General features: G+C 35.5%; 4 protein-coding genes across 6 annotated transcripts; 1 reads left to right on the forward strand and 3 right to left on the reverse strand.

The window, feature by feature from the left end:
• Window positions 1–19,413: 19,413 nt before the first annotated feature.
• Window positions 19,414–102,261, reverse strand: LOC107405461 (uncharacterized). 3 transcript variants are annotated; one of them, XM_060819339.1, is made up of 16 exons: window positions 102,091–102,261; window positions 101,409–101,854; window positions 39,793–42,612; window positions 38,150–38,587; window positions 37,229–37,966; window positions 36,931–37,089; window positions 35,750–36,199; window positions 35,091–35,564; window positions 34,508–34,951; window positions 32,951–33,397; window positions 32,169–32,823; window positions 31,517–31,909; window positions 31,153–31,251; window positions 22,997–23,711; window positions 22,607–22,703; window positions 19,414–19,495 (listed from the first exon to the last, which is right to left on the reverse strand). In XM_060819339.1, exons 3-11 carry the CDS (start codon window positions 42,604–42,606, stop codon window positions 32,578–32,580), a joined length of 6,210 nt encoding a protein of 2,069 aa, XP_060675322.1. In that variant the 5' UTR covers window positions 42,607–42,612; window positions 101,409–101,854; window positions 102,091–102,261; the 3' UTR covers window positions 19,414–19,495; window positions 22,607–22,703; window positions 22,997–23,711; window positions 31,153–31,251; window positions 31,517–31,909; window positions 32,169–32,577. The 3 variants fall into 3 exon arrangements, with proteins under 3 accessions (XP_060675322.1, XP_060675321.1, XP_060675323.1); XM_060819338.1 differs by lacking the exons at window positions 19,414–19,495; window positions 101,409–101,854; window positions 102,091–102,261 and adding exons at window positions 42,747–42,808; window positions 43,422–43,785 and having other exon boundaries at window positions 22,380–22,703; XM_060819340.1 differs by lacking the exons at window positions 19,414–19,495; window positions 101,409–101,854; window positions 102,091–102,261 and adding an exon at window positions 43,422–43,785 and having other exon boundaries at window positions 22,380–22,703.
• LOC132804996 (secreted RxLR effector protein 161-like) lies at window positions 66,414–70,914 on the forward strand. Its single transcript, XM_060819597.1, has 2 exons — window positions 66,414–66,987; window positions 70,811–70,914. The coding sequence occupies exons 1-2, from the start codon at window positions 66,414–66,416 to the stop codon at window positions 70,912–70,914; spliced, it is 678 nt and encodes a 225-aa protein (XP_060675580.1).
• LOC125420294 (uncharacterized) lies at window positions 90,264–93,641 on the reverse strand. The gene is made up of 3 exons (XM_060819341.1): window positions 93,299–93,641; window positions 92,409–93,057; window positions 90,264–90,609 (listed from the first exon to the last, which is right to left on the reverse strand). The coding sequence occupies exons 1-3, from the start codon at window positions 93,461–93,463 to the stop codon at window positions 90,593–90,595; spliced, it is 831 nt and encodes a 276-aa protein (XP_060675324.1). The 5' UTR covers window positions 93,464–93,641; the 3' UTR covers window positions 90,264–90,592.
• Window positions 93,833–99,952, reverse strand: LOC125421339 (uncharacterized). Its single transcript, XM_060819598.1, has 8 exons — window positions 98,423–99,952; window positions 97,513–97,677; window positions 97,240–97,392; window positions 96,031–97,041; window positions 95,124–95,855; window positions 94,542–94,985; window positions 93,957–94,032; window positions 93,833–93,870 (listed from the first exon to the last, which is right to left on the reverse strand). Exons 1-8 carry the CDS (start codon window positions 99,950–99,952, stop codon window positions 93,833–93,835), a joined length of 4,149 nt encoding a protein of 1,382 aa, XP_060675581.1.
• Window positions 102,262–144,179: the final 41,918 nt, after the last annotated feature.

The following is a 144,179-nucleotide window of genomic DNA, read 5'->3' on the forward strand; positions in this document are numbered from 1 at the left end:
ATTTTGCAGGTCCATAACTTTTTAACGGGATGTCCAAATCAGGCGTGCCACTAGTCTATGGACTCGTATCTATGAGCACCTCACAACCATGTATGAGTCAAAGCTCATTTCCCCATAAATAAAAAGTCAACTCCGGCATCCTTGGACAGTTTGGATCCCAATCTTGTTTTGCTCATATCTTTCAAACCGTAGCTCCGTTTTCAACTTGCTACTAGTCTACGAACTCGTGCCAACGTGTACTTCATAACGGTACCTCAGTCAACCTAGAATTTCATCCGAATCAAAAAGTCAACTTTTGACCCCTTGGTCAACGGTCAACGGTCAACCTCGGTCAAAGTTAAAAAATTTCCGTTGTACTTTGGAACGGAGTGTTACACTATCCCACTTGCTCAATGGCTAGTTTTGTTGCCCATAGGTTGTGACACTTGTCTAAAGATTCCATATGATGATGATAATAATAATAATGATTGTACATGAAATCATGAGGAATAATAATAACAATATTAATAACAAGAATAATATTAACAATAATGATGACAATTAAAGCAATAAGTATAATGTTAGAAAAATTAGATGATGAATAGTTAAGATAATATAGGTAAAATAATATTTTAAAATTAAAATCATATTATAAAATATACATTCACATCGAACGTACGAACAATACTTTCTAATATGCTATGCGATCCATGTTTCCAGCTGTCGTCGGTACCCTACTACCAATACATTCCGAGATAGTTTCCTAGATTGGCCGTCCGATCCCCTAGACTGATAGGCAACATAGTTACAAGGCTAGGTCTTCATGTGCCATATCGGATTGTCGACCCGTGTTGTATAATACATACAAACGTAACACACATATATGTATATGTCAGGACCCGTCCAAAATTCCTCACCGGAACCCTAGACAATCATCATTCTTCTCCATGAACGAAACAGATGTCATTCACGATGATAAACGTGACCTAGTAAAACCTTTATTAACCGAATCTTACAGCTGAACCTTTCAGTCCTTTAACTTTACTGGAGTCACACGGCATGGCGGTACTGAAATAGATCGATGTCCAAAGCCAAATCAATAATAATTCGATATCCTTTTTACGGTCGTAATCCAGATAACTTGCCGGGAAAATACTTTCAAATTGCTTCCCACTATTAGCGGTTCCAACGCTCCCCATCTTCTTTGGCATCAACCACTTGGGCCATAGACCTTTAACAACCATTCTTCGATAGCTCCTTACAATGATGGCCGAATTTAACCCCCGTAAAGGCTTCCTAACTCCTCCATGAAGCACCACTTCAGGTAAGCTGAATCACTTTAACTTTACTCCTTTATGCTAGCGGTCCACAAACTTAAGAACCACTCACTCCATATCTAGGACCACTTCAGATCCCAAAAGATTCACAGAATTGGATCTGCCCCACTACTTGCCCTTCAAAAAGAAAAGACCATCCTCGACCATCGACTAGGCCATAGGAATTCCTCGTTAGGATAGATGATTCTAATTGACACCCTCGAAGATTAGAGTTATTCAAACTCGAGCAACGAATTTACTTCGAGATAAAGGGAAGAACGCTTTAAGGCGGGTAAAGAGAGAGATTAGACACGGATGGGATGCACAACAACGGACAGTCCCTTAGGAATACTAGAACCTAGAGCTCTGATACCAACTGTCAGGACCCGTCCAAAATTCCTCACCGGAACCCTAGACAAGCCCTGATCCCAGGAAAACCCTACCGGACCCTCCTATGGAAAATCCAGTAGAACCTCCCCTAAGGGATGGACTTACCACAAATTCCTGCACTGAAAATACACTTCTATAAACGTCCCCTTATTCCTCCCACAATACTACAAGTTGATTCCATAAATTTCAGCACTCCAAAAATAAATAACAGTAATCCAATGCATAATAAATACATAAGTGTCCCATGCAATATACAGAGCTTCACGAAGTACTACTAAGTATAGAATACAACAAGAGTGAAAGAAATATTACAACTGCAATAAAGGAAGAACAGGGTACTTTACGAACTAAAACAGCGATGAAGATCAAATCCGCTCCGGATGAACTCCGACAACCTGGTACCTAGAGGAACGGAATTTGAAAATATGAGATGCTAATCATCTCAGTGAGTGACCCTATCTACTATGCAATATAATACCACGGTAATAAAGTAGATAAATAATAATAAATTGGAAATAATAATTTTTCTCAAAACCCTTACAATTCTATTGGTTGGAAAAGTTTCCCTTTTAAAACCTTTTCACAAAACCCTTTGTTCGTATTCCCCGAAAACCAAGACATCAAATAAATACCAGAAGAGAGAGAAAGAGAGAGAGGAGAGAGAGAGGGAGAGAGAGAAATGACCGGCTACCACCGGTTGGCCACTGTCCGGCCACCGGAGGGCTACACGCACCGGGCACCGGTGAAGCCCAGTTCCCCGCGACCCTAACCTCCAATTTTCACGACCGCCGGCCACTGGACGCTCCCAGATCGAGGCGGCGAAGCTCGGCGGTGATTTTTCCCTCCACCGCCGGCCACCGCCGTTTGACCCCTTTCCGGCCATTTTCCAGCCACACGCGCCAGCCACCCCTCACCACCTCCTCAAGTCCGGCCTACCCACCAAATTTCTACGCCACCGGACCTCCGACGCGCCGGGATCGGAGCTTTTTCCGGCGAGGGGCCGAAATTCTTCAAACCCTGATTTCTCCGCCGTCCGGCCTCTGTTTGCCTCACCGCCAGTCCCATTAGATTTCTCTCCCCTCGATCTACAAATTTATAAAAAATCTCAGCCAACGGCCACCGCACGCGCCGCCGCCGGCGACGGTTGCCGGTGACCGCGGCGGCTCGCCGGAAGTTACTGTTCCGGCGAGTACCCAGTTGCACCGCCGATCCCTCCCGACTATGTTCAACCTCCTGAACCTGAATCTGGCATCCTTTTCAGCCAATTCACGACGGTTTGGGAGAATTGTGGAGTCGAAACCCGAAAGCTTTCCGGCAAGATTCCGACCACCTCGGGTCCTATCACCGGAAATTAAGACCGAATCCGTGATCCTCATCACTCGAGCTTCGATTCGGTATATAACTCATAAATTTTAGATGTCGTTTGGTGTTCGCTCCCTGGATACCCATTTGGGAGTTACCCGATTAAAATATTAATATTTGTGGTTTGGTGTATTGTGGATGTTTTAGGTGCACGTGCGAGTAGCGGAGTCGATCCTACGGAAGATCTTGATTGAGATACGTGCTTAAGGTGAGTGACCCACCTTCAAATTAATTTTGGAAATTAAATTGGTGAATTTTATGTGTGATTTGAATATTTGGAATTTAAATTCTATGTGCCAAATATTTAATTGATTTATTGTGGAATTAGTGGTGAATTTATTTTGATTAAAGAAAATATGCATTATATAAATTTATGCAAATGTGAAAATTATTTTATGGTATTGAGGATTGCGAAATTCTTGTGGTTTTAACATTAAATTGGGCATGATTTGATTTTCAAATATTTCAAGGAAAATATTTGTTTATGTTGGTGACTTCAATTTTTATAAAGTATGCCCATGGGATATTATGTGATTTAATTATTATATTTCGAGAATTATTTATGCTATTGGGAAAATGTGAATATTTAAATTGGTGGATTTGGGAGTTGGTGGATTTGAAAATCTTGGGATTTATGATGTTGATTATAAAGAAATTGTGGAGAATTTCCGGGTTCAATTGGATGGAATAAACCCGTTATGTTTATGGAAAATTTGCAAATTTTAATATATAAATTAAATATGTGGATTTTATGATTTTTAGATGCACCGTACACGTACTGGTGTTCTGTTTATATGTGATATGGTTAGTGTGCACACGGATGTGATTAGCGCACAGGAGGGTGTGAGTAGCGCGCAGGTGATTCTATGAGGTTGTCCTGTGGTTGCCATCGGATGAGGGTAGGCCGCCCCTCCATGGCCGGGACACCAGTTATTAGCGGTGCAGTGGGACGCCACGCGATCGTATGCCGGTTTCTTTCTATAACCTCCTGTCTGGCGGTACCTTGGGATGCTGGGTATGTTGGCGCCACTGGTATATAGTGGGTGCATCAAGTGATTTAAGAATTGGGATTTTTGTTAAAATAAATATTTTGAAACTGTATTGGAATTAAAAATATAATTATTACTGTTTCTGGTATTTATTTGATGTCTTGGTTTTCAAGGAATACGAACAAAGGGTTTTGTGAAAAGGTTTTAAAAAGGGAACTTTTCCAACCGAGAGAATTGTAAGGGTTTTGAGAGAAATTATTATTTCCAATTTATTATTATTTATCTACTTTATTATCGTGGTATTATATTGCATAGTAGATAGGGTCACTCACTGAGATGATTAGCATCTCATATTTTCAAATTCCGTTCCTCTAGGTACCAGGTTGTCGGTGTTCATCCGGAGCGGATTTGATCTTCATAGCTGTCTTAGTTCGTAAAGTACCCTGTTCTTCCTTTATTGCAGTTGTAATATTTCTTTCACTCTTGTTGTATTCTATACTTAGTAGTACTTCGTGAAGCTCTGTATACTGCATGGGACACTTATGTATTTATTATGCACTGGATTACTGTTATTTATTTTTGGAGTGCTGAAATTTGTGGAATCAACTTGTAGTATTGTGGGAGGAATAAGGGGACGTTTATAGAAGTGTGTTTTTAGTGTAGGAATTTATGGTAAGTCCATCCCTTAGGGGAGGTTCTGCTGGATTTTCCATAGGAGGGTCCGGTAGGGTTTCCCTGGGATCAGGGCTTGTCTAGGGTTCCGGTGAGGAATTTTGGAAGGGTCCTGACATATATACATATATATATATATATATATAAATATATATATATATATATATATATATATATATATATATATATATTAAGATATTTGATGCACATACTGTATACCAGTGGCGCTGATGGTACTCAGCGTCCCAAGCACTGCCAGATAAGGAAGTTAAAGAGAGAAACCGGCATACGGTCGCGTGGCATCTTACAGCACCGCTGCAATCAGGCGTCCTCCCATGGAGTGGAGGCGACTATGGCCAACATCAAACTTGCCTGTCCTTGGTCCGATGGCAACCACAGGGTAACCCCATAAATAAACTTGTGCGCTAATCACATCCACCTGCGCGCTAACCATATCTACATGTGCGTTAATCATATCCATATATACAGAACATCGGTACATGTATGGTGCATCAAGAAAATTCTAAATTTTTATAGTATTATTAAAGTAATGAGTTTTGATAAAATTTGATAAAAATCAAGTTTATGAATAATAAAGTAATTAATTAATTAATTAACGCATAAATATATTTTTTGAAAATACTAAAATTTAAATGAATAATTTTCTTCAAATCCATGAAATCAATTTACGCTAAAATAATATAAAGAAAAATATATAAAAATTCATACATAATTAAAATAACATAAATGCATGATTTATGCATCAAAATTTGAACATTTAAAGCAATAATAAATTTAATAAGATTTAAATCATAATTTCATAAATTTAATCTCTTCCACGATAATTCAATTCCATAACTAAGTAAATAATCAAACATATAAACAAATTTTTGTTATCATGGTAATCTTGATACAATTAATTCCTCGACCTTGAAATCAATTCACACCAAATATCATTAAAACCACATACAATTCCACATATAATTAAATATAAAAATATATTCTAATAGGTGTCATAACCTAACAGTAAAATTAACAATAATTTAATAGCAACTTAAAACCACAGCTTCCTAAATTTTCAAAACTATTATTTCAAAGCCATACTTATTCCATTCAACATAAATTTGACATCTCCAATATAAATAATAATTATTTAAATATCAAACAGATATATTTTTCAGACTATTATAATAAAATAATAATATTTTATTCAAAAATGGCATCTTTCAAAATACTCCACCATAATTTGCAAATGAGGTACCTATAGAAAGCTAATGAGACAAGGAACACATTTCTAACCTCCATTGACCACAAACTAACCAGTGGTGGCCGAAATTTGATCGGGAAATTTCAACCAAGCTTCCCCTCCTTGTATCTCACAATCCGTTTAGAAATTGGACAAATGGAGCTCATTTTAGAGCATAAATTTGGACTAGGCATGTCAAAAAATGGCGAAATCGCTGGAATATGAATTGGCATGGCCACCGGCTTTAGCCGTCAATTTGGGCCCGTCACCAGTTAGCTGGCCACCAAACTTGGCAGCTGAGCTCGCCAACGACTAGGCTTCGCCAGGGTCTGGCGCGTGCACCCATTCAGTGCCCAGAAATGATGAAAGCCGATGGACCCAAGGGAGAGAAGAAAGGAGGAAGAAGGAAAGGAAAGGAAGAAGAAGAAGAAGAAAGGCCCGTGGGGGTTTTTCCCCATGTGGGGAGAGGAAAAGAAAAAGAAAAAGAAAATAAATAAATAAATATATAAAATAATATTACAATAATAAAATAATAATAAAATATAAAATAATAAAATAATGTAATATTTAATCATGGCTTACATGCGGCATTTTCTTGTCTTGACGCATGGCACCTTTTATAATGTTACATGTGGTGCAAATCAAATGCTCTTTGAATATTCTACTACCCAGTAAAAACAATCTCGGGAAAAATAGGTAAATTTTACAGAATTGTAACTTTTCAATCGTAGGTCCGATTTAAGCGAGCCACCATTCCATGAACTCGTATTGACAAGTACTTTACAATCAATAACACTCAAAGCTTAATTTTACAAGAATAAAACGTCAACTTGGCACCCTTGGATAGTTTGGACCTCAACTTATTTTGCTCATAACTTTGAAACCGTAGCTCCTTTTTAATGTGCTACTAGTTTACAAACTTGGAATGACACATACTTTGCAATGGTGCTTCAGTCAACCAAAAACTCTATCCGAATCAAAAAGTCAAAGTTTGACCCCTTTCGGTCAACAACGGTCAAACGTATAGAAATATTGGTTACGGATCTGTGCCTCAAGTTCCCATGTCGCTTTCTCGACTAGGTGAATCCATCACAAAAATTTGACTTGAGAAGTAGTCTTATTGACCAATACGTTCTTTGTGACCCAAGATCTATACCGATTGCTCCACGCATGATAGCTCTCCTTTCAACTCGATGTCAGGAATCTCAAACACATGTGATAGATCTCCAATGTTCTTTCGTAGTAGCGATATGTGAAATATGTTGCATACCCATTTTAGCTCTTCTGAAAATGCTAGCTTATGTGCCACAAAACCAATTCTCTCGATAACCTCGTGGTGATCAATATAACGAGAGCTTAGCTTTCCTCATTGGTCAAAGCATACGGCTCTCTTCTACAGAGGTACATCAAGACAATCTAATCCCCATCTTCAAATGTAAGCTCTTTCGACACATCTCGGTGTAACTCTTTTGTTGTTTCTTAGCAGCGTTCAAACTTTCTCAAATGACCTTCACCTTGTCCATAATCATCCGTATGTACTCGGATCCAATCACATTGGTCATCATTCGATGTTTCTCCTTACCCACTTCACTCTAACATAGTGGGGTTCAACACTGCCTTCCATATGGAGTCTCATACGAAGACATTTCGATGCTCACTTGGTAGCTATTACTATAATCAACTTCACCAGCAGTACTTATTGTCCCAGTTCCTTTGGAATTGCATGTTACACGATCTTAGCATATCTTCCAAGATTGAATTGTACACTCTGCTTATCCATCAATCTATGGATGGAAGGCGATACTATAATTTAATCTCGCTCCCAATGCATCTATTAACTTGCGCCACAATTGTGAAGCAAAATATGGGTCTTTCTAGGATGTGATAATGATCAACATTCCACGTAGACTTACAATGCATCTCACGAACAACTTTGCTAACTTCCTTTGGTAAGAACAGCTCTTGTACAGGTAAAAAGTGTGCTAACTTGGTAGGTCGGTTGATGATTCCCCAAATGCTGTCGTACCTTGTCATTGTGGGCAGTAGTTTGAACATGAAATCCATGTTGGTATTTTCCCACTTCCACATGGGGATAGGCAAGAGTTGAAGTAGCCACGAAGGTTTCTATCTTTTCGCTTGCACTTGTTGGCAATTTAAACACCTTAATTTGAATCTTCAATGTCCACATCGGTTGGAAAGGAGAACGAAGCATGGCTTATAAGCGTGTGGATACCTTTTTCTTGCGAGGCCTTCCCATAAGGGAACATAAAACTGTGCAGGCTAGGCCCAAAGCGGACAAAATCATGATTGAGCCTGGAAGCCTGTGTCAGTGGGACTGGTAGATAGGGGTTGGAAGAGGATTCCCCCTAACCATTGCGAGGCCTTCCCATGAGGGAACGTAAAACCGTGCGGGCTAGGCCCAGAGCGGACAATATCATGATTGGGCCTGGAAGCCCATGCCAATGGGATTGGTAGGTAGGGGTTGGAAGAGGATTCCCCCTAACCATTGCGAGGCCTTTTAAAACGTTGAGGGCTAGGTTGTAAGAGGATTCCCCAAACCCAAAGAGGATAATATCGCATACAGGTGGTCTGGGCTGCCACATGCAACTTTCCTTCTTCATATCAATTTACCAATAGTATTTAATAAGCATTCGATACATCTTCACATTTTTGGAATGCATCGTATACATCGAATCATGTGCCTCCTTTTGGATCTCCTGTTTGAACTCAACGATTTCTAATTCTTAGGTTCTTAATTGATGATACTTAGACCTTAAGTTGATATTGGAATTACCTTAACACCTTGGGGTTGATCAAAATACATCCATACTTGGCAATGTGTATCGATTATGGGTGGTCACCTTGTTAATTTGTCGGTAGTCGATACACAACCTTAGACTATCATCCTTCTTCTCCATAACAAAACAGACGCCTTTCACAATGATAAGTTTGGTCTAGTAAAACCTTTATTAACCAAATGTTACAGTTGAGCCTTTAGCTTTCTTAACTCCGATGGAGCCACAAGATATGGCGGTAAGGAAATAGGCCGGTGTCCAAAGCCAATTCAATGGTGATTCGATCTCTTTTACGGTCGTAACACAAGTAATTTGTTGTGAAACATATTCAAACGGTCTTTCACTACAGGCATTTCTTTCAACATTTCACTATCTACTCAGGTATCAACCTCATGGGCTAGATACCCTTGACAATTATTATTCAATAGCTTCTTGGCAGTGAGGGTAGAAATTAACCTCGGTAAAAGCCTCCTAACCTCTCCACAAAACACAACCTCAGATATGCCAAATCGCATAAAAGTTACTTCTTTACAGTAGCAATCTAACAAGCTATGATTTGCAGTTAATCAATCCATGCTTAGGATCACTTCAAATCCAAGGAGTCCAATAGAATATGATCTGCTTCCATCACTTGAGTTTTAGTAAAGGAGAGACATTCCTTGATCATTTAATTAGGCCATAATGACTCTCCTGTAGGAGTAGCAATTCTAATAAACACCTTACTAAGATTAGAGTTATTTCCACTCGGACAATGAATTCTCTTTAAGGAAAAGGAATAACTGTAACACCCCGTCCCGAACCATGTCGAAATTTTTGCACGTTGACCGAGGTTGACTATTGACCGTTGATCAAGGGGTCAAAAGTTGACTTTTTGACCCGGTTGGAATTCTAGGTTGACTGAGGTACCGTTACGAAGTACACGTTGACACGAGTTCGTAGACTAGTAGCACGTTGAAAACGGAGCTACGGTTTGAAAGTTATGAGCAAAACAAGTTGAGGTCCAAACTGTCCAAGGGGTGCCGGAGTTGACTTTTTATTCATGCAAGGTTGAGCTTTGACTCATGCATGGTTATGAAGTGCTCGTTGATACAAGTCCGTAGACTAGCGGCACGTCCGATTTGGACATGTGGTTTGAAAGTTATGGACCTGTAGAGTTTTTCAAATGCTGAAAGTTATGGCCGGTAACATTTTTCCTGCGATTCTCGCCGTTTCCGACCAACCCACCCCGACCCATACCTCTATCCCACCATTTTCGACCCCTCTGAGTCCAAATATGGCCTCCAATCTCAAAAATTCGAAGCGGTTTGCGAGATACAAGGAATTGAAAACCGGCCGAAGCTTCCCGACCAAATTCCGGCCACCTCCAGCGGAATTGGGGTCGGTGGAGACCGGATTTGTAATCCTCGTCGCTCAAGCTTTGATTCGGTATATTATTCGACCATTTTGGTTAACGTTTGTGTTTGACCCCCCGGGTACCGGGTATTATTTACCCGATTAAAATATTAATTTATTTGACTGTCTGTGAATTTTGTTTTAGGAGTACCGGTGAGTCGTGGAATTGATCCCATGGTGGATCATGGTTTAATTGCGTGCTCCAGGTGAGTGACCCACCTTTGAAAATGTTTTTGGGGTAATTAATTGTATATATGTGGTATTAAATTGATATTTGTAATTGGTGCTCATGTGGCGTATTTTAAATTTAATCGGGAAAAATATTATTTTATATATATATTTACCCATTGGTGCTAAATGAAATTTTGGGGTCATTAAGAAATTTTCGATTATTATTTTATTGTGATTAAATGGTATTTATTACACATGAGCAAGTATTTTCAGTAATTGATTGTGTCTGAATTTTATATCATTTTTGGGCAATTAATTATGTTTAATTGGTATTTAAATTATGCTCATGTGGTACAATTTGGTTATGGTTTTATTGTGGTTTAATTTATTTATTATGCATGAGCAAAGTATATTTCGGTAATAATCGTACGTGGTTTTAAGTATTATTTTTGGGCATAATGAGGTTAAATATTTTATGAAAATATTTGTTTAAATTTTATAAATTGCCCGTGGTATTTTTATTGTTGAACCTCGTACTTCGAGAAAATTGTGGTTTATGTGTTATCAATGTTTCGTACCGATTTGTTAAATAAAAATATGTGGGATGGTAAGTATGGGAATTTAATATATTTCCCACGGTAATTTTGGAAAACGATACGGTTGGTTAATAATGTTTATTTTTAGACGCACTCATACAGTATTGGTGTTCTGGTGTATGGACACGTGGTAGCGCGCAAGTATTATGTGGTTTAGTGCGCAGGTTTTATTTCTCCCGTGGTTGCCATTGGACTGGGCAGGCAAGTTTGATATTGGCCACAGCCGCCCCTCCCTTGGCCGGGATGATGGTTTTAGCAACGGTTCTATCGGGACGCCGAAGTGCCGTTTGCAAGTTTCTCTCTTTAATCTTCCCGCCAGTCGGTGCTCGGGACGCTGGGTATTGGAGGGCATCACTGGTATATGGTGTGGTGCGTCAAGTGTAATTTTCAAATAAAGTTTCAAATCCCAAAGAGTACAAAATTATTTATTATAAATTATTGCAGTTGATTGATATTGGGGTATTTATTTATTTGTTTGTTGTTTATTAAATTATTTGATCCCTTGGTTTTCGGGAGGTACGAATATCGGGTTTTGTGAAAATGTTTTAAAAGGGGAACATTTCCAACGGAGTGAATAGTGAGGGTTTTGAGAGAAAGTACTACTTCAAATGTTTATTTATTTATTTATTTGTTCGGTACTGATTTATTAAATCCTTTTATTTGGTATATTATTAATATTAAAGGCGTACAGTAGATAGGGTCACTCACTGAGATGATTAGCATCTCACACTCTTAAATTCCGTTCCTCTAGGTCCAGGTTGGAGACGTTGATTGTCCGGGACGAGCCCAACGTCTCAGTTCGTTGCCGAAAGTCAAGAAGTATTTCTTCCTTTTTTTTTTTCCTCTTCATCTGTATTACTTTTTATCTGTCATGGTATTAATTCCACATTTATCTGTATAATGCTCTGTATACTGTATTAGACGTGTAGTTTATTATTTATGCACTGAGTTACCGCTATTTATTTGAAGTGCTGAAATTTGAGGAATCAATTTGTAGTATTGTGGGAGGAATAATGGGATGTTTATAGAAGTGTGTTTTCAGTGCAGGTAATTTTTGGTTAGTCCTACCCTTAGGGGAGGTGCTGCCGGATTTTCCGTTGGAAGGTTCGGTGGTATTTCCCTGGGATCAGGGCTTGTCTAAGGTTCCGGGGAGGAATTCTGGATGGGTCCTGACAATAACGGTTCAAAACAATTAAAATGAAAGAATAGACATGGATGGGAAGCAAAACAATGCATAGTCCTGTAGGAATAAAAGAACCTAAAGCTCTGATACCAACTGTCAGGACCCATCCAGGTTCCCTTCCCAGAATCCTAGACAAATCCTGATCCCAAATAGACCCTAACAGATCGTACTATGGAAAAATCCAGTAGCATCTTTCCTAAGGGTAGAATATGCCCCAAATTTACTTGCACGAAAATGCACTCCTATATAGTATGACCTTATCCCTCCCATCTTACTACAAATAAATTCCACAATTTATAGCACTTCAATCTCAAGATATATAAAAATACATACACAATAGAAATGAACTAGTATGTAAAGAACATAAATATATCTTTAAACATTCACGTCCACCTACACCACCCACTTAGTATCATATATTCAAAATATCATCTTACAAACATATCAATGTGTAATACAGAAAGAAAGATTAAACCACCCCTTAACAACAATAATAATAATAATAGCAACCATTTTAATGATAAAAATAGTATTAATATAATTTTCCTGAAAGCTATCATATTATCATAGATGTCCGAAGCTATCATATTTATCCGACTGTAATAACCTGTCAAAGGGCTATTACATAACCACAGCTGCCCCAAAGACTATTGCACTTGCTCAATGGCTAGTTTTCTTGCCCGTAGGCTGTGACACTTGTCCAAAGATTCCATATTATAATGATAATAATAATAATGATAATAATAATAATAATGATAATAATAAAAATGACTGTAAATGAAATCATGAGGAATAATAATAACAAGAATAATATTAACAACAATGATGACAATAAAAGCAATTAAGTATAATGTTAGAAAAATCAAATTATGAATATTTAAGATAATATAAGTAAAATAATATTTTAAAATTAAAATCATATTATAAAATATACACTCGCATCGGGGATACGAATGATACTCTCTAATATTCTACGCAATCCATGATTCTAGTTATCGTCGGTACCTTGCTGCCAATACAGTACGAGATGGTTACCTAGATTGGTCATCCAATCCCCAAGACTCGTAGGTAACATAGTTACGAGGCTAGCTCTTCTTAGACCATATCGGATCGTCAGCCTGTGCTACGTAATACATACAAACGTAACACATATATATGTATATACATATATATATATATATATATATATATATATATATATATATATATATATATAAAGATATTTGATGCACATACTATATACCAATGGCATCGACGGTACTTAGCGTCCCAAACACCGCCAGACAGGGAGGTTAAAGAGAGAAACCAGTATATGGTCGCATGGCGTCCCACAGTGCCACCGCTAATAGGCGTCCTGGCCACGGAGGGGGAACAACTATGGCCAATATTAAACTTGCCTGCCCTCAGTCCGATGGAAACCGTAGGACAGCCCCATAAGTAAACCTGCACGCTAATCACATCCACCTACGTGCTAACCATATCTACATGCGCACTAATCATATCCATATATACAGAATACCGATACGTGTATGGTGCATCAAGAAAAACTCTAAATTTTTATAATACTATTAAAATAATGAGTTTTGATAAAATTAGAAAAAAAAATCAAGTTTATGGAGGATAAATTAATTATTTAATTAATTAATGCATAAATATATTTTTTTGGAAATACTAAAATTTAAATGAATAATTTTCTTTAAATCCATGAAATCAATTTACGCTAAAATAATATAAAGAAAAATATATAAAAATTCATACATAATTAAAATAACATAAATGCATGATTTATGTATCAAAATTTCAACATTTAAATCAACAATAAACTTAATAAGATTTAAATCATAATTTTATAAATTTAATCTCTTACTTGATAATTCAATTCCATAACTAAGTAAATAATCAAACACATAAACAAATTTTTGTTATCACGGTAATCTTGATACAATTAATTCCTCGACCTTGAAATCAATTCACACCAAATATTATTAAAACCACATACAATTCCACATAAAATTAAATATAAAAATATATTCTAATAGGTTGCATAACCTAATAGTAAAATTAACAATAATTTAATAATAATTTAATAGCGACTTAAAGCCACAGCTTCCTAAATTTTTGGAAAATATTATTTCAAAGCCATACTTATTCCATTCAACATAAAGTTGACATCTCCAATATAAATAATAATTATTTAAATATCGATCATAATAAAATAATAATATTTTATTAAAAAATGGCATCTTTCAAAATACTCCACCATAATTCGCAAATGAGATACCCATAAAAAGTTAATGAGACAAGGAACAAGAAAGCTAAGGAGACAAGGAACATATTTGTAACCTCCATTGACCACAAACTCACCGGTGGTGGTCGAAATTTGACCGGAAAATTTTGGTCGAGCTTCCTCTCCTTGTATCTCACAATCCATTTAGAAATTGGACAAATGGAGCTCATTTTTGAGATCAAAGGATTCAAAATAGGGGAGATAAAGCATAAATTTGGACTAGACATGTTGGAAAATGGCGAAATCGCTGGAATGTGAATTGGCACAGTCGCCGGCTTTAGCCGTAGATCTGGGCACGTCACCAGTCGGCTAGCTGCCAAACTTGGTAGCTGAGCTCATCGGCGACTGGGCTCCGTTGGGGTTTAGGGCGTGCACTCATATGGTGGTCAGAAATGATGAAAGCCGATGGACCCGAGGGAGAGAAGAAAGGAGGAAGAAGGAAAGGAAAGGAAGAAGAAGGAAGAAGAAGAAGAAAGGCCTGTGGGGGTTTTTCCCCACGTGGCGAGAGGAAAAGAAAAAGAAAATAAATAAAAAAATATATAAAATAATATTAAAATAATAAAATAATAATATAATATAAAATAATTAAATAATGTAATATTTAATCATGGCTGAGATGTGGCATTTTTTTGTTGTGACACATGGCACCTTTTATAATGTTACACGGGGTGCAAATCAAATGCTCTTTGAATATTCCACTACATAATAAAAAATAGTCTCGGGAAAAATAGGTGTAATTTTACAAACTCGTAACTTTTCAATCGTAGGTCTAATTTAAGCGTACTGCCAGTCCATGAACTCGTATTGACAAGTACTTTATAATCATACAGGATTCAAAGCTCAATTTTATAAGAATAAAATGTCAACTTCTACAACCTTGGACAATTCGGATTTCAACTTGTTTTGCTCATAACTTTCAAATCGTAGCTTCATTTTCAACATGCTACTAGTTTACGAACTTGGAATGATACGTACTTCCCAATGGCCTCAATCAACCAAAAACTCTATTCGAATCAAAAAGTCAAAGTTTGATCCTCTCAATCAACAACGGTCAAACCCAGTCAACTTCGATCAACTCAGGATTCCGGCGTACTTTGGGACCGGTTGTTACAAAATACTATGTAAAGGTACATGAAATAGAAATATATTCCAAATATCTACGTCTGTCATTGATAATAAAATTGTGTAAGGTTCATTTAGATATACTTTTGGTTTAATATTATACCTCCTTTTTTGAGCCATATTTCTTGAGGTCTGGAGATCCTAATGAGCCAACAATCTCTGCAGTAACCTATTATTTTATGGCAAGATGAAAAATGAAGTCCTAAGAAACCAAGCCTGTGAATTATCCTTTGAAAAAACATTATAATCCATGGTTACCCATGGGTGTTATATATATATGTATATATAGATATATATTATATTTGTGTATGAAAGAAATAAAAAATTAAAAAATAGGGACATAAATTTACTTTTTCACCAATTAAAATACAAATGAAAGAATGGATTTACATATCACCTTCAGGCAATCCTATTCATAATGGTAAAAGCTGTTAGGATTTGTCCAAGATTCCTCACCGAAATCCTAGATAAGCCCTGATCTGAGGGAAATACCACTGAATCTTACAATGGAAAATTCGATAGCATCTCCCCTAAGGGTAGCACTTACCACAAAATTTTCTGCATAGAAAACACACTGCTATATACACCATCTTATTCCTTCCACCTTACTACAATTTATTTCCACAAGTTTGCAGCACTTCAAATAAATAACAAGGAATCAGTGCATAAATAAATAAATAAAATAAATGTCCAAAACAGTATACAAAGCTTTATAAGGATATAACTAAATACGAAATTAATACAACAAAGATAAAAGAAATAATACAGGATAGAAAGGAAAAGAAAGAAAAGCTTTTCGGATCTTCAACAATGAACAAAGACGTCGAGCTCGTTCCGGACGATCAACATCTACTAACCTGGACCTAGGGAAACAGATTTAAAAACGTGAGATGCTAGTCATCTCGGTGATTGACCCAATTTATTATACAATACTAATAATAATAATACATCAATAAAATAAACTTAATAAATCAATACTAAATAAGTAATTAAATAATAAATAGTTAAAAATAATGTTTTCTCTCAAAACCCTCACAATTCACTTCCTTAGAAAGGTTTCCCTTTTAAAACATTTCACAATACCCGATATCTATTTATCCCAAAAATCCAAAAAATAATTAATTAAATAAATTGCAAATAAAATACCATAAATTAAAGATCTAACATCTATAATAAGAAATAAAAATAATTTTAATAATAATTATTAAATTGTAAATAAAATATCACAAACAAAATAAAACAAAAATCACAATAAAATTCATAAAATAATCTAGGAAATATTTAAACTAATTCTTAAACCTCATTTTAAAATAAATGGTAAGAATATAATAAAATCCAATTTAGAATAATATTTTCAAATATGATAAAATACAATTTAAAGCATCAATAGAAATAATGATGAACCACAGTTAAACACATTTTAAAGATAAATAAGATCTTAAATCATTAATTTGAAATGAATGATAAAAAATACAAATAAAATCCATTTTAATTCAGCAAACCCACTAAAATAATAAAATCATGGTAAAATGCATTTTTAAAACATTAATCCGAATAAATGATGAAAACATAAATGAATACATTTTAATTCTAAATACTCTTTAAAAACTTTATTATTTTGGAAATTGTATTGGGAAACCATTTGATGCATGAAACTATATACCAGTGGTGCCGACGGTACTCAGCATCCCAAGCACCACCAGATAGGGGATCAAAGAGAGAAACCGGCATACGGTTACATGGCATCCCACAGCACCCCTACTAACAGGCATTGTGGCCATGGAAGAGGGCGGTTGATGCTCACTCTGTATTATACCCTGCCTACCCTTGGTTTGATGCAACCATAGGACAACCCTATAAATCAACCTGCATGCTAATCACATCCACATCCACCTACACGCTAATCATATCCACATATACAGTACAGAACACCAATACACTAATACTGTATGGTGCATCTAAAAATCATAAAATCAGTATATTTTTCAAATCTCAAAATCTCATAATACCACTGGATTTAAATACCTCTTTTCAAATCCACATTTTTTTAAACCATCGTCATAAATCCATCACGTTAAAATCTATTCTCACAATCTCATTAATGCAAATATACCCAATTTCCAGTGGCATAAAATCAATACATACTATTTAAATGTATAAAAAATATTTTGAAGCATAAGACTTTAAAACAAATATTTTTCTCAAATCCCCAAAATCAATTTAAATCAATATATCTTTTATACCATGTAAAATTCATACATAATTAACTTACAACATTCCTCAATACCATAAAATAATTTTCACAATTATTTCAATACATAATAAATTTAAATAATTATTTTCTTTCAAATCTGAAAAATCAATCCATATAAAAAATAATATTAAAACAACATGAAATTCATATATTCTTAAAATCATGTAAACATATTTATTATACATCATAAAATCAACATCAACTTAACAATAATTTATTAAAAACCTTAAACCATAATTTCTTAAAAATCAAGATAGATTTTTAGGCAACATATATTTTTATTTCATCCCAATTTGGCATCATAAATTCAATAGAAGTTTTTATTGAAAGTTCGACACATAAAACATATTTTTCCAAATAACCAAGTAGCACAAAATATATAATTTAACATCCCAAAATAATTTTGAAAGTGGGCACTCACCTCGAGCACGCAATTCGATCAAGACCCTCCATGGGATCGATTCCATAATTCACACATGCTCCTAAAATATCAACAATACACAAAATCAATTAAATTAATATTTTAATCTGATAAATTATACAAGGTTACCTGGGTAGGTAACACAAACGGTAACCAAAATTCACAAATAATATATCGAAACGAAGCTTACAACACAAGGATTAAGGATTGACCCTTACCTTTCGGAGATTGAACCCTAGATGGCCGGAATCTCACCAACAATGTTTCATACTTTAGATCCTCGGATCTCATAAACCACCATGAATTGGAGGAAACTGACCTCGAATTTGGATTTAGAGGGTCCGAAATAGTGGGAAAAGGTGGGCGGTGTTATCGGGAACTTGTTGGAATCCAGTTTTCCAACAAGCTGCTGTGGTCACTGGTAACCGTCACCTCCGTCGGTGCGTCTGCTGACCACTGGCCATGATTTTTGCTGGAAAGGTAGATCGGGGGATGGGTGACTCAATAGACTAGTGGTGAGGAAAACGAAGGTTCGGTTTGGGAGAAATTGAGGTTGGAAGATTTTCGGCCACTCGCCTGAAAAAGCTCCGATCCCGGCTCGTTGGCAATCGAGTAGCCGTGATTTTTGGCTGGCCAGTCAGTTTTCAGGTGAGCTTTAAGGTGGGGTGTGGCATGTAGGTGGGAACTAACTAGATGGCGATCAACGATGGTGGCCAGTGGTGGTGGTTTCTCTCACCTCTCTCTCTCTCCTCCCCTCTTTCTCTCTTTTCTCTCTCACACAGCTCACACACTCATCCACCCAATAATAAGCCCACATGTGGGTGCCATTGTACACTCACGGGATTGGCTAACAAATTGACACGTTGCATATACTGTTCACATATTTAAAAATAATATTAAAATAATATGGTATTTGAAAAACTTTACAGATTCATAACTTTTCAATGAAATGTCCAAATTAGGCATGTCACTAGTGTATAAACTTGTATCGACGGGTACTTTATAACCATGCGTAAGTCAAAACTCAATTTTATAAGAATAAAAAAGCAACTCTGGCACCCTCGGACAGTTCGAACCTCAACTTGTTTTGCTCATAACTTTTAAACTGTAGCTTCCTTTTTGATGTGTTACTAGTCTGCGAACTTGAGTCAATGCATACTTCGCAACGGTACCTCACTCAACCTAGAATTCTTGTTGAGTCAAAAAGTCAAAGTTTGACCCTTCTCGATCAACGACGATCAAACCCAGTCAACTTCAGCCAACTTGAGAAATTTCTGGCATACTTCGGGATTGGGTGTTACAAGAGCCATTTGCTTCCAACTGTAAAAAAAAAGTCCATTTACTTTTCCAAAAATGCCAAACAATAAAACATAAATTTCACATAAAAATTAAAAGTCATTCTTCCTTTGTTTCCAATGGTATATTTTAAGAACCCACTATCCCATTATTGAAGTCAACATCTCAAACTGGATAAAAGAAAAAGTAGTTGTTAATCTCCGATTAATCATAAAACATATTGAGATTAGCTAAGAATTCATAATCATTTAAAAAAAAAAGTAGTTGACAATCAAGTACCTCGACACGTGCATGTTTTAAGTTTAAGCAATGGATTCAAAAAGAAGTTGGCCTTAGATGTTAGAAGTGTTCTGTAGACAGATTTGAGGGAGCAAGATCTGACGTAGAGAGAAATGAAAAGAGAGTCAAACTAAGATTGAAAAGTGTTGGAGAACATATACGTGAAAATCTTGCTTATCATAATAGTCTGCCTCAAAACTATATATACTTCAAAATATATATATATATATATATATCCATCATTGTCAATATTCTAGTACAAACAAATAATACTTGAAACTAAATTTAGAATCTTCTTCAAATCTAAATTTGTTTTAATTTTGAAGATCATAAAAAACTTATAGAAAAATTATGACCAGATTCAACAATCTCATTTGATCATATAAGAACCATTTGCTTCCCCTCAAAAATTCCCAAAACTATGTTTTAATTTTTTCATAAAGGTCACAAAATAAAACTAATATTTCCTATCAAACAGTCCTCTGTTCTCAAACCTCAATCTTTTTTCATTTGGAAAATCCAACTTGATAAAAGGCACTGGGACTATAAAACATATCACCAAAAATATAACATATCTTTCATATTTTTCAGGTAACTTTTGAAGACCATGAAAACCTATAATTAATTAAATGAAAGTTAACAATCATAAAGCATATATTAAAGAAATAAATTTGGAAAATTGGTTTAAATACCTTTTTCTTCTTCCAATATTGCAGTACCTAAAGGGTGGGTTTTGGAATGATGTTTTACGATGCTATTAGTATCTGTGGTCTTATTAACTTCCTGTTTGTGTTACCATCCAATCATAGTCTAATGAGTTTTGAGGTGCTTATAATACCATGAAAAGAGAAACTCTGCATCTCAAAGCACCCGCTTACAACTATAGTTTCCAAACTTGGAAATCCCATCTTGTGATTCCCTGAATAGAAGTTTGTGAGGCTTGGTAAAAAAAACCAAGTTCCAAATTTTCCAACTCAGCAATTTCAATTTCACCACCTTCTTCTATATCATGATCTGAAATTATTATTACTTTAGTCAATCTCTCCCACAGCCTGTTCATGCTTTTGGCAGTTTGGGAAGATATTAAATCTAGCATTCCATGGCACTGAGCTTGACCATTGATTTTAAACCTTTTGTTTTGGTTAACATTATAACTCATTACACCCAGAAAGGATGGAAGCTCAGTCAGGTCAATACTTGAACTTTGAACATGAAGGTATGTTCTCAATGGTCAATATGAATACTGTTTATTGTAAACTTCCATAACATGTTTTCAACACTTTATATTTTTGTAATTAAATTTACAAAAAAAAAAATAATAATAAAAAAACACATAATTAAGAATGAAATATTAGTAAAAACGCAAACAATATTAATTAATTAACTTTGATGATGACAAACAAAATATTTAAAGGGGTAAAGCCATACAAAACTAGTATCTCAACGTAACCTCAAAGCATTTGATGTTTTTCAATGTATAAAAACAAATCAACATTCATTCCAGCAACATATGAAACACAATTTCTTATACATTACCACAAGACAGAGAACATTAACCCCAAAATATTTAATCTTCCTGATAATTAGAGGTGAAATTTCCAATTGGTTGGATCATCAAAATATGTAAGTGGGCTATTTTGACCAGGCTTACTGTAGGAAAATGGAATAGACCCTTAACAATTTTTAAATATGTGATTATCAGGTTCTACCCTCAATATGTATCTGCAGCGACTCAAGAATTGAAATCATTATTAAATATTTACTTTTTCTTTTTAAAGAATAATGATTAAAAACTCTGTCAAAGGCAAATGTAACAGAAAAATATTACAAATATATATGTTTTTCAATAATAATCTAAGGTTGGTAAAGCTAATTTAAATACACTTTTGGTTAAATATTATACCTCCTTTTTTAGCCAGATTTCTTGAGGCCTGCGGGTCCCAATGAGGCACACACCTTTAAAAATTTACAGTTTCACAAATTATACAAGATGAAACATGGATCCTTATAACACAGCTACGGTTGTGATTCAATTGAGAGGCTATAGTCAAAGTCAAAAGCTACTATATATACATGCTTTAGCCATTAAACTATGCCGTCATGTTTCAAAGGGTTGGACAAGATGCTTAAGTGGGGCAATGCATTTTGAACCTGACCCAACAGGAATCAAAATTTTTTTTTGGAAGCTTATAAAGGAGGCACAACTGCAGAATTAGGAGCTGTAACAAAAGCCATCAGTTTTCGATTAAAGGCCATTATTCTTCTTGTTTTTCCCTTTCTTCTTGTAACCTCTTATTGATTGTTTTTTTCTTTCACTTGGTATTGGTTAGGATCATTCTAGCTGAGTGATTTTTGAGAAAGAAATTGTAAACGGGGTTTAAAGAATCTGTATAGACAAGAGGAATTGCTACAATGATGTATTGATCTTTCTTCATAGTACAGCGATTTCATGGATGGAGTTCACCGAAGCTGTAAGTCATTTCTAGACCGAACCTCATAAAATTTGTGTTAAATTAGTATAGAATTAAGTTTCAATAATCACCTTTATGCAGACCTCTCCATAATTATGAGAATCATTAGATTCCACATCTGAAAAGGTACTCCATTTTTTTTTTTCAAAAAAAAAAAAGAGGCCACAACGTAATATTGATATTTCCCATGAAAATTAAGTCATTCATCCTCTTTTTCCAATGGTACAATTCAAAAAACCACTATCCCATTATTTCCAATCAACATCTCGAATTGGATAAAAAACCATGGTCAATCTCCGATTGATCATAAAACATATTGAAATTAGCTAAAAATTCAGAATTCATATTAAAATTTATTAAAAAAAAGTAGTTTACGATCAAGTACCTCAACACGTGCACTTTGGAGGTGAAGCAATGAATTCAGAAAGTAGTTGGCCTTAGATGTTTGAATTGTTAGCTAGACAGATTTGAGGGAGCAAGATCTGAGGTAGAAAGCAAGTGAAAAGTGAGTCAAACTAAAGTAAATATAAGTGAAAAATCTTGCTAATCATAATAGCCTGCCTCAAAACTATATATCTTCTTCACAGAATATATATATTCATCGTTGTCAATATTCTAATACAAAGAAATAATCCTTGAAAATAAATTTAAAATATTCTTTCAAATCTAAATTTGTTTTGTTTTTGAAGATCTTAAAAAGCTAATAGTAAAATTATGACCTGATACAACTATCTAATTACAACAATTTGGAGAAATTAAGATTTAATTTTTGTACCTTTTCAACTGAAGAGTTCCTGTAATGTAGTACAGGGGTGGCTCTTCCAAAGCTCTGGTATGGTGGTATTAAGATCCATGGGGGTATTAACAGCCATGATTGTATTAGTTCCATCAATCACCGGATGATCTGGACCTACTGTAAATAGTTTATGAAGTTTTGGGGTGCTGACTATGTGACCATGTTGAGAGAAACTTTGTAATTCAAAGCAACGAACTACTCCCACATTTTCCAAATTTGGAAATCCCAACATATATTTCCCCGAATAGAAGCTTGTGAGGCTTGGTAAACAATCAAGTATCAAAGTTTTCAACCGAGCACAAATAATTTCACCACCTTCTATATTCTCACCTTCTGCATCTACAATTATTTCTGCTATTCTTTTGCAATTAAATATAAACAAATATTGGAGTTGTGCCATACTTCTTGCTGTTTGGGAAGTTAGTAAACTTGGTATTCCATGGCATTGTCCGATTTTCAAAGTCACCAGATTTTGGAATGAGATGGAGGACGGCACTAACTTCTTTATTTTGCCACACCTCAAGATGTCTAACTCGATCAAATTTTGAAACACTGTTTGTGGCTACGAGCTCTCCTCCCTCAAATGCATCAGGTTTGGCATACCATATAGTCTTAATCCACTTAGACATGAAAGTATCCCCGCACATTCTTCTTGGTCATCAATCGGATCCTCACATTGACTAGAAGATGTAACCTGCAAAAATCAATTTTCTAAGTTCAGTTAGTATACTCTATACAAATTAAAGTATAGAGACAAAAGCTGATTATTATTAGAGCTTATCTAATTTCAACAGCTGACTTGGATACCATGGTAAATGTCAATTAGATCAATATCTAATTGTACTTTTCTACATACATAAATCTATACCATACATGTATATACCTGCGAATTAAAGAGTTCTAAAATATACAAAAATAAAACAGCTATTGTCTAATTAGAAAGGTATGTAAGAATATGAGTACGTATGAGTGATTTATTGTTTATTAAACTCACTAGGAAAAAATTAGCATGTACATAGGAAAAGATAAAATATTAAGACAAAAGGAATCTAAGAAAGAAAAAGTCAAAGGGCAAACTCTATTCATGACCTTGTCAATTGATAATAGGGGTTCATGGAATGAACTGTGCTCGTGATCAATCAGCCTATTTGTGTCTTGGAAGCGTAGGAATTTTAAGGACAAATCCTTTGCTTTCACAAAATAAGACACTTGCAACCATCTCAACAAAGGCAGTCCTACTGCATGCAATCCTGGGTCGAAGCACATGAGTTGAGGAAGATTGTGGAGTGTTAGATTGGTTAATTGAGGGAACACAAACGTAGGTATTGTCTAATCTTGTACTTCCTCCTCAGCAACAATTTGCTTTATCCCACAATTTCTTATATCTAGGTTTTGAAGTTGGAGAAGATTTTTGGCAACAGAAGTTGGAAAGAGTATTTTCAGACTCTGGCATTCATTAACTATGAGCTCTTGGAGATCTTGGAAGGTAAAAGTTCCTCTAGGATCGTTGCTCCAAACATGCTTCAATTTTGGTCAAAGTGATAGTTTGAACATTGTCAAATGAATGGGTACTGTTGCTTCCTGTGTGTCATGATGATGATCATTTGATGTTTGGATTTCAAATACCTCTTCCATCATTTCACAATTAGACATGACCAACTTGCTTAGGTTGTGGAGTCTTCTCAGTATGTTAGAAGAGAACATCTTTGGACTTTTAATCATACAGATTTATTTCTTCCGATTCCCCAAAGATACCTGCTGTGAGTTGGTCTTGACTTATCATCGTCATTATGGGTTTACCTTGTCCAACCTGAAGTGTTTCAACCAAAAAATATTGAAACTGAGTAGAGAAGAAAGAATAGGGGAGAAAGTTAAAAATCCTTTTTTTTTTTTTTTTAGCTGAATCGTGCATGTGAAATTGAAATGGTTGTTTTAAACTTTTGTTGATTTTAAGGAAAATATTACTTGATTAATCCACTTGGAAGTGTGAAAGAAAATAAACAGACACTAGTTATGCTTGGAGAGAAATAAAAAATAAATGAATGAAAGATGGAAAACACGATAGTTGAAACTCTTACCTTATCCACAGAAAATAAAGGTTGTAATTGATTTGGAATATCATGATGAGCTAACTCATGCTCTTCATGGAAGCTGAAGCATAATTCTGAAGCAAACACCTTCACTTTCATACAGCCTACCATGTCTAATTTTCTCAATTAAGGCCAACTTGAGGTATGTGGTCCTGGATAAAAGCTCACAAGGTTGGGAAGATTCATGAGCTCCATTACCTCCAATTGAGGTAATACAAACTTACGTGATTCTGCCTCTAACCCTTCCTCCTTAGCAACAATTTCCTCAATTCCACAATTGTTTATATGTAGCTTCTGAAGTTGAACAAGACTTCTGGCAACAGAAGGTGGAAAGAGATTTTCCAGACTATGACATTCATAAGCTTCAACTGCCTGGAGATTTTGGAAGGTAAGAGTTCCTTGGGGATCTTCGGTCCAAACATGCTTCAATTTTGATAAATACGCTAATGTCAAGTTCCTCAGTTGAATGAATGTTGTCTCCGAGGTTTCTGGATGATGATCATTTGATATTTGGATTTCAAATACCTCTTCCATCATATCACAATTAGATATGACCAACTTGCTTAGGTTGTGGAGTCTTCTCAGTGTGCTAGAAGAGAACATCTTGGTTAGACTTTTACAGTCATACACATTTATTTCTTCCAATTTCCCAAAGATACCTGCTGTGAGTTGGTCTTGACTTATCATCGTCATTCTGGGTGTAACTTGTCCGACCTGAAATGTTTCAACCAAAAAATATTGAAACTGAGTAGAGAAGAAGTAATAGGGGAGAAAGTTAAAAATCTTTTTTTTTTTTTTTTATTGCTGAATAGTGCATATGTGAAATCCAAATGGTTGTTTTAATCTTTTGTTGATTTTAAGGAAAATATTACTTGATTAATCCACTTGGAAGTATGAAAGAAAATAAAGATACACTAGTTATGCTTGGAGAGAAAACCAAAAAATAGATGAAAAACACGGTAGTCGAAACTGTAACACCCTGTCCCAAATTGCACCGGAATCCGTGCACGTTGACCGAGGTTGACTGTTGACCGTTGACCGAAGGGGGTCAAAAGTTGACTTTTTGACTCGGTGGGAATTTTGAGTTGACCAGGGTACCGTGGCGAAGTGCACGATGCCCCGAGTTCGTAGACTGGTAGCACGTCGAAAACGGAGCTACGGTTTGAAAGTTACAGGCAAAACAAGTTGCGGTACAAACTGTCCAAGGGGTGCCAGAGTTGACTTTTAGTTTATGGGGAATTGAGCTTTGACTCATGCATGGTTGTGAAGTACTCGTCGATACGAGTTCACAGACTGGCGGCACGCTTAAAACGGACATCCGGTTAAAAAGTTATGGACGTTTGAAGTTTACCGTATACCGTAATATTTTAATGTTTTTGGGTCGGTGAACAGTGAAACGCCACGTGTCAGATTTTGATTGGTCCACGTGGCATGAACAATGTCACACAGGGGTTTTTATTTGATAAAATTCTCTGGGAAGAGAGAGAGAGAGAGAGAGAGGAGAGAGAAAAAGAGAGAGAGACCGCCGGCCACCGGGATTTTCCACTGTTCCGGCCGAGTTACTGTGCACGCGCCGGCCAGAAAGTTTCCCCTCCTCATTTCCGGCAAAACCTCCAAGTTTCATGGCGAACGGCCGCCGGACGCGCTCGGATCGGACCTCCGAAGATCGAAGGCGACTTTTTTCCCCTCCACCGCCGGCCACCGCAAATCGACCCACTTCCGGCCATTTTTCGGCCACACACGCCATACACCCTTGATCCTCTCCTCAAGTCCGGCCGACCCACCAAAAATCACGGCCATCGGACCACCGACACACCGGGATCGGAGCGTTTTCCGACGAGGGGCCGGAAATCTTCAAACGGTGATTTCTCCGCCGTCCGGCCTCCGTTTTGCTCACCGCTGGTCCCGTTGGGTTGCTCTCCTCACGATCTACAAGTCTGCAAAATTTCACCACCAACGGCCACCGTACGCGCCGACGGCGGCGACGGTTGCCGGTGACCGCGGCGGCTCGCCGGAAAGTACTGTTCCGGCGAGTACCCAGTTTTCCGGCCAGCTCCAGTCCGCTGTGTTTGACCTCCTGAACCCGAATCCGGCTTCCGTTTCCACCAATTCGCAACGGTTTGGGAGAATTGTGGAGCCGAAATCCGAAAAGCTTTCCGGCGTGATACCGACCCCGTCGGGTCCGATCACCAGAAAGTAAGACCGAATCCGTGATCCTCATCACGCGAGCTTGGATTCGGTATATAACTCGTAACCCTTAGATATCGTTTGGTATTCGCTCCCCGGGTATCCATTTGGGAATTACCCGAATAAAATATTAATATTTTTTTTGGTTTGTGCATTGTGGTTGTTTAGGTGCACGCGCGAGTAGTGGAGTTGATCCCGAGGAGGATCTTAGTTGATTTGCGTGCTCCAGGTGAGTGACCCACCTTCAAAAATTATTTTGGGGCAATTAATTATGTTTATTTGGTATTTAAATTGGTATTTAAATTATGCTCATGTGGTGTGATTTAATTGTGGTTTTATTGTGGTTTAATTTATTTATTATGCATGAGCAAAGTGTATTTCGGTGGTATTTGTATATGGTTTTCAGTATTAATTTTTCGGGCATAATTGGGTTAAATATTTTACGAAAATATTGGTTTAAATTTTATAAATTATGCCGCGGTATTTTTATGGTTGCATCTCGTACTTCGAGAAAATTGTGGTTTGTTGGTTATCAATGTTTCGTACCGGGTTATCGAATAAAAATATGTGGGATGGTGTTTTGTGAAAATTTGGTATATTTTCCACGATAATTTTGGAAAACGGTACGGTTGGTTATTCATGTTTATTTTTAGACGCACTCATACAGTATTGGTGTTCTGGTGTATGGTGTATGGACACGTGGTTGCACGCGGTTATTATGTGGTTTAGCGTGCGGTTATTACTTCACCCGTGAGTTGCCATTGGACCGTGGGCAGGCAAGGTTATTGTTGCGCACAGCCGCCCCCCTCCTTGGCCGGGTTGATGGTTTTAGCAGCGGTACTGTCGGGACGCCGAAGTGACCGTTGCAGGTTTCTCTCTTTAACCCCCCGCCAGTCGGTGCTCGGGACGCTGGGTATCGGAGGGCATCACCGGTATATGGTGTGGTGCGTCGGTGTAAATTGCAAATAGTGTTTTAAACCCCAAAGGTGTTCAAAATGATTTACTATAATTTATTACATTTTTAATTATATATTGGGATATGTATTTATTTAATTATTGTTTATCGAATGGTTTAATCCCTTGGTTTTCGGGAGGTATGTACATTGGGTTTTGCGAAAAGGTTTTAAAAAGAGAACATTTCAAACGGAGCGATTAGTGAGAGTTTTGAGGGAAATTATTATTTTCCAACCGTTATTATTATTACTTATTTATTAATTATTGGTATGTGTTCTATTCCTTAATTGCTATTACTATTATTTTTATTATCGCAAAAGGTGTTCAGTAGCTCGGGTTACTCACGGAGATAATTAGCATCTCACACTCTTAAATTCCGTTCCCTTAGGTGCAAGTGGTGGTAGACGTTCTTCCGGAGTGAACCAAGTTTTCCGCTGCTGTTGTGTTTCGAGAAGTACTTCTGTACTCTTTCATTTCAGTGTATTATTTCTTTCAGCCTTGTTGTATTTCTGTTGATTAGCACTTCTTAAAGCTCTGTATACTATTGGGATACTTCTGTTTTGTTTATGCACTGGACTGTTGTTGCTTTTGAGAAGTACTGAAATTTGTGGAACAATTTGTAGTTTGCGGGAGGAATAAGGGGATGAGTATAGAAGTATGTTTTCAGTGCAGGTAGTTTGTGGTAAGTAAATCTCTTAGGGGAGGCTTTGCCGGATTTTCCGTTGGAGGGTTCGGTAGGGTTTCCCTGGGATCAGGGCTGTCTAGGGTTCCGGGGAAAGAATTCTGGACGGGTCCTGACAGAAACTCTTACCTTTTCCACAGAAAATAAAGGTTGTAATTGATTTGGAATATCATGATGAGCTAACTCATGCTCTTCATGGAAGCTGAAGCATAATTCTGAAGCAACCACCTTCACTTTCATACAGCCTACCATATCTAATTTTCTCAATGAAGGCCAACTTGAGCTATGTGGTCCTGGATAAAAGCTCACAAGGTTGGGAAGATTCATGAGCTTCATTACCTCCAATCGAGGTAATACAAACTTACATGGTTCTGCCTTTAACCCTTCCTCCTTAGCAACAATTTCCTCAATTCCACAATTGTTTATAACTAGCTTTTGAAGTTGAACAAGACTTCTGGCAACAGAAGGTGAAAAAAGATGATTTATCAGACTATGACATTCATGAGCTTCAACTACCTGGAGATTTCGGTAGGTATGCGTTCCTCGGGGATCATCGGTCCAAACATGCTTCAGTTTTGGTAAATACGCTAATGTCAAGTTACTCAGTTGAATGAATGTTGTCTTCGAGGTTTCTGGATGATGATAATTTGATATTTGGATTTCAAATACCTCTTCCATCATATCACAATTATATATGAACAACTTCCTAGGATTGTGGCGTCCTCCCTGCCATATATTAGATGCAAAGAGGAAATTCTCCTGCAAATGGTAAAATTTTCATCTTATACAGGTAAGGAATCTGTAATTGACATTTTAACAGTTTTATACACTCCATTTACATGTGAAAATTTTAAAAAAAAATTGTGTATACAAGGGTTCCATTAGAAAGAACAAAAAAAAAAAAAAAAAAAGGTAATTATGAGAAGGTATTTGTGTAACTTCCAAGAATAAAAATAGGTTTCTGTAAAATTGACAAAACAGTTAAACAAAGGAGGTTTTATTGTATATTTTCCTATCTGAAAAAACGAACACAAACCTCAAATGAAGAACATCAGAGTGTTCTCATTATTATGTCGCCAAGTATTAGGGAAGAAAAAACATGACGCTAGTTTTATCAGAAGACATAAAAAAAAAAAAAAAAAAAAAACGTAATATTAAAACTCTTACTATTTTCCTATCTGAAAAATCAAACACAAACCTCAAAGCAAGAACATAATAGTATTACTATTATAATGTAGCCAGGTATTTGGGAAGACACAAATGACACTAGTTTTATTTGAAGACCAAAAAAAAAAAAAAAAAATTAATGCTTCTACCTTCTCCACTAGAAATAAAGGTTGTTGAAATGGAATATCATGATGAGTTAACCCATGCATTTCTTGGAAGCTGAAGACTTCCGACATCAAGACCTTCACTTTCATACACTCCACCACATCTATCTTGCTTTGAGGAATGTCCCCATATAGGAATCATAAGAAAGTTTTTTTCACAATGGCCTCAGAAAAAATAATAATAATAATAGTAGAAGAATAAGAAAACTCAAAATAGGATATAAACAAGGCAAAATGATAAATCTAAAAGTGGTAAATATATCGAAAAACGATTTATTAACCTAAACACGAAAAAGAAATGCATAAAACATCTCACCTTTTCATTGAACAGAGGTGGCATGAGGATGCTAAATTTCTCTTCTAGCATGGAAATGAAACCCTTGAGTTCAGGGCAATCATTAATGGAAAGTCTCTTCAACACTGGAAATTCTAAGAAAATTGCAGAGGAGAATGATGCGAGGTTTGGCAGATTTTCTAGTTCCAAATATTCCAGATCAGGGAAGGAAACCTTTTTCGTCATTTCATTATTGCTTATTATTTCTTCCATCTTACAATCTCTTATGTTAAGTCCATGAAGTCCTTCAAGACTCGATGCAATAGTAGAAGTAAATAGATTTTTCAAAAAGTTGCACTTGTCTAAGGTCAATATCTTTAAGTTATGGAGGGACAAGGAGCTTGGTAGCAGCTGGTCATCCCATATCTTGGTGAAATGACATCCTGACAATTTCAAGTTCTCCAATACTGGGAAAGAAACAAACTACATGCAGACACATTAATAAATGTCAAATTAATCACATCATCGTTTGTTTCATTAATCAAATCAATTTTTGTTCAATTAATCAAATTAATCAAATGTGTGGCTTAAAAGTAGAAAAACATTAAAAATCTCACCTTGTTGAAGAAAGATGACACAGTGGTGCACAAGTTATCCTCTGATATGGAAATGGATGTGACAAATTTTGAACAACCCTCGATCGAAAGTTCTGTTAACTGAGGAAATTCAATGAAATTTGCAGATGAGAATCTCACAAAGTGAAAAATTCCTCTTCACGTCTCTGTTAGTCTTATCTTATACAATGTTATATAAATTCTCCTTCCAAAAATATCAACTCAAAGACTAATATTTGAAAATAATTAAGGGAGCTCAGAATGGGCAGGTTTTATATATGTACTGAGATATTTAACAGAATTTTTTGTTGTTGAACATCATACAACCAACCACGTGCGTCTAAATTAGGGTCTTTAAAAATCTTACCTTTTGGTTGAAGAGGGACGGAATGGCAGTGCAGGAATTCTGTTCTGACTTGGAAACGAAAGTCCCAAATTGAGGGCAATCTTGAATGGAAAGTTCATTCAGCACTGGAAACTCAATGAAAATTTCAGAGGAGAATCTCACAAGGCTAGGAAGATTTCTTAGATGCAGATGCCTTAGTTTAGAGAATGAAAGCTTTTCCATATTTTGAATCCTGCTTATTATTACTTCTTCCATCTTCTTACATTCGCTTATCTTAATGGAATAGAGATGTTCTAAACGTGCTGCCATAGCAGCAGATGGAAATAAACTTGTCAAAAACTCACAGCCATCAACTTCCAGTATTGTTAAGTGACGGAAACAAGTAGAGCCAAGTACAAGTGGGTCATCCCATATCTTCTGGAAATGAAATTTGAACAATTGCAAGTTAAATAAAACTGCATAGTAATGTCAAGTAAGTTAAACATATGCTTGTTTCAATTGTATATAAAAGTTAAGAGTTCAGGAAATGAAAGCCGTGTTTATGTGCAGAAAGATTTCGTAGGGCAAAAAAAAAAAAAAAAAAAAAAAAAAAACATAGAGCAGTAGTTTCTTTTGAAGTGGGAAATGAACAGAAACATAGGAAGAATCAAGAAAGTTAAGATCATAATCTAACCTTGGTGAAAAATGAGGGTTGTCGAATTGGAAACGTTTCACAACAGCCTGAAACATCCGTTTCTTGGACGAACCCGGATGGAAAAAGCTTCACCTTCATACAGTGAATCATACGTAAACTTTCCAATAGTGGCCAACTTGAGGTATGTAAACCTGGATAGAAACACACAAGATTGGGCAAATATTCGAGTTGCATTTCCACTAATTGTGGGAATACAAACTCAGGAGGTGCTTTCTCTAATCCTTCTTCCGTGGCAACAATTTCTTCTATCCCGCAAGAACGAATATACAGTCCTTGAAGTTGGAAAAGACCTTTGGCAATGGAAGGTGGAAAGATTGATTCCAGACTTGGACATTTGGAAGCTTCAACTTTCTTTAGATTTGGGAAGGTGAGAGTAGCTTGAGGATCTTTACTCCACACAAACTTGAGTTTTGCAAGCCCGAATAAGCTCGAACGAGTCTTCTCTGCGTACTAGATGGAGTCTTCTCTGCATACTAGATGGAATTATCTTCATCAGATTCTCGCAATTTCTTACCGTTAAATATTTCAGTTTGCAAAAGGAACTTGCGGTACTGAATTCATCATCATTTTGCCATATCATCCTCAATTTATCCATGCTTTCAATCACTACTCCATACAAGCTGGGGAATGCTACCTGCGGTGTAATTGTGATCACCACTTAGGATCAGAAAGAAAAAAAAAAAAAATATATATATATATATATATATATATATAATAAATTACAAGCTAAAAGATTAAGAGAGAAAGAAGAAAAATGTCACCTTTTCGTTGAAGAGAGATGGCATGGTACCAGTGTACAAGTTCTGTTCTCTGTTGGAAATGAAAGTCTCAAATGCAGGGCAGCCATTGATGTAAAGTCGATCTAACACTGAAAACTCAATGAAAATTCCAGAGGAGAATGACACAAGGTTTGGAAGATTGCTCAGTCTCAGCAAATCTAGTTTAGGGAATGACATTTTATCCATACTTTCATTCCTTGTCATAATTTCTTCCATCATTCTACAACCTCTTACATCAAGGGAACAGAGCTGTTCCAAACTCACAGCCACAGCAGATGAAAATAGATTTTTCATAAAATTGCAGCTTACTACAATCAGTTTTGTCAGGTTACGGAAAGAAGTCGAGCTTAGTTGAAACTGGTCATCCCATATCTTGGTGAAGACGCATCCATACGAATTCAATTCCTTCAATTTTGGGAAAGAAACAAACTGCACACAAGTACAATTTCATATAAAGTCAAGGTTTCGCTTTACTTCATTTTAGAATAAAAAGCCCAAACAGTTTCTCTCAAATTGGTTAACCTACTAATTTTTCACGGCTTTATAATAATTTTCATGGCAAGTTGGACATATCTAATAGTGAGATGATGGAAGAGGTATTTGATTTTAAAATACCAAATGATCGTCAAGAAACATCTGAGATAACACCCACACGGTTGAAGGAGTTAAGGTCAGTGCAGTTTTACCAAAACTGAAGCAAATTTGGAGTGCAAGGGATCCCCGGGGAACTTTTACATTCCAAGATATCCAAAGTGTCTATGCTTATCAATGCCAAAGTCCGAAAAATCAGTTTCCACTTCTATTGCAAAAAATCTTCTCAAACTTCAACAGTTATGCATAACATATTGCGGGATAGAGGAAATAATTACTAGGGATGAGGAATGGATATACTAGATAGAAATATCTTAACTAGATTATTGCAATTTTCTACTTTTACATACTCCAATTTGGAAAAAGAAATCTGAAGTATTGAGTTTGTATTGCCATATTAGTCAACCATTCCTGTAATTGTTACGGTATGTAAGCTAGGGAATACTACCTGAAATTAATTATAATTCATCTTCATTGATGATTCAGATAATTTTTTATTATAAACTAAAACATAAAAAATAAAACATAAAAGAAAAAAAATTCACTCCTACAATATAAATACATATAATATAACATATATATGGTTTTGCAATAGAAGGCGTGTATAAAACACGTTTGCATTAAATTACATGTAATCTATAGTACATATTCCATGGTTTAAGTGCATGTGCTTTATATAGTGTTTTATACCAAAATTATTTATATATTTATATGAATCAAAATCCTTGCCTATTTTTATTATTTTATTCTTGTTTGTCACCCACAAAAGTAATGAGCAAAAAAAAAAAAAAAAAAAAGACATAATTAAGGCAAAAATACAGGAATAAAAATGTGAAGAGGATCTAGCCCCAAGAATACATAAATTATATAAGGCAAATAAATCATATATTCATTATGATTAAGCGAGCGAAAAAGGAAAGAAAAACACTTTAGTATATAGCTAATTACCTTGTCATGGAACAGAGATGTCATCGTGGTGCAATCCTTCTCTTTCAATTTGGAAACAAAAGACTTAAACATAGGGCATCTATTTATGGAAACTTCAGTTAACGGTGGAAACTCAATGAAAATTTCAGTCGAGAATGACACGAGGTTTGGAAGATTTATGAACTTGAGAAGTTTTAGTCCAGTGAATTCCACCTTATCCACCTTTCCGTTCTTACTCATTATTTCTTCAATCAACATACAATCTCTTATCTTGAGAGATTGAAGTTGTTTGAAATTCTCAGCTACAGCTGATGAAAATAGATTCTTCAAAAACCCACACCCTCTCACATGCAAACTTGTTAACTTACTGAAAGAACGAGACTTCGGTAGAAGCTCGCCATCCCATATCTTCTCCAAATTGCATTCCGACAGTTTCAACTTCTCTAAGTTGGGAAAAGAATCAATCTGCATGGATACATAATTGGAGTAAGTTATTATTATTATTATTTTCCAGTTACCAGGACTAGAAAATCAGATCAGAATGCTACGAATTAAATTATTATATATAAGAGGAGGAGAAAAAAAATTATCAGAGATAGATTACCTTGGTGAAAAATAATGGTACTTGTGGGATTTGACTATTATCATGATCATGATGCACATGCTTATCTTGGAAGCAGGAGAATTCCAAAGCCAAAACCTTCACTTGCTTACATTTCTCCACAACTAGAGTTGTTAATGAAGGCCAACTTGAGGTATGCAATCCTGGATAGATACACACGAGATTTTCCAAATGGTCCAATATCATTTCTTCCAATCGAGGGAATACAAACTCAGGCGGTACTGATACATTAGTTCCCACAGCTTCAACAATTTGTTGTATCCCACAAAAATAAAGAGATAGTTTTCGAAATTGGGAAAGACCCTTGGCAATGGAAAGTGGAAAGATTGATTTCAGACATGGACAGCCTACAACTTCAACTTCCTCAAGGTGTTGAAATACGTCTGCATTATTGGATATCATCTTCAACTTTTTCATGTGTCCAATTTTCAAATTCTTTAAGCTGGAAAATGCAACCTGCAGTGCCAATATTGAGGAATTATAATTAAGAAAACTGATTTCCCTTTTTTTTTTTTTTTTTTAAATTTCTTATTATTATATCCTCCAAAAGAAGGGAAAAAAAAAGTCATACCACAGATAATATCATAGATAGAAAAGGGAGAAACATAATAATTAATATACGCAAATTAAACCTTAATTACCTTTTCATTGAAGAGAGATGGCAGCTTTTCATCTTCAGACTTGGAAATGAAAGTTGAAAATTCCGGGCAGTGCTCCATGTAGAGTTCAGTTAAAACTGGAAAGTCGATGTCAATTTCAGAAGAAAATGTGGTGAGGCGTTCAAGATTATAAATCCGCAGAAAATTTAGCTTAGGAAATGACATCTTTACGATGTTTTCACTATTTCTCACTATTTCTTTCATACCCTGACAATCACGTATCTCAAGGGATTTGAGTTGTACAAAACTCGTTGCCATAGCAGATGAAAATAGATATTCCAAAGAATTGCAGAGTTCTATGAGCAATTTTGTTAAGTTGTGAAAAGAAGCAGAGCTTGGTAGAATCTGATCATCCCATATTCTTGTTAAATCATGGCATTCGGACACTTCCAATTCAACTTCCAATTCATCCAAAACGGGGAGAAAAACCAACTGCACACACAATTAATTATTGTCAATCGAACAATTGATCCATATTAAGGGTGTTCCATACATTGATCTTCTCGCCAATGATATTGATTAATCATTTATGATCATTGGAATGGCCTAATCCAACAATGTATCAAGGATGACAAATTAAAAATCTAAAATCCATAATTGAATTTAAATTTTATATACCTGTATTAGAGATTATTTTCATTAATAGTTAAGATGATTTATGATTTCACCACCCTCCCCAAAAATCTAAGCTAATGAGAGAAATAAGTCATCATTTCATTTATATTTCCTTAACAAATGGTAAAAAAAATAAAATAAAAAATAAAAAATAATTGGTATGCAATGTCCCCGGTCCGTTCCATTATATTCTCTCGAAGAGGCTTTACTACTATTATTTTTTTTAATTAATTAATTGTTTCATTTTTTCCACCTAGATGTCATATATCCAACTTCTATCTTCACAAAGAGAATAAGGAATTAAAATAGGATGTAACAATGTCAACATTCTGATGTCACATCACATTGAAGAAACTTTTAATTAACCCTATAAACCATGCATGTCTGACTTTCAATCACCATATATGCAGAAAGTCAATTTATTATTTTAAAAGACATGGTTTTATATGTGGCTGGGTGGCCACGATGTGTGCAAATGAATGCTGAAGTAGTAATTACTTGAAAACTAAAATTGATAAATATTCATGAAGTTAAAACACAATAAATACCTTCCCACTAAGCAGAGTCTTCAAAAACCCACACCCTCTCACACGCAAACTTGTTAACTTACTGAAAGAACGAGACTTTGGTAGAAGCTCGCCATCCCATATCTTCTCCAAATTGCATTCCGATAGTACCAACTGCTTTAAGTTGGGAAAAGAATCAATCTGCATGGATACATAATTGGAGTAAGTTATTATTATTATTATTTTCCAGTTACCAGGACTAGAAAATCAGATCAGAATGCTACGAATTAAATTATTATATATAAGAGGAGGAGAAAAAAAATTATCAGAGATAGATTACCTTGGTGAAAAATAATGGTACTTGTGGGATTTGACTATTATCATGATCATGATGCACATGCTTATCTTGGAAGCAGGAGAATTCCAAAGCCAAAACCTTCACTTGCTTACATTTCTCCACAACTAGAGTTGTTAATGAAGGCCAACTTGAGGTATGCAATCCTGGATAGATACACACGAGATTTTCCAAACGGTCCAATACAATTTCTTCCAATCGAGGGAATACAAACTCAGGCGGTACTGATACAGTAGTTCCCACAGCTTCAACAATTTGTTGTATCCCACAAGAAGTAAGATTTAGTTCTCGAAGTTTGTAAAGACCTTTGGCAATGGAAAATGGAAAGATTGATTTCAGACTTGGACAGGACCAAACTTGAACTTGCTCAAGGTGTGTGAAGGTAATGTTTCCTTGAGGATCTTTACCCCACACATACCTCAAGTTTGGTAAATCAGAGAGACTCAAATGAATCAACTGTGCTGATATTCTGTCGTGCGTAATTTCTTCAAAACTTGATGCTTGGATTTCAAATACCTCTTCTACCTTTGCACATCTGTCTATGTGCAACCTTCTTAGACTGGCGAGTGCTCTTTGCGTACGGGATCCGAATATCTTCATTACATTGTCACATTGATAAATTCTTAACTCCTTCAATTTATGAAATACATCTGCGTTATTGGCTATCATCTTCAACTTATTCATGGCTGTAATTTCCAAATTCTTTAAGCTGGGGAATGCAACCTGCAGTGCCAATGTTGAGGAATTATAATTAAGAAAATTGGTTTTCTTTTTTTTTTTTATTTTTTATTATTATATCCTCCAAAAGAATAAAAAAAAGAAAAGAAGGTCATACCACAGATAATATCATAGACAGAAAAAAGGAGAAACATAAAAATTAATATGCAGAAATTAAACCTTAACTACCTTTTCGTTGAAGAGAGATGGCAGCTTTTCATCTTCAGACTTGGAAATGAAAGTCGAAAATTCCAGGCAGTACTCCATGCAGAGTTTAGTTAAAACTGGAAAGTCAATGTCAATTTCAGAGGAGAATGTTGTGAGGCTTTCAAGATTTTCAATCCGCAGAAAATTTAGCTTAGGAAATGACATCTTTACGATGTTTTCACTATTTCTCACTATTTCTTTCATGCCCTGACAATCACGTATCACAAGGGATTTGAGTTGTACAAAACTCGTTGCCATAGCAGACGAAAATAGATATTCCAAAGAATTGCAGAATTCTACGAGCAATTTTGTTAAGTTGTGAAAAGAAGCAGAGCTTGGTAGAATCTGATCATCCCATATTCTTGTTAAATCATGGCATTTGGACACTTCCAATTCATCCAAAACGGGGAGAAAAACCAGCTGCACACACAATTAATTATTGTCAATCGAACAATTGATCCATATTAAGGGTGTTCCATACATTGATCTTCTCGCCAATGATGTTGATTAATCATATATGACCATTGAAATGCCCTAATCCAACCGTGTATGAAAAATGATAGATTAAAAATCTAAAATCCATAATTGAATTTAAATTTTATATATCTGTGTTAGATATTATTTTCATTAATAGTTGAGATAATTTATGATTTCAACACTCTTGCAAAAAATTTAAGCTAATGAGAGAAATAAATCATCATTTCATTTATATTTCCTTAACAAATTGTGAAAACTAAAAAATAAAAATAACAATTGGTATGCAATGTCCCCGGTAATAAGGAAACTATTTCAAATATTTCAGCAAACAAGGCAACTATTACATATAAAGAACGTGATCAAGAACACAAGAAAAGCATCAGTGGTCCAGTCAAAGTAATTGTTACAGATAAAGAACGTGATCAAGCATACAAGGAAAGCAGTAGTGATCCAGCCAAAAGAATATCAATGATCAAGTCAAAAAAGGACAGCATCATAAATTAGAAATTATTTATTTCCTCATTTAAGAAAGCCAACATCATATCAGACCTATGAGACCTAAATAGCCACCATTCGGTCAACTTTCAATATTAGAAATTATTTATTTCCTCATTTACTTTTCTTTCCTTATCACATTGTAAACATTAGTCTTTTAACTCTCGTATAAAAGGATACCTCGGCATGCATGAATGACAAGACAACAAAAATATTCAATTTGCATTCAAAACATCTTTACCCTGCCCGTTCCATTACATTCATTTCTTAAATATTTGATTTCAAACAGGCTTTACTACTACTTTTATTTTTTTTTTAAATTAATTACTCGAACTTGTTTCATTTTTTTTCCCCCCAGATGTCATATATCCAACTTCTATCTTTCTTCACAAAGAGAATACGGAATCAAAATAGGAAGTAAAAATGTCAATATTCCGATGTCACATCACATTGAAGAAACTTTTAATTAACCCCATAAACCATGCATGTCTGACTTTCAATCACTATATATGCAGAAAGTCAATTTATTATTTTAAAAGACATGGTTTTATATGTGGCTGGATGGCCACGATGTGTGCAAATGAATGCTGAAGTAATAGTTACTTGAACACTAAAACTGATAAATATTCACGAAGTTAAAACACAATACGTACCTTCCCACTGAGCAGAGTCTTTACAGAATTATCTACATCCATTGGTTGCTTCCCCTTTTCAGACCTTTGAATTTTCTTCAATTTAGAGCAGAAACTTTTAAGCCTTGGAACATTTTTCAACTTCAAGGAGCGTAATTGAGGAAAGTCGCCAATAACTTCCTTTCTCATGTCTTCTTCTTCTTCATGGTCAGAAACTATCTCCTCCATCATGCCGCAATAATTTATTTCGATTTCCTCGAGCTTACTCATGGAGAATGGCAGAAGATTCTTCAGCATGTTACAACCGCTTACCTTTATAATTCTCAATCTTTTAAATGATTCTTTTGTGAGTTCCTTATCACATATCTTCTCCAGATTTTCCAAATTGTCAAGCTGCAATGTTTCCAAGCTGCCAAACACGCTACAAGGATGAATTTGCTCCGTCGACTTAACCAAGAACTGGATTGTCCGATTGTTTTTCAATTTAAAGTGCTTTAGATCTTGAAAACCATCTTTGTCTAATTCATAGACAACATTATGCGCACCTTGCAATCCATTTAAAGACAACCTTTGAGTGCTCACCAACAACCTTTCAAGACCATAGTCATCTAATAGTTTGTTTTCATCAAGCCTGAGTTCCAAACATCTTGAAGAATAATCAATGGGCGAGTCAGTCAGTCGACATCCGATAGAAATCTCATATTGTTTCAATTCTATGGATCTGAATAAGTCTTTCGGCAGCACCTTGATGTCAACTATTTCTAAATGTAAAGTGGTCAGCCGTTTTAAAAGTTTTAGCTCATCAAGACTGGCATTTCTTTGGTCCCCGTTGACTCCTTGACCATCCCAATCCTCAAAGCTGTTCACCACGTACAACTCTTCTAATGATTTCAAATTTGATATGATTTCGGGTTGAATGATTACAAGTTGAGCGCATCCACTCAAATCTAACATGCGTAAAAAAGGAAGTTTTCCGACTTCTCTTGGTAATTCCTTGATACCACACCTTGAAAGATCAAGAATTTCCAAGTTTTTGATCTCTCCAATCAAAGATATGCCTTCCACATTCTGGCAACGCAAAATCAATGCACGGAGATTTCCCAGAGAACATAAAGACGAAGGCAATTTTATTAAACGTTCATCAGAACACAGCCATAGAACTCTAAGATTTTTTGTGATTTCAAAAAATTTATCTGGGATTTGGGAAGCTTCGCTTTCCAGAATTAACTCAAGCTGTTCATATTCCAACCCTTCACGAAGTAGCTCGGCCACAGAACTATCAACAGACACGATCGCCTTTGATTTTTCAAGAGCTTCAGTTTCAAGGCATCTTATCTCAGAATCATCTGCAAAACAATAGATATGACTTTTTCTTGCAATTGATATGGCAACGTCACGAATGATATCGTGCATTTTAACCGTATGGTGTTCATCACCATCCAACAACAGTGCACGATCTTTTAGTTCATCGATCAAACTGTGCACTTGAACTCTAGCCTCTTGCAATTCATGTATCTGTTTGAATATCCCCCAGCCCATACCAACTCTTATCAAAGCCTCTATTGGTATGCTTGCATCTTCTTCGAACAAACTACAAAGCAAAAGTAGTAACTTTGCTTCGTTCTTGTGTACAAAATTATAACATAATTCGATACTCTTGAACACTTTTTCATTCACTTCACTATTGATATCTGATAGGTTTGAGTTCTTCAGTTGGTTCAAGACAGCCTGCCAAAAATACCGTCTTTGATCTTTCAATGCACATGCAATTGTTTCAATGGTAATTGGAAGACGTGCACATTCTTCAACAATATCATTTACCAGATCTTCACATTCTGAGAACTTTTCAACCGTTTGAGCCACTAAAGCCCTGAACCAGTTCAATGCTTCAGCCTCCTCTAGAAGTCCAACTTTGAAAATCTTATCAACACGCATATCAGTTAGCAACACTCGTTCGAATCTTGACGTAAACAATATCTTACATCCTATCTGATCACCGTCAACAACTATTCCAACATCTTTAAGGTTGAGTTCTTTCCAAACATCATCTAGAATTATCAACATCTTTTCCTGCGGCAATCTATTTCGCAGCAGAAGTGCCCTTTCAGGTATGGTTTCCTTATCAAGTTGTAGCTCTAGCCTTTCTGCAATTGCTTTTTGAATGTTTTTCACATCTGGAGTATTTGAAACAGGAACCAGAACGGCTTCAGTGAACAATTTCATCTCCAAGGCCCTTGTTGAAACTTCTTTAACAAGCGTGGTTTTGCCTGCACCTGGCATGCCATGCACCCCAATCATTCTGGTTTTGCCATCTCCCAACGCCTCCAATATTCCATCCACAGTTTCATTTCTTGAGTCGAAGTTTATGTAATCTTTGTTTGTAAAATCATTTTGGAGATGCGGACGGTAAGAAATCTTTTCACAGTTGACCTTGCCTTTGATTTTAACAACAGACACGCACATCTTCTTGGCTTTCTTACTTAGTCGATACCGTGGCACCAAATTCAGAAGCAACAACCCTTTGAAAGTACAGCACCCTGTATTTGCATGGTTTTCATCTTCTAAAATCTCTTTGGCTTGTTTACTTATCTCTTCTGCATCCTTTTGCCAGTTCTTGGTAATTTCAAAAATTGCATGACCTTTTCTTGTGGCATCATCCACCAACTCCTTCATCCTCTGTTCTTCAAGACCCAAATTGTGAGTTTCTGTTTTCAGGTTGCTTATGTTGCTTTTGTATTGGAAGATATAACCCAACTGACGACCAATCGCTCCGACCGTGCAATCAGCAATTTTTTCAGCAATTGCAGCGATACCGATCTCAGCAATACAGCTCATATTTGCCTTAAATATGATTCAACAAAATACGCGATTATGATTAAGATTTCTACCCAAAAGTGTAATGATATTATAATAATAATAATAATAAGGAGATACTAGATAATAATAATAACAAGGACGAGAAGTAAAGCACGTACCAGCAGTACAATCTTCTGTGATATATATTGATTGGGAGCTTCACAAGCAAAGTAATCCGAATCTTTTTATTTTTTATTTTTTATTTTTTTTGGATTTTCAATATAAAAGGAAAAAAAAATCAATCTGAGTAGAATCCAAAATAATTAAAAAAGAAAAAAAAATCGAATCAAATGACAAAAAGGCAAGCCAAGAAATCCACTGCAGAAAGAACAGACAAATAGAAATATACAAGGAAACAGAGTGAGAGCTCTTCCTTTTGATGCCAAACAAAAAAGAAAACTACAATCTTTTTTCTTTTTTTTTTTTAAATTTTAATTTTTTAGATGGTGAAGCAAATAAGAGAGACGCTTAAAAGCTCAAAGATGGTGACAAGGAGAAGTGAAATCAAACAGCACAAAAGCAAAACCAAGAGATCCAACGGTGTTTACTTTACAATCACTGCAGAAATGAGAACAAAAGAAGATATACAGTTAGGAAACCAAAAAGTTCATAATTCTCTTCAGTAAAACAACGAGATAATGTTTATCAGAAATTGAGAGGATTTAGTACTAGACTAATGAATTCCATCATGGGAAAAGGATAATAAACGAACTGTTGAATGTATGTATATATATGTATATATAAAATACTCTGACAAAAATTACCCCAAAAAAAAAAAAAAATGAAAAGCATACCTTGATGTAGTTTGCTGTGTTTCTTTCAACTTCTGAAGGCAAAAGGAGATCAATTCTGCGTCAATAGCAAATGTCAACGATGACCAGCACAAATGGAATCTTGAGTGGGGAAGATTTCAGGTTGAGGGATATAATAATTAATTCAATAGCAAAACTAAAAGATCAAAACCTCTAAACTATCAAATAGGATATATATATATATATATATATATTCAAAATATTGACACAATGGTACATACAGGGGTATTGATAATATAATATGTATAATATTGACTCAACTTCTAATTGCGTAAGTTGTTAGGATAAATATAATTCAACATGTTACTAAAACTAAATATTTTTGTAATCTCAGGTTCAAAATGAGCCTTAGAAAACTAGAAATACATTTGAAAGGAAAGTGTTAAGATGACCTACATATGAAAGAGAATAGAGCGTTAAGGTGATATAAAATATATGATAATATACTTTTTAATGGCTTAAGCTTTTGAGTAGAAATGATAATTCAACATGTTTTCCAACTTGCTTGATCATTGTGTTTCAATCACTCAATAATCAAATACATATATATATATATATATATATATATATATTTAAATTGAAGTTGGGGATTCATTATAAATAATTATTACATAACTCACTATTAACTTTTAACCAAAATAAAAAATACATAACACAATATTGAATATGTTTTTAGAGTGCTAACTTTGTCCCTTATTTTTCTTTTTCAGTAAAAAACATTTATCTAACAACTAACATGATTAATTAATAGAATTAAATATTAATAATTATTACATAACTCCCAATTAATTTTTAACCAAAAATAAAAAATATAAAAATACAATATTGTATACGTGTTTAGCATGTTAACTTTGTCCCTTATTTTTCTTTTTCAGTAAAGAACATTTATCTAAAAACTAACATGATTAATTAATAGAATTAAATATTATTTAATGCTTGTTGGCGTCATCTTTACTGGTAATAATTAAAATTATTAGGGAGAGAATAAAACTCAAATTTTCAACCAAAAATTAAGTTGTTAAGTTATATTGGCTCAATTAGTATGCTTCTGTATTCATAAGATCGTAGATTCAAAGTATGTTGTGATAAAATAAACAAATAAACTAATTAAAAATTAGGTTGATTATCATCATCATCATCTTTACTTTTTTTTTTTTTTCTTTTTTCATTTTTTGGATGTTCATCATCTGTACTTAAAAATCGAATTACTTTAATTTCGTGAATATATAAAGGAAGTCCAAACTCTTACCAAAACATAGTGTGCTTTTCTCATGATGACTTTTATCTATGGCATACCTTGCTGTGTTTTCAATGTCAAAAGGCAAAGGAGAGCTAGATGGAGAACCGATAAGAGTGTGGAGGCATTAAGATCTTGAGTATATACTATTCGTGGTTGGCAGCTAGCTTTTCTAATTGAAAGGAACTCGCGATAATCACGGTTCATATTCCTTTCTCAGCTGACTCACGGATCACTACTTAATTTTTTAATACTTATGCAATTTTTTATCAGTACTTTTGCTCCAACTAAAACGCATTAAGTTATTATATAAATAATTCTTGTGACTACAATTCAATCAATATATCAAACTTTTATATTAAATAGGTGTGAACATATAATTTTTCCAAATAATTTCATATATTTGGAAGAGGAACCTCTATACCAGGCCAAACCTACAAATTGTCGAGGCACCATTAATTAGTACTATATCCTAAAGTTGCTTTTACATCTCCCATGAAACCTTAGAATTTCTTACTGCTAATTGATGGCTTTATTGTTCCGTATTTCTTACTGCTAATTGATGGCTCTATTGTTCCTTTTCCATCGTGAAGCAAAAGCAAGTTTTAAAATTTTTTTAAATTTTTTTTTTAGTTTTTGGCTTTTAAATAGTAAGAAAATGAAGAACATTCTTGAATATAGCAAAAGCCACCAGGGCTTGATTCGCTACTCAAAACAATTTACCTAGCAAAAAAATGTTTCCAAGTTTCTAGCTTGGACAAACTGCTTTTTCAGAGGAAAATAGAGAATACCAAAACTGATTATTGATTTTTTGCAATAAGAATCAAAAGATTTGTTTCTATAAATATAATTAGAAGCAACAGATAGCGGTGCCTGGTTAAATCAAAGCTTCTCACATATAAAAAGTGAACTCTATATACTTCACCAAGAAAATTCCCAAGCATAAGCATGGCCAAAGAATCAAAAAATAATACTGGGAATTCCACAGAATTTGTCCAAGCACAACACTGTGAAGAAGTACCAAGCATATTGTCACGGGCCTAACTTTTCCAACACTCCCGTGCGGCACTTAGCACCTCCCTTGCTAAGTAAGCCTTGCTCACAAGCTATGAAAATGCGGAAGCTAAGAGTGAGAGAGTAGGAAGTAGGAGAGTTTGAGAGAATGTGGAGAATACTTGTATTGCTAGAATACTTGATTCTTGGATATGCTTGGATTCTTGGATATGATACAAATGAGAGTCCAACCCCTTTATATAGAGGGCTTGGCATGTAGGAAAGTTCTAGATATGTACACATGTCACCTATCTAGTTATGGTTCTAGATTATTCTAGGGTTTTGTACAAGATATTTACATGGAGTATTCTAGAGAGATTCCAATCTATATTAGTCTAGGTTTCTCTTGAATCTTCTAGAATATTCCGGGCTTCTCTTGATTCTTCATGGAGAGTGTAGAGTCTTCCGGTTAAACCTCAAGGGTTTTACTCCTTTTCCGCGGGACGTGACACTCTCCCCCACCTAAACTCGCGACGCCCTCGTCGCGCCTTCTTCCTTGCCCGCCGAATGTGATCTTTGAGTTGGCGTTGTGTATCTTCGTACTCCCCACTTACTTCACCATCCGGCAGGTCCTTCCCCTTCACCAAGCATTTGGTGTAGTTGGGCATACCTCTATGTTGATCGACTCGATCCGCAGGTGTGGCTTCAACACTCTTGGCGGGTGAAGTCACTATCCTCGAGGATGCCCTTTTTGACTTACCTTTCGCTAGGGCCTCCGTGCCCCCTTTCCTTACAATGGGAAGTGACTCTTCATAGCGTCGTGCCTTCCCGTCATGCACCTCGTTTTGTTGAGGTGATGGTTTGGCTAAGTTCCCTTCCTTAGCCTCTACGTGCTTTCTCTTGTCGTCTCCACGACTTGAAGCCAATGCACGCAAGCTCCCTTGGTGCAACTCCTTTGGCACATCTTGTACCTTAAGAGGTGTCTTGGCATGGCTTGGGACATCCTCACTAGGCTTTTGGGCAGCAACCAAGTTGATTTGCTCCTCCCTCTCAACTTGCAGAGCCGACAAAACCTTGGCCTCCCGCTTGCTAGCTTGTTCCGTAGGCACCATGCACGTTGTTCCCCCATCCATGATGCATAACTTGTTTGCAAATGGGAGTGGGAAAGCCTTTACTTGGTTGAAGAAGTCCATACCAAGGACAACCTTGTAGTCATCCATGGACACAACCGTTAGGTTCAATTGGCCTTCCCAATCGCCGATGGTGGTTTTTACACCCCGAGCAACTCCTTGGAGCGGCTTTGCATCCGAATTCACCGCCTTTACGGAGCCCCTTTCTTTGGTTGCCTCGATCCCAAGCCTTTGTGCCTCCTCCGCCGATAGGAAATTATGTGAGGCACCCATGTCCACCAACGCCTTGGTGGGCACTCCATTGAGTTTTGCCCCCACAAACATTAGGCCACCCTTTTTTGTTTCCTTAGGAGCAGCCTTGATGGCATTCAACAACTGTAAGGAACCTATACTAGTTCCTTCCTCTTGCTTCTCCTCGTATTGGGTAGTCATGGCATTCAAAGCCTTCCTCTTCGGACAGTCCCTAACCCAATGCGGTCCATCACATAGGAAACAAGAGTTTTTGGGTTTGGAAGCATCCTTACCTTCTCTAGGCGGCTTCCACCTTGAGCTTTTTGGCTTATGTGCACTTTCTTCCCTTTCATCCTCTTTGGACCTACTAGGTTCTCCCCCACCTTTTCCACGGTTGTCCTTCCATTCCTTTGGCTTTGGAGAGTCTCTTTGGTTGGAGTAGTCGATAAAGCCTTCGGCATACGCAATGGCACTAGCCAAATCTTGTACTCCACGCCTCTTCAACTCCGTCTTGGCCCAAGGTTGTAGTCCATCCATGAAGTAGAAAAGGGAGTCTTTATCCGATAGGTCCGGGATCTCCAACACCAAGTTGGTGAACTCCTTGATGTATTCTCGGATATGGCCTACTTGCTTGAGTCGTCGAAGGCGACTCCTTGCCTCATCTTCGGTGTTCTCCGGATAGAATTGCCTTTTGAGATCTTTTTTAAAGTCATCGAAGGTATGGAAAGTGCACGTACCTCGCTCGATGTCGTTATGCCTCCTTCTCCACCATAACATTGCCGTGTCGCTAAGGTAGAGAGTGGCAGTCCTAATCTTTGAAGCATCGTCCACAATGCCCATTGCTTCAACTCCCTCGCATTCCTTGCCCCGGAGTAGGACTTGGGCTTTGGCACATCGATACGTGGCCCCTCGCGGATGGTGGTTGTCCCCGACGCCACCGCCCTCTTGCAAAGAGCCCAATCACCCCGCATATCCTCCATTTGGGTGCGGATGGCATCCAATTCTCTCTCCAACATTGCACGAAGGTCTGCTACCTCCCCCATGCATTGGTCGCGTGTCGCGCGGAGCTCCCTCCTTAAGGCATCATCCAGCCCATTGAGTAACTCCCTCACGGCTTGATTGATGGCAATGTCCTCCGACTCTAGCCCATCTAGGCGACCCTCCAGCGCCTCAAACCGTTCCTGTACTCGGGATGCATGTTCCTCCAAGCGCAACTCTACGCCCATCATCACATCCTTGGACTTGGACTTATGCCTCTGCTTCCCCGCATTGGGGTTGCGTTGCTCTTCACGACCTCGCACATCTGTAGCTCCCTCCACATTGATGGTAACATCCGAGCTAGCCATCTTGCCTACTTCCACGTTACACCAACGATATGCTTGAGCAGCAATTGGCTCTGATACCAACTGTCACGGGCCTAACTTTTCCAACACTCCCGTGCGGCACTTAGCACCTCCCTTGCTAAGTAAGCCTTGCTCACAAGCTATGAAAATGCGGAAGCTAAGAGTGAGAGAGTAGGAAGTAGGAGAGTTTGAGAGAATGTGGAGAATACTTGTATTGCTAGAATACTTGATTCTTGGATATGCTTGGATTCTTGGATATGATACAAATGAGAGTCCAACCCCTTTATATAGAGGGCTTGGCATGTAGGAAAGTTCTAGATATGTACACATGTCACCTATCTAGTTATGGTTCTAGATTATTCTAGGGTTTTGTACAAGATATTTACATGGAGTATTCTAGAGAGATTCCAATCTATATTAGTCTAGGTTTCTCTTGAATCTTCTAGAATATTCCGGGCTTCTCTTGATTCTTCATGGAGAGTGTAGAGTCTTCCGGTTAAACCTCAAGGGTTTTACTCCTTTTCCGCGGGACGTGACAATATGACAAGGCTATACACAAGAAATTATTGTGACTTGTGTTGAATATTGTATTCTAGCCAAGTGAAAGCACTTTATTCAAACCTTGACCATTGCTTTTTAAATTCCACAACATGTTTTTCTTACACTTTATCATTTTTCTTTTCTCAAGTACTCACAAATAAGGATTAAGGGTGAAAAATCAGTAAAAACACAAGTAGTATTAATTAATTACTTTCCATTATGACAAACAAAATATTGAAGATGCGATAAAATCCATTCAAAACTAGTATCTCAACCTAACCGAAAAGCATTAAATTTTTTCTATGTATAAAACTAATTGACATTAGTTCGAGAAATAAACGTCTTGTCCAATACCACAAGGCAGATAACCTTTAACTCCAATATTAATATTTAATCTTCTTGATAATTTTAAGGAAAATTTCCCGTTGGATCATTAATATTTTGTAAGTGAGATATTCTGAACAAGCTTAATGTAGAAAAATGGAATAAACCTTATAATTTTAAATTTGAGTGATCATCATGTTCTGTCATCAATATATATCTGCAGTATCCAAGAACTGAAATCATGATTAAATACTCTATCAGGGTAAATATAATCAAAATATATTCCAAATATATATGTTTTTTTATTAATAATACTAATTAATAAAGTTATCCATCAAAATAATAATAATAATAATAATAAATAAATAAATAAATAAATTTGTGTAAAGCTAATTTTAATATACTTTTAGTATCAGATTATACTCTTTCAGCCAGATTTCTCGAGGGCTGGAGGTCCCAATGAGCCATCAATCTCCACAGTAACCTATTGTTGTAACACCCCGTCCCGAACCATGTCAGAATTTTTTTGCACGTTGACCGAGGTTGACTGTTGACCGTTGACTTTGACTTTGATCCAAGGGGTCAAAAGTTGACTTTTTGACCCGATTGGAATTCTAGGTTGACTAAGGTACCGTTACGAAGTACACATTGGCACGAGTTCATAGACTAGTAGCACGTTGAAAATGGAACTACGGTTTGAAAGTTATGAGCAAAACAAGTTGAGGTCCAAACTGTCCAAGGGGTGTCGGAGTTGACTTTTTATTTATGCAAAGTTAAGCTTTGACTCATGTATGGTTGTAAAGTGCTCATCGATACGAGTCTGTAGACTAGTGGCACGTTCGATTTGGACATGTGGTTTGAAAGTTATAGACCTGTAGAGTTTTTCAAATACTGTATTATTTTAATATTATTTTTGAACGTGTAATGATGTGCCACGTGTGACTTAATGAAGGTGACTATGTGTCACCATGTTGAAAAGCCACATATCAACCATGTGTAATATCATAGTATTTTATTATTATTTTAAATAATAATAATATTATTATTATTATTTAATTAATTTTAATTTATTTATTTTTTATTTTCCTTTTTCTTTTTCTTTTTCTTTTTTTCTTTTTTTTTTCTTTTCCCCACGTGGGAAAACACCTTCTCTTTTCTTTTCCTTTCCTTCCCTTCTTCTTCCCCGAGCCATCAAAAAACCAGCAGGTATTTTTCCCTCTCTCTCTCTCCTTTGACTCTCTCCCCAGCTCTCTTTGACCGGCCTTTTGCCCGATTTCAGTCGCCGGACGGCCACACGCGCCGGCCACCGGTGAAGCCTAGCTCCCCGCAACCTCAGCCTCCAATTTTCCCGGCCAGTCACCGCCGGGCGCGCCCAGATCGGGCCGGTGAAGTCAGCGGCTGCCGGTTAAGTTTTTCCGGCGATTCTCGTCGTTTCCGACCAACCCAGCCCGACCCATACTTCTATTCCACCATTTTCGACCCCTCTGAGTCCATTTCCGGGGTTAGATTGCCCAAAATCCCCACCGTTTGAGAGATCCCTCAAGTTTAAATCCGGCCGAAGCTTTCCATCCAAATTCCGGCCACCTCCAGCGGAATTGGGGTCGATGGAGACCGGATTTGTAATCCTCGTCGCTCAAGCTTCGATTCGGTATATTATTCGACTATTTTGGATAACGTTTGTGTTTGACCCCTGGGTACGGGGTATTACTTATCCGATTAAAATATTAATTTATTTGACTGTGTGTGAATTGTGTTCTAGGAGCACCGGTGAGTCATGGAATTGATCCCACGGTGGATCATGGTTTAATTGCGTGCTCCAGGTGAGTGACCCTCTTTTAATAAATATTTTGGGGTAATTAATTATATTTAATTGCTGTTAAATTGGTATCTGAAATTATGCTCATGTGGTGGAATTTAATTATAGTCAGGAAAAAATATTATTTTACATATATTTATCCGTTGGTGCTAAATGGAATTTTTGGGTTATTAAGAAATTCCCGATTTTTATTATTGTGGTTAAATGATATTTATTACACATGAGCAAGTATTTTCAGTAATTCGTTGTGTTTGGATTTTATATTATTTTTGGGCATAATTGGTTTGAATATTTTAAGAAAATTATTTGTTCAAATTGGTGGTTTAATTTTCATAATTATGCCCGTGGTATATTATTTGTTGAACCGCGTGTTGCAAGGAAAATTATTTTTATCCGTTATCGATGTTTTCGTACCGATTTGTTGAATGAAAATATGTGGGATGGTAAGTGTGAAAATTTGGTATATTTCCCACGGTAATTTTGGAAAAGGGTACGGTTGGTTTAATAATTATTTTAAACGCATTCACACAGTATTGGTGTTCTGGTATATATATATGTGGTTCAGCGCGCAAGTATTATTATTTCTCCCGTGAGTTACCATTGGACCGTGGGCAGGCAAGTCCTATATAGTATACACAGCCGCCCCCCTCCTTGGCCGGGATGATGGTTTCAGCAGCGGTACTGTCGGGACGCCGAAGTGCCGTTTTCAAATTTCTCTCTTTAATCTCCCCGCCAGTCGGTGCTCAGGACGCTGGGTATCGGAGGGCATCACTGGTATATGGTGTGGTGCGTCAAGTACAATTTTTCGGATAGAAATTTCAAACCCAAAGAGTACAAAATTATTTATTATAATTTATTGCAGTTTATTTATATTTGGGGTATTTACTTATTTATTTGTTGTTTATTAAATTATTTAGTCCCTTGGTTTTCGGGAAGTACGAATATCGGGTTTTGTGAAAATGTTTTAAAAGGGGAACATTTCCAACGGAGTGAATAGTGAGGGTTTTGAGAGAAATTGTTACCTCAATTGTTTATTTATTTATTTATTTAATTGTTCGGTATTGGTTAATTAAATCCCTTTATTTGGTATATTATTAATATTAAAGGTGTACAATAGATAGGGTCACTCACTGAGATGATTAGCATCTCACGTTTTTAAATTCCATTCCCCTAAGTCCAGGTTGAGAGATGTTGATTGTTCGGGGCGAGCCCGACGTCTCAGCTTGTTCCCGAAAGTCCAAGAAGTATTTCTTCCCTTTTTCCTCTTCATCTTGTATTGTTTTCATATCTGTCATTGTATAAATTCCATATTTATTTGTATAATGCTTTGTATACTGTATTGGACATGTAGTTGTTCGTTATGCACTGAGTTGCTGTTATATTTTGAAGTGCTGAAATTTGTAGAATTAAATTGTAGTATTGTGGGAGAAATAAGGGGATGTTTATAGAAGTGTATTTTCAGTGCAGGTAATTTTCCGTTGGAAGGTTCGGTGGTATTTTCCTGAGATCAGGACTTGTCTAGGGTTCCGGGGAGAAATTCTGGACGGGTCCTGACAATGGTTTGACAAGATAAAAAAAAAAAAATGATAGATAAACCATGAATTGTTCTTAAAAAAAAATTTATAACCCATGAACCCCCCCCCCCCCCCGGCCCAAAAATAAAAGGAAAAAAATATAAAAACTAATGGTTATAATATATGTAGTTTCTGCGTAAAAAAAAATAAAATTAAAAAAAAAAGGGGACTCTTTCACCAACTAAAATATAAGATTAAAGCTTTGAGGTAAACCTCTTCATAATTGTAGGACCTATTTGCTTCCCTTTTGAAAAAGTCCATTTTCTTTGACTTTTCCAAAAAGGCCATAGCATAAGGCAGAAATTTCACATAAAAATTAAAGGTCATTCTTCCTCAGTTTCCAATTGTACAATTCAAAAACCAACATCTCATTCTTTTTAGTAAACATCTCCAACTGGATAAAAAGTAGTGGTTAATATCCATTTGATCATAAACTATATTAAAGTCAGCTAAGAATTTAAGATTCATATTCAAATATATTGAATAATACAATAATATGTGTAAAAGAAATAGTGTGAGTAAAAATTAAAAATTGAAATTTCAAAAACTTTAAAAAAAAAAAAATCTATTTTCTATATATATATATATATATATATTTTTTTTTCAAAAAAAAGACATCACTGCAATCTTTACCTTTACGTGTTTTAACGTTGCCAGCTTACTTTTTGACTTTTCCTTGCTCCCTATAACTTTTTCCGCACGCCGTGCCTTCTGTCACGGTTGGGGCATTTCATCAAACACTTGGTGAGCATTCTCTCCATTTTGGGCCTTATAATCCATTTTGGGCCTTACAATGGGTCAAGCACCTAGCGTAGTGTAGAATTCTCTAGAACATTATGGAGAACTCTAGGTCAAGCCATGTACATATCCATTTCTAGATGTTTCTTTAGATATTTTTGTAAAGGAGGTGGGAAGGATCTAGACACCCATTCTCCACCGTAGGATTAAAGCAATTATAGCCGTAGGATTAGACTTTGTATGCCTATAAATAGGTGGAGGTCTCATTTGGCCAAACCATCCAAGAAAATCCAAGAATCCAAGAATCCAAGCATCCAAGAATCCAAGCTACAATTGTAAAGCTCTCTTCTAAGCAATATACTTTCATTCTCCCAAACTCTCTTTGTGCTCTAGCTTTCTTTGCTTAGCTTTCTCTTTTTGTGAGCAAAAGGCTTACTTAGTTGCAACAAAGGGTCGGAATAGCAACTAAGGCCGCACGGCTTGAAGGGTAAACAAACAAGTCCGTGACAAGTGGTATCAGAGCCAAGGTTAAAGCTAGCATTTAGAGCACAATGTCTTCATCAGAGGTTGTGATTGAAGAAGCAAGGGGAAGGGAGGTCATCCCCGAAGCTGCAAGGAAGGGACGTGGGCGTTCAAAGTCGAAGGACGTTCTCACCGCCATGGAGACCAAGGTGGTCAAGATGGAGTTGGCTGTTGCCGATATGTTGGAGCGGCTTGATCAGGTGGAGCAAGGCATGGAGGAGCTCGATGGTCGTGTGGGTGACCAAGTGGGAGAGCTTAGAGGTACCATGCAATACACCAACGAGGCCAACACCGAGGCGTGGCGTCATGAAAGCCAAGCTTTCCAAACAAAGGTAATTGAAACCTTGTCCCTTATGCAAGCTCAATTAGATGAGTTTAAGAAGAGTTTAGAGGAGACACGTGAGGATTGGGCGTTATGCAAGAGAGCTGCAACTAGTGGCACCGTCACTACCCAACAAATAGTCTCTACTCCAAGGGTAGATGCTCCCAAGCCCAAGGAGTTTAGTGGGAGAAGGGATGCAAAGGAGTTGGACAACTACATGTGGCATATGGAACGGTACTTCGAGGCATTGGATTTCCAAGACGAGAAGCAAAAGGTAAACACCGCTACCCTCTATCTTACTAATCTTGCTGCGGTATGGTGGCGTAGAAAGCATGAAGAAAAGAAGAAAGGCATATGCGCTATCAATTCTTGGGAAGATTTAAAGAGTAAATTGAAGAAGCAATTCTATCCCGAGAATGTAGTGAATGATGCTAGGAAACGCATGAAGGAGTTGAAGCACCAACGATCCATCCGTGAATATGTGGAGCAATTCTCTGGGTTGATGCTCCAAATTCCCAACATGAGTGAGGAGGATCTCCTTTTCAACTTCATGGATGGGTTGCAACCGTGGGCATACCAAGAGCTTCAACGAAGGGGAGTACAAGATATTTCCACCGCCCTCACTACGGCCGAAACGCTTGTCGAATATAGGCAAGGTGAGTCTTCCAACCCTAAGCCTAAGAATAATTATATTAAAGGTGGGGGAGCCAAGTTCCATAAAACTCCCCAAAGTAAGGAGTTTCCAAGAAGGCCACCACTACCTAACAAAGATTGGAAGAAAGGAGGCAAGCCCGAATTCAAGCCGAAGGAAAATTGCTTCTTATGTGATGGTCCCCATTGGGCTAGAGATTGTCTGAAGAGGAAGTCCTTAAGTGCCATGCTCGAGGAGAGGGAAACTCATGAGCACACACAAATGGGTTGTCTACAACTCCTCAACTCACTGAAGGCAAGACCAATCCCAACCAACAATACGAAGAACAACTCCCTAATGTACGTGGCGGCGCGTATCAACGGGAAAGATGCCCAAGTCATGGTAGACACCGGCGCATCTCACAACTTCGTAAGGAAGGAGGAGGCCATGAGGCTTGGCCTCAAACTCGACAAAGGTCAAGGGTGGTTGAAAACTGTGAATGCGGAGGCCAAACCGCTAGATGGCATGGCCCGTAATGTGGAGTTGCACCTTGGAACTTGGCAAGGTAACGTAAACTTCTCCATTGCTCCTATGGATGATTTTGATATTGTACTTGGCATGGAATTTCTTAGGCAATTCAATGTGGTCCCACTCCCTCGCTACAACACGGTGTGCATAATGGAGGGAGGCCCTTGCATGATTCCAACAATGCACAAGCCAAGTACTTCCAACCGCCTCTCCGCCATACAACTCAAGAAAGGGATAAGGAAGGGAGATGCTACATTCCTTGCTACTCTACACGAGGAAAAAGAAGTTACTCCCAAGGAGCCACCAAAGGAGATTAGCCAAGTCCTTGAAGAGTTTAAAGATGTCATGCCACCCGAACTACCTAAAAGACTTCCACCAAGGAGGGAAGTGGATCATTGCATCGACCTGGAGCCCGATGCCAAACCACCCGCAATGGCACCATATCGCATGTCTTCCCCGGAGCTAGAGGAGCTATATCCACGGCACTTTGTGAGTGCCAATCAACATGATTGGGCAAAGCTGTTAGATGTTGCCCAATTCTCATATAACTTGCAAAGGAGTGAGTCCACCAATCGAAGTCCATTCGAGTTAGCCACGGGGCAACAACCACTCACTCCACAAACACTTGTTACCAAGTATGGAGGAAGGAGTCCTGCCGCATTCAAGGTTGCTAAAACCTGGCATGAGCAAGTAGACTTAGCAAAGTCATATCTTCATAAGGCAACCAAGAAAATGAAGAAGTGGGCGGATGCCAAAAGAAGGCACGTGGAGTATCAAGTGGGAGACTTGGTGTTCATCAAAATCCTTTCATCCCAACACAAGTCTACCCGAGGACTACACAAAGGCCTTGTTCGCCGGTACGAGGGACCATTTCCAATCGTCAAGAAGGTGGGCAAGGTATCTTATAAGGTGGAGTTACCTCCTACACTCAAACTTCACCCGGTCTTCCATGTAAGTTGTCTGAAACCATACTACAAGGATGAGGAAGACCAAACAAGAGGGGAGTCCAAGCGAGCACCAATAGGGGTCTACAACACTTATGATAAGGATGTGGAGAACATCTTAGCTGATCGAGTAGTTCGTGGAAGGGACAACCACCCGAGTCATGAGTACTTGGTGAAATGGAAGGGACTTCCCGATAGCGAAGCAAGTTGGGAACCTGCTATCGCGCTTTGGCAATTTGAAGATCATATCAAGAGGTTCCATGAACCAAGCTCGACGAGGACGTCGATGGAATAGGTGGGGGAGAATGTCACGGTTGGGGCATTTCATCAAACACTTGGTGAGCATTCTCTCCATTTTGGGCCTTATAATCCATTTTGGGCCTTACAATGGGCCAAGCACCTAGAGTAGTGTAGAATTCTCTAGAACATTATGGAGAACTCTAGGTCAAGCCATGTACATATCCATTTCTAGATGTTTCTTTAGATATTTTTGTAAAGGAGGTGGGAAGGATCTAGACACCCATTCTCCACCGTAGGATTAAAGCAATTATAGCCGTAGGATTAGACTTTGTATGCCTATAAATAGGTGGAGGTCTCATTTGGCCAAACCATCCAAGAAAATCCAAGAATCCAAGCATCCAAGAATCCAAGCTACAATTGTAAAGCTCTCTTCTAAGCAATATACTTTCATTCTCCCAAACTCTCTTTGTGCTCTAGCTTTCTTTGCTTAGCTTTCTCTTTTTGTGAGCAAAAGGCTTACTTAGTTGCAACAAAGGGTCGGAATAGCAACTAAGGCCGCACGGCTTGAAGGGTAAACAAACAAGTCCGTGACACTTCGGAGCCAACAGAACAAAGTGAGGCATTTTCCAATCACTTTCCATATATTCCATGGTTTTTGCTAGGTTTGTTAAAATTTTCCTTCTTTTTTTTTTTTTTTTTTTTTGGGGGACCAAATTCGCCTTCTTTTGGGGCAAATTTTCTATTTCAATTCGCATTCCTTGCATTTTAAAAATGTTGTTATTTCTTATATAATTTGAATTGTTTTAGAAGTTCATATGTGATTTCAGACACTATCTTATCTTTATTCGGTGAGACTAATGAGGTTGAAATTTCTTGTTTAATCTCATATCTTTATTTAGTCAGAACAAAATCCTACTTGATACCACTTTTGAAAATTTTCACTTTTAAATTTTAAAAATTGCTTTTGAAAATGTTTAGATTGTTTTTTGAAAATGCTTTAGTTCTTTACAAGAGTTTCTAACCAAAAATCAATAGTTTCTTAGCAAGTTTTTCTAGAGAAGTAGAAGCTTTGAAGAAGCATAAGCAAAAGCCATTCTAAATAGAGCCCAAGAGACAAATCCCTATATCTTGAACCTATCACTCATGAGTTGTGTTCACATATGTAAGATCCATGGAAGAGTAAAATAACATACGTACTATTGCTTTCATGAGAAATTATTAGTTATCAGTTAACATTTTTCTTAAATGTGTGATATTTTCATATATATCTTGAATATTGGCAATTGTACTGTCTCACTTGGGAATGTTCAACAATGACTTCATCCATTCACAATCTTCGGTACCATATTCATGGTTAATTAACCTGTACATATAATATGCTAGCAAAGCTAGAGCATAACCTCCAAACTCTTATAGAAAAACTATTGGTGGATTGGTTTGAACTTTGAAGAGATTGTTTTTGTATTTGTTATTAATTTAAAAGAAAATTATCAAGAAAAATATATCATATGAATGTTTTGTTTTATATCTTTCTCTTCTTACTAAAATCTATGGCCCAATATCATGTATATAAGCCTTGATTTCAAACACAGAGGTTTTAAGTTTTTAAGTTTACATAGTATGGCGGAGGATGGTATTTTGGTGTTGTAGAGGAAAACATGACAGGTAAAGAACAATAAATTTGCTACAATACATGAACATTTAATTTAAAGCAGTAAAGTTCAGAATGATTAAATAGTAATGATGCAGAATAATAATGTTTAGAAAATGTATGTCTTGCCACCAGTCGATTACAAATAACAACATAAATTTAGTGTACCAAATTCGCAATGTTTCAAATCGGGAGAACATAAACCAAAAAAATGTTTTTTGGAAAGAAACATTTTGAAACCTTCCCCTGTAATTTTCTAATATATAGAATCTTTTACAGCATAATCAATTTCTTTATTTCACTATAATCTTTTATTTTATTTACTTATTTATTTATTTGCGTTGATTATCATCTTGCACTTCAAAATCCTCCTTATGCACAGTAGCCCTATACAAAATCACAGATAAAAACAAAAGAAAAAGTAAAAAAAGGAAATTTATTGTTATGCTCTCTTTGATACTTTCTTCCAAATGCAACCTCTTCACACCAACTATAGTGACCAAGAATAATCTGTGCTTTAAAATTTACCATGAAATTTTCTTCACGAGAAATGAAGCAGCTTGCACGATTAGTCAAGTATTTCTATGTAAGAATATCGTACTAAATCCTTGGTTCTTTGCTTTATTCCATTTCCATCAGAAACATGATATGTGGCTATAGAAAATAATAATAATAATAATAAGTACAATATCTTATAGCTACAGGAAAAGCAAAAGTTAAAGAAATTAATCCTACTTGATAAGAGTGAATGGAATTCTTACAATAAATATATGTCGACCTCTAAATCTTCTGCATGTTTAATTATCATATAGAAAAAGAATCAAAAACGGTAATAAATAGTTACAGGAAAAGCAAAAGTTAATGAAATTAATCGGTGACCTGATTTGGTGAGGAAGGATTTGCGGGGCATGTGGGGACCACGGGTTCTGGGGCTTTCAGAGGTAATTTCGATATTTTGGAAAGTTTGGTTCCCAAGACGCGTGCTCGCAGATATTTAGAATTTTGGCCACACAAAAACAAGAACGGTGGTAAACTATTAATATTTAAGATTTTACAGGTTGATAATTTTTTAACTGTAATATAGAATTAAACATGTTTTGATTATAAAAAAGGTCAAATTTGTGATTAACATACGTTTCAAATTCAGTCAAATTTATACAATCAAAGTATTTTTGGTACATATTATTATATAAATATATTATAAAATAAAATTTTGATATTTTATTTTAAAATTAAAAGATAAAATATAGATTTTATAAATAAATTTACTTAAAAATTAACTCCAAATGTGATAAAAGATGATGTTTTAATTCCTCATCCAGGTGGCTCATAATTCACCAAACCCCTTTAACAAAATTCTTTTTTGGACGATAACGAAACTCCATAAACATGTTTTGTCGACATTTCATTACGGTGGGGCCCACTGCCACAAAAACAAAAAAGCTTTTGAATGATTTCTTTTATCGGCTTCTAATTAATGTACTCCAATGGATTCCCACATTTTCTCAGCAGCTAACCAAAACCAAAAAGAACGTTGCTACTCATCACAAGTTGTGAACGGGTCATGAGCTGGTGTTGAAATCAAAATATTTTTTTGTGATCCACCACAACTTGTGATATAATAACTATTTTCCAAACCCAAATGCCTCCCTAAATTTCGGAAACCTAGTGTACTGAGAAAGCATGAGAGAAGAAGTGCATTTCTTCAAAAGTCACAGCAAAAGTCTCTTCGAAAATTTTGTTGAGAATATTTCAACTGTTAACATTTGTCATGTTAACATTTTTTTATTATAAATTAACAAATAATTTTTATGAGATCAAATATATACATATATGTATATTTTATTTTATTTTATTTTATATTGTGTATTTTTTGACATCATTATTTAACATGACACTGTTAGCATATTAGAATTTTCACTTTTTAGTTCAGTATAGAAGGAATATACACATTTTGCAGTATTAAATAGACATAAAGGGGTTCACATTTTTTTTTCCAACCCAAAAATCATTGCAAATGAAACAAAATTTTGACACAATTAGAAAGAATGAAACAGAGTACGCCTATGAATATTATGCTTTCATGAAAAGTTATTGGTTATCGGTTAACCTTTTCTTCATCTGACATGTGTAACATTTTCATGAATTGAATATGATATTGTAGCAAAGCTAGAGCACTTATATTCAAAACTTTGACCATTGATTTTATACTTCCATAACATGTTCTCTCTCGCTGTAATATATATATATTTTTTCCTTAAATACAGGAAGGATGAAAAATTAGTAAAAATACGAACAATATTAATTAATTAAGCCACACAAAACTAGTATCTCATCGTAACCACAAAAACATTAAATATATTTCAATGTAAAAAATATATCAATATTAGTTTGAGCAACAAATGAAATATAATGTCTGATTTTTATCCAATACCACAAGGTAAAGAATATTAACTCCAAAATATATAATCTTCATGATAATTACTAGGAAAATTTCCAATTGGATTATCAAAATTTGCAAGTGGGCTAGTTTGAGCGGGCTTAATGCATAAAAATTGAAACCGCCTTAAAATTTTCTATTATGTGATCATCATGTTCTGCCATTGATATATATCTGCAGCAACCCAAGAATGAAAATTATGATTTAATATATACTTTTTTTCTTGAAAGGATCATGACTAAATACTTTATAAAGTTAAATGAAATAGAAATATATTCCACATATCTACGTCTTTCATTGATATTAAAGCTGTGTGATGTTCATTCAAATATACAATTTATTTATTTATTTATTTATTATTTTTTATATAAGGCAATTCATTAAAGAGAAACAAACAAAACAGAACACACCTCCAGAGGGGGATTACAAACTTAAACCAGCAAAAAGCAAATTAGAGGAGAAAACATCCAGAATGGCCCTAGGGAGGGAATCCAGACAGAAGTCCTCCACCTTAAAAACCGATTGTCACTTAAAGCTAACTTGGCAATGCATTCTGCAAGACTATTAGTACTCCTAGAATCCCAACTTATGACCCAGTTGAACTTGGAGAACATATATCGGATGAACAAAAAAATCATATCTAGTATCCCAACCATAAGGGTCTTCTAAACAAGTATTATTTTCAACCACCAGAGCCGAATCAGAATACCATTTGCTCTTGTCCCAATTCCGATCGGCTGCTTCTCTGACCACCCACACAACTGCTTTGAGTTCTGCTTCGAGAGGAGACGAGCAAGGAATGCATTTAGACGCTAGATGCAATAAGTTTCCTCTCCAATCCCTGATTAATGCATTTAGAAGCTACGGCCAAATATCATGTATATAAGCATTGATTTCGGACACAGAGTTTTTAACTTTTTAAGCTTACATAGTAAGGCAGAGGGTTTGGTGTTTTGGTGTTGTAGAGGAAAACGTGACAGATAAAGAACAGTAAGTTTGCTACTATACATGAACATTTAACGCACTAAACTTCAGAATGATTAAATAGTAATGATGAAGGACAATAATGTTTATTAAATGTATGTTCTGCCACCAGTTGATTACAAGTACGTATATAAATTTAGTGTACCAAATTTGCAATGTTTCAAATTAAACCAAACAAGTGTTTTATTGGAGAGAAACATTTGGAAATTTTAACCTGTAATTTTCGAATATATAGAAACCTTTACAGGATGATCAATTTCTTAATTTCAATGTAATCTATTGATTTATTTATTTTTTTTGGTTTTGTTCATAATCTTGTCCACTTCAAAATCCTTCTCATGTAAAGTAGCTCTATAAAAAATCACAAGATAAAAATGGGAAAAAAAAAGAAAAAAAGAAAAGAACTTTACTTTTGGAAAACCAACTTTGTCTAATTCATAGACGATATTATGCACATTAATAAATCTAATTCCCTTCAAAGCCAGCATTTGAGTGCTCACAACATTTCAAGACCATGCTCTTGTAATGGTCTGTTTGAAAAGGCTGAGTTCCAAACATCTTGAAGAATTTTCAACGAATTGGCCTGTCAATTCATATCCTATAGCAATCTTATATTATTCCAATGTTTTCCAGCCGAATAAGTCTTTTGGCAGCACTTTGATGTCGACTATTTCTAAATGCAAAGTGGTCAGTTTATCCAAATGTTTTAGCTCGTTAAGACTGGCATTTCTTTTGTCCCCATTGACTCCTTGAAGCTCATCCCATTTCTTGAAACTTCTTTCCACCAACAATTCTTCTAAAGATGCTGAATTCAATATTACAATTGGGTTGAATGACTTCAAGTTGAGTACAATCATGCAAATCCAACCCGCATAAATGAGTAAGTTGTTTTGACTTCTGCTGGTAATTCCTTGATATCGGATGCTGAAAGCTCAAAAATTTCCAAGTTTTTTAGCTTTCCTGATAAATATCAATGTCGACTTAGCTTCCTAGAAGAATCTAGAGTTATCTTGTTTTCTCTTTTAAAAATGGAGAACAACTAGTGCCTTGGAAGTGATGAGGAAAATATCTATAATTAAATATTTCTAGAAGTATCCACAGCCGACTTTCTCTTCTATAAATAGGTGGTGATGTATGAGTTAAGTGTCATGTCCAATAGCAATAGAAAAAAGAGAGAGTGCTGTACGTGTGAGTGTGAGTGTGTGTCCTTTGAGTGAGAAGAGTGTGAAATAGTGTTTTGTGTCCTAGTGTAAGTCAAAAATCAAGTGAGTGTGAGTGTGTTAGTGTGTGTTGCTCATTTGTGTGAGTGAGTGTGTTGCTCTCTTTATACGTGAGAGTGTACCAATTGTTTTATATTAATAAAAATCAATTTCCTTGGTTTCTCCTTTAGTCCTCTGTCTCCAACATTTTTGGTATCAGAGCCTGGTTGGTCCAAGTTCGACTTTGTGGGAGCTTCTTGTTCGTGGTCACGCAGTCAAGACTAAGTTCATGTAGTGCTGTGGGAATTTTCAGCAACCATAATGAGAGACCTTCAAGTTGGTGGAGGTATTAAGAAGCTCAACAGTCAGAATTATGGCACGTGGTCAACGTGCATGAAGTCATATTTGAAGGGCCAAGATCTCTGGGAGATCATAGCTGGCAGTGAAGTCGAGCAACCACAGGATGCTGAGGCTTTGAAGAAGTGGAATATTAAAGCTGGTAAGGCAATGTTTGCCCTTAAATCTACAGTTGAAGAAGAGATGTTGGAGTACATACGGGATATTGAAGTTCCAAAAGAGGCCTGGGACACATTTGCAAGACTCTTCTCAAGGAAGAATGACACAAGGTTGCAGCTTCTCGAGAGTGAATTGCTGTCAACAACACAGCACGACATGACAATCCAGAAATATTTCAACAAGGTAAAAACTCTTAGTCGCGAAATTACTGAGTTAGATCCTAGTTCTCCTATTATAGAATCTAGAATGAGGAGAATAATTTTACATGGGTTGAGACCCGAATTTAAAGGATTTATTTCAGCCATTCAAGGTTGGCCAGTCCAACCTTCATTGATTGAATTAGAAAATTTACTTATTGATCAAGAAAATATGATCAAACAAATGGTTGGGGTCTCACTAAAGAGCGATGAAGAAGGGCTCTTTAGCGGCAGAAGAAAAGGCCGACCCAAACAACAAAAATTTAATAAGGTAAATCAACATGGAGAAGATTTTAGAGGAGAACAAAGGAATAATAGAAATAGACAACAATTTTTAGAAAATAAAAGAAATAATGGACGATTTTTGAAAATAAAAGAGATGATGGAAGATGCTTCAACTGTGGAAGAAAAGGGCATTATATTAAAAACTGTAGACCAAGGAAGAAATTTACAGAAAGTAATATAGTTATCTCAGAGCCTCAAAATAATATAAGTGAAGATGAATGGGATGTTGAAGCATCTTTGGCTACTGCTGAGCTCATGGATGGCTCAAGTTCAATGTAAGAAAGGGAAACGGCACTCGCAGTGGTTATCCCTAGACGCATTGATTATAAAAATGATTGGATTATAGACTCTGGAAGTTCAAATCATATGACGGGAGATAAAGAGAAGCTACAAAGCATGACAGAGTATAAAGAAGGGCGTATGGTGGTGACGGCAAATGACTCAAGATTGCCGATAGCTCACGTTGGTAAGGCAGCAATCATGCCTCGTTTTAGTTGCCATCAAGTTCAACTGCAAGATGTCTTTCATGTGCCAGGAATGAAGAAGAATTTGCTGTCAGTAGCTCAACTAACATCTTCAGGAAATTATGTATTGTTTGGACCTGAGGATGTTAAGGTGTATCGAGACCTTAAAATCTCTGGTACACCAACAATGAAGGGGCGACGATTGGAATCTATCTATGTGATGTCAGCAGAGTCTGCCTACGTAAACAAGACAAGAAGGAACGAGACATCAGACCTTTGGCACGCACGGTTAGGACATGTCAGCTACAAAAAGTTGAAGGTGATGATGCAAAAGTCAATGCTCAAGGGTCTTCCCCAACTCGATGTCGGTGTCGACACAATCTGTGCAGGGTGTCAATACGGAAAAGCACATCAACTACCATTTGAAGATTCAAAGTTCCAAGCAAAAGAGCCTCTGCAACTCATTCACTCTGACGTCTTCAGGCGTATCAAGTAGTCATCAGTTGGAGGCATGCATTATATGGTGACATTCATTGACGATTTTTTAAGGTACGTTTGGGTTTTCTTTATGAAAGAAAAATTTAAGACCTTTTCAAAATTTAAGCAATTTAAGGAAAAAGTAGAAAGAGAATTAGGCAAAAGGATACAATGCCTACGCACAGATAATGGGGGAGAATATACCTCAAGAGAATTTATACAATATTTAAGAGAATACAAAATAAGACATCAATTGACGTGTCCAAATACTCCGCAACAAAATGGTATTGCAGAAAGAAAGAACCGACATCTTGCAGAAACATGTCGGAGCATGCTACATGCAAAAAATGTTCCAGGAAGATTTTGGGCTGAGTGCATGAATACAACAACTCATGTGATTAATAGGCTCCCTCAAGCAAAGTTAGGATTCCTCTCACCCTTTGAAAAACTGTGGAACATAAAACCCACAGTAAGCCACTTTCGAATCTTTGGCTGTGTTTGCTATGTGTTTGTGCCTTCTCACTTACGCATGAAGTTTGATAAGAAGGCAATAAGATGCATTTTTGTCGGATATGATAGCCAAAGAAAAGGGTGGAGATGTTGTGACCCTAATACTGGACGATGTTATACTTCACGAAATGTGGTGTTCGATGAAGCATCTTCTTGGTGGGCACCTCAAAATACAGAGTTGCCAAATTCAAAGGAGATTGAGGTCAAGCTGCAACAAAATATGGGGGAGCAAGAATATGAAGCATGCCAGCCAACAAATGAAGGAGAAGACGAGCCGACTGTAGCAGACGAGCCTACGATATCATCTCAAAGTCCCTGGCGATCTGGTGTACATCAAGGAATACCAGAGAACATCGGATCGAATCTTCAACAAAATGACGAAGAGACAACTCCACAACCAAGAAGATCGAGCAGACAATGAAGACCAAATCTCAGGTACGCTAATATAGTAATAACAGAAATGGAGGATATAAAAGAACCTACATCATATGAAGAAGCATCTAAATATCATGAATGGAGAAAGGCTATGGAAGAAGAAATTTCTGCATTAAATCAAAATCAAACTTGGGATTTGGTGGCTAAACCTAAAACTGTAAAACCCATATCCTGTAAATGGGTTTACAAGATAAAAACTCATCATGATGGATCAATTGAAAGATATAAAGCTCGTTTAGTCGCACGAGGATTCTCACAGCAATATGGACTAGACTATGATGAGACGTTTAGTCCAGTAGCAAAGATCACTACCGTACGTGTTCTACTAGCACTTGCAGCAAGTAAAGACTGGAAGCTGTGGCAGATGGACGTGAAGAATGCCTTCTTGAATGGAGATCTAGACAGAGAAATTTATATGATACAGCCAAAGGGTTTTGAAAGCAAAACTAATCCAGAGTACGTGTGCAAGCTAAGGAAGGCACTTTATGGTCTAAAACAAGCTCCGCGGGCATGGTACGGTAAGATTGCAGAGTTCCTTCTTCAAAGTGGATATATAGTATCTTCTGCAGATTCTAGTTTATTTGTGAAAACTGAAGGAACAAAACTAGCAACAGTGCTAGTATATGTGGATGATTTAATTATCACAGGAGATCATGAAGATTAAATCTCTCAAACATAGAGAAATTTATCAGTTCGCTTCCAGATGAAGGAACTTGGGGAGCTCAAGCACTTCCTTGGACTCGAAGTTGACCGAACAGAGAAAGGTTTATTTCTTGGTCAACAAAAGTATGCAAAGAATCTATTACAAAAATTTGGAATGTTGGATTGCAAGCCAATATCAACTCCAATGGAGGTGAATGCTAAGCTATCTGCATATGAAGGAAAAGACTTGGAGGATGCTACTATGTACCAACAATTGGTAGGAAGTCTTATCTATTTAACACTGACGCGGCCAGATATTTCATTTGTAGTTGGAGTTGTAAGTCGGTATATGCAAAGTCCAAAGAAACCTCACTTGGAAGCAGTCCGACGAATATTAAGGTACGTTAAAGGCACTATAAACTTGGGGCTTCTGTATAAAAGAGGAGAGGAATGCAAGTTGGTTGGTTACTATGATGCCGACTATGCTGGAGATCATGATACACGACGATCGACTACTGGATATATATTCAGCCTTGGTTCAGGAGCAGTATCTTGGTGCAGTAAAAGACAACCAACTGTGTCTCTGTCAACTACAGAAGTAGAATATAGAGCAGCTGCTATGGCAGGCCAAGAAGGTATGTGGTTAAGACAACTACTTGAAGATTTACATCAACAAGTTGACTATGCAGTTTCTCTCCATTGTGATGACCAATCAGCAATACAATTGGCGGAGAATCCGGTATTTCATGCAAGAACAAAATATGTGGAGATACATTATCATTTTATCAGAGAAAAAGTACTGCTAGAAGAAATTAAAATGCAACACGTTAAAATGGAAGATCAAGCGGCAGACTTATTCACTAAAGCACTCAATATTACCAAGCTTACAAAGTTAAGAGAAATGCTCAACATGGTGAATAGAGAATCAATCAAGAGAGTCGACATTGCGGAGGAGTACTGATAAATATCAATGTCGACTTAGCTTCCTAGAAGAATCTAGAGTTATCTTGTTTTCTCTTTTAAAAATGGAGAACAACTAGTGCCTTGGAAGTGATGAGGAAAATATCTATAATTAAATATTTCTAGAAGTATCCACAACCGACTTTCTCTTCTATAAATAGGTGGTGATGTATGTGTCAGGACCCGTCCAGAATTCCTCCCCGGAACCCTAGACAAGCCCTGATCCCAGGGAAATACCACCGAACCTTCCAACGGAAAATCCGGCAGCACCTCCCCTAAAGGTAGGACTAACCAAAAATTATTTACACTGAAAACACACTTCTATACTCATCCCCTTATTCCTCCCGCATACTACAAATTGGTTCCACAAATTTCAGCACTTCAAAAGAAAACAGAGGCAACCCAGTGCATAAATAAAATGTGTCCAATACAGTATACAGAGTATTATACAATTAAATGTGGAATTTATAAAATGACAGATAAAGAAGCAATACAAGGTCGAGAGGAAAAAGGGAAGAAAAACTTCTTGAACCTTCGGCAACGAACTGAGACGTTGGTTCGCCCCGGACAATCAACGTCTCCAACCTGGACCTAGGGGAATGGAATTTAAAAGTGTGAGATGCTAATCATCTCAGTGAGTGACCCTATCTACTATACAATATAATACCACGGTAATAAGTAGATAAATAATAATTAATTGGAAATAATAATTTCTCTCAAAACCCTTACAATTCTCTCAGTTGGAAAAGTTCTCCTTTTTAAAACCTTTTCACAAAACCCTTTGTTCGTATTCCCCGAAAACTAAGACATCAAATAAATACCAGAAACAGTAATAATTATATTTTTAATTCCAATACAGTTTCAAAACATTTTATTTTTAAAACACAGTTCTGAAAATCATTTGATACACCCACTATATACCAGTGGCGCCAACAGTACTCAGCGTCCCAAGGTACCGCCAGACAGGAGGTTATAGAAAGAAACCGGCATACAGTCACGTGGCGTCCCACTGCGCCGCTGCTAACCTGGTGTCCCGGCCATGGAGGGGTGGCCTACCCTCATCCGATGGCAACCACAGGACAACCTCACAATATCACATGCGCGCTCCTCACACCCACCTGCGTGCTAATCACAACCGTGTGCACACTAACCATATCACATATAAACAGAACACCAGTACGTGCACGGTGCATCTAAAAATCATAAAATCCACATATTGAATTTATATAACAAAACTCACACCTTTGCATAAACACAGCGGGTATATTCCATCCGCTTAAACCCGGGAAATTCTCCACAATTTCTTTATAATCAATACCATAAATTCCATGATTTTCAAATCCACCAACTCCCAAATCCACCAATTCAAATATTCACATTTTCCCAATAGCATAAATAATTCTCGAAACATAATAATTAAATCACATAATATTCCATGGGCATATTTTATAAAAATTGAAATCACCAACATGAGCAAATATTTTCCTTGAAATATTTAAAAATCAAATCGTGCCCGATTTAATATTAAACCACAAGAATTTCAAAATCCTCAAAACCATAAAATAATTCCACATGGGATAAATTTGTAGAATGCATATTTTCTTTAATCCAATAAATTCACCAATAATTCCATAATAAATCAAGTAAATATTTGGCACATAGAATTTAAATTCCAAATATTCAAATCACACATAATATTCACCAATTAAATTCTCGAAATTAATTTGAAGGTGGGTCACTCACCTGGAGCACGCAATTAACCCACGATCCACTATGGGATCAATTCCATGACTCACCCGTGCTCCTAAAACACAATTCATACACAGTCAAATAAATTAATATTTTAATCGGATAAATAATACCCGGTACCCGGGGGGATCAAACACAAACGTTAACCAAAATGGTCGAATAATATACCGAATCGAAGCTTGAGCGACAAGAATTACAAATCCGGTCTCCATCAACCCCAATTCCGCCGGAGGTGGCCGGAATTTGGCCGGAAAGCTTCGGCCGGTTTTAAACTTGAGGGATCTCTCAAACGGTGGGGATTTTGGGCAAACTAACCCCGGAAATGGACTCAGAGGGGTCGAAAATGGTGGGATAGAGGTATGGGTCGGGCTGGTTTGGTCGGAAACGGCGAGAATCGCCGGAAAAACATAACCGGCCGCCGCCGGCTTCACCGGCCCGATCTGGGCGCGTCCGGCGACGACAGGCCGGGAAATTTGGGGGTCGAGATTGCAGCGAGGTGGGCTTCCCCGGTGGCCGGCGCATGTGGCATTCCGACGACTGAAATCCGGCCAAACGCTGGTCAAAGAGAGAGAGGGAGAGAGTCAAAGGAGAGAGAGAGAGAGAGAGAGAGAAAAATAACTGTTGGTGTTTTGATGGCTCGAGGAAGAAGAAGGGAAAAAAAGAAAAAAAAGAAAAAAAGAAAAAGAGAAGAGAAGGAGGTGTTTTTCCCACGTGGGGAAAAGAAAAGAAAAAGAAAAAAAGAAAAAGAAAAAGAAAAAGAAATAAAAGAAAATGAATTAAATAATATTAATAATAATATTATTATTTAAAATAATAATAAAAATAATTTGATTTTAAACATGATTGACATGTGGCATTTCACTATGGTGACACATGGTCACCTTCTGTAAGTCACACGTGGCACATCGTTATACGTTCAAAAATAATATTAAAATAATGCAGTGTTTGAAAAACTCTACAGGTCCATAACTTTCAAACCACGTGTCCAAATTGGACGTGCCGCTAGTCTACGGACTCGTATCGACGAGCACTTCACAACCATGCATGAGTCAAAGCTCAACCTTGCATGAATAAAAAGTCAACTCCGGCACCCCTTGGACAGTTTGGACCCCAACTTGTTTTGCTCATAACTTCCAAACCGTAGCTCCGTTTCCAATGTGCTACTAGTCTACGAACTCGTGCCAACGTGTTCTTCATAACGGTACCTCAGTCAACCTAGAATTCCAACCGGGTCAAAAAGTCAACTTTTGACCCCTTGGTCAACGGTCAATGGTCAACCTCGGTCAACGTGCAAAAATTTCCGACATGGTTCGGGACGGGGTGTTACATATGAGTTAAGTGTCATGTCCAATAGCAATAGAAAAATAGAGAGTGCTGTACGTGTGAGTGTGAGTGTGTGTCCTTTGAGTGAGAAGAGTGTGAAAAGGTGTTTTGTGTCCTAGTGTAAGTCAAAAATCAAGTGAGTGTGAGTGTGTTAGTGTGTGTTGCTCATTTGTGTGAGTGAGTGTGTTGCTCTCTTTATACGTGAGAGTGTACCAATTGTTTTATATTAATAAAAATCAATTTCCTTGGTTTCTCCTTTAGTCCTCTGTCTCCAACATTTCCAATATTTAAAGATATGTCTTCCAGATGATGGCCATGCAAACACAATGTGCGGAGATTTCCCGGAGAACTTAAGGCAAAGGCACTTGCTCCAAATGTAAATAATAAGACAGATGTAAAACTCTAAGTTGTTTTGTTTTTCCAAAGAAATTATCCGGGACTTGGGGAAGGTTTATTCTGCCACATCCAAATTAACTCGAGCTGTTTATATTCCAACTGTCCATGAAGTAGTTGGGGCACATAACCATTAGGTAGTGAAATCTCCTTTCAGTCTTCAAGAGCATTTCTTTCAAGGCAATTTAACTCAGAAGCATTTGTAAAAGAATGCGTATGACTTGTTCTTGCAATTGAGATGACAACGTCATGGATGACATCGGGCATTTTAACAGTTTGGTGATAGTTGCCTTCCAACAACAAAGAACGATCTTTAATCTTTAAGACTAAAAAGTCCACCGTATCTCTTGTACTTTGCAATGTACGTATATCAACATCTTTAAACATGCCCTGTTCCATACCATATCTTAACAAATTCTCTATTGATATGCTTTCATCTTCTTCATGCAAACCACAGAGCAAAAGTAATAACTTTTTTTCATCCCCTAAATAATTATAACATAGTTCAATAGGACAGTACTCTTTTTTATCCATGTCATCATTGATAGTTGCTAGGTTAAATATCCGTAGTTTTCTCAAGGCAGTCCTCCAAAAGGCAATTCACGATCTTTCAATGTATCTGCAATTGTTTCAATGGTAATAGGAAGAGGTGCACATTCATTAACAGTTTCGGTTCCCAGATGTAGGAATTAAGAATCTTTTTCAAGCGATTTAGCCACTAAATGGTTGAACCAGTTCATTGCTTCAGCCTCTTCTGAGAGTCCAACTTGGAATAACTTGTCAACACCCATTTTAGTAGACAACACTCGTTCAAATGTGGAGGTAAATAATATCTTGCATACCTTGTCATCACTCTTGAATACTATCCCAACATCTTCAAGCTTAAGTTCATTTGAAATATCATCTAGAATTATCAAGAACTTCTTTTCAAGCTTAAATCTATTTTTTAGCAAAAGTGCTTTTTCAAGTATGGTTTCCTTATCGAGTTTTAGATCTGGCCTTTCTGCAATTGCTTTTAGAATCTGTTCAACATCTGGAATATTTGAAAAATTAAACCAGAACAAAATCACTGAATATATAACTTATTGTGTAATACCCTTCCAGAAATTTGTTTAACAACTTTTGTTTTACCTGCACCAAGCATGCCGTGAACCCCAACTATTCTGACATTACCATCTTAAAGTGCCTCCATAATTTCATTTACGATTTCCTTTCCCAATTCAAACTCTGTAACTTTGATTTGTAAAATCACTTCAGATTTATGAGTATTTTCTTCAGGAAAAAAAAAATCTCATATAATAAAATTAAAATGCGAAATAACAAATCTTCCTAATTATAGTAAAAAAAGACTCCAAAGTGGACTCTCAGTTTATAAATAAAATAAACAAATATGACATGGATGAATATCGATCACCCATAAATTCATTTTGGCGTTTCTAATATCTTTCTTTCACTTTCATATTTAGTTTTGATATAATTTTTTTTTTTTAATTTTTTGAAAGAAGTTTTGATATAATTATATAATATTTTCACGAATTATTTATTTTTCTTGATAGTATATAAAAAAATAAACATAGGAATAGTTGGAATAGATTCCAATTTCTTAACTAATTTACTAGCAAAGTTGAAAAGTGAATTAAATATACATTTTTTTAAGGAGTAAATATATCCTTCACTAGTATTATTCAAATGTATATAAAAAATAAAAAAATAAAAAATAAAATAAAAATAAAAAAAAAAAACCTCCTCACTTCTTTGCTTTTCTTTTCCATGAATTCCTGAGAAAATCCGAAACCCAAAGAAAAAAAAAAGAAATGAAAAAGAAAAACAGAGAAGAGAGAGAGAGAGAGAAGAAAGAACTCTGTTTAGTTTTCTGGAAACTTCGATACAACTATTTTCATTAGTTATATTGATATTTATACAAGAGACAAAACTATATATTTTGTTTTTTTTTTTTTTTTTAACAGAAGTGGTTACTGTTCACGCCATATCAGCAAAAGCATTTTGACATGGCTACTTCTTACAACATTCCCCCTTCAAACTCATTTTTTTTTTTAACAAAAGAAAAAAAAAAGAGTTTGACAAGACAAAAAAAAAACATTCCCCCTTTGATTTAAACAACCTAAACACCATTTACAACTTTGAGTCTGGACTTTAAGTATAAGAACCTTGCTGTGCCTAAAGCCTTTGTGAAGACATCTGCTACCTGCTCTTTAGTTGGTACATATCTGATTTCAATAGACTTGTTCAGCACCTTGTCTCTAACAAAATGTATATCCAGCTCAATGTGCTTTGTTCTCTGATGAAGAACAGGATTTGAAGCTAAAGCAGCAGCATTCAGACTATCTGTCCAGATCAAAGGTGTCGGCAATGTAACTTGCAATTCTATAAGTAGATTTTGTAGCCAGCATAATTCTAAAGTTATATGAGCTAAGGCTCTATATTCAGCTTCGGTACTTGAACGAGCAACCACAACTTGCTTCTTAGAGCTCCAAGAGATTAAATTGGAGCAAGAAAAATTCCATAACCACTGGTGGATCGCCTATCATCCCGTTCACTAGCCCAATCAGAATCAGTAAAACCATGTATAACCAATTTCACAGAAGAATGTAATTGTAAACCATGATCTGCTGTACCCTTTAAGTACCTCAACAATCTTTTACAAGCTTCCCAATGAGAAGAAGTTGGTGCATGAACAAATTGACTAAGTTTATTAACAGTAAAACAGATATCAGGTCTTGTTATAGTAAGATATTGAAGACTTCCAATGGTACTTCTAAAAAGTTCTGGATCAGATAAAGGATCACCTTCAGCTAAAGAGAGAGGCTTACTAACAATAATAGGTGAAGGATAGGATTTTGCACCATCCATACCCGTTTTCTTAAGAAGATCCCTAATATACTTAGTTTGAGTGAGTAACATGCCTTTGGAGTTCCGCTTGACTTCAATGCCCAAGAAAAAATGTAAGTCACCCAAATCCTTCAAAGAAAATTGAGAATTAAGATTTGAAACAAGCTTTTGAATGATAGATCCATTAGATCCAGTAATGATAATATCATCGACGTATACCAACACTAAAGTATAAGCTGATTTTGTTCTGAGAACAAACAAGGATGAATCTGAAACAGAATTTCGAAATCCTTTAACTAATAAAACCTGTTTCAGTTTATCATACCAAGCTCTTGGAGCTTGTTTTAACCGATACAAAGCCTTATGAAGTTTACACACATGAGTAGGAAACTTCTTACTTTCATAACCTTGTGGTTGAGAAAGATAAACAACCTCATGCAAATCACCATTAAGAAAAGCATTGTTGAAGTCCAACTGTTTCACAATCCACCCTTGAGCAACAGCAAGACTAAGCACTAGTCTTATTGTAGTAGGCTTGACAACAGGACTGAAAGTCTCATTAAAATCAAACCCAGGTTGCTGATGAAATCCTTTTGCTACCAGCCGAGCTTTATAACGTTCTACAGAACCATCAACATTTCGTTTAATACGAAACACCCATTTATGACCAACAATATTCATCCCCGAACAATAAGGCACCAAGGACCAGGTGTTATTTTTAATGAGAGCTTCATACTCTTTATCCATTGCATTTCTCCACCTAGGATTTGACAAAGCTTCATGAACAGACTTAGGTTCTTTTTCTTCAACACCAGCACAAAAAGAGGATTGATGAACATTAAAAACTTTTGGTTTCAAAGCCCCTGTCTTTGATCTAGTTTGCATAGGATGAAGAGAAACCAATGTTGATTTTTAAGAAGAGAGTGGTGGTAAAACAACATCAAGCTGTACACCTGGTATAGTGGAAGAACTCGAAACAACAGGTAAAGAGGCAACATCAACAGGCAGAGAACTTGTGGACTCAAGATGTAAAGAATCATTAGCTGGAACAGCCTCATCCGAAGAAGATGATACACGGTGAGTAGAAACTAATGGAGCTGTAGAGTTCAAACAATCTGATGAATCAAATGTACCAGCCAAGTTAGGGAGAGATGAAGAAGAATTCTAAGAAGTATGATCACCAAAAGAAGAAGACTTCAATAATATCAGTGGAGTATTTGATATTTTAGAAGCTGGAGGTACTGACTTGGACAGATGCTGTAGAAAACCAGTAGAGAATGGAAAATCCTGCTCATTGAAAATAACACTCCTAGCAATATAAATCTTACCGGTCTTGCTTAAGCACTTATAGCCCTTATGATCAGCACTATAGCCAAGAAAGACACACTTTTCACTATGAAACTGAAACTTGTGCTGCTGATAAGGCCTTAAAAATGGATAACAGGCACTGCCAAAAACTTTAAGAAAACCATAATCTGGAAGTTTGTGAAACAACATTTGATAAGGACTTTTAGAACTAAGAATAGCAGTAGGCAACTGATTGATGATATATACTGCTGTACTAAAAGCTTCCCACCAATATAGTAATGGCATATGAGCTTGAGCAAGTAAACATAAACCCATTTCAACAATGTGTCTATGTTTCCTTTCAGCTCTACCATTTTGCTGATGCATATGAGGACAAGAATGTCGAAACTGAATGCCATGACTTTGCAGATAAGGAAGAAAAGATCTATATTCGCCACCCCAGTCAGATTGCAAACACTTAATCTTAGTATTAAACATCCATTCAACCATCAAATGAAAATTCTTAAAAATAGAAATAGCTTCAGATTTTACAGTCATTGGGTAAATCCATGTATATCTTGAATAATCATCCAAAAAATGAATGTAATATCGAAAACTACCCTTGGAGATAGTAGATGCAGGACCCCAAACATCAGTATGAATCAATTCAAGAGGCTTAGATGCTTTGGAGTCAGATGAAGGAAAATGACAAAGATGACTCTTACCATATTGACAAGCATCACAGAAAGAAAAAGTTTTATTAAGTTCTAAATCTGGTTTGTACAATGATACAACTTTGTGAATAATAGGTGCTGAAGCATGTCCTAAACGTTGATGTAAAACATTAACATCAACAGCCTCAGTAGCTTTACATGCCAAACTAATATCTGAAACACTTGGAGAAACAAAAACTGTATGCTGATCTGAGATAGAACAAGAAGCATTATCACCAGAAGTACACGGATGAAATACACCATTCTGCTTATCATCTAAAACAGAAGAACAAAGGACACCAGACAAGACACACATTTTCTTTTTTGGTACTGAAGATAGAATAGCATTATTCTTGTTCAGTGAGGTTTTATACGGCACTTGAAGTTTATAGAGTCCATCCTCAAGTGCTCCTTTGAGAACTACCAGACCCGTCTGTTTGTCCTTAATTAAGCAGATAGTAACATCAAATTCAACAATAACATTGTTGTCACAAACTAACTTTGATATGCTTAACAAATTCTTAGCAATAGAAGGAACAACTAAGACATTCTTTAAGATCAAAGCATATTTAGGATGGGAAATGGAATATATCAATGCATTACCTATGCTTGCAATGTCAAGACTTTGACCATTTCCAACAAGAAGCTTATTACTCCCATTATATTCTAGCTTTTGCAAAAGGTTATCACCATCACTAACCACATGGTTAGTAGCACCACTGTCCAAGTACCAGTTAGGATCATCCATTAGAATAGGAGTCATTGCCATATTAACAGATGCTGAACCATTTAAAGAAGACCTGTTAGCAGCAGAAGTATGAGTGGGAGAGAACATTGGACCACTGGGAGTATGACAGCCTGAGGAATTTAACAGAGGTGATGCAGCTGATGATGAATATCCTGCAGCAACGGGAAACATGTCTCCACCACTTGGACAAGAATTATTAAAACTAGCACCAAATTGAGGAACAGTAGAACCATACACTCTAGGTTGCAACATGCCAGAAAATGGAGTTGAAACACCACCAAAAACAGATGAAGGATTGTAAAACTGAGAAAAATTAGCATTTACACCAGTATGTTGAAATGCAGAAGGAAAATTAGCCTGAGCAGTGGAAGGACCAGAAAAACCTTGAAAGACAGAATGACCAGAATTGGAATCACGATAATAGCACACATTTGCTAAATGACCATAAATGCCACAAATTTGGCACTGTGGTTTCCAAGATCTACCACTGTGACCTTGACCTCTTCCTCTGCCATAAAAACCTCTATTTCTACTATCATCATAACTTCCTCATTCACCAAATTTACCAAAACCAGAATCAACATTATCAAAAGTATGTAGAAAAGAACGACCATTACTATTAGAGTGATCAATATTAGACAAAGGAGAGGAAGTGTGAGAGCCTAACTGCAACTGATTATTAAAGGCACTAGCAAGATTTGCAGAATTAAATGCATTCAGAGTAGTATTTTGCTCAAGAGTTGCTTCATAATGTAAAAGATAAGTCTTTACCTCCTGTAAGCTTGGTAATGGAGGCCGACTAGTATAATTGACACGAATGGTCTCATATTCTGGTCCCAATCCCGTGAGAATACACATAACCAATTCCTTTTCAGACACAAAGAAACCAGTAGCACACAATTGATCTGCAATTTTCTTCATTTTCTTGCAATAATTGATAATCCTCATAGATCCTTTCTTGGTGGTTTGCAATTGGTTCTAAGCTGAAGCATTGCAATTTCAGATTGAGAGGCATAATTTTCTTCAATTGTAACCCAGAGTCGTCTTGAAGTTTTTAAGCCAATTAGATCTCCAAGTTCCTCAACTGTAATGGCCGAAACCAACCACCCAAGAAAAAATTGATCTTGCAAGATCCATAGTTGTTGTTCAAATGAAAATTTTGAAAGGCTGTCATCATTTACCTCCAGATCACCAAAGACAAAATCGTGCATAAAGTGAGGCTCATCAAGAAGAACAATTTTTCAAGCTTATAACCTCTCAGAATTGGTAGAATCTGAGACTGCCAAATGAGAAAATTTTCATCTGTCAACTTCAGAATACTGCTGGGAAACGGAGACACCGTAATCAACGAAGCATCAAAACGATCCGTTATTGAATTGCCTAAAGAATCTACCATTTTTGTAGCTTCAGAGTTCACCATTTTCAGATCTACGGATCAAATATCTGCTCTGATACCATGAGAAAATCTAAAATCCAAAGAAAAAAAAAATGAAAAAGAAAAACAGAGAAGAGAGAGAGAGAGAGAGAAGAAAGAACTCTGTTTATTTAGTTTTCTGGAAACTTCGATACCACTATTTTCATTAGTTATATTAATATTTATAGAAAAGACAAAACTATATATTTTGTTGTTTTTTTTCTTTCTTTTTTTTTTTAATAGAAAGTGATTACTGTTTATGTCATATCAGCAAAAAGCATTTTGACGTGACGTGGCTACTTCTTACAACAATTCCAGAAAATGGGGAAAAGATGGTAAAAGGTAGTGTAACGGAAGTTAAAGATTGAAAGCGAACATAAAAGTGGGTCCCATCTTCCCAGGGTAAAGTTCAAGTAACTATCAAAAAGTACAGTTGGATCCAGAGCACCGGTCGTAGGAACACGTGGCAGACAATCATGCGGTGAATAATAACAAATAAATAAATAAATAAAAGTTGCACGCTTTTATAGTCTGTGTCCCATTTTAAAACTTTTTCTTCATTCTTTTGAATTTTGAGTGTCGTTTTTTGTGTTGAGCATGTCACGGGAACGTATTACGTCATCGACCTTCTTCCATATTGCACCGACACTTTTTACACTCACTCGCATCTTACCCTTTTCTTTTTTGTTCCCTTATTTATTTTACAATATAAATAGGAAACTTTTCTTAAAAATCTCTAATTTTAATCATACAATTCTGTTAGATGAGTTTGATAACATTAGTCGTAAACCTTAATTAAGTAACTCCCTATAAAGATTTTTTTTCTTGTTCTATTTCTTTTTTTTTTTTTCTGTTTTTCTTTTTTTTTTGGGGATGTGTATGTTAATTTTATCGTATTTCAAAAAAAATGAATCAACTCCTTATTTTAATCAAAAATTTTATATGCAATTATGCTAACAATCTTTTGAAGTTATTTTTTTCTTTTTTCAATAAAGAATGCATTGAGACATGAAATTTCAATTCAGAATCATAAATTTGGATGAAATATTTATAAAGATCTAGAACAAACTATAGAATAATCACTAAAGTTGCTTTACAATTTACATTTTATCTTTAGTGGTACTTACTTATTTTTATCCACAAGCTTGGCCATCTATTGACTTTCATGTATATTTAATGTGCTCAAGACCGCTCTTCATTAAAATAAAATAAATAGAAAAGGTGTTCTCTTTTATTTATTTATTTGGACCTAAAGAAAAAAAAAGAAACACAATAAATGGCAGCACACCCTCAACCTACTCGCATGGCATCTAATTGGATACAATCTATCATGTCATCTAATTGAATACAATTTGAAACATTTAAATGAGGAAAAATTATTATAAATGATAGAAAAAAACTCAATTGTCCTGAACATTAACTCCATTTGCTACAATTTTTGTATGCATTTTATTTTTTTATTTTCAGACGGAAACTCAATTCTTTGTGGCTAGAATATAATGGTGTATTACAAACAATCCAAGCATATTCATATGATATAGAAAACGATAGCGTCATTTTCAAATTTAGCAAATGGAGTTACAATGAAAGATGCTAAAATTTTGTCAAGTTTCCACCCATATTCTCCAAATTGCCCTTTGGGGCTACATTTTTCAAAATTTGAAAGTGTCATTTTTGGTGCTCATAGGTGTCAATTCAGTACGATGCACAGAATGTTGGCATTCAAAATAAATAATTTCTTTACAACCCCAAAAAAAAAAATAATAATAATAAAAAAGCTAAATAGTTTTTAGATAAGGGGTAAAAGGCTTGGCATTTCATAGCTAAAAGACCATATGAAGATGTGGCTACCAGAGTCCACTAACTCTATGCCCTAAAAGTTTACTCCACCTTCAATGGACTCTACAATTTGTTGGCCATATCATAGGCCGGTGCAGTTAATCTGGGCCTTTAGAGGAAAAAGAAGCACTTAATTGTTGGATCCAGAAGGTATGGTGCCCCTTAACTCCCACTACCCTAAATTTTGAGTAATTTCCAAGTGCCACAGCTCCTTTTCAGGCGTGAACTGTAAAGCGTTACTTTAAATTGTCTTCATAATGGTAGAGAATAAAATTATTATTATTATTATTTTGGTATATATAGAGAGCAGAATGCTAAAGAGCTCAACTTTTTTGCTTTCTAAAAATAGGTTCCAAACAAATTATAGATTGCCATTTCGATATATGATTACAGAATTATTTAGAGCTCAAAAGTTTGAATTTCTCTTAACATACAATGATCACCTAATAATACTACTAAAACAATACAAGAAAACAGAAATAAACAAAAATAAAATAAAATTAGTTCTATTTCAATATGAAATCAAACAAACAAAAATAACTAAGCATGCTGGTTGAAATTCGAGCTCATTTTTACAAATTAACTTTGAAATGAGCTAATTATTATAATTTTAATTGAAAATTGAAAATTTATGCATAAATATTTGTATTTAGTTTTGAATGTATAAAAATAAAATGTATTCTATGAAGAATAAGGTGAACATTTGAAGCCGAATGTGTTTATGAAAAATAGGTTGAGTAGGTAGTTTGTAAATACTATTATCATCATCATCATCATCATCATCATCATTATGATGTGCTAACTGCTAAGGTCTACTTTACCAGCCTCTTCTAATTATTATTATTATCATCATCATATTTTATTGCAATTGATAAATTAGATCATTTGTATATATGATGTTGTAATTTGTATTTAAATAAAAATTGTCTTTGTTTATGATGTTTTATTACGTTACAATTTGAACACATTTATTGTTATTCTATTTGTATACAAATAGCTTTCTAATTTTTTTTTACAAAATATAGCTTAAATATAAAAAAATAATAATAATACCAATTGAACATGCCTAATTTTAGTCAAACTCATGTGCAACGCACGTATTTAAAATTAGTACATATATATAATAATGTCTAGTGAGAATATTCTCAATTTTTTAAGTTGAAGATAAGTTAACTTAATTAGTTAGAGTCATTGAATTATAAGTATGTGATATAACATGTAATCCAATGGTTATAGATAATCAAATATACTTACAATTAGATTGACCTATGGTTTTGACATTAGGTACTCATTATGTACTTTTTTATAAGCTTATGGATTATTTTAAGAGCTGAGCTTAAATTAAAAATTAATTAGTGATTTAATATGAATTTAATGATAGTACTATTTGGGAAAAAATGAATTTTATATGAACTATAAAACCATTAAAGCATTTTTAAATTTTAATCTCTATAGCAAAGCTGATAAATGAAGTTTAATACCAAAACTATTATATTAATTTAATATGGTATTTGATATACTAAAACTTTAGGATCATCTTGATGGAAAACCACTAAGACCTCTTTTGATAGGACCGGCTCAGGGAACCCTTCCAAGACCTCCCCGGTGGTTCCGTCTGGTGAAGTCCTATTGGACAATCCTTAGAGGATATCCAATGGAATCTTACTTAAAACATGGACAACAAACAACATCCAAAAACAATGATACCTTAATAAATAAATATAAACCATAACACCATAAAGTACACAACTGGCCTACAGTACTACAGGCCATAACTACACACATAAGTACCATTATCTCTACTGAGTCCCATATTTAAAATCAGAGTATTCTAAGAGTGTCAACAAAGTCTAGAGTACAAAAAAATAATAAATAAGTCCAGACGATAATGATAAATAAAGAAAGGATAAATACGGCTGCTATCGTGGAAACAACAAAGCGATAAGTTGTACGCAATGTAGACTGCTACTAGCTGTTTAGGCTTAGGGAAACGAATTTAAAACAATAAAAGGTGAGATAAGGGAATCTCAGTTAGTGGCATAGTAATATAAAAATAATAATCTATTTCTGTTAAAATCTTTCTCTCAAGACTTCTCGTTCCACTCTTTTGAAAAGTTTCCCGTTTAAAAATTATTTCACAAAATCCAAACTTGTATCCCAATTTAATCACATAAAAAAAATTCGATACCTAAAGGTATAAAATGAACGATCAATATAATATTACAAAATACCTTAATCAAGATATAAATATTGAGCATAAAGTCTTATAAACACAATTTCACGAAATAAATATGAAAGTGCAGTAATAACCTCAATATTTGAAAACCAATAATATACTCAAACATTTTCAATGTACCATACAATATACTAATCTGTAAACCATGGGATACACCCACCTCACGATCCTCAATATACGAAAGATGTCATCGAAAATAGTAAATAACCGTCAAGACGTACCCAACCTCACGGTCCGTGGCAATAAATATCCTATGGGTTCAATCCAATGTAACACCCCGTCCCGAACCATGTCGGAATTTTTGCACGTTGACCGAGGTTGACCGTTGACCGAGTGGGTCAAAAGTTGACTTTTTGTTCCATTTGAAATTTCTAGTTGACCATGGTGCCGTGGTGAAGTACATGATGCCCTGAGTTCGTAGACTGGTAGCACGTCGAAAACGGAGCTACGGTTTGAAAGTTATGGGCAAAACAAGTCGAGGTGCAAACTGTCCAAAAGGTGCCGAGAGTTGACTTTTTATCGTTGTATAATTTTGTTTTGACTTTTGTATGGTTGTAAAGTACTCGTCGATACGAGTTCATAGACTAGCGGCACGCTTAAATTGGACATCTGGTCAAAAAGTTATGGACGTGTAAAGTTTTTCGGATACCGTAATATTTTATTATATCTGGCTTAAGTGCACAGTAACGCCACATGTCGACACCTGATTGGTCCACGTGGGTGAACAGTGTCACCCACGGTGGCTTTTATTTGGCAAAAACATCGGAGGAGGAGAGAGAAAGAGAGAGAGGGAGAGAGAGAATCGCTGGCCACCGGAGTTGTCAAATTTTTCGGCCGATTCTTGCTACACGCGCCGGCTAGACAAGAGCGCCTCCTCATTCCCGGCCAGACCCCAAAATTTCACGGCCAACCTACTGGCGAAGCCCCCGGATCGAGGCTTTTTCCAGCGACGGCGCCGAATCTTTCAACCGCCGAGATCTCCATATTCCAGCCTCCGTTTTTGTCACCGATGGTATCGTTGGAACCCTCTCCCTTCAAGCTACAAAACCTCCAAAAATCACGACCATCAACCGCTGCACGCGCTGCCAACGGCGATGGTTGCCGCTGACCGCGACGGCTCGCCAGAGAACTCCCTGTTCCGGCGAGTACCCAATCCCGTCTCCGGTCCCTCTCCACTAATTCCGACCCCTTGAATCCAAATCCGACGTTCTTTTTCTCCAATTCGCGATGGTTTGGGAGAATCGAATAGTTGAATCCCGAAAGCTTTCCGGCGAGATTCCAGCCACCTCGGGTCCAATCTCCGGGAAGTAAGACCGGATCTGTGATCCTCGTCACTCAAGCTTCGATTCGGTATATTAAACGTAATTTTTGGTTGTCGTTTGTGTTCGCTCCCCGGATATCCGTTTGGGTGTTATCCGATTAAAATATTAATATATTTGGTTTGGTGTACTGTGGATGTTTTAGGTGCACGTGTGGGTAGTGGAATTGATCCTGCGGAGGATCTTAGCTGATATACGTGCTTAAGGTGAGTGACTCACCTTTAAAAATATTTTGGGACAATTAATTATATTTAATTGGTGTTTAATTGATATTTGGAATTATGCTCATGTGGTGCAATTTAATTATAATTGTGAAAAATTATTATTTTATTGTGATTTAATTTTATTTATTACGCATGAGTAAGATATTTTCAGTAATAAATCGTATGTGATTTTAATATTATTTTTTGGGCATAATTGGTTTAAATATTTTAAGAAAAATATTTGTTTGATTGGTGGTTTAAATTTTATAATTATGCCCGTGGAATATTATTTGTTGGACCTCGTGTTACAAGAAAAATTATTTTTATATTGTTATCGATGGTTTCGTACCAGGCATGTCAAAGGAAAATATGTGGGATGGTAAATTTGAAAACTGGTACATTTCCCACGGTGATTTTGGAAAATCGGTATGGTTATAATTAATTTAGTAATTATTTTAGACGCACTCATACAGTATTTGTCAGGACCCGTTCAAAATTCCTCACCGGAATCCTAGACAAGCCCTGATCCCAAGGAAACTTTACCGGACCCTCCAATGGAAAATCCGGCAGAACCTTCCCTAAGGATTGGACTTACCAAAAATTTATTGCATTGAAAACACACTTCTATATTCATCCCCTTATTTCTCCCACAATACTACAAGTTGATTCCACAAATTTACAGCACTCCAAAAGTATAACAGGGAATCAATGCAGTATTTAATAACTAAATGTCCAATACAGTATATAGAGCATTATACAATTAAATGTGGAATTAATACGATGACAGATAAAGAAGTAATACAAGATGAAGAGGAAAAAGGGAAGAAATACTTCTTGGACTTTTGGCAACGAACTGAGACGTTGGGCTCGCCCCAAACGATCAACGTCTCCCAACCTGGACCTAGGAGAACGGAATTTAAAAACGTGAGATGCTAATCATCTCAGTGAGTGACCCTATCTACTGAACACTTTGAATATTAATAATATAACAAGTAAAGGAATTTAATTAATACCAACAATTAAATAAATAAATAATAATAACAATTTGAAAGTAATAATTTCTCTCAAAACCCTCACTATTCACTCCGTTAAAAATGTTTCCCTTTTAAAACATTTTCACAAAACCCGTTATTCGTATTTCCCAAAAACCAAGGGATCAATTAATTTAATAAATAATAGATAAATACCCCAAATATAAATAAAATGTAATAAATTAGACTAAATAATTTTTGAATACTTTGGGGTTTGAAACTTCCATCCAAAAGTTTATACTTGACGCACCACACCATATACCAGTGATGCCCTCCAATACCCAGCGTCCCAAGCACCGACTGGCGGGAGATTAAAGAGAGAAACAGTACCGCTGCTGAAACCCTCATCCCGGCCAAGGAGGGGGGCGGCTGATGCGCAATATATAAGACTTGCCTGTCCTCGGTCCAATGGCAACTCACGGGAGACATAATAACTTGCGCGCTAACCACATATACATCGGAACACTAATACTGTATGAGTGAGTCTAAAATAATTATTAAATTAATTATTATCGTACCGATTTTTCAAAATTACCGTGGGAAATATACCAGTTTTCAATTTCACCATCTCACATATTTTCCTTTAACATACCCGGTACAAAACCATCGATAACAATAAAAAATAATTTTTCTCGTAACACGAGGTCCAACAAATAATATTCCACGGGCATAATTATAAAATTTAAACCACCAATTTAAACAAATAATTTTCTTAAAATATTTAAACCAATTATGCCCAAAAATAATACTAAAAACACATACGATTTATTACTAAAAATACCTTGCTTATGCGTAATAAATAAAATTAAATCACAATAAAATAATAATTTTCCACAATTATAATTAAATTGCAACACATGAGTATAATTCCAGATATCAATTTAACACCAAATAAATATAATTAATCACCCCAAAATATTTTTAAAGGTGGGTCACTCACCTGGAGCACGCAATTAATCCAAGATCTTCCATGGGATCAATTCCACGACTCACCTGTGCTCCTAGAACAACAACATTACACAACTCAAATAAATTAATATTTTATTCGGGTAAATAATACCTGGTATCCGGAGGTTAAACATAAACATTAACCAAAATTAATGAGTAATATACCGAATCGAAGCTTGAGTGACGAGGATTACGAATCCGGTCTTACTTCCCGGAGATCGGACCCGAGGTGGCCGGAATCTCGCTGGAAAGTTCTAGGCTTTTAGAGCCTCAATTCTCCCAAACCGTCATGAATTGGAGGAAAAGGACACCAGATTTGGATTCAAGGGGTCGGAATTAGTGGAGAGGGACCGGCGGTGCAATTGGGTATTCACCGGAACAGTGATTTCCGGCGAGCCGCCGCGGTCACTGGCAACCGTCGCCGGCAGCAGCGCATCCGGTGGCCGATGGCTGAGATTTTTGGGGGTTTTGTAGATCAAGGGGAGAGGGTTCCAACGGGACTGGCGGTGAGGCAAACGGAGGCCGGACGGAGAAGAGACCTGGGTTTGAAGATTTTCGGTTCGTCGCCGGAAAACGCTCCGATCCCGGCACATCGCCGCTCAGTTGGCCATGAGATTTAGGTGGTCGGTCAGAAATGGAGAGGCGCTCTTGCCTGGCCCACACGTGTGGCCCTCCGGTGGCCAACCGATGGTGGTTGGTTGTTTCTCTTTCTAGCTCTCTCTCTCCTTTCTCTCCTTCCCCCCGTTTTGCCAAAATAAAAGCCACTGTGGGTGACACTGTTCACCCACTTGGACCTCTCAGATGTTGACACGTGGCATTTTACTGTTCATTGATTCAAAACATTAAAATATTACGGTAGTCAGAAAATTTCACACGTCCATAACTTTTTAACCAGATGTCCAATTTAAGCGTGCCACTAGTCTATGAACTCGTATCGACGAGCACTTTACAACCATACAAAAGTCAAAGCAAAATTCCACAACCATAAAAAGTCAACTCCCAGCACCTTTTGGACAGTTTGAATCTCAACTTGTTTTATCCATAACTTTCAAACCGTAGCTCCGTTTTCGACGTGCTACTAGTCTACGAACTCGTGCCAACGTGTACTTCGTAACGGTACCTCAGTCAACCTAGAATTCCATCCGACTAAAAAAGTCAACTTTTGACCCCTTGGGTCAACGGTCAAAGTCAATGGTCAACGGTCAATCTCGGTCAAAGTTGGAAAACTTCCGTTGTACTTTGGGACGGGGTGTTACAGTATTGGTGTTCCGGTGTATATGTGGTTAGCGCGCAAGTTATTATATCTCCCGTGAGTTGCCATTAGACCAAGGGTAGGTAAGTTTTATAGTGCACATAGCTGCCCCCCTCCTTGGCCGGGATGACGGTTTTAGTAGCGGTACTGTCGGGATGCCGAAGTGCCGTATGCAAGTTTCTCTCTTTAATCTCCCCACCAGTCGGTGCTCGAGACTCTGGGTATCGGAGGGCATCACTGGTATATGGTGTGCTACGTCAAGTATAAATTTTCGGATGGAAATTTCAAACCCCAAAGTGTTCAAAAAATTATTTATTATATTTTATTACATTTTATTTATATTTGGGGTATTTATCTATTGTTTATTAAATTTTTTGATCCCTTGGTTTTCGGGAAACACGAATATCGGATTTTGTGAAAATGTTTTAAAAAGGGAACATTTCCAACGGAGTGAATAGTGAGGGTTTTGAGAGAAATTATTACTTTCAATTGTTTATTATTTATTATTTATCTAATTGTTGGTATTAATTAAATTCCTTTATTTGTTATACAATTAATATTAAAAGTGTTTAGCAGTTAAGGTCACTCACTGAGATGATTAGCATCTCACGTTTTTAAATTCCGTTCCCTTAGATGCAAGGGGTGGTAGACGTTCTTCCGGAGCGAACCAAATCTCCGCCGCTATTGTAGTTCGAGGAGTTACCTTTGTCTTCATTTATTTCAATTGTATTACTTCTTTAATCCCTGCTGTATTCTATGCTTAATAGTACTTTATGAAGCTCTGTATACTGTCCTGGACACTTATGTATTAATTATGCACTGGATTACTGTTATTCATTGGAAGTGCTGTAAATTTGTGGAATCAATCTGTAGTATTGTGGTAGGAATAAGGGGATGAGTATAGAAGTGTGTTTTCAGTGCAGGAAATTTGTGGTAAGTCCAACCCTTAGGGGAGGTTCTGCCGGATTTTCCATTGGAGGGTCCGGTAGGGTTTCCCTGGGATCAGGGCTTGTTTAGGGTTCCGGCGAGGAATTTTGGATGGGTCCTGACACCCAACCTCACCGTACTATGGCAATAATAACCTGTGGAATAAACCTAATCTCACGGTCCGTGGCAATAATATCCTGTAAGCTGAATCCAACCTTACGGTACCGTGACAAAACCCAGTGCACTGTAATATAATATGATATAATATGATAAAAGATATTGGCATTGCATGGTACATCAATTTTAAAAATAACCAATACAGCATCCTTTAAACAATCTTGTAAGGCCATATATATTTTTCTGACAATACTGTATTATAAATCATAATTTAATATTTAAGCTCAACTGCTTATTTAAATATTTCAAAATATCAATTTATCGTTTTATGTGAAAACCAGAAAATATCACAGTGAAATATATTCACCATAAAACCAATTTTAAGCACCTAAAAATTATAAAAAAATTTGAACATGCTTAAAATCATATAAATTTTGAATCTGCTCTTCAAATAAAATATTTTCCGAATGATTTAAAATCTCAATTCAAATAACAGAATATTTAATTAACATGATTCACAAGTTCACTATGAACTCATCAAAATTAAAAATCAATAAAAATCTTATTAAAATCCACATAAAATGATAACCCATGTAAGTGAAAGCAGATATTATATATACATAAAGCAATCCTTTCAATCAATTTGTATATGCGTAAAATATCCAACCACACATATATATTATTCTATATACCCAAAATATTTCAAAAATAATAACCACTCATAGTACTGTAGATGCTCACTCTTGTTCCCTTGCAGGATCGCTTCTAGACTCAACACGAGTATTTGTAATATAATAAAATATTTTTCAAGCTCCCATAACTAAACCAAAGACACTTGTATGACCCAAATATCTCAAATTGATTTATACTACCATAAAATTATATAAATTGAATACGAGAAGGTCCAATTATACCGTGTGCCCTTAGGACCCAATACCCAAAATTGGGATTTTTCATCTGGAAACTAATTTTTCAAAATTGAACCTTCTAATGGGTCCTAATAATATTTAATTTCACTAATCAAATTTCAATTTTAACCAATTTGACCAATGTTGTCCAAACACCATCCCAATTTATCCGATAATTAACTAATTGACTCAAAAATGGAAAAATTATCAAACGACCTCCACAATTCACAAAATTTATATTCACGGAAAGCCCAAGGGACAAGGAATCCAGTAGTAAGCTCACCTCAATCCAAAAGTTCCTCCAATAGCCGGAAAACTCGATTGAAGCTTCGGCCGAACTTCCCATTGTCATATCTCTCAAAGGTGAGGAATCTGGGCAAAATAACCATGGAAATGAGTCTAGAGGGTCCAAAAATGGTAGGAAAGGTCTATGGGTTGGCTTGAAACAGCTGAAAAACACGAAAATCTAGTGACCTACCTCGCCGGCCACCGCCACCTTCTCCGGCCAGATCCAGGCATGTCGAGCCACCTTTAGCCGTGAAATTTCATAGTCAAGCTCGCCAAGACGTGGCTTTCTCCCTAGTTAGCACGTGTACAAGGTTGGTGGACGGAAGGCGGTGACCCGATTCACCATTAAATGGGTTGAAACGACCCAGTTCGGATCCACGGATCTGGGAGAGAATTTCTAGGGTTTTGAGGATGAAATGGGTATTTTGGAAATGGGTTTCCTGTTTGGCATGCTTATCGAGGCTTATCTAGAGCTTAAGGCCACTAACAGACAAAAGCTGGGGACTGGTTTGGACACTAATATAAAACTTATGCTTAAAACTTCTCAAATCCATAACTTGTTATCCATAACTTTGAATTTAGTGTGCCACCAGTCTATAAACTCGTATCGAAGAGCTCTATACAATGGTATATCATTCAAACCAAAAATCTTATCCATAGAAAAAGTCAACTTTGGCCCCACATATTGTTCACTTAGTCAAACTTGATCAAACCTGATCAAACTTTGTCAAACCTTGTCAAATTGTACAACAAGGGTATTTTGATATAGGTTGTTACATCCTTTATCAGCATTTGGGTTGTTTTAAATATTGAGGATTTAAAAATGTATTGGATTTATATAAATTCATACGAAGTTCACTTTATCATCCTAAAAATTTTAGTATTTGAATACTTATTCTCACTGGTACATTTGTAAATTTTAGTTTTTTTGAAAAAATTTGAAAACTAATAATAAAAATTCTGATAGTATAAATATTAGGACATTTTAATCGAACACTAATTAAATATATATGGAATATATACCTACATTTATATTCACACGCATCCAAAAGTCTTATTTTCTCAAACTTTATGTTCTCAAGTACACATAATAATGAAAAGTTAATAAAAACAAAAACAATATTAATTAATTTAGAACAGGAGTAAAGTCACAAAGAAATTAGTATCTCAATGTAGCCATAAAGCTTTGATAAATGCTTTTCAATGTACAAAACAATCCAACAATAATTTGAGCAACAAATGAAATATAATGTACTATCAAATACCACAAGCAGAGAATATTAATTTTAAAAGATTTAATCTTCTTGATAATTTACAAAGGAAATTCCAATTGCTTCAATATTTGTAACAGGCTACTCTTTTTTTTTTTTTTTTTTTTTTTTGTCTTTTTTAAATTTTGTTTGTTTGTTTTTTGGCTACTCTGAGAAGGCTTAATGTAGAAAAATGGAATAGATCTTAGAATGTACAAATATGTGATGATAAAGTTCAAATTCTGCCATCAACATGTATCTGCAGTAATCCAAGAATAGAAATTATAATTAAATATATTCATTTTTCTAAAGGATCATGATTAAATTAATACTCTATAAGGATAAATGTAATAGAAATGTATCCCACTTAAATGTTTTTCAATAATAATAAATTTGTGTAAAGCTAATTTAAATATACTTGTTGTTTAATATTATACCTCCTTTCCGAGCCATATTTCTTGAGGCATGGAGTTCCCAATGAGCCATTAGTCTCCACAATAACCTATTATGTTAAAACAAGATGAAAGTGAAGCCAAAGATAAGCCAAGCCCATAAATTGTTGCTCAAGAAAAAATCATTATTGGTGCTAAAAAAGAAAAAGAAAAAAAAATTATAACCCACGGTAATTGGTTCAGGAGTCCAAATTTATACAACCATGGGTGTAAAATATATAGTTTTTGCATAAAGGAGGAAAAAAAAAAAAAAACAAAAAAAAAACAGGGGTATAAAATGTACTATTTCATCAATTGAATACGAAATGAAAGGATGGACCCATATATACCTTTACGCAAACCTCTCCATAATTATAAGAACCATTTGCTTCCACCTCTAAATAATTCCCTTAATTTTGATTCTTTTACTTTATCCATTAAAGGTCACAAAATAAAGCAGATATTTCCCATCGAACATATATTTTTCCCCTGTTCTCAAATCTCATTCTTTTCATTCAGCATCCCCAACTTAATACAAATTATTGATTAATCTCCCACTAAATGGACTATAAACATATAAAAAACAGAAAATTTAAATTTCACCAAGATATAAAAGCATAATTTGTGGAGCATCTATTATTATTTTTTTAGAAGCACATAAGAACATCCAAGTAATTAATCCCTGGTTTAGTAACCTTTATAAAGCATCAATACGTAAGGTTACAATTTGAAGGAAGTCATGTAACCCAATGCACACAATTTACTAAACAAGGCTAAGAACTCCTGAATCATTAGCAATATATAATATGCAAGCCATGAAATCGAATTTCTTTTATTTGCTAATTGTAACAAATACTAAAATCTCCTAATCAGCTTTTAAAGTTAGAAAAAGATAGCCAATTTATATATGTCAAATTGACGCCTAATTTTAAAACGAATTTTAGTAAACTCCAAAACAATCACAAAACATACATAAATTAAATGGATGATACATTTTCTAAAAATTAAAAAATATGTGCGAGAACGAGATCTAAGGTTGAGATTACAGAACCTATATGGCACAGATCGAGAGCATTGAAGAAATGGATTCAGAGACGCTTAGTGTTAGACGATGAGCTTTCGGCTGCAGGCTGATAGGGGAGAGATGGTACACAGTGATAAAAAAGTTTACTTAAAATTGAAAAATGTTGCTATTTTAATATTCAAAGCATTAATTAGTTTATATCCGAGAAATATTAATACTGTACAAATAAAAATATATAAGTAAGACTTTAGCATATATATATATATTTGCAAAAATTCTGGAATTTGATTGTTAAAAATAAGAAAAATGCTGAAAATGCTATTAGTATTTGTCACCACTCACTGGGCAATGGAGTACCAATGCTATATATATACTATATGACAATTTAATTAGTTATCATTAAAAAAAAATTACCATTTAATTTAATTAGTTATCATAAAAAAAAAATTTACCTTCTAATATTAGGCAGATTTTTAGCATCAAAAAATATAAAAGAAAATAAATACCACCAATTAATAATTGCCACATTAGTAACCGGTCCCATTGGTGATGAATAATAAAAGCCTATAATAAAAGTAAGTTGAGTTGAAAATTTTGTGCATGAAATTTTTTATTTTTTAATGTGAAGATGGAGAAATTCAAATTAGAATCATTGACAAAAGAAATAGTGGCTTGTACCTAAATGCTATCCTTGCAAGGACATACATGGGAAAAATTGAACCATATATATTTCACATTTTAGAGATTGATAATACTTTAAGACCAAAAAACCCTATAATTAAAATGTGACTGAACAAGCACAAAACATATATGTTAAAGAAATTGATTTGGAAAATGGGTTTATACCTGCTTGGTTCTTGAAGTGATGTTTTATGATGCTATTAATATCTATGGTGTTGTTGTCGACTCTCTTGGTTGTCTTACCATCCAGTCGAAGTTCATTCAGTTTTGGGGTGCTTATAATACCATGAACAGAGAAACATTGCATCTCAGAGCACCCATTTACAACTAGACTTTCCAACTCTGGAAATCCTATCATATATTTCCCTAAATTGAAGCTTGTGAGGCTTGGTAGCATATAAATTTCCAAAGTTTTCAATCCGCTCAAAACAATTTCACCACTTTCTGTATCATGATCACCTTCCAGCTGATCTGAGATAATTTCCGTCAATCTTTGGCAAGCACTTATCTTCATCTCTTTCAGACGGTTCATGCTTTTGGCAGTTTGGGAAGATATTAAATTTAGCATTCCATGGCACCGAGAGACTGTCAGCATTTCTAAATTTTGAAATGATATTGAGGATGGGACTAAGTTCTTCAACATGTTACAATCCCGAACTCGTAAAATTATAAAATTTTGAAAGGAAGTATGGTCCTGCGAGCTCTCATCCATCAACTGCGTCAACTTTGGCAATCCTTCTAGAATTAACTCTCCTACATAATATTCTATTCCACTAGCATTGTATCGGATTCTAAATCGTCCATATAATGTATCCTGCAAACAATATTCAGCTCTATATTACTAAGGCGATCGGAAGACAATACACATAATCTGAACAGGTTTGCATGATTAACTACACATCATAATACTTTATTGTATGTATATATATATATATATATATATATATGTTATTATTATTATTTGTATGCTAGTTTAAGCTAGACAGTTTGATTTGAAGAGGAAAAGTAAATAAAATATAGCATATATTTGCATAAGTGGTAATTGAAACTCTTACTATGTCCACAGAGCCATGCGTTTCTTGAACGTTGAAGAACTCCGGAGCAATAACCTTCAGTTTCATACACTGGCTGACAATTAAAGTTGTTAATAAAGGAAAACTACAGGTATGAAGTCCTTGATAGAAACTCACAAAGTTGATCATGTTTCGGAGTATTATCATATCCAATTGATGGAATTGGAATTTAGGTGGTGCCGTCTCCAATCCTTCCTCCTTACCAACAATGTATTCTATCCCACAATCAGAAATACGCAATGTTTGAAGCCGAAAAAGACCTTTGGCAATAGAAGCTGGAAAGATTGACTCAAGATTTGGACACAACTCAGCTGTGACTTCCTTAAGATGTCAGCTGTGACTTCCTTAAGATGTGGGAAGGTAAGAGTTCCTTGGGGATCTTTACTCCAAACATTCTTGAGTTTTGATAAACTTACTAAACTCAAATGAATCAACTCAGATTCAGAGGGTATTACATTGTAAGTTCCTTCAACATTTGGCGTTTGGATTTCAAATACCTCTGCTACCATCTCACAATCACTTATTTCCAACCTTTTTAGATTGTGGAGTCTCCTCTGCATATTAGATGGAAATATCTTCACCAGATTATTGCAATTTTCTACTTTTACATATTTCAGTTTGGAAAATGGATCTGCAGTACTGAGTCTGTACTGCCATATCATCTTCAATTCAACCAAGCCTTTAATTTCTACACTTTGCAAGCTGGGGAATGCTACCTGCAATGTATTATAATTCATCCCCGTTGATGAATCAGAAAATAAGTTCTTATTATAAACTTAAACAAAAAAAAAAAAAAAAAAAAAATCACCTTTACAATATATATATTTATATATATAACATAATATACATACGGTTTTGCAATAGAAAACGTGCACACCCATGTTATAAAATGCATTCCCATTAAATTACATACTATCTATAGTAAATATCCCATGGTTCACGTGCATACCTTTTATATCAAAATTATCTATATATATATATATATATGAATTAGCATCCTCTACTTATTTTTTATTATTTTATTCTTGTTTTTCAATCACAAAGGTAATGCAAGAAAAAATGACATAATTAATGGAAAAAATATAGGAAGAAAAACGTGCAGAGGATCTAGGCCGACGAATATATAAATTACATAAGACAAATATATAAAGCAATAAATCATATATTCATGGTGATTAGGCTAGCGAAAAAGGAAAGAAAAACACTTTAGTATATAGCTAATTACCTTGTCATTGAACAGAGATGTCATTGTGGCGCAATCCTTATCTTCCAATTTCGAAACAAAAGACTTAAACATAGGGCATCTATTTATGGAAACTTCAGTTAACAGTGGAAACTCAGTGAAAATTTCAGTCGAGAATGACACGAGGTTTGGAAGATTTTTGAAGTTGAGAAGTTTTAGTCCAGTGAATTCCACCTTATCCACCTTTCCATTCTTACTCATTACTTCTTCAATCAACTTACAATCTGTTATCTTGAGAGATTGAAGTTGTTTGGAATTCGCAGCTACAGCTGATGAAAATAGATTCTTCAAAAACCCACACCCTCTCACATGCAAACTTGTTAACTTACTAAAAGAAGGAGACTTTGGCAGAAGCTCGCCATCCCATGCCCTCTCCAAATTGCATTCCAACAGTTCCAACTGCTTTAAGTTGGGAAAAGAATCAAACTGCATGAATACATAATTAAAGTAAGTTATTATTATTATTATTATTTTCCAGTTACCTAGACTAGACAATTAGATCAGAATGCTATGAATTAAATTATTATCTATAAGAGGAGAAAAAAATTATCAGAGATAGATTACCTTGGTGAAAAATAATGGTACTTGTGGGATTGGACTATTATCATGATCATGATGCACACGCTTATGTTGAAAGCAGGAGAATTCCAAAACCTTCACTTTCTCACATTTCTTCACAACTAGAGTCGTTAATGAAGGCCAACTTGAGGTATGCAATCCTGGATAGATACACGCGAGATTTTCCAAATGGTACAATTTCATTTCTTCCAATTGAGTGAATACAAACTCAGGCGGTACGGACACTGTAGTTCCCACAGCTTCAACAATTTGTTCTATCCCACAAAAAGAAAGAAATAGTTTTCGAAGTTTGGAGAGATCTTTGGCAATGGAAAGTGGAAAGATTGATTTCAGACTTGGACATTCCATAACTACAACATCCTCAAGGTGAGTGAAGGTAATAGCTCCATGAGGATCATTTTTCCACACATACCTCAACTTCGGTAAATCAGAGAGAATCAAACAGATCAACGGAGCTGATACCGTGTCGTGTGTGATTTCTTCAAAACTTGATGTTTGGATTTCAAATACCTCTTCTAAGATGTCACACGATCTTATGTCCAACTTTCTTAGACTGCCGAGTGCTCTTTGCTTACCGGATCCAAATATCTTCATTACATTGTCGCAGCTAAAAATTCCTAACTCCTCCAAAGTACAAAATGCATCTGTATTATTGGCTATCATCTTCAAGTTATTCATGGCTCTAATTTGCAATTTCTTTAAGCTGGGGAATGCAACCTGCAGTGCCAATAATGAGGAATTATACTTAAGAAAATTGGATTTTTTATTATTATTATTATTATATCCTCGAAAAGAAATAAAGAAAAAAAATCTAAATAATAAGTCATATAATTAGATAAAATCATAGATAGATAAAACGAGAAACATAACAATTATACAAAACCTTAATTACCTTTTCGTTGAAGAGAGATGGTTGCTTTTCTTCTCTAGACTTGGAAATGAAAGTAGAAAATTGAGGGCAGTTCTCCATGAAAAGTTTAGTTAAAACTGGAAAGTCGATGTAAATTTCAGAGGAGAATGTTGTGAGGCGTCCAAGATTTTTAATCCCCAGATAATCTAACTTCGGAAATGGCATCTTATTCATCTTTTCACTAGTTCTCACTATTTCTTTCATATTCAAACAATCACTTAATTCAATGGATCTGAGTTGTGGAAAATGGATCACCTTGGTGAGAAATAATGGTACTAGTGTGATTGGACTATCATCATGATCATTATGCGCAAGCTCTTCTTGAAAGCGGGATAATTCCGAAGCCAAAACCTTCACTTTCTCACAGCTCTTTAAAACTAGACTTGTTAATGAAGGCCAAATAGAGGTGTGCGGTCCAGGATAAAATCTTACAAGATTTTTCATAAATTCCAATTCTATTTCTTCCAATAGAGGGAATACAAACTCAGGTGGTACTGGTACAGTAGTCCTTACAGCTTCAACAATTTGTTCTATCCCACAAAAAAAAAGAGATAGTTTTCGAAGTTTGGAAAGACCTTTGGCAATGGAAAGTGGAAAGATTGATTTCAGACTTGGACATTCCATAACTACAACATCCTCAAGGTGTGTGAAGGTAATCGTTCCTTGAGGATCTTTGTTCCACACATACCTCAACTTTGGTAAATAAGAGAGGCTCAAATGAATCAACTGAGCTGATATTGTGTCGTGTGTAATTTCTTCAAAACTCGATGTTCGCATTTCAAATACTTCTTCCAACATGTCACAAAAACTTATGTCCAAACTTCTTATACTGCCGAGTGCTCTTTGCATACCGGATCCGAATATCTTCATTACATTGTTGCAGTGAAAAATTTGCAACTTCTCCAATTTACAAAATACGTCTGCATTATTGGCTATCATCCTCAACTTATTCATGGCTCTAATTTCCAAATTCTTTAAGCTGGGGAATGCAACCTGCAGTGCCAATATTGAGGAATTATAATTAAGAAAACTGGTTTTGTTTTTTTTTTTTTTTTTTTTTTTTTTTAATTTTTTATTATTATATCCTCCAAAAGAAGGGAAAAAAAAAAAAAATCATACCACAGATAATATCATAGATAGAAAAAAAGGAGAAACATAACAATTAATATTCACATATTAAACCTTAATTACCTTTTCATTGAAGAGAGATAGCAGCTTTTCATCTTCAGACTTGGAAATGAAAGTCGAAAATTCCGGGCAGTATTCCATGCAGAGTTTAGTTAAAACAGGAAAGTCGATGTCAATTTCAGAGGAGAATGTTGTGAGGCGTCCAAGATCATAAATCTGCAGAAAATTTAGCTTAGGAAATGACATCTTAACCATGTTTTCACTATTTCTTACTATTTCTTTCATACCCCGACAACAATGTATCTTAAGGGATCTGAGTTGTATAAAACTCCTTGCCACAGCAGATGAAAATAGATATTCCAATGAATGGCAGTATTCCACGCGCAAGTTTGTTAAGTTGTGAAAATAAGCAGAGCTTGGTAGAGTCTGATCATCCCATATTCTTGTTAAATCATTGCAATTGAACAATTCCAATTCCTCCAAAACAGGAAGAAAAACCAACTGCACGCACAATTAATTATTGTCAATCTAACAATTAATCCATTAAGGGTGTTCCATAAATTGATCTTCTCGCCAATGATGTTGATTAATCATTTATGACCATTGAAATGGCCTAATCCAATAGTGTATAAAGGATTACAGATTCAAAATCTAAAATCCACAATTGAATTTAAATTTTATATACCTTTATTAGAGATTATTTTCATTAATGTTGAGATAGTTTATGATTTTACCATTCTTCCTAAAATTTAAGCTAATCATTTCATTTATATTTCCTTAAAAAATTGTAAAAAATTAAAAATTAAAAAATAAATAAATAATTTTAAGGAAAAAAAAAACATTTGGTATGCAATGTCCCCTGCCCCTTCCATTATATTCTTTTCTCAAATATTTGATTTCAAACAGGATTACTACTTTTATTTATTTATTTTCAATTAATTACTCGAACTTGTTTCTTTTTTTTTTTTTTTTTTTTCTCCTGGATGTCATATATCCAACTTCTATCTTCCTTCACAAAGAGAATAAGGAATTAAAATAGGAAGTAAAAATGTTAATATTCTGATGTTGCATCACATTGAAGAAACTTTTAATTAACCCTACAAACCATGTCTCACTTCCAACCACTATGCGGAAAGTCAATTTATTATTTTAATAGACATGCTTTTACATGTAGCTGGATGGCCCCGATGTGAATGTAAATGAATGTTGAAGTAGTAATTACTTGAAGACTAAAATTAATACGTACCTTCCCACTAAGCAGAGTCTTTACAGAATTATCTACATCCATTGGTTGCTTCCCCTTTTCAGACCTTTGAATTTTCTTCAATTTGGAGCAGAAACTTTTAAGCCTTGGAACATTTTTCAACTTCAAGGAGCGTAATTGAGGAAAGTCGCCAATAACTTCCTTGCTCATGTGTTCTTCTTCTTCATGATCGGAAACTATCTCCTCCATCATGCCGCAATCTTCTATTTTAATTTTCTCGAGCTTACTCATGGGGAATGGCAGAAGATTCTTCAGCACGTTACAATTACTTACCTTTATAATTCTCAATCTTTTAAATGATTCTTTTGTGAGTTTCCCATCAGATATCTTCTGCAGATTTTCCAAATTGTCAAGCTGTAATGTTTCCAAGTTTTCAAACACGCTACAAGCATGAATTTGCTCCGTCGACTTAACAAAGCACTGGATCGTCCGATTGTCTTTCAGTTTAAACTGCTTTAAATCTGGAAAACCATCTTTGTCTAATTCATAGACAACATTACGCGCACCTTGCAATCCATCTAAACACAACGTTTGAGTGCTCGCCAACAATCTTTCAAGACCATAGTCATCTAATAGTTTGTTTTCGTCAAGTCTGAGTTCCAAACATCTTGAAGAATAATCAATGAGCATGTCAGTCAATGGACATCCTATAGAAATCTGATACTGTTTCAATTCTATGGATCTGAATAGGTCTTTTGGCAGCACCTCGATGTCAACTATTTTTAAATGTAAAGTGGTCAGCCGTTTCAAAAGTTTTAGCTCATCAAGACTGGCATTTCTTTGGTCCCCGTTGACTCCTTGAACTTGACCATCCCAATCGCTAAAACTATTCACCACATACAACTCTTCTAATGATTTCAAATTTGATATGACATCGGGTTGAATGATTTTAAGTTGAGTGCATCCACGCAAATCTAACATGCGTAAACAAGGAAGTTTTCCGACTTCTCTTGGTAATTCCTCGATGCCACACGCTGAAAGGTCAAGAATTTCCAAGTTTTTGAGCCCTCCAATCATAGATATGTCTTCCACATTCTGGCAACTCAAAATCAATGTACGGAGATGTCGCAGAGAACATAAAGATGAAGGTAATTTTTCTAAACGTTCATTAGAACCCAGATACAGAACTCTAAGATTTTTTGTGATTTCAAAAAATTTATCTGGGATTTGGGAAGCTTCCCTTTGCTGCAACCAAATTAACTTAAGCTGTTTATATTCCAACCCTTCACGAAGTAGCTCGGCCACATTACCGTAAAGTGGTAAAATCACCTTTGATTTTTGAAGAACTTCATTTTCAAGGCATCTTACCTCAGAATCATCTGTAAAACAATAGAAATGACTTTTTCTTGCAATTGATATGGCAACGTCACGAATGATATCGTGCATTTTGACTGTATGGTGTTCGTCACCATCCAACAACAGTGCACGATCTTTTAGTTCATCAATCAAACTGTGGACTTTAACTCTAGCGTCTTGCAATTCACGTGTCTTTTTGAGTATCCCCCAGCCCATAACATGTCTCATCAAAACCTCTATAGGTATGCTTTCATCTTCTCCGAACAAACTACAAAGCAAAAGCAGTAACTTTGCTTCGTTCTTGTGTACATAATTATAACATAATTCGATACTATTGAACACTTTCATTCACTTCACTATTGATATCTGATAGGTTTGAGTTCTTCAGTTGGTTCAAGACATCTTGCCAAATATCTTGTCTTCGATCTTTCAATGCACAAGCAATTGTTTCAATGGTAATTGGAAGACGTGCACATTCTTCAACAATATCATTTACCAGATATGCACATTCTGAGTACTTTTCAACCGTTTGAGCCACTATACAGCTGAACCAGTTCAATGCTTCAGCCTCTTGTAGAAGTCCAACTTTGAAAATCTTATCAACACCCATATCAGTTTGCAACACTCGTTCGAATCTTGACGTAAACAATATCTTACATCCTTTCTGATCACCTTCAAAAACTATTCCAACATCTTTAAGGTTGAGTTCTTTCCAAACATCATCTAGAATTATTAACAACATCTTTTCTTGCTGCAATCTACTTCGTAGCAGAAGTGCTCTTTCAGGTATGGTTTCCTTATCAAGTTTTAGTTCTAGCCTTTCTGCAATTGCTTTCTGAATCTTTCCGACATCTGCAGTATTTGAGACAGGAACTAGAACCGCTTCACTGAAAAATTTCATCTCCAAGGCCCTTCTTGAAACTTCGTTAACAAGCGTGGTTTTGCCTGCACCTGGCATGCCATACACCCCAATCATCCTGGTGTTGCCATCTCCCAACGCCTCCAATATTCCATCCACAGTTTCATTTCTTGAGTCAAAGTTTATGTAATTTTTGTTTGTAAAATCACTTTGGAGATGAGGACGGTGAGAAATGTTTTCGAAGTTGACCTCGCCTTTGATTTTAACAACAGACACGCCCATCTTCTTGGCTTTCTTACTTAGTCGATACCGTGGCACCAAATTCAGAAGCAACAACCCTCTGAAAGTACACCACCCTGTATTTGCGTGGTTTTCATCTTTTAAAATCTATTTGGCTTGTTTACTTATCACTTCTGCATCCTTTTTCCAGTTCCTGGTAGTTCAAAAATTGCATCACCTTAAGGCATCGTCCACCTACTCCTTCATCTTCTGTTCTTCAAGACCCAAATTGTGAGTTTCTGTTTGCAGGTTGCTTATGTTGCTTTTTTATTGGAAGATATAACCCAACTGACGATCAATCGCTCCAACCGTGCAATCAGCAATTTTTCCAGCGATTGCAGCTATACCGATCTCAGTAATACAGCTCATATATGCCTTAAATATGATTCAAGAAAATACGCGATTATTATTAAGATTTCTACCCAAAAGTGTAATGATATAATAATAATAATAATAATAATAAAGAGATACTAGAAGGCCTGCAGAAGCCAGGGCGATAATAATAATAGCAAGGAAGAGGAGTAAAGCACGTACCTAGCAGTACAATCTTCTGTGTTATATATTGATTGGAAGCTTCACAAGCAAAGTAATCCAAATCTTTTTATTTTTTATATTTCTTGGATTTTCAATATAAAAGGGGAAAAAAAAAATTTTGAATCTGAGTAGTTTCCAAAATAGTTAAAAGAAAAAAATTCGAATCAAATGACAAAAAGGCAAGCCAAGAAATCCACACCAGAAAGAACAGAAAAATTGAAAAATACAAGGAAGCAGAGTGAGAGCAGAGTGACAGCTCTTCCTTTTGATGCTAAACAAGAGAGGAAACTACAATCTTTTTTTTTTTTTTTTTAATATTTTAATTTTTTAGATGGTGAAGCAAATAAGAGAGACGCTTAAAAGCTCAAAGATGGTGACAAGGAGAAGTGAAATCAAACAGCACAAAAGCAAAACCAAGATATCCAACGGTGTTTCCTTTACAACCACTGCAGAAATGAGAACAAAAGAAGATATACAGTTAGGAAACCAAAAAGTGCATAATTCTCTTCAGTAAAACAACGAGATAATGTTTATCAGAAATTGAGAGGATTTAGTACTAGACTAATGAATTCCATCATGGGAAAAGGATAATAAACGAGCTGTTGAATGTATGTATATATATGTATATATAAAATACTCTGACAAAAATTACCCCAAAAAAAAAAAAAATTGAAAAGCATACCTTAATATAGTTTGCTGTGTTTCTTTCAACTTCTGAAGGCAAAAGGAGATCAATTCTGCATCAATAGCAAATGTCAACGATGACCAGCACAAATGGAATCTTGAGTGGGGAAGATTTCAGGTTGAGGGATATAATAATTAATTCAATAGCAAAACTAAAAGATCAAAACCTCTAAACTATCAAATAGGATATATATATATATATATATATATATTCAGAATATTGACAAATTGGTACATACAGGGGTGTTAATAATATAATATGTATAATATTGACTCATCTTCTAATTGCTTAAGTTGTTAGGATAAATATAATTCAATATGTTACTAAAACTAAATATTTTTGTAATCTTAGGTTCAAAATGAGCCTTAGAAAAACTAGAAATACATTTGAAAGGAAAGTGTTAAGCTGACCTACATATGAAAGAGAATATAGCGTTAAGGTGATATAAAATATATGATAATATACTTTTTAATGGTTTAAGCTTTTGAGTAGAAATGATAATTCAACATGTTTTCCAACTTGCCAGCTGGAGTTTGATCATTGTGTTTCAATCACTCAATAATCAAATACATATATATATATATATATATATATATTTTTTTTTTTTTTTAAATTGAAGTTGGGGATTCATTATAAATAATTATTACATAACTCCCAATTAATTTTTAACCAAAAATAAAAAATACAAAAACACAATATTGTATACGTTTTTAGAATGTTAACTTTGTCCCTTATTTTTCTTTTTCAGTAAAGAATATTTATCTAAAAACTACCATGATTAATAAATAGAATTAAATATTATTTAACGCTGGTTGGCGTCATTTTTAATAAATAATAATTAAAATTATTAGGGAGAGAATAAAACTCAAATTTTCAACCAAAAATTAAGTTGTTAAGTTATATTGGCTCAATTAGTATGCTTTTGTATTCATAAGATCGTAGATTCAAAGTATCTCCCCTCCCTTTTATATTAGAATTTGTTGTAGTGATAAAATAAACAAATAAACAAATTAAAAATTAGGTTGATTATCATCAATTATTAGTTTATCATCATCATCATCATCTTTACTTTTTTTATTTTTTTTCTTTTTTCATTTTTTGGATGTTCATCATCTGTACTTAAAAATCGAATTACTTTAATTTCGTGAATATATAAAGGAAGTCCAAACTCTTACCAAAACATAGTGTGCTTTTCTCATGATGACTTTTATCTATGGCATACCTTGCTGTGTTTTCAATGTCAAAAGGCCAAGGAGAGCTAGATGGAGTACCGATAAGAGTGTGGAGGCATTAAGATCTTGAGTATATACTATAAGTACTGTTAAATGAAATATATACAATAATTCAGCCAAAAATTTAAAACAAATTTATATAAATAAATAAATAAATAAATATATATATATATATAACATTAAACCTTAATACCTATGGATATGGATGAAAGAAAATTCAAAAGTGTCGCTATTATATATTATTAAAAATAAATAAATAAATAACTAAAACATTAGGGTTCGTGGTTGGCAGCTAGCTTTTGTAATTTTCTTTTGGCAGGAACTGACGATAATCACGGTTCATATTCCTTTTTCAGCTGACTCACGGATCACTACTTAATTTTTTAATACTTATGCAACTTTTTATCAGTACTTTTGCTCCAACTAAAACGCATTAAGTTATTATATATATAATTCTTGTGACTACAATTCAATCAATATATCAAACTTTTATATTAAATAGGTTTGAACATATAATTTTCCAAATAATTTCATATATTTGGAAGAGGAACCTCTATACCAGGCCAAACCTACCAATTATCGAGGCACATTAAATAGTACTATATCCTAAAGTTCCTTTTACATCTCTCATGAAACCTTAGAATTTCTTACTGCAAATTGATGGCTCTATTCTTCCTTTTCCATCGTGAAGCAAAAGCAACTTTTAATATTTTTTTTTTTTTAGCTTTTTGCTTTTTAATAGTTAGAAAATCAACAACATTCTTGAATATAACAAAGCCACCAGAGTTTGATTCGCTACTCAAAACAATTTACCTAGCAAAAAAAAGGTTTTCAAGTTTCTAGCTTGGACAAACTGTTTTTTCAGAGGAAAACAGAGAATACCAGAACTGACTATTGATTTTGCAATAAGAATCAAAAGATTTGTTTCTATAAATATAATTAGAAGCAACAGATAGAAGGTGCCTGGTTAAATCAAAGCTTCTAACATGTGCAAAGAGACTCTAAATATTTCACCAAGAAAATTCCCAAGCATAAGCCTGGCCAAATAATCAAAAAATAGTACTGGGAATTCCACAAAATTTGTCCAAGCACAACACTGTGAAGAAGTACCAAGCATATGACAAGGCTACACAAGAAATTATTGTGTCTTGTGTTGAATATTGTATTCTAGATGTCGTAGAATTCTTGAACTCACTTCAATAAAGAAAATACTAAACAAGAACACACAAAATTACCGAGGTTCGGTCAAAATCGACCTACGTCCTCGTTGCTTAAGTGTTGAGCTTCTGCACTATAGAAAAATGGTGTTTACAAGCTTAATAACAGACCATCAATGGTGGATTCACACAAGAATACCTAAACCAATACCCAAGATCCCAATACACCCATTCACTCTTCAATCTCCACAGAGATCTCTCTCAAACCCACGTTAAGAACACAAAGAAAACAAGAAAGAATGGCTCTCAAAATCACAGGACTCTCTTCGCACAAAGCTACACACGGTCTGCAATTTTTTCCCTTTTTGCTCTCTGTTTCTTTTTTTCTATCTGCACCAGCAAGAAGAAGACCAAATATACATATACATCCAAAACAAGAAACGGTGCGTTCAACTAACTCCAGCAGCTCCAACGTGGCAAGTAATTTATGAAATATCCTTTCTGCCCTTCATTATTGCTGCAGTAAAATGATGTCGTTTTGGACCTGGAAAATTCCCTTCTTTCTTCTCTTTTTAACAGCTTGTAAACACATATATATAGCTGACCAGATTTGAGGATTATTTTTCTCACATATGTCAGGACCCGTCCAAAGTTCCTCACCGGAACCCTAGACAAGCCCTGATCCCAGGGAAACCCTACCGGACCCTCCTATGGAAAATCCGGCAGAACCTCCCCTAAATGATGGACTTACCACAAATTCCTGCACTGAAAACACACTTCTATAACGTCCCCCTTATTCCTCCCACAATACTACAAGTTGGTTCCACAAATTTCAGCACTTCAAAAATAAATACAGTAATTCAGTGCATAATAAATACATAAGTGTCCCATACAGTATACAGAGCTTCATGAAGTACTACTAAGTATAGAATACAACAAGAGTGAAAGAAATATTACAACTGCAATAAAAGAAGAACAGGGTACTTCACGAGCTAAAACAGCGATGAAGATCAAGTCCGCTCCGGATGAACACCGACAACCTGGTACCTAGAGGAACGGAATTTGAAAATATGAGATGCTAATCATCTCAGTGAGTGACCCTATCTACTATACAATATAATATCATGGTAATAACGTAGATAAATAATAATTACTTGGAAATAATTATTTCTCTCAAAACCCTTACAATTCTCTCAGTTGGAAAAGTTTCCATTTTAAAACCTTTTCACAAAACCCTTTGTTCGTATTCCCCGAAAACCAAGACATCAAATAAATACCAGAAACAGTAATAATTATATTTTTAATCCCAATACAGTTTCAAAATATTTATTTTGAAATCACAGTTCTGAAAATCACTTGATGCACCCACTATATACCAGTGGTGCCAACAGTACCCAGCGTCCCAAGGTACCTCCAGACAGGAGGTTATAGAAAGAAACCGGCATACGGCCGCGTGGCGTCCCACTGCGCCGCTGCTAACTGGTGTCCCGGCCATGGAGGGGTGGCCTACCCTCATCCGATGGCAACCACATGACAACCTCATAATATCACCTGCGCGCTACTCACACCCACCTGCGCGCTAATCACATCCGTGTGCACAATATCCATATCACATATAAACAGAACACCAGTACGTGCACGGTGCATCTAAAAATCATAAAATCCACATATTTAATTTATATATCAAATTTCACATTTTGCATAAACATAGCGGGTTTATTCCATCCGCTTGAACCCAGAAATTCTCCACAATTTCTTTATAATCAACATCATAAATTCCATGATTTTCAAATTCACCAACTCCCAAATCCACCCATTCAAATATTCACATTTTCCCAATAGCATAAATAATTCTCGAAATATGATAATTAAATCTCATAATATTCCATGGGCATATTTTATAAAAATTGGAGTCACCAACATAAACAAATATTTTTCTTGAAATATTTGAAAATCAAATCATGCCCAATTTAATGTTAAAACCACAAGAATTTCAAAATTCTCAAGACCATAAAATAATTTTCACATGGCATAAATTTATAGAATGCACATTTTCTTTAATCCAATAAATTCACCAATAATTCCACAATAAATCAAATAAATATTTGGCACATAGAATTTAAATTCCAAATATTTAAATCACACATAGTATTCACCAATTTAATTCCCGAAATTAATTTGAAGGTAGGTCACTCACCTGGAGCACGCAATTAACCTAAGCTCCACCATGGGATCAATTCCATGACTCACCCGTGCTCCTAAAACACAATTCACACACAGTCAAATAAATTAATATTTTAATCGGGTAAATAATACCCGGTACCCGGGGGGTTAAACACAAACGTTATCCAAAATTGACAAATTATATGTCTATGGAAAGCTTGTGAGATGAGGATCACATTACCGACCTCCATTGAGTTCAATTCGACCAGCGGTGGCCGGAATTTGGTCGGAAAGATTCGGCCAGTTTTGATCCCTTCGTATCTTGCAAATCGACGGGAGTTGAGTTAATTGGAGCTCAGAATCGGAATCAGAGGGTCCAAATTAGTGGGAAAGGACCGGTTGCATGACCGGTGGCTGCCAGAAAATGGGCAAACCAGCGACACACCGGCCGCCGGCGTTGGAGGCCGATCCCGGGGCGTCCGCTGGCCATTCGGCCGGAGATTTGGCAGCCGGTGTCGCCCAGCTGCAGGCTTTCACGTCGACCGGCGCGTGAGTGGTTCCGGTGGCCGGAAAATGTGCAGCAGGGAGAGAGAGAGAGACGGGCGGTGGGAAGGAAGAAAGAAAGAAAGAAAGAAGAAGAAGAAGAAGAAGAAGAAGAAGGAGAAGGATCGGGCCCCCTGGCCTTTTTTCCCACGTGGGGGAAAAGAAAAGAGAAAAAAAAAGAAAAAAAGAAAAGAAAAAGAAAAAGAAATAAAAGGATAATTTAAAATTAATTAAATAATATTAATAATATTATTATTATTTAAAATAATAATAAAATAATATGATATTACACATGGTTGACATGTGGCTTCTCAACATGGTGACACATGATCACCTTCATTAAGTCACATGTGGCACATCATTACACGTTTAAAAATAATATTAAAATAATACAGTATTTGGAAAACTTTACAGGTCCATAACTTCCAAACCACATGTCCAAATCGGACGTGCCGCTAGTCTACAGACTCGTATCAACGAGCACTTCACAACCATGCATGAGTCAACACTCAACTTTATATGAATAAAAAGTCAACTCCGGCACCCCTTGGACAGTTTGGACCTCAACTTGTTTTGCTCATAACTTCCAAACCGTAGTTCCGTTTTGAACGTGCTACTAGTCTATGAACTCGTGCCAACGTGTACTTCATAACGGTACCTCAGTCAACCTAGAATTCCAATCGAGTCAAAAAGTCATCTTTTGACCCCTTGGTCAACGGTCAACAGTCAACCTCGGTCAACGTGCAAAAATTTCGACATGGTTCGGGACGGGGTGTTACACATATCTCCACCTAATCCTCAAATCATTCACCAAATGTAGAAACTAACAACACTATCCCAGCAATCATCAACTCTCACCAAATTCAGCCTGCTCCTTCTCTGAGCAAGCTTTTGCAGGCATTGAACTTGCTTAAGGGTAGGACCTTAGTTCCCATATCAGAGGGATTAAATTCAGTTGGTATCTTCTCCAACTTAAAAACTTGCTGAGTTACCATGTCACGAATGAAGTGATACTTGACTTGAATATGTTTAGACCTCTCATGGAAGACAGGATTTTCGCATAAGTGAATTGCACTCTGGCTGTTAGAGTATAAGACAACCTCCCCATCAAGCACCTTCAACTCCATTATCAATCCTTTAAGCCAAATTGCTTCCTTGGCAGCTTCAGTAGCTGCTATATACTCAGCCTCTGTTGTGGACAAAGCCACAACTGGTTGTAATTGTGATTTCCAACTTATGCAATTTCCACACAAAGTAAATGCATAAGCTGAAATGGACCTTCTCTTGTCCCTATCTCCTGCATAATTTGAATCTAAATAACCATTGAGCTCAACACTCTCTTGATTACCTTTGTAAATCAATCCCTCATTCAAAGTCTGCTTCACATATCTAAGCAACCATTTCATAGCCTCCCAAAAAGCTTTACCCGGATTTGCCATATATCGGCTAAGGACACTAATAGCATATGCTAGATCTAGCCTTGTACAGATCATTGTGTACATAACTGAACCAACAGCATTGGAGTATGGAATTCTTACCATATCTTCTTTCTCTTGCTCTATAGTAGGACATTGATCAGCTGAAAGTTTGAAGTGTCCTCCAAGTGGAACATTTACCACCTTGGCATTATCCATAGCAAATCTTAAAACCACTTTCTGCAAGTAAGAAGTTTGCAGCAGCTTCATCTTTGATTTTCTCCTATCTCTGGCAATCGAAATTCCCAAAATCTTCCTTGCTTCTCCTAGATCCTTCATATCAAATTCAGATTTAAGCAACTCCTTGGCTGATTGTATCACCTTCAAATTTAGACCAGCCACCAACATATCATCCACATAAAGGAGAAGATAGACAGCTCTATCACTCATAGTATCTTTAAAATATAGGCAACTATCAAAACCACTTCTTGTAAATCCAGCTTCTACCATAAAAGAATAAAATCTCTTGTACCACTGCCTTGGTGATTGTTTGAGACCATATAATGACTTCTTAAGTAAGCATACAAGCTTTCCACCTTTTTCCTTAACTTTGAAGCCTTCAGGTTGTCTCATATAGATAGTTTCTTCCAAACTTCCATGTAAAAAGGCTGTCTTTACATCAAGCTGCTCCAATTCCCAATTGAATTGAGTTACCAGAGCCAAAATGGTTTTTATTGTGGTTTACTTCACAACTGGGAGAAAATTTCATTATAATCTATCCCCTCCACTTGTGTAAAACCCTTAGCCACAAGTCTGGCTTTAAACCTCACTGGTTTAGCACTTGTAATCCCTTCCTTGACCTTAAAAATCCACTTGCAATCCACTATTTTCTGATTTGTAGGAGCTGAAACTAAATCCCATGTTTTGTTCTCATGAAGTGAATTCATCTCCTCTTTCATGGCTTCCATCCACTTAGATGCTTGCTTAGACTTCACAGCCTCCATATAAGACCTTGGTTCATTGTCTACCAAGTTTTGATATGCAACCAAGGCATATGCTATATAATCTGTATAGTTGTACCTGTTGTTGGGTTTGATTTGCCTCTTTACTTTATCTCTAGTTAACAAATATCCCGGAGAAGCTAATAATTTCTGATTTGACCTTGGGGACTGCTGTACCATTTGTTCTTCAATTGTATCTTCATCAGAAAGTGATGTGGTTGGTGTCTTTGATCTAATTAATTCACTTTCTTCATCAGCTGGCTGCCTCTCTAATTCATCAGCACCTTGATCATTATCATCACTACCTTGGTTCTCCACCTCATTGGATAATTCAAGCTGTTTCTTATCCAATTCATTCTCAGATTGTGTACCTGCAGGGTAAGTAACTTTGCAAGGCATAGTATTTTCATTAAATATCACATCCCTGCTTATTATGACTTTAAAACCTGAATTTTCTCTAACCCACAGCCTAAATCCCTTGACACCGTGAGCATAACCTAGGAAAACACACTTCACACTTCTAGGTTCAAGCTTTCCTTCAGATTGGTGTGCATAAGCAGCACATCCAAACACTCTAAGATTATTATAATCTGGTTGCTTTCCAAACCAAACATGTTCAGGTGATTTAAACTCTAAAACAGTAGATGGAGACAAATTAATCAAGTGCATGGCAGTCATAACAGCTTCACCCCAAAATAAATTTGGCAATCCAGAAGACACAAGCATACATCTCACTTTATTAAGCAGTGTCCTATTCATCCTTTCAGCTACACCATTTGTTGTGGTGTGTGCTTTACTGTCCTATGCCTTAAAATACCACGATTTTTACAAAAAATATCAAACTCATTATTACAAAACTCCAAACCATTATCAGTCCTTAAAGCTTTTACAAGTTTATTAGTTTGATTTTCAACAAGTAACTTTCATTCCTTAAACTTTGTAAAAGCTTCATCCTTGGATTTTAACAAATAAATCCATACTTTATCATCAATAATGGATAAAAAATATCTATTTCCACTTTGAAAATAAATCCATACTTTATCATCAATAATGGATAAAAAATATCTATTTCCACTTTGAGTTTGTACTTTGGCAGGGTCCCATAAATCAGTATGCACATAATCTAACACAAATTTAGCTTTACTTGTGCTTAAGTTAAAGCTCAACCTGTGTTGTTTTCCTAAAACTCAATTTTCACAAAAATCAAGCTTGCTGATCATATCCTTGCCAAATACACCCTGCTTATTCAAATAATACAAACCCTTTTCACTAATATGACCGAACCTATTATGCCATAGGTTTGTTTTATCCACAAAAGACCTAACAGATACATTACTAGAATTATTAACAGTTTTACCAAGTAAAACATACAAACCGTTTTTCTTAACACCTTTCATGGCAACATATGCACCTTTAGTAATTTTCATTACACCATTTTCAGTTTTACATGAATAACCAAAATCATCAAGCATTCCAAGAGAAATCAGATTTCTTTTTAAACTAGGAACATGTCTCACAGAAGAAAGTGTTTTCACAGTGCCATCATACATTTGTAACTGAATATCACCAATACCAACAACTTGGCATGACAGATTATTACCTAGAAGCACCTGACCACCATCACACTTAGTGTAGGATTGAAAACAACCTAAACTTAGGCACATATGGAATGAGCAACCAGAGTCTAGCACCTATTCAGAGCCATTTTGTTCAGAGGTGACAGCAAGAACCTCTGCTAGATCTGATTCAGTGGAGGCCATGGTCAAGTCTCCACTTTCTTGGCTCTTTTGTTTTTCATCTCTCTTTTTCTTAAAGCAACTCTTAATGAAGTGACATTCTTTCTTACAATAGAAACACCTTTTACCTCTAGACCTAGACTTAGACCTGTAACTGTCTCTAGATTTGCTTCTGTGGTCATTTTGACCCCAACTTCTATTGATAGTTCTACCTCTTACACTGAGACCTTCACCTTTGTTTTCAGATTTTAACTCTAAGTCTCTAGATTTCAGGGCACTCACCACTATGTCTAAAGACAACTCATCCCTACCATACTTTATAGCATTCTTGACCTCTCTATATGTTTCTCGCAATGAATTAAGCAATATCACAACATTATGTTCATCACTAAAGACAAGCTTACAATTAGCAAGATCTAATATCAATCTGTTAAAAGCATCAAGATTGGTATCCAAGTATTTAGCTACATCCATTTTGAAACCAAAAAATTGTTCCAGTAATAAGATTCGGTTAGGGAGAGATTTTACCAAACAGAGTTGTTCCAACCTGGTCCACATTTCAGCAGTGGTTTTGACGTCATCCACCTTCCTCGAGACGTTGTCTGAAAGATGTAAAATGATGGTGCTCATCGCAATTTCATCCATCTCCATCTTCTTTTCTTCAGTAACAGACTCAGAGAAGGAATTGTCAATTGCTTTGGCCACCTTCATCTACACCAAGACTGCTCTCATTTTCTTACGCCATAAGAGGAAGTCACCCTTCCCATTGAAGACCTCCAATTCCATCTTGGCTGACATTGTTAAAGATTGAAGAAGAAAACCCCAATTTCATAATTAATTTGACCCAGAATTGACGTTGAACCCAAAGTGCAGAAAGACACGAATCAGAGAAATTTTCTTCAAGATTAGAATATGAAGGCTCTGATACCACTATTGTAGAATTTTTGAACTCACTTCAATAAAGAAAATACTAAACAAGAACACACAAAATTACCGAGGTTCAGTCAAAATCGACCTACGTCCTCGTTGCTCAAGTGTTGAGCTTCTGCACTACAAAAAAATGGTGTTTACTAGCTTAATAACAGACCATCAATGGTGGATTCACACAAGAATACCCAAACCAATACCCAAGATCCCAATACACCCATTCACTCTTCAATCTCCACAGAGATCTCTCTCAAACCCACGTTAAGAACACAAAGAAAACAAGAAAGAATGGCTCTCAAAACTCACGGGACTCTCTTCGCACAAAGCTACACACGGTCTGCAATTTTTTCCTTTTTTGCTCTCTGTTTTTTTTTTTTCTATCTGCACCAGCAAAAAGAAGACCAAATATACATATACATCCAAAACAAGAAACGGTGCGTTCAACTAACTCCAGCAGCTCCAACGTGGCAAGTAACTTATGAAATATCCTTTCTGCCCTTCATTATTGCTGCAGTAAAATGATGCCATTTTGGACCTGCAAAATTCCCTTCTTTCTTCTCTTTTTAACAGCATGTAAACACATATATATAGCTGACCAGATTTGAGGATTATTTTTCTCACACTAGCCTAGTGAAAGCACTTTATTCAGACCTTGACCATTGCTTTTTAAACTTCCACAACATGTTTTTCTCACACTTTATCATTTTTCTTTTCTCAAGTACGCATAAATAAGGATTAAGGATGAAACATCAATAAAAACACAAGTAGTATCAATTAATTACTTTCCATTATGACAAACAAAATATTGAAGATGCGATAAAATCCATTCAAAACTAGTATCTCAACCTAACCAAAAAGCATTAAATTTTTCCTATGTATAAAACTAATTGATATCAGTTCGACAAATAAACATCTTGTCCAATACCACAAGGTAGATAATCCTTAACTCCAACATTAATATTTAATATTCTTGATAATTATAAGGGAAATTTCCAGTTGGATCATTAATATCTTGTAAGTGAGATATTCTGAACAGGCTTAATGTAGAAAAATGGAATAGACCTTACAATTTTAAATTAAAGTGATCATCATCTTCTGTCATCAATATGTATCTGCATTACCCAAGAACTGAAATCATGATTAAATATTCTATCAGGTTAAATATAATCAAAATATATTCCAAGTATATATGTTTTTCATTAATAATAATAATTAATAAATTTATCCATCAAAATAAGAATAATAATAATAAAAAAATTTGTGTAAAGCTAATTTTAATATACTTTTAGTTTCAGATTATACTCTTTCAGCCAGATTTCTCGAGGGCTAGAGGTCCCAATGAGCCATTAATCTCCACAGCAACCTACTATGTTTTGACAAGATAAAAAAATGAAGTCCACAAATAAACCATGAATTGTTTCTCAAAAAAATCTTATATCCCGTGAAACAAAAAAAAAAAAAACGAGGAAAAAAAATATAAAACTAATGGTTATGATATATGTAGTTTGTGCGTTAAAAGTAAAAAAAAAAAAAAAAAAAATGAAGAAAGACTTTTTCACCAACTAAAATACAAGAGGAAAGCCTTCATAATTGTAAGAACTATTTGCTTCCCTTTTGAAAAAGTCCATTTTCTTTGACTTTTCCAAAAAGGCCATAGCATAAGGCAGAAATTTCACATAAAAATTAAAGGTCATTCTTCCTCAGTTTCCAATTGTACAATTCAAAAACCAACATCTCATTCTTTTTAGTAATCATCTCCAACTGGATTAAAAAATAGTGGTTAACCTCCACTTGATCATAAAATATATTAAAATTAGCTAAGAATGTAAGATTCATATTCAAATATATTAAATAAATAATAATAAGTATAAAAGAAATAGTGAGTTTGGACTTTGGACGTTTGAAGTTCAAAAGCAAACATTAAAAATTGAAATTTCAAAAACAATAAAAAAAATAATTATTTTCTGTTTTCTATATATATATATATATATATATATATATATATTTTAAAAAGACATCACTGCACTCTTTACCTTTCCAAGGATGTTTGGTATGCTGGACAGATCTGGATCGGACATTATATAATAGTGCAGTATAATATTTAGTATAGTTTTGGACTGAATGGTGGACTATTTATCCTATATTTGATGTAGGATCGGATTGGATTGAACTATTTTGTAATTATATTTTTTATTTTTTTAAAAAATAAAAAATTTAAAAGTTATATTTATATTTAAAAATATATTATATTTAATTAAAGTTGTAAATTTATATATTTATATGCACATGCAAAATATGCAAATTTTTTGTGTACACCCACAAATTATATTAATATATAATTTTAGAAATAACTTAAAATTAACTTATAATATAGTATTCCATAAATAACAATTAATTAAAAATAAACATAATTTAATGTTATTCATAAGACAATTGAATTTTTTTTACACCCATAAATTATGTTAATATATTGTTTTCAAAACCAATTAAAATAAAATTATAGTATGGTAAATCATAAATAATAATTATCTACCAAAAAAAAAAATAGTTAACACTATATTTAATTAAGAAGTTGTTGATAACATAAGAATATCCATCTCCACTTCATACATATATATATGGATTTCACATGTAGTTTTACTTGTAACAAGTACTGCATATATATAACTATATTGGATTTTACAAGGATAATCTATTTGTAAAATAAATAAGTAAATACACCCATTGATAACAATCCAAATAAACAACATAATATAAAACTATTATGCCACCCGTTATTCAATTGAACACGTGTATGTATGGTGTTATTTTGTATTGGATTTGTCTCATTACGATTCCTCATCATTTGTTCTACATACTCAACATATGCAATTTCAGCTTCCTAGGTTGTATTATATGCTTGATATAAATTATTTCTAAATCTTTGGCCTTGTTGATGACATTCAGACTAAGAATTATTTATCCCTGGTTGTCTACCTTTAAACACAACATAAACTCTTATCTTTGCCATTTAATATTCTTGCATATAATAATAAATTATAATATAATATAATAATACAATTAAATAAAATTACAATTAACCAAATCAATCAAGCGCATGTTAATATTCTAAAACATAACACATAATCATAAAATTATCCTTACATGCATAATTAGAAACAAACATCCACTACTATCCAACATATGTTCATAAATTTCAAACCCAATTGTTCATAATTGTCATCCTCTCATACATAGACATATATATATAATCCACAACATTACTAATTTAGTTATCTAAAAATCCACTAACAAATTCAGTATTCCCCGCGTATGCTTTAATGACCTTAAAAACCTCTATATTCGATGCATCCATTCTCATTGCCTTAGAGATTTTAATGTTGTCACCAGCAGAGAATCCTAATATGTCAAGCTCTACAGCTAAATATTGTAGATAACTGACCTCAGATTTGTTTAACTTTGCAGCTAATTTATCAAACAATTTCTCTGTTGTATTGCCTAACCCAGTTACAATGTTATCGTCCTTCAATCTAGATTTCCTCTTACCTTTTGATTGGAATTGTATAGATGGTTCACTACCTGTTTGATTCACAGACATTGGAGAACACACATCATCAAGTTGTTCATTTACAGAGTCCAAATTTATTTCATTAATCATATCAGTTGGAGTTTATGCTCCATGTCCGGTTGTCTGATCTTTCCCAAAAATATTAGAAAGTCTTTCATACATAGGAAAAAGGTTTACGTATTCAACCTTTTGCACTTGGGTTACTTTAAAACAAAGAAACACAATGTTTAGCTAAGGAAAAAAGAGTAGTTACAACGTTTAGCTAAGAAAAAAAAAAAGCAGTTCAGACATGATGGAAAAACAAAATGTTAGATAACAAACCAAAGATTCAATTAACATATATTTCCGAAAAATATTCAAAACCTATACATATGCTTTTCAAACTTCTTCACTGTCAACCTCCACACATTTAAGAGAGTCATTATATCCAAATCCACTTTTGTTTAGCATATCGTATATTATATCATATTGTTTCTTCCACTTTCTCATCTTTGACTCAATATGTGGATTTGCTCACAGTCTAAAGTTAGGACACATCTCAAATAGTTGCCTCTCAATCATAGTAAATATGCCAGGTTTAAATGATCCTATATCACAACGTTGCCCACTAGATACAGCTTCATCTAAAATAATAAACAAAGCCTCTTCCTCACATTGACTCTATGTACGCCTATATTCACCACCCCTATTATTGTTACTACTACCTTTAGCTTCCATTGATATTCATGTAAAAATTGCAAGATTCCAACAATACCATAACAAGAAGCAAACAAATATAATAAGAACCTCATATGTTATATTTAATATAATTTGGTCTTCATACAAATTATACAAAAGATGTAACAAACAACATAAAATAAAGTAGTTACAACATTATATAAAATAGAAAAATCAACTATTGACCACGATGACTTCTCCACTCATCAAACATTTACTTAGCTAACTCATCTCTCCAGTTAGTCCATTGATTCGAGGAACCAATTGATCCTATAATATCCTCCTCCCCACTTATGTCAACATCGTTCCTCATATCAAACTGAGCTTCTCCAGGATCAAGTGTCATTTCTCTCTTAATAAGATTATGTATAAGACAATATGCAGTAATTATCTTAATTTGTGTGAAAATTGGATAGAATAATGGACTTCTTAAAATTACGTATTGCATTTTAAGAACCGCAAAACATCTTTCTATGAAATTTCTAGTAGATGCATGCTTCATGTTGAAATACTCTTCATGATTTATAGGTGCGCAACCATCTCTCCATTCAAAAAAAGTGATATCTTCTTGTGACAGCCCAGACCACCCGCATGTAGATATTGTCCTCTTTAGGCCTAGGGAATCCTCTTACAACCCAACCCTCAAGGTTTTAAAATGCGTCTACAAGGAAAAGATATCCATAAGCTTATAAGTTATGCTTCATTCCCCTTTCCAACCGATGTGGGACTTCATAATTCTCCCCCCTGGGGCCCAGCATCCTTGCTGGCACACCGATCTGGGTCCGACTCTGATACCATCTGTGATAGCCCAGACCATCCGCATGTAGATATTGTCCTCTTTGGGCCTGAAAAATCCTCTTACAACCCAGCCCTCAAGGTTTTAAAATGCGTCTATAAGGAAAAGTTATCCACACGCTTATAAGCCATGCTTTGTTCCCCTTTCCAACTGATGTGGGACTTCATAATCTTCCCTTATATGGTGCAAGAAATCCTTCACCATTAATGTAACCAGCATCCACTAAATAATAACAATCTAAGACAAGAAAATAGCTCCTATTAGATTATGTAATCTCAGTCTACTACAATATAAAATTGTAGGATTGATCTTACCGGTGGGTATTTTTAATCCATTTGACCTATGTAATGCATCTCGAAGTATTCTTGAGTCTGAAGTGGAACCTTCCTAACCCGGTAATACAAATATGAATTCCATATTTGGGTTACATGCACCTAAGACATTTGTGACTATTTCACCCTTTCTTGTTTGATATCTTGGCTTATCGATTTCTGATACATTACCCTTAATATAAGTTCCATCTAAGGCTCCCAAACAATTCTATGTCATAAACAAAATTAGTCACATCAAATAATGCTACAAATATCTACTAATTAAAAATAGTAATCAAACTAATCAATAAACATACCTTAAAAATTTTCCATCTATCACCGAACAATTATCTGACATAGGTTCAGGATACCTCAACAAATTCCCATGAAAGCGTAACACTCCATTCAACATTGAATTGAAATATCTACTAATTGTTTCCCCCGATCTATAGAATCTGCTGATAATTGTACGGTTTTTTTGTATGATGAGCAATTACATACAAAAATATGCACACTAGCTCTTCCAATGTAACAGCACCATTTCTTTTAACATATCCATCATAGTATAATAACTGACATAAAATACCAAATGTTCCCCTATCCATCTTAAGTTGATTAATACAATTAACATCATTGTCCAAAAAACTATTTAGAAAAGACGAACGCAATTCTGCACTCCTAATTATTCGATTCCTAACACCTCTATCATTTCTCATTCGCAATGCTACATACATGTACATAAACACGACAACCATAAAACACATACAAAAATATTCTAATTCGATATCATTTGGATACAAAAAATGAAAAAAAAAATAGATATATATATATATATATATATGTAAAGCACATCACATAAGGCATAGACAAACAATTTACATAAGGCATAGACAAACAGTTTAACAAAAATAGAACATGTAGCATGTACAAGCTTTTTTAAAATAGTGCAATAAAAGACGAAACAACATTGCAACCATTATTAAATAACAATATAATTCCCTCACGAAGTCATTATATGTTACACGGTCTTCACCTTTTCTAGAAAGAGTAACTGGTTTCTATGCACTTCATACTTATATTTGTATATATACCTTCTTTAGAAGCATCATATTTGGAAGGTAAAAACGTAAAGATTTTTTTTTTAGACAAAAAAAAAAACATTGGATGAATAAAGAATGAGCAAGGATGCTCTAAGCTCTTGTTGTATAAATGAAAAGTAATAAAAATATTAATAATTGTAATAAAAGCAATAATGGAAACAAATAAATATTTTACTTTAAACCATTTATTCTTTCTAGAGAAGGGTGAATATAAGAATATATGTATGAAGTGGCTCTGGTTATTTGGAATGTTTTTATTTTAGTTGGTTTAAGGATGGTCATGGCTTGTCACAATAATCCATCATGATCTGTTTTCTTTGATTAATTCTTTATGGAAATTATATGTTATCCGTGCCAACAAACCCCAAAATTAAGGACCAAAAGAAAAAAAAAATACAAACAATCATTCCTTTTTTTTATATATTTGTTTAATTACTTACAAACATCTTCATTTGTTAAATTTATTTCACTTTCATCCATCTTTTTTGAATATGAGATGCCTATTAAATGTGGTAATAAGGAGAATTCCCAATTTGATTTTACCATAGGCTTAGGACATAAAAAACGGCTTCTTTATTTTTTTGATAATATACAACTATATACATCCATCCACCCCCACCAGGTGTCTCAAACCATGCCAGTCTCACATGACAAAAACAATATATAAAATGTAGTTTTGCTGTAGTAGAAATTCAAGAGCACCATGGCAAATAAAAGTAAAATCTCTTACCATCACTCCGAAAACCATATATGCACTATTCTAAAAGACTTTGCAAAAAAAAAGAACAAATCCAAGAAATTATGTGATTAAACTGTGCAGCACATAGCAGTACAATTATACAAACGATCAATTTGCTAAATATATGCATAGTGATTGCTAGTAATATGTTGGTATGCGCATTTCTATGAAATTTTTTGCTCCATATGCTAATCTAAATGCAATTTTGTTTTCATAGTATTTCAACTCGTCTCACAAAGTTCCTTCAAAGAAAAGAAGCTACCATCAATTATTTCAAGCGAAAACTCAACCATCTCAGACAGATTAACAGATCTGGTAAACTGAAGTTCAAAGTTGATCTAACCAGCAGTCAACAAAGAACATGTAGTTCTAACCCAAGTAAATGAAGATTGCATAATAAAAGAAAATAAATTCTTCAAAATCTCCTGAACAATCAGGACTAATGCATCCCTAGACACATGGTTTGTGGTAATCAAAATAAGTCACTCAAATTGCTAATTCATAGTGATATCATCACTTAAAGCAAACTGGTTGAATGCATAATCATTTATCCTCACCAACTACGGAAAGAATCAATCTCAATTGAATTTCAGAAAATGACAAATGGCAAAACAGCTTTTTTTCAAACGGGAATTTAGTCAACACCATTCAAGGTATTCCTATCTCTATGACATTTCTTGCAACCTACATACTATTTATCCTCATCATTTATGAAAAAGTAGTCAACAAAACCAAAATAATCTTTCAGTTTGCTATCAAGTCACAAAAGCTTTTTCATATAAATCCACCATTCTTACATGTATCAAAGAAAAAACCGAGCATAACACAAAGCTAAGAAACACATTATTTCCAAAAACAAAATAGCTTACTCAGCCATCTCACATCTATCTACTAAGCACATATTTTATTTAGACAACACTTTCCATATCTGCGGTCAAGTGCAAAATCATATACAGTGACCAAAATCTACAACGAAACTATCATCGTCCACCAGATAGAATTTACATGTGAAGTCCCACATCGGTTGGAAAGGAGAACGAAGCATGGCTTATAAGCGTGTGGATACCTTTCCGTTGTGGATGCATTTTAAACTCGTGAGGGCTGGGTAAGAGGATTCCTCAGTACCAAGGCAGACAATATTCACATGCGGGTGGACTGGGCTATTACAGTTGGTATCAAAGCTAGATCCAGATCAATGTGCCAACGAGGACACTAGGTCCCAAGGGGGGAGGATTGTGAAGTCCCACAATAGTTGGAAAGGGGAACGAAGCATAGCTTATAAGCGTGTGGATACCTTTCCCTTGTGGATGCATTTTAAAGCCGTGAGGGCTGGGTTGTAAGAGGATTCCTCAGTGCCAAAGCGAACAATATTCACATGCGGGTGGACTGGGCTATTACAGTTGTGAAGTCCTACATTGGCTAGAAAGAGGAATGAAACACTCCTTATAAGTGGGTGTGGATACCTTTCCCTTAAGAGGCCTTTTAAAACCTTGACGTAACACCCCGTCCTGAACCATGTCGGAATTTTTGCACGTTGACCGAGGTTGACTGTTGACCGTTGACCGAAAGGATCAAAAGTTGACTTTTTGACCCGGTTGGAATTCTAGATTGACTGAGGTACCGTTATGAAGTACACATTGGCACGAGTTCGTAGACTAGTAGCACGTTGAAAACGGAGCTACGGTTTGAAAGTTATGAGCAAAACAAGTTGAGGTCCAAACTGTCCAAGGGGTGCCGGAGTTGACTTTTTATTCATGCAAAGTTGAGCTTTGACTCATGCATGGTTGTAAAGTGTTCGTCGATACGAGTTCGTAGACTAGTGGCACGTTCAATTTGGACATGTGGTTTGAAAGTTATGGACCTGTAGAGTTTTTCAAATACTGTATTATTTTAATATTATTTTTGAATGTGTAACGATGTGCCACGTGTGACTTAATAAATGTGACCATGTGTCACCATAGTGAGAAGCCACATGTCAACCATGTGTAATATCATATTATTTTATTATTATTTTAAATAATAATATTATTATTTAATTATTTAATTATTTTTATTTTATTTTATTTTATTTTTCTTTTTCTTTTTCTTTTTCTTTTCTTTTCCCCCACGTGGGGAAAAAGGCCACGGGGCCCGATCCTTCTTCTTTTTCTTCTTCTTCCTTCTTCTTCTTTTCTTCTTCCTTTCCTTTCCTTTCTCCCTCTCGGCCTCACCGTCTTTTTAAATTCCAGCCACCCATTGCCCACACGCGCCGGCCAGTGATGATCGGAGGGAGGAGGCGAGCTTGGCCGCCAATTTTCACGGTCACCGGCCGCCGGACGCGCCCCGATCGGGCTGGAGAAGCCGCCGGCTGGAAAAATTTCTCTCTCCTCTTTTCTTATGTTTTCCGGCCAGCCCAGTCTAAATTAAACCTCCTCTCCCCCTATTTTGAGTCCTCTGAGTTCAAATATGGCCTCCAATCTTAAAAATTCGAAGCGGTTTGCGAGATACGAGGAATTGAAAATCGGTCGAAGCTTTCCAGCCAAATTTCGGCCACCTCCGGCGGAATTGGGGTCGATGGAGATCGGATTTGTAATCCTCATCGCTCAAGCTTCGATTCGGTATATTATTCGACTATTTTGGATAACGTTTGTGTTTGACCCCAGGGTACCGGGTATTATTTATCCGATTAAAATATTAATTTATTTGACTGTGTGTGGATTTTGTTCTAGGAGCACGGGTGAGTCATGGAATTGATCCCATGGTGGATCTTAGGTTAATTGCGTGCTCCAGGTGAGTGACCCACCTTTAATAAATATTTTGGGATAATTAATTATATTTAATTGCTGTTAAATTGGTATCTGAAATTTTGCTCATATGGTGGAATTTAAATATAGTCGGAAAAAAATATTATTTTATATATATATGTTTACCCATTGATACTAAATGGAATTTTGGGTTACTAAGAATTTCCCGAATATTATTTTATTATGGTTTAATTTATTTATTGTGCATGAGCAAAGTATATTTCAGTAATAATCGTACGTGGTTTAAGTGTTATTTTTCGGGCATAATTGGGTTAAATATTTTATGAAAATATTTGTTTAAGTTGGTGGTTTAATTTTATAAATTATGCCCGCGGTATTTCAATTGTTGAATCTCGTATTACGAGAAAAGATATGGTTTTATTTGTTATCGATGTTTTCGTACCGGTTTGTTAAATAAAAATATGTGGGATGGTAAGTGTGAAATTTTGATATATTTCCCACGGTAATTTTGGAAAACGGTACAGTTGGTTTAATAACTATTTTAGACGCATTCACACAGTATTAGTGTTCTGGTATATGTATATGTGGTTCAGCGCGCAAGTATTATTATTTCACCCGTGAGTTGCCACTGGACCGTGGGCAGGCAAGTTTGTTATTGGCCACAGCCGCCCCCCTCCTTGGCCGGGATGATGGTTTCAGCAGCGGTACTGTCGGGACGCCGAAGTGCCGTTTGCAAGTTTCTCTCTTTAATCTCCCCGCCAGTCGGTACTCAGGACGCTGGGTATCGGAGGGCATCACTGGTATATGGTGTAGTGCGTCAAGTATTATTATTTCACCCGTGAGTTGCCACTGGACCGTGGGCAGGCAAGTTTGTTATTGGCCACAGCCGCCCCCCTCCTTGGCCGGGATGATGGTTTCAGCAGCGGTACTGTCGGGACGCCGAAGTGCCGTTTGCAAGTTTCTCTCTTTAATCTCCCCGCCAGTCGGTACTCAGGACGCTGGGTATCGGAGGGCATCACTGGTATATGGTGTAGTGCGTCAAGTACAAATTTTTCGGATAGAAATTTCAAACCCCAAAGAGTACAAAATTAATTATTATAATTTATTGCAGTTTATTTATAATTGGGCTATTTATTTATTTATTTGTTGTTTATTAAATTATTTGGTCCATTGTTTTTCGAATATCGGGTTTTGTGAAAATGTTTTAAAAGGGGAACATTTCCAACGGAGTGAATAGTGAGGGTTTTGAGAGAAATTGTTACCTTAATTGTTTATTTATTTAATTGTTCGGTATTGATTAATTAAATCCCTTTATTTGGTATATTATTAATATTAAAGGTGTTTAGTAGATAGGGTCACTCACTGAGATGATTAGCATCTCACGCTCTTAAATTCCATTCCCCTAGGTTCAGGTTGGGAGACGTTGACCGTCCGGGGTGAGCCCAACGTCTCAGCTCGTTGCCGAAAGTCCAAGAAGTATTTATTCCTTTTTTTCCTCTTCATCTTGTATTGTTTCCGTATCTGTCATTGTATTAATTCATATTTATTTGTATAATGCTCTGTATACTGTATTGGACGTGTAGTTATTATTTATGCACTGGGTTGCTGCTGTTATTATTTGAAGTGCTGAAATTTGTGGAATCAATCTGTAGTAATGTGGGAGGAATAAGGGGATGTTTTTAGAAGTGTGTTTTCAGTGCAGGTAATTTTTGGTTAGTCCTACCCTTAGGGGAGGTGCTGTCGGATTTTCCGTTGGAAGATTCGGTAGTATTTCCTTGGGATCAGAGCTTGTTTAGGGTTCCGGGGAGGAATTCTGGACGGGTCCTGACATTGAGGGCTGGTTGTAAGAGGATTCTCCAGGCCCAAAGAAGACAATATCTTATGTGGGTGGTCTGGGCTGTTACATACATGTGTGCACATAAACATTTTTCAGGGAATACAACAACCTAATATTTACAAAAACCAAAGGCAATTGTTTAAAGTCTTACTGCCAGGCATGCGAAAACAAAATTAAAATCACTACCATTGACTGCCACAATTTTAAAATGAAACCATATTTAGCCAAAGTAATATCAAAATTGATTATCTTACCTTTCAACAGCTATTCACGTAGACCACGAAATTAAGCCTTCTTCCTTACAAATCGAAACCTTAAATTGTGGAAAACAAATCCCTAATTTGTGCAGAACAATGTGCCGAATGGAAGCCTTAATTTTGCAATCAAAGCCCTAAAGAAATCAAATGAAAAATGATGAAGAAAAAGCAGACGAAGAAGAGGAATATGGCAGACTGAAGAAGAAGAAGAATACAGAAGATGAAGGAGACATTACAGATCGAAGAATGAGAAGAAGAAGAAGGAAAATGAACAGATTGAAGAAAAAGAATGGTACTCATTGGGGGTTTCAATTCCGAGAGACGCGAACGGTCCGGTGAGATTGATCTAGCTAGAGACAGCAACGGGAGACACCAGCGAGAGAGACCATAACCTTCGATAAGTTTCGATTACAAAGCTGACCCAAGGGAAAAGATGGGTCAGTTTAATCCTCCTCTAGTAGGATTATTTCACTGTAGTGGTCAAGTTATCTTGTGAAGTCCCACATTGGTTGGAAAGAAGAATGAAACATGGCTTATAAATATTTGGATACCTTTCCCTTGTGAGGCCTTTTAAAACCATGCGGACTGAGCCTAAAGCGGATAATATCACATGTGGGTAGTCTGGACCGTTATAGTTGGTATCAAAGCCAGTACCCAGATCAATGTGTAACAGCCCAGACCACCCGCATGAGATATTGTCTGCTTTGGGCCCAGCCCACACGGTTTTAAAAGGCCTCTCAAGGGAAAGGTATCCACATCCACTTATATGGCATGCTTCGTTCCCCTTTCCAACCAATGTGGGATCTCACAGATGTGCCACCGAGGACGTTGGGCCCTAAGGAGGGAGGATTGTGAAGTCCCACATCGATTGGAAGGGGGAACGAAGCATGGCTTATAAGCGTGTGGATCCCTTTCTCTTGTGAGGCTTTTTATAACCGTGCGGGCTGGGCCCAAAGCGGAAAATATCACATGCAGGTGGTCTAGGCTGTTACATATCCCCTTCTTAATTTATTACTACCAAACACCTAATTGGGACACAATCCTATCTGGTTCGGAGAAACAAACAGGCTAACGTTGCCAGCTTACTTTTTGACTTTTCCTTGCTCCTTATAACTTTTTTCGAACATCGTGCCTTCTAAGCCAACAAAACAAAGTGAGGCATTTTCCAATCACTTCCATATATTCCATGGTTTTTGCTAGGTTTGTTAAAATTTTGCTTCTCTTTTTTTAAAAAAAAAAAATTATTTTTGGTGAACCAAATTTGCCTTCTTTTAGGGAAAATTTTCTATTTCAATTCTCATTCCTTTCATTTTAAAAATGTTGTTATTTATTATATAATTTGAAAGGTTTTAGGGGTCCATATGTGATTTCAGACACTATCTTTATTTAGCAAGACTAATGAGGCAGAAATTTCTTGTTCAATCTTGTATCTTTATTTAGTCAGAAAATCCTACTTGCTACAACTTTTGAAAATTTTCACTTTTAAGTTTTAAAAATTGCTTTTGAAAATGTTTAGATTGTTTTTTGAAAATGCTTTAGTTCTTTATAAGAGTTTCTAACCAAAATCAATAGTTCCTTAGCAAGTTTTTCTAGAGAAGTAGAAGCTTTGAAGAAGCATAAGCAAAAGCCATTCTAAATAGATCCTAAGAGCAAAATCCCTAAATCTTGAACCTATCACTCATGAGTTGTGTTCACATATATAAGATCCATGGAAGAGTAAATTAACTTACGTACTATTGCTTTCATGAAAAATTTCTTAGTTATCAGTTAACATTTTTCTTAAATGTGTGACATTTTCATATATATCTTGAATATTGCAATTGTACTGTCTCACTTCGGAATGTTCAACAATAACTTCATCCATTCACAATCTTCGGTACCATAATCGTGGTTAATTAACCTGCACATATAATATGCTAGCAAAGCTAGAGCATATCCTTCAAACTCTTATAGAAAAACTATTGGTGGATTGGTTTGAACTTTGAAGAGATTGTTTTTGTATTTGTTATTAATTTAAAAGAAAATAATCAAGAAAAATATCATATGAATGTTTTGTTTTATCTCTTTCTCTTCTTACTAAAAACTATGGCCCAATATCATGTATATAAGCCTTGATTTCAAACACAGAGGTTTTAACTTTTTAAGTTTACATAGTATGGCAGAGGTTGGTATTTTGGCGTTGTAGAGGAAAACATGACAGGTAAAGAACCATAAGTTTGCGACTATACATGAACATTTAATTTAAAGCAGTAAAGTTCAGAATGATTAAACAGTAATGATGCAGAATAATAATGTTTAGAAATCTATGTCCTGCCACGAGTCGATTACAAATAACAATATAAATTTAGTGTGCCAAATTCACAATGTTTCAAATCGGGAGAACATAAACCAAAAAAGTGTTTTTTGGGAAAGAAACCTTTGGAAACCTTATACTATAATCTTCTAATATATAGAATCTTTTACAGCATGATCAATTTCCTTATTTCACTATAATCTTTTATTTTATTTATTTTTTTGCATTGATTGTCATCTTGTCCACTTCAAAATCCTCCTTATGCACAGTAGACCTATACAAAATCATAGATAAAAACAAAAGAAGAAAGGGAAAAAAAAAAAAAACTTTATTTGAAAACCTAAATTTAAAAAAATAAATAAATAAAAAAATAGAAAAAACACCACAACTAGAACTCCATATTAGTTAAGTATTTGTATCACAGACTGTACTGATCTAAGTACTTATTTTGTGTTATGCTCTGTTTGATACATTCTTCCATATGCAACCTCTTCACACCAACTATAGTGACCAAGAATAATCTGTGCTTTAAAATTTACCATGAAATTTTCTTCACGAGAAATGAAGCAGCTTGCACGATTAGTCAACTATTTCTATGTAAGAATATTGTACTAAATCCTTGGTTCTTTGTTTTATTCCATTTCCATCAGAAACATGATATGTGGCTATAGCAAATAATAATAATAATAATAATTACAATATCTTATAGCTACAGGAAAAGCAAAAGTTAAAGAAATTAATCCGACTTCATAAGAGTGAATGGAATTCTTACAATAAATATATGTCGACCTCTAAATCTTCTGCATGTTTAATTATCATACAGAAAAAGAATAAAAAACGGTAATAAATAGTTACAAGAAAAGCAAAAGTTAAAGAAATTAATCGGTAACCTCATTTGGCGAGGAAGGATCTGCGGGGCATGTGGGGACCACGGGGTCTGGGGCTTTCAGAGGTAATTTCGATATTTTAGAAAGTTTGGTTCCCAAGACGCGATATTTAGACTTTTGACCACTAAAAGACAAAAACAAGAACGGTGACAAACTATTAATATTTAAGATTTTACAGGTTGATAATTTTTTAACTGTAATTTAGAATTAAACATGTTTTGATTATAAAAACGGTCAAATTTGTGATTAACATACGTTTCAAATTCAGTCAAATTTATACAAGAAAAGTATTTTTGATATATATCATTATATAAATATATTATAAAATAAAATTTTGATATTTTATTTTAAAATTAAAAGATAAAATAGTGATTTTATAAATGAATTTATTTAAAAATTAACTCCAAATGTGATAAAAGATGATGTTTTAATTCCTCATCCAGTTGGTTCATAATTCACCAAAGCTCCCTGAACAAAATTCTTTTTTGGACGATAACGAAAGTCCATAAACATGTTTTGTCGACATTTCATTACGGTGGGGGCCACTGCCACAAAAACCAAAAGGCTTTTGAATGATTTCTTTTATCGGTTCCTAATTAATGACACTCCAATGGTTTCCCACATTTCCTCAGCCTCTAACCAAAACCAGAAAGAACGTTGCCATTCATCACAAGTTGTGAACAGGTCATGAGCTGATGTTGAAATCACAATATTTTTTGTGATCCACCACAACTTGTGATACAATAACTATTTTCCAAACCCAAATGCCTCCCTAAAATTTCGGAAACCTAGTATATTTGAGAGAGCATGAGAGAAGAAAGTGCATTTGTTCAAAAGATACAGCAAAAGTCTTTTAAAAAATATTCCAACTTTTAACATTTTTTTATTATAAATTAACAAATAATTTTTATGAGATTAAATATATATATATATATATATGTATATATATTTTTTAATTTTATATCGTATATTTTTTGAAGTCATTATTTAACATGACACAGTTAGCATATTAGAATTTTCACTTTTTAGTTCAATATAGAAGGAATATATACATTTTGCAGTATTAAATAGACACAAAGGAGTTCACATTTTGTTTTTTTCCACCCCAAAAATCATTGCAAATGAAACAAAATTTTGACTTAATTAGAAATAATGAAACAGAGTACGCCTGTGAATATTATGCTTTCATGAAAAGTTATTGGTTATCGGTTAACCTTTTCATAAGAGGACTACACAAGAAATCATATTTCTTCCTCTGACATATGTGACATTTTCATGAATTGAATATAATATTGTAGCAAAGCTAGAGCACTTATATTCAAAACTTTGACCATTGATTTTGAACTTCCATAACATGTTTTCTCACGCTGTAATATTTTTTTCTTAAATACACGAAAGGAAGGATGAAAAATTAATAAAAACACGAACAATATTAATTAATTAAGCCACACAAAACTAACTATCTCATCGTAACCACAAAAGCATTAAATGTTTTTCAATGTATAAAATATATCAATATTAATTTGAGCAACAAATGAAATATAATGCCTACTCTTATCCAATACCACAAGGTAGAGAATATTAACTCCAAAATATATAATCTTCTTGATAATTACTAGGGAAATTTCCAATTGGATCATTAAAATTTGCAAGTAGGCTAGTCTGAGCGGGCTTAAAGTTAAATGAAATAGAAATATAATCCACATATCTCCATCTTTCATTGATATTAAAGCTGTGTGATGTTCATTTAAATATACTTTTGGTGTAATATTGTACCTCCTTCTTTGAGCCATATTTCTTGAGGTCTGGAGGCCCTAATGAGCCACCAATCTCTACAGTAACATATTATGTTATGGCAATATATAAAATGAAGTCCTAAGATATTAACCAAGCCCATGAATTATCTTTTGAAAAAACATTATAACACATGGTAACCCATTCGTGTAATATATATATATATACATATTATAGTTTGTGCATGAAAGAAATAAAAAAATAAAAAACAGAGGCATAAATTTAACTTTTCATCAATTCAAATACAAGATGAAAGAATAGTATATCACCTTTAGGCAATCCTATCCATAATTGTAAGAACCATTTGCTTCCAACTGTAAAAAAATCAATTTATTTTTCCAAAAATGACGAAACATAAAAGAGAAATTTCATAAAAATTGAAGTCATTCCTCTGTTCCAATGGTACATTTCAAGAACCCACTATCCCATTCTTTTCAATCAACATCTCCAATTGGATAAAAAAAAAGTAGGGGTTAATATCTATTGATCATAGAACATATTGAAATTAGCTAAGAATTCATAATTCATATTAAAAAAAAAAAATAGTTTACAATCAAGTACCTCGATATGTGCATGTTTGGAGTTGAAGCAATGGATTTAGAAAGCAGTTGGCCTTAGATATTGGAATAGTTCCATAGACAGATTTGAGGGAGCGAGATCTGAGGTAGAGAGGAAATGAAAAGAGAGTCAAACTAAGATTGAAAAGTGTTGGAGTACATATACGTGAAAATCTTGCTAATCATAATAGTCTGCCTCAAAACTATATATTCTTCAAAATATATATATTCACCATAGTCAATATTCTAGTACAAACAAATAATCCTTGAAACCAACTTTAGAATCTTCATCAAATCTAAATTTGTTTTAATTTTGAAGATCATAAAAAAGTAATAGAAAAATTATGATCAGAGTCAACCATCTAATTATGATCATATAAGAACCATTTGCTTCCTCCTCTAAAAAATTCCCAAAACTGTTTTATTTTTTCCATAAAGGTCACAAAATAAAATTGATATTTCCTATCAAACAGTCCTCTGTTCTTAAACATCATTCTTTTTTCATTCAACGTCTCCAACTTGATATAAGGCACTAGGATAAAACATATCACCAAATATATAACATACACATTTTTTAGATAACTTTTGAAGACCATAAAAGCATATAATTTATTAAATGAAAATTAACAATCATAAAGCATATATTATAGAAATTAATTTGGAAAATGGGTTTACATACCTTTTTCTTCTTCCAATATTGCAGTACCTGAAGGGTGGGTACGATGCTATTAATATCTACGGTCTTATTGACTTCCATGGTTGTCTTACCATCCAGTTGTAGTCTAATCAGTTTTGAGGTGCTTATAATACCATGAACAGACAAACTCTGCATCTCAAAGCACCCACTTACAACTATACTTTCCAAATTTGGAATTCCCATCTTGTGATTCCCTGAATAGAAGCTTGTGAGCTTGGTAAAAGACCAAATTCCAAATTTTCCAACTCAACAAATTCAATTTCACCACCTTCTTCTGTATCATGATCTGAAATTATTATTCTTTCAGTCAATCGTCAGCAATCACTTATCCTCGTCTTCCTCAGCCTGTTCATGCTTTTGGCAGTTTAGGAATATATTAAATCTAGCATCCTATGGCATTGAACTTGACCATTGATTTTAAACTTTTTGTTTTGTTTAACATTTGAGCTCATTACACTCGGAAAAGGTGGAATTTCAGTCAGATCAATATTTGAGCTTTGAACGTGAAGGTATGTTCTCAGTGGTCAATATGAGTACTGTTTATTTTAAACTTCCATAACATGTTTTCTTGCACTTTATATTTTTGTATTAAATTTACCCCAAAAAAATATATACATAATTGAGAATGAAATATTAGTAAAAACGCAAACAGTATTAATTAATTAACTCTGGTGATGACAAACAAAATATTTAGATGGGTTAAGCCATACAAAACTAGTATCTCAAAGTAACCTCAAAGCATTAGATGTTTTTCAATGTACAAAAACAAATCAACATTAATTCCAGCAACAAATGAAACACAATGTCTTATACAATACCACAAGACAGAGAATAACACAATGTCTTATACAATACCACAAGACAGAGAATATTAACTCCAAAACATTTAATCTTCTTGATAATAACAGGGGAAATTTCCAATTGGGTGGATCATCAAAATCTGTAAGTGGGCTACTCCGAGGAGGCTTAATGTAGGAAAATGGAATAGACCTCAACAATTTTCAAATATGTTATTATCGGATTCTGCCCTCAATATGTATCTGCAACAACTCAAGAATTGAAACCACGGTTAAATATTTATTTTTTCTTTCTAAAGAATAATGATTAGATACTTTGTCAAAGACAAATGTAACAGAAAAATATTCCAAATATATATTTTTTAAAATAACAATAAAGGTTTGTAAAGCTAATTTAAATACACTTTTGCTTGAATATTATACCTCCTTTTTGTGCCAGATTTCTTGAGGCCTGGTATAACATCCCGTCCTGAAGTACATCGGAAATTTCTAAAATTTGACCAAGGTTGACCGAGTTTGACCATCGTTGACCGAAAAGGGGTCAAATGTTGACTTTTTGCTCCTGATGGAATTTCATATTGACCAAGGTACCGTTAAAAAGTACACATTGTCACGAGTCCATAGACTAGTAGCACGTTGAAAACGGAGCTACAGATTGAAAGTTATGAGCAAAACAATTTGAGGTCATAACTGTCCAAGGGGTGCCGGAGTTGACTTTTTGTTCATGCAAAGTTGAGCTTTGACTCATGCATGGTTGTGAAGTACTCATCGATACGAGTTCATAAACTAGAGTTACATCCAATTTGGACATGTGATTTGAAAGTTATGGACATGCAAAGTTTTCCGAATACCGTAATATTTTAATATATTTTGACTTGAGTGAACAATATGTGCCACATGTCGTATTTTAAACCAATCCCGTGAGTGAACAGTATGTGCCAAATGTCGTATTTTAAACCAATCCCGTGAGTGAACAATGTCACCCAAGGGTGGCTTTTATTTTGGCCAAAACATGTGAGCCGGGGGGAAGAGAGAGAAAGAGGGGAGAAGAGAGAGGGGGAGAGAAGCCACCACCACTGGCCACCACCGTTGACTGCTGTCCGATAACTTTTAAGCCACATGCGCCACCCTTAGCTTGAAGCCCACCTGAAAATCAGCTGGCCAGCCAAAAATCACGGCCAGATCGCCGGCGACGCCCCCGAATCAAGGCATTTTTCGACCAGTGGTCGATTTCCTTCTCTTGCCGATATCTCCCAAACCAAACCTCCATTTGCCTCACCGCCGGTCCCGTTGAGTTACTCATCACCAGATCTACCTCTTCATCAAGTTTCACGGCCAGTGGCCACCGAACGCGCCACCAGCGGTGGCGGATTCCGGTGACCACGGCGGCTCACCGGAAAACCCAATTCCGGTGAGTTTCTAATCACCCCACTTATCCTTCCCCACTAATTCAATGTTCCTAAACCCAAATATGAGGTCACTTTCCTCCAATTCGTGACGCATTGAGAGAATCGAGAACTTGAATTTCGAGAGCTTTCCAACGAGATCCCAGCCACCACGGGTCCAATCTTTGGGAGGTAAGCCTCAAACCATGATCCTCATTCCATAAGCTTTGTTTCGGTATACTACTCATAAATTTTGGTTAACATTTGTGTTAAACCACCCGGATACCTGGTCTTATTTATCCAAATAAAATATTAATTTATTTGAGTTATGTAATATTGTTGTTCTAGGAGCACATGTGCATCATGGAATTGATCCCATGGAAAATCTTGGGTTAATTGCATGCTCGAGGTGAGTGACCCACCTTCAAAAATTAATTTCGGGTGTCAAATTAATTATATTTCGTTATATTTTCATATTTGGATGTTTATATTATATTAATTATGTGATAAATTGAAAATTAAATTTTGATGCTAATATTTGGACAATTTGAAATGTGTATATGTGTGTGCACCGAAGCATATTTCGATTTTGATAAATTATGGAAATTCATTCTATGAAAATTTGATATTTAAAGAAATTATGATTTTTAACATTATTGATTTATTGTTGAAATTATTATGAGTTTATTTCAAGCAATAAAAATGCATTTATAGATTTATGAATTTTGGAAATTTTATGGGATTTTAATGAAATTATGCCTATCTTGAATTTTAAGGATTTAAGGATATTATTTTAAAAATTATGCTTATGCATTTGAATATTGTGGATTGAAAAATTGATGCATTCGAAAGTTGATGGATTTGAAATTGATGGAAATTGTGTGATGAATTTATGATGATGATTTATAAAGGAATTGTGGAAAATTTACGGATTTAATTGGATGGAATAAATCCGGTGGTATTTATGAGATTTTGAGATTTGAAAATAAATATATTGATTTTATGATTTTTAGATGCACCATACACATACTGGTGTTTTGTGTATATGGATGTGATTAGTACGCACATGAATATGATTAGCCCGCAGGTGGGTGTGAGTAGCTCGCAGGTGATTTATGGGGTTGTCCTGTGGTTGCCATCGGATGAGGGTAAACCGTCCCTCCATGGCCGGGACGCCTGTTAGCAGCGGCGCTGTAACACCCCATCCCAAAGTACAACGGAAATTTTCCAACGGACTTTTTGTTCCAGTTGGAATTCTAGGTTGACTGAGGTACCGTTACGAAGTACACGTTGGCACGAGTTCGTAGACTAGTAGCATGTCGAAAACGGAGCTACGGTTTGAAAGTTATGAGCAAAACAAGTTGAGATCCAAACTGTCCAAGGGGTGCCGGAGTTGACTTTTTATTCATGCAAAGTTGAGCTTTGACTCATGCATGGTTGTGAAGTACTAGTCGGTACGAGTCCGTAGACTAGCGGCACGTCCGATTTGGACATGTGGTTTGAAAGTTATGAACCTGTAGAGTTTTTCAAACACCGTATTATTTTAATATTATTTTTAAACGTGTAACGATGTGCCACGTGTGACTTAATAAATGTGACCATGTGTCACGATGGTGAGATGACACATGTCAACCATGCTTAATACCCTAGTATTTTATTATTGTTATTTGTTATAATAATATTATTTTTAATATTATTTAATTATTTTTATTTTATTTTATTTTCCTTTTTCTTTTCTTCTCCCCACGTGGGGAAAAAGGGGCAGGGACACGGGAGGAATTCTTTTTCTTTCTTCTTCTTCCTCCTTCTTCTTCCTTCTCCTTCATTTTCTCTCCCTCCGGCCGTCTCTCTCTCCCGTGTTTATCTTTTCCGGCCACCACCATAAGCTACACGCGCCGGCCATAGACGTAGCCCAGCCGCCGGTGAGCTCACCAGCCAAACTTGGCGGCCGGCCGGCCGGCGATGCGCCTAGATCGGGCCGGTGAAGTCGCGGCGGTGGGTTGAAATTTTTCCGATGATTCTCGCCGTTTCCGATCAACCCAGCCCGACCCATACCTCTATCCAACCATTTTCGACCCCTCTGAGTCCATTTCCGGGGTTAGATTGCCCAAAATCCCCACCGTTTGAGAGATCCCTCAAGTTTAAATTCAGCTGAAACTTTCCGGCCAAATTCTGGCCACCTCCGGTGGAATTGGGGTCGATGGAGACCGGTAATGCGATCCTCGTTCCACGAGCTTCGATTCGGTATATTACTCGACCATTTTAGTTAATGTTTGTGTTTAACCCCCCGGGTACCGGGTATTATTTATCCGAATAAAATATTAATTTATTTGACTGTGTGTGAATTGTGTTCTAGGAGCACCGGTGAGTCGTGGAATTGATCCCATGGTGGATCATGGTTTAATTGCGTGCTCCAGGTGAGTGACCCACCTTGAAAACTATTTTGGGCAATTTATTATATTTATTTGGTGTTTATTTGATATCTGGAATTTATGCTCATGTGGCGTATTTTAAATATAATCGGGAAAAATATTATTTTATATATATAATTACTCATTGGTACTAAACGGAAATTTGGGGTCATTAGAAATTCCCAATTATTATTTTATTGTGATTAAATGGTATTTATTACACATGAGCAAGTATTTTCAGTAATTAATTGTGTCTGAATTTTATATTATTTTTGGGCATAATTGGTTTGAATATTTTAAGAAAATTATTTGTTTAAATTGGTGGTTTAATTTTATAATTATGCCCGTGGTATATTATTTGTTGAATCTCGTGTTACGAGAAAAATTATTATTTTACTGTTATCGGTGATTTCATACCGGGTTTGTTAAAAGGAAATTATGTGGGATGGTAAATGTGAAAATTGGTATATTTCCCACGGTGAAATTGGAAAACGGTACGGTTATAATTAATTTAGTAATTATTTTAGACGCACTCATACAGTATTGGTGTTCTGGTATATATATATGTGGTTAGGGCGCAAGTATTATGTCTCCCGTGAGTTGCCATTGGACCGAGGGCAGGCAAGTCTTATATATTGCACATCAGCCGCCCCCCTCCTTGGCCGGGATGACGGTTTCAGCAGCGGTACTGTCGGGACGCCGAAGTGCCGTTTGCGAGTTTCTCTCTTTAATCTCCCCGCCAGTTGGTGCTCGGGACGCTGGGTATCGGAGGGTATCACTGGTATATGGTGTGGTGCGTCAAGTACAAATTTTTCGAATAGAAATTTCAAACCCCAAAGAGTACCAAAATTATTTATTATAATTTATTACATTTTATTTATATTTGGGGTATTTATTTATTTAATTATTGTTTATTAAATTATTTGATCCCTTGGTTTCGGGAAGTACGAATATCGGGTTTTGTGAAAATGTTTTAAAAGGGGAACATTTCCAACAGAATGAATAGTGAGGGTTTTGAGAGAAATTATTACCTTCAAATGTTTATTTATTTATTTATTTAATTGTTCGGTATTGATTAATTAAATCCCTTTATTTGTTATATTATTAATATTAAAGGTGTTCAGTAGATAGGGTAACTCACTGAGATGATTAGCATATCACGTTTTTAAATTCTATTCCCCTAGGTCCAGGTTGGGAGATGTTGATCGTCCGGGGCGATCCCGACGTCTCAGTTCGTTTTCGAAAGTCCAAGAAGTATTTCTTCCCTTTTTCCTCTCTATCTTGTATTGCTTTTTATCTGTCATTGTTTCCACATTTAATTGTATAATGCTCTGTATACTGTATTGGACATGTAGTTGTTATTTATGCACTGATTTACTGTTCTTTGAAGTGCTGTAAAATTGTGGAATCAACTTGTAGTATCGTGGGAGGAATAAGGGGACGATTATAGAAGTGTGTTTTCAGTGCAGAAAATTTGTGGTAAGTCATACCCTTAGGGGAGGTGCTGCCGGATTTTCCGTTGGAAGGTTCGGTGGTATTTCCCTGGAATCAGGGCTTGTCCAGGGTTCCGGGGAGGAATCTTGGACGGGTCCTGACAGCGCAATAGGATGCCATGCGACCTTATGCCGGTTTCTCTCTTTAACCTCCTGTCTGGCGGTGCTTGAGACACTGGGTACCGTTGGCGCCATTAGTATATAGTGGGTGCATCAAATGGTTTTCGGAACATGATTTTCAAAATAATATTTTGAAATTGTATTTAAATTGAGAATATGTTTAATGGCTTTTTTACTAATTATTTCAAATGGAGGTTTTTATTTGATTTAATTTTTCCTTTGCTTAATTATTCAATAAATTGATTTATTTTAATTATTTAACTATTTCATGAATTGTTTTAATGTGAGTTTTATTAATATTTCGGTATTAATCGTTATGACATGCATTAATTATTTAGTAATTGTTATAAGTTATTTTTATTTCAATTTATTTCATTATAAATTTGGATTCTTGACTTATCGTATTTTATTAGAAAACTATTAACTAATTGTTTTCCTTGGTTTTCGGGGCATACAAATAGCGGGTTTTGTAAAACGTTTTAAAAAGGAAACTTTTTCAACTGAGTGAATCGTGAGGGTTTTAAGGGAAAATATTTTTTTTAACTACATATTATTTATTTACTTATTTCTTATTAATCAATTAACTAAGTTATTTACCCTTTTATTATTATTATTATTGTATAGTAGATTGGGTTACTCACTGAGATGATTAGCATCTCATGTTTTTAAATTCCGTTCCCTTAGGTCCAGGTTAGTCGACATTGATTGTCTGGGGACGAACTCGACGTCTCAGTTCATTGACGAAAGTCCAAGAGAAGCTTTTCCTCCCTTTTTCCTCTCCATCTTGTATTGCTTCTTTATCTGTCATTGTATTAAAGTCATATTTATTTGTATAACGCTCTGTATACGGATTGGACAGATATTTGTTTAATTGCTTACTGATTCCCTGTTATTATTTTGGAGTGCTGTAAATTTGTGGAAACAAATTGTAGTAAGGTGGGAGGAATAAGGTGGTATTTATTGAAGTGTGTTTTATGTGCAGGAAATTTTTTGGTAAGTCCTACCTTTAGGGGAAATGCTGCCAAATTTTCCGTTGGAAGGTTCAGTGGTGTTTGTCTAGGATCAGGGCTTGTTTAGGATTCCGATGAGAAATTTTAGATGGATCCTGACAGTTGGTATCAGAGCTTTAGGTTCTAGTATTCCTAAGGGACTGTGCATTGTTGTACATCCCATTTGCGTCTAATCTCTCGTTTCACCTGTCTTGAAGCATTATTTTCCTTTATCTCGAAGCAAATCCGTTGCCCGAGTTTAAATAACTCTAATCTTCGAGGGTGCCAATTAGAAGTCACCTATCCTTGAGGGGGATTTGTATGGCCTAGCTAGATGGTCAAGGATTGCCTCTTCTTTACCAAAGCTCAGGTGAGAGGAGGAGACCTGATTAAGTTGGACCTTTGGGTTTAAATAGCCCTACATGCGAATTGAGTAGTTATGAATCTTATGTTTATGGACTGCTACCATAAAGGAGTAAAATTAAAGTGTTTCAGCTTACCTGAAGTGGTGCTTCGTGGAGGAGTTAGGGGGCCTTTTGTCAGGACCCGTCCAGAATTCCTTCCTCGGAACCCTAAACAAGCCCTGATCCCAGGGAAACCCTACCGGACCCTCCAACAGAAAATCCGGCAGAGCCTCCCCTAAGGGATTTACTTACCATAAATTACCTGCACTGAAAACACACTTCTATAAACATCCCTTTATTCCTCTCACAAACTACAATTTGTTCCACAAATTTCAGCACTTCTCAAAAACAACAACAGTCCAGTGCATAAATAAAACAGAAGTATCCCAATAGTATACAGAGCTTTAAGAAGTGCTAAACAACAGAATACAACAAGGCTGAAAGAAATAATACATTGAAATAAAAGAGTACAGAAGTACTTCTCGAAACACAACAGCAGCGGAAAACTTGGTTCGCTCCAGAAGAACGTCTATCACCACTTGCACCTAAGGGAACGGAATTTAAGAGTGTGAGATACTAATCATCTCAGTGAGTGACCCTAACTACTGAACACCTTTAGTGATAATAAAATAATATTAATAGCAATTAAGGAATAGAACAAATACCAACAATTAATAAATAATAGTAATAACTGTTGGAAAATAATAATTTCCCTCAAAACTCTCACCAATCACTCCGTTTGAAATGTTCCCTTTTTTAAAACCTTTTCACAAAACCCAATATACATACCTCCCGAAAACCAAGGGATTAAACCATTTGATAAACAATAATTAAATAAAAACATACCCCAATATATAATTAAAATGTAATAAATTATGGTAAATGATTTTTGAACACCTTTGGGGTTTAAAACATTATTTGCAATTTACACCGACGCACCACACCATATACCGGTGATGCCCTCCGATACCCAGCGTCCCGAGCACCGACTGGCGGGGGGGGGGGGGGGGGGGGGTTAAAGAGAGAAACCTGCAACGGTCACTTCGGCGTCCCGACAGTACCGCTGCTAAAACCATCAACCCGGCCAAGGAGGAGGGCAGCTGTGGCCAATAACAAACTTGTCTGCCCACGGTCCAATGGCAACTCACGGGTGAAGTAATAACCGCACGCTAAACCACATAATAACCGCGTGCTACCACGTGTCCATACACCATACACCAGAACACTAATACTGTATGAGTGCATCTAAAAATAAACATTAATAACCAACCGTACCGTTTTCCAAAATTACCGTGGGAAATACATTAAATTCTCACACTTACCATCCCATATATTTTTATTCAATAACCCGATATGAAACATTGATAACCAACAAACTACAATTTTCTCAAAGTACGAGATGCAACCATAAAAATACCGCGGGCATAATTTATAAAATTTAAACAAATATTTTCATAAAATAATTAACCCAATTATGCCCGAAAAACCAAATTTAAAACCACGTACCAATACTACCAAATACACTTTGCTCATGCACAATAAATAAATTAAACCACAGTAAAACCATAATTAAACCACACCACATGAGCATAATTTAAATACCAATTTAAATATAATTAAACATAATTAATTGCCCAAAATAATTTTTTGAAGGTGTGTCACTCACCTTGAGCACGCAAATCAACTAAGATCCTCCTCGGGATCAACTCCACCACTCGTACGTGCACCGAATCGAAGCTCGCGTGATGAGGATCACGGATTCGGTCTTACTTTCCGATGATCGGACCAAACGGGGTCGGAATCTCGCCGGAAAGCTTTTCGGATTTCGGCTCCACAATTCTCCCAAACCGTCGCAAATTGGTGGAAACAGAAGCCGGATTCGGGTTCAGGAGGTCGAACACAGCGGACTGGAGCCTGCCGGAAATTCGAGTACTCGCCGGAACAGTACTTTCCGGCGAGCCGCCGCGGTCACCGGCGGTGGCACGTGCGGTGGCCGTTGGTCGTGAAATTTTGTAGACTTGTAGATCATGAGGAGAGCAATCCAATGGAACTGGCGGTGAGCAAAACGGAGGCCGGACGGCGGAGAAATCACCGTTTGAAGTTTTCCGGCCCCTCGCCGGAAAATGCTCCGATCCCGGCGCGTCGGTGGTCCGATGGCCGTGATTTTTGGTGGGTCGGCCGGAATTGAGGAGAGGATCAAGGGTGTATGGCGCGTGTGGCCAAAAAATGGCCAGAAGTGGGTCGATTTGCGGTGGCCGGCGGTGGAGGGGAAAAACTCGCCGCCGATCTTCGGACGTCCGATCCGGGCGCGTCCGGCGGCCGATCGCCGTGAAACTTGGAGGTTTTGCAGGAAATGGGGAGGGGAAACTTTCTGGCCGGTGCATGTACTGTAGATCGGCCGGAACAGTTGAAAAATTCCGACGGCCGGCGGACTCTCTCTCTTTCTCTCTCCTCTCTCTCTTTCTCTCTCTTCCCCGAGAATTTTATCAAATAAAACCCCTGTGCGACACTGTTCATGTCACGTGGACCAATTAGAAGCTGACACGTGGAATTTCACTGTTCACCGACTCAAAAACATTAAAATATTACGGTATCCGATAAACTTCAAACGTCCATAACTTTTTAACCGGATGTCCGTTTTGAGCGTGCCGCTAGTCTGTGAACTTGTATCGACGAGCACTTCACAACCACGCACGAGTCAAAGCTCATTTCCCCATAAACAAAAAGTCAACTCCGGCACCCCTGGACAGTTTGGACCGCAACTTGTTTTGCTCATAACTTTCAAACCGTAGCTCCGTTTTCGACGTGCTACCAGTCTACGAACTCGAGGCATCTTGCACTTCGCTACGGTACCCTGGTCAACTCAAAATTCCAATCAGGTCAAAAAGTCAACTTTTGACCCCTTCGATCAAGGGTCAACCTCGGTCAACGTGCACGGATTCCGGTGCAATTTGGGATGGGGTGTTACACCTTTACCGTGGTTAATTTATATCCTCATCTCCAAAGAGCTATCGAAGAATTGTTGTCAAGGGTATTTGACCCATGTGGTTGATGCCCGAGTAGATGGTGAGTGTTGGAACTGCTCATAGTGGGAAGCAATTCGAAAGTGTTTTCCCAACAAGTTACCTGGATTACGACCGTAAAAAGGATATCAAATCACCATTAAATTGGCTTTGGACATCAATCTATTTCAATACCGTCATACCATGCGACTCCACCAAAGTTAAAGGTCTGAAAGGCTCAGCTGCAAGATTTGGTGAATAAAGGTTTCACTAGATCAAGTTTATCATCGTGAATGGCATCTGTTTCGTTCATGGAGAAGAATGATGGTTGCCTAAGGGTGTGTATCGGCTACCAATGATTTAACAAGGTCACCACCCATAATCGATACTTGTTGTTGAGTATGGATGTGTGTCGATCAACCTCAAGGTATCAAGATATTTTTCCGATCGATTATCAAAAATTAAATGCTTTTCAAAGTGATATTTGGAATTAAAGATATTTTATTTCTGTTTTTATTATTTATTTAAATCGATGTTTTAGCATGAATTTCATTTACATTGATTTTATTATTTATTTAAAGTTGTGAATTAAAATGTATTTTGACATGTTTTTATAATTTACCTTGATTATGAGAGTTTACATAAAATGTGTTTTTATCATTTATTCAATTAATGTTTTAAATGTGCATTTTATTATGACTTTATTGTTCAAATTGATTGGATGATTTAAAATGAATTTTATTATATTGTTACTCTTATTTTAAATACATGTTTCAAATGGATTTAAATATTTCTTTTATTATTTAATCGATTCATTTTACTTATTTTAAAATGATTATTAAAATGCATTTATTCATGTTTTTATTATTGTTTCAATGTGGAATTTTAACAATTGCCTATGCAAGTTAAGATATTTTAAACTAATTAAAATAACTCTCTTATTATTTATTATTTCATTGATTTAATGAGTAAATTTTATAAATTATATTTTGATTTTTGATTTTTGAGGAGGTTGAAAATTTAATTTAGGTTGATAAATTGTATATATTTTATGTTGATGGTATATTTGAAAAATATATTTTATTATTTACTTATGTTAAGGTTTTTCTAAGAACGACTTAAGGGTTAAGTATCGCTAATTGAGAGTCCAAAGTAGGATATCGTTGAGTTCAAAAAGGAGATCCTAAAGGAAGCACGTGATTCAATGTATGCGATACACTCCAAAGGTGTGAAAATGTATCAAACGCTCACTAAGTATTATTGGTGGATTGGCACGATAAAGGAAGTTGACGAATTGGAATCAAGGTACGTAAGTTGTCGACAAGTAGAAGCGGGAAGTATAATGTTCAACCGTAGTTATTTTTGTTTCATAGAAACTAAGAAGATTTTGATATTTCATTTTCTTGGAGATTAAAGGTTTTATATTGCCAGTGATTTATAGAGCTAAGGTTATTAATATCCTTGGTGATAGCTTAACCTCATAAGAAATATGATTTTTGAGGTATAGTTAGAATATAAGAAAGCATTGAATATTTTCCTATGGTTGAGGATCTAGTAATTAGTTCATAGTATTGGTTGTGATATTATAATTAAGTTTAAATTTTTTATTGCTTGAGGTATGGATTCTTGGAGTCTGTTGAAATTGGAAGATTTTAGAGTGTCTCAAAAATGATATTGGGATGTTGAAAGGATTCAGACTTGACCTTATATATATGCCTTCTCCTTGGTGATGATAATCTCAAGGATTATACGAGACTTCATAAGCGATTTAAGATCGTCCAATAGAATGAATATGAGAATTTTTATGTTTTATGACTTTTGATGAAATTAATTGAAGGAAATATGGTTGTCGAGGTTAAAGTAATTGGATAATCAACGAGGCATAAGGATCTTATAATTGTAAGTTTTAGGAGTGTAATCAGATGCAACAAGAATAATCTCAATCTTAAATTGGTGACATTGGTATTTGGTTTGGGAAAATTAAGGTTAAGTTCTAATCATTCCTTTTAAATTGATAGATGGAGTTATCTAAGGATTATGATTGCATTATCTACCACCATCTGGACAAGACAACTGTGGAGGCTGATACACTAAGTAGGAAGTTTATAGGTTCATTGACTTATATGCAGACAATACGACTTCCATTTATGGTTGAGTTGCGAGAGTTGGGTGCCAGTATTGATCTGTATTTAATAGAAAATCTATGTTTTACCTCGAGAATCAGAAGAAAAATTACAAATTGAGAATCAGAAATTGAATGCTAAATTATGAAAACTATATCAAAATCAGAAGAAAAGACAGATCAATAATATTTTAACTACCAAGGAGTTATATATAACCAAATGAGCGTTCACAATATGATTTGCTTTTATTTTTTATTTTTTTCCCTCAAATTCTTTTACTTCAACTTAGAAAATCTTTAACTTTTCGAGTATTTGTCTGAAAGAATAATTTTGGCAAATGGTTGATGTCAATATAGAAGAAACTGCGTTTAAACATTTGAGTGTATAGTAAATGGAGTTAAACTAGGAACAAAAGAAAGACACTGACAAAAATGAACAAAAAGAAACCAGGAAATTAATCAATATATGAAAATATCCCTCATAAGAATACCTCAATATTTTTTGCTTTGTTTTGTTTCAATGTAGTAAATGGAGTTAAATTAGGATCAAAAGAAACTGACAAAATGAACAAAAAGAAACCTGGAAATTAATCAATATGTGAAAAAATATCCTTCAAAAGCATACCTTAATATTGTTTTTTCTGTTTTGTTTCAATTTCTAAAGGAAAAGGAGATCGATTCTGCGTTAATAGTGAATCACAACGACCACGACTTCTTGCAGAAATGGAATCTTTCAGTGTGGACGCTTAGGTTCATATCAGGGATATAATAATTAATTCGATATCAAAATTGAAAATAAAAATAAAAATAAAAATTTTAAGTTTAAATTAATTATCTATGGATGATGGAGAAACCTCAGAACTATCAAATAATAATTTTCTTTTTAGAGAGA

This window comes from Ziziphus jujuba, chromosome 8 (genome assembly GCF_031755915.1).
Source record: "Ziziphus jujuba cultivar Dongzao chromosome 8, ASM3175591v1".
Lineage (NCBI taxonomy): Eukaryota > Viridiplantae > Streptophyta > Magnoliopsida > Rosales > Rhamnaceae > Ziziphus > Ziziphus jujuba.

Coding starts and splice junctions, on each gene's coding strand:
- LOC107405461 (XM_060819339.1), bottom strand. CDS start 42,606: ATGAGCTGTATTGCTGAGATCGGTATCGCTGCAATTGCTGAAAAAATT. Junction 38,588..39,792: donor AGACTCTGCTCAGTGGGAAG/GTACGTATTGTG, acceptor TTGTGTGTGCAG/CTGGTTTTTCTCCCCGTTTT. Junction 36,200..36,930: donor AGACTCTGCTTAGTGGGAAG/GTATTTATTGTG, acceptor TTGTGTGTGCAG/TTGGTTTTTCTCCCCGTTTT.
- LOC132804996 (XM_060819597.1), top strand. CDS start 66,414: ATGAAGGAACTTGGGGAGCTCAAGCACTTCCTTGGACTCGAAGTTGAC. Junction 66,988..70,810: donor TGCTATGGCAGGCCAAGAAG/GTATGTGGTTAA, acceptor GTTTTTCCAAAG/AAATTATCCGGGACTTGGGG.
- LOC125420294 (XM_060819341.1), bottom strand. CDS start 93,463: ATGATAATACTCCGAAACATGATCAACTTTGTGAGTTTCTATCAAGGA. Junction 93,058..93,298: donor CGCATGGCTCTGTGGACATA/GTAAGAGTTTCA, acceptor TATTGTTTGCAG/GATACATTATATGGACGATT.
- LOC125421339 (XM_060819598.1), bottom strand. CDS start 99,952: ATGGGCTGGGGGATACTCAAAAAGACACGTGAATTGCAAGACGCTAGA. Junction 97,042..97,239: donor TATCTCTCTTCAATGAAAAG/GTAATTAAGGTT, acceptor TTGGCACTGCAG/GTTGCATTCCCCAGCTTAAA. Junction 94,033..94,541: donor CATCTCTGTTCAATGACAAG/GTAATTAGCTAT, acceptor AATACATTGCAG/GTAGCATTCCCCAGCTTGCA.